Below are 144179 nucleotides of genomic sequence, written 5' to 3' on the forward strand. Positions count from 1 at the left end.
AAAAAGGGTTCCGTATTCTTTCTCGAACACACGCCTGTTACTGTTTAATGCTTCACAATTCAAGCCCATGCAAAGTCATTTGAAGGAGTTACTTATATTCCATTTGAAAACGACAACATTGGGAAGTTTAAATACTTTACATTACATTACATTGCATGTAGCTGACGCTTTATCCAAAGCGACTTACAATAAGTGCGTTCGACCAACAAAATACAAACTTGAAATACTCATCATTCTTCTTTAGGAATTGTGAGAGGTGCTTAGACTATTACAACTTAAATTACATTACATTTTAGTAGCTGGCGCTTTTATCCAACCCTAACCATTATGTAACAATCTTGAAAAAACTGGATCTTATAAAATATATATATTATATAAATTCTCAACTTCAAGAATTCATTTTGTAGTGTGATTGGCTTATTATTACAATCATTTTCTTTTGAATTGGGATATAATGATGAATGGACCACACCAAGGTGATGCCAGACTTTTAATAAAAGGTGAAATCAAATCACTGCTTGCAGTATTTCCTTCCAATATTTGAAAAATGAATGAAATGATTGTGTAGGTTTGAAAACCTCACAGCCTAGAGACTTACTTAATTCAAGCAGCTGAATGGATCAGTGGACCATGACCTGTATTTTACAACTACACAATACCCTACTGCAGCTACGACATACAGGGGTCAAAGAAGCACCTTGCTCATTAAAACCAAAAGCGTATAGCCCAGAAAATGAAAAGGCCTGAGGGCTCACACAAAGAAATTGCTCCAACACACACACCAACACACCCTCGCAGCCCTACCCAACATAGCATAAGAAGAGCTTATCCCTTCTTTGAGTGCTCTGATCTGATCTGGCACCTCTCATCCCTGTTCACCCTATGGGTCAAACGCACCCTCACACACTCACTCATATAAGGCCATGTTTGATTTCTCTGCAAGTGTGCAGTTCAATGGCAGGTGCAGAAGGTGGTGGCGGAGCAGGAGGTGTAAGCCTCTGATCTGGGTGTGACTCTGGCAAACACTCAGTCTCCCTACAGGCCACCAATCTAGGATGCTAAATTAGTAACATGCATTTATAAGCATAACACAGCATAAAAAGAGGCTGGTCTAAGGTCTAAGCCTTAGCTAGCCCTAACTATAAGCTTTATCAAATAGGAAAGTCTTAAACCTGTTGCCCGACCAATAAGTGCTTTTTGGGATAGTAAAATCATTTATAATTATATTCTGGATTTTATCGAGAGACAGTTCTGAGTAAAATTATCTTTTTTCTCTAATGCTTGTTAATACACGTGTTGCATCACCAACTGAAGCCACTTGGATAAACTGTTTTAAGGGATATTTTGGGAAAGCCTCATGGTAAGGAATTACAATAATCCAGGCTTGAAGTAACAAATGCATCACCCCATGAACTCAAAATGCATGTGCCTGCATGTTTGCATTACGTAGAGAAAACAAGGCATAATGCTTAGATTCCTTACGGTTGTGCCGTAGGCCAGCGTAATAACATCCAGAGTTAAGTATCTTTAGATTATGCTTTTGGGAGTTGTTTGAGTTACGGTACAATAACTTCAGTTTTGTAATATTAAGGTTGCAAGTCATCCACATTTTTATACCCTCTTGAAGTTTAAATGGATATGGATTGATCAATACTACAAAATACTGTATCATCCGCATAACAATTCAAGTTTATGGGGTGATTCCTTTCAATATTACCTTACGGAAGCATGTTTTTTATTGGTACTGGAATTGGTAATTGGAATATTGACCATCGCTCACTTATTACCTGTTCATGGCACATCTCCTGTTGATCTCTTTATTAGCTTTTAGTCATTCTCGCTGCCAGTGGGGATAGTAGAAAACATGTTATTTGTAATTTGGATGAACTGACCCTTTAAGAGCTCCAGAAATAACATATTGGAATAGCCTGTGGTGCTGAGAGAAGGTAATACAGGTCTTTATGTTCCAAATGGATGGTGAGCGGTCAGTGAGTGTGCTTCATTAGTTTGCGTCTGTGATTGGCTTCAAGGTATAAGGCTCTCCACTGAGTGACTTATTGCTGTAATTTAGCATTGATTACATACACCATTACTTTACCTCTAATTAGACTGTCACTCAGGGGAGGGATAAACCAAGCATGCAAACTCTCTGTAAGAGATTCATAGGTGCAGGGTTGATGACATATGTGTTCATTTGAAAGGATATCCCAGAGCATTAAAGAGGCCCTATTCAGCTTCCCTGTAGTGTGTTTGTGTTATATAGGTTTTTGTGCATGTAAATTGTCAGCAAAGGTGAGTATCTCCTCCACACCCTGCCTTAAACTCCTCTGCGGGACTCCTTTGTTTACCTCTGTAACATGATGACATCACTATGTAACACAAACTTCTATTGGCTAGCACTGCAACACATTGTACGTAAGGGGTGAAACATTTCCGACACATGTCTAAGCAGTTGACCAATCAGAGCTGGCCAGCTAACCAATCAGAGCCGACTGGGCTCTGGTTTCAGACAGAAGGTGAAAAGAGGTGCTGCAGCACAGGCAGTATGAGAAAAAGAAAGAGCTTTTTGAACATTGAAGCAGTAGTGCCAGTAGAGGCACACAATACAATTATAAACCTGAAAATGGGCATAATATGTCCTTTTTAACCACATTATTTGTAAGACCTACAAATGTTTTGAATATAGGGGTGGGCAAATGGCCTTAAATGATCTTAATGTGATTTTATCTCTTTTCACTCTAATGGCAATGTAAGATAAATTGATGATTCAAGATTTGCTTTTGTTTTTTAAGTGGGTGTTTTTAATAGCTCCAAATGTAAATGAAATCATGTCACAGTAGAGGCACAAAATGTCCTCTTTAAAAGAGAGAAGCCGCCAAAGATGTATGATATCGACCAGGAATTGAAAGTCCCAGACATTCAAAACATTATCAAACGGTAAGAAAATGACTCAGTTATGTTGAGTTTAATATTCTGTTAAAACACATTTCTAAAACCTCCTCATTGCATACATTGTGATGCAGGAGTGTATTCATCAGCTTGCTCCGGCCCTTTGTCAGATAATGAATCACTGCCTGGGCTCTGGCCCTGACCCCGGGTCACGCTTTAATAGACGACCACTTCATCACAGAACAATCTGCGGGGCGACAAAGACCCTCCACCTCACCTGATGTGACCTTGCCTCATGATCCATGGAGAGACGTTGGAGAATAAAACAAACAGGAAATAATAAGAAAGAAAGATTTATTATGTCTGTGTATATATTTGGTCCTAGTCCACTTGATAAATGTTTGTCATGGTGAAATAAAGGGATACTTAAGCGTGACTTTGGAGTTTGATTGAGTAATTGAGGCATGTAACGATTTTTTCAGGGTCAGTTAAGCACTGCATAGTGATTTCACTGCAGTGTTAGTTTGGACATTTCACAAGCCTATTATGTCATATTTATATTTGGCTTTGTTTACTCATTATTACCAATATTAGCAGTATCAACATGAATTTACCTAATGGGTCAAATTTGAATTAAAATATTTCCAAAATATCTGAAACACTGGTATTATGATTTATCACAGCATATAATGAAGTAAAATTAGCTTTTTTAATTTAAAGAAATTATCGGAAAATGGTGTATTATATAGCTGTATTCAGTTTTGATAGCAATTCTATCTTATTTCTATCAATTGTTTGAGAAAGTTCAAGAAAATATAATTTGTTGTCACACTTCTTTGGAGGGTGTATTTAAATATTTAGTAAGTTTACTGAGCTCTGAAACTAAACTCAACACAATTAAAATAAAACAACATAAAATAAATAATTCACTGCCACAGAATGATAGAAGCAATGTGCTGAATTACTGTTTTGCCCCAAGAAGAGATGGTTTCTCTTCATGATGCTTTATCACATGAATTAGCAGAGGCGAGTGTGCTGTTGCTGTCTCCTGTTAGTGAGCTCTGAAATGTGGGTTTTATTATTGCAGAGTGTGGAGCTACGGATAATAACTCATAGGAGACTTATAAGTTCCCCCGTCCAGCTAAACGTGCACTTACACACATTCACAAATAAGCAAATACTTCACGTTCCATTTGGCTTACCCCTGTCATTATCCCACAGCAGATGTGACCCGTGCCATAAAACCCCTGCATTGTCCTGCACTGAGATCTGCCATCCATTTCAACAACAACATACATCTTTGTGTTATTTGTTTGTCCTCTACTTGTATCGAGACAGGAAACAACTTATCATCGGATATGATGGCGGATATATGGCTGCTTCCTACTAGCAACAGACAGTAGTATAAATAATTTGGAACATGTATTAGTTGCTATTGTATAGGCTAAAATAACACAGTTCAATATTTGTCTTGAGAAAGCGATTGTTATTTTCTCGCTTTCACACTTGCACGTTTAGGGTATACATTTTCTATATTATTAAACCCATCTATGTTACACCCATATTACACCGTTATCTCACCATTACACCCATATTTCACTCAAAGAACATACATATTTTTCAAACTTGGTGGATATATGATCTGGACCACTGGAATCATTGATTTGATTGTAAGATTTGGAGACATTTCTGCATGTTGGTTCACACAGACTATCCTCTGGGGTCAGGCTCAGCTATTGGCAGCTGCTCTACACAGTCTTATACGTCTGACCCCTAAGCCAATTATGTGATCAGTCTTAGCGTGCAAATTCTAAGCTCGGTGTGTGATAAACCCAGTTCCAAGTGGCACAAATAACCAATACTTCCTGTTCCTGGATCCACTCATCCAAGAGTGGGTGGGACTATATGAGCAATTACACGATATGGCACAAAAACACAGACTCCAAATCAATCATATTAGAGAAGAGTGATAATGGCACATATGAGATTTGGGGCATGGCCATCTTCTGCGTATGGATCCATCCAATCCCAGTTCACCCCAATAAATAATACTGAAATTATAGCGCCTCAGGCCATGACCCTCAGATCACAGGAACCTACAGAGAGAGAGAGAGAGAGAGAGAGAGAGAGAGAGAGAGAGAGAGAGAGAGAGAGAGAGAGAGAGAGAAGAGAGAGAGAGAGAGAGAGTAGAGAGAGAGAGAGTCTGAGAGAGAGAGAGAGAGAGAGAGAGAGAGAGAGAGAGAGAGAGAGAGAGAGAGAGAGAGAGAGAGAGATCCCATGACGCGAATCCCTGTGAGATGAGCCGTGGTGGAGAGGCGCACAGTAATCCCTTGGAGTTGAAACAGAGAGAAAGCTCCCGCAACAGCCCGGGTTGGACATTAGAGTTTGGATAGGTTGAGTGTTTGGAAAACTAGTTTGGATTTGCTCAGGCTGTTAAGTTTAGGGGGTTCAATGCGCTCCACATGACGCGCACCATGAAGGAGGAGGAGGGCAGCGGAGCGCACTCCAAGAATTAGCTCCGTGCAGCGTTAGAGTATGCAGAGATGTGAGCTGAACCTGTGGTAGAATGGCACCTCATCTCCCATGGATCTCTGAGGGATGGCAGCTTTTCACTACCACCATCACCATCACCATTACCCCTACTCGGACCTGCGGAGGCTCTTCCATCGGCTCTCCATCGCGTCCTCTCTGAGCATTCTCTGCTTCTCCCTGGTTTACCTCCTCACCGGCTGCTGCGAGTCGGAGCTGTCAGAAAACACTGACATCAAGACACCCACGCGCGAGTTCCTCGTGTCAGGATGGCAGTACGAGAGAAACGGAACCACTGTCGAGAGGGAGGTCACCACCGCGCTTGGCGAGGACGCGTTCAGCGGTCACCCCGGGCTGGAGGCGAACAGCTCGGGGAAGGAATGGACAGCTACTCGGAGGTTACCCCAGGCTCTGATCATAGGGGTTAAAAAGGGGGGCACGAGGGCTCTGCTGGAGTTTCTGCGGCTCCACCCGGACATCCGTGCTCTTGGGTCGGAACCGCACTTCTTTGATCGGCATTACGCACGGGGACTGGACTGGTACAGGTACGCATACATTACGCAAGGAATCATTTTCAGCAAAGTCATTACATCTACCATTAAGTGTCCACATTCTATTCCACTTAAGGTTATTTTAAGTCAAGGACATATTTATACAGCATTTCAATCAGTATTATTCTGGCCGAAATGCAGTGGCGGTTCAAGACCGATTCTACTGGGGGGCATTACATTACATTTTCATTTGGCTGACGCTTTTATCCAATGCAACTTGGACCAAACACCATGGTGGGGCCAGTTGTTTTATGAGAGGGGCTCATTTAATGAGGGAAAAAAGAGACAAAGACAGTGTTCAGCATTTTAACATTTTTAGTCAGTCAGCGGCATGCAGGCTTGGATTTTCGTCATTGAGGCCATTGAGGGAAACATTTGGATTTGGAGCTTACGAATAAATAACTTCACTTTCTGATAAGAAAAACACACGAATGACATGGAAAACAAATCACTTTTTTAATATCAATAATGTCAAACATTATAATATCATCATATAGGCCGTTGCGTCCGTATATACAATGAAATCTTCAAACTCTACTTTGAATAATTAGTGTTTGGTATTTTTTCCATTTACTACTTCTCCAATTCACAAATCCAAAATCAAATCTAAAAATCAAAAATTCTATTAATATGTAACAAATACATTCCATTTCAGAGCAGAAGGGTCAAACTCTGCACATACATCATTCAGCAGTGCACAGTGAAGCTCCAACAATCAACTGTATGAACAAGCAATACTTTGGAATGCAAAAGTGTGTGTGTGTGTGTGTGTGTGTGTGTGTGTGTGTGTGTGTGTGTGTGAGAGCGTCTCTTTAATCAACTCCTCACAGCTCCTAATATCTGTTCAAAAACTAGACAAAAGTTAAACATGTACAAACCACAGACTGTCTGTGTCATGGTGAATACAGTCGCTGCTTTAATTCTGTCTTTAGGACGATGTTGTGAGTTTGGACGGACGGAGCAGATACAGGTTAGTTTAGCCTGATCTGATCGAACGGAGATCGCTCCATTCAGAGAACACGTATTTTAAAATATTTTCGCCTGCCGTCTTGTCTGCACACTTGTCAAAGCATAGTTTTTACTAACCGTTATCAGTATTTAGTTACTTTGGCATCATTTTGAAACGTGTATTACAATTAAATCACGGTAAAATAGGTTAATTTTGTCGTAGGCTAGCTGGTTTCCACCACAGTATTTACATGGATATAAGCCCCGCCCCCTCTCCAGCTCGTCCTGTTTGAATGACAGGAGTAAACACAGCTGACAGCCGCGGTGAAACTATTGAGAATATTCGCATCGCGTCCGTTGTGAACGCAGCATAATGCAGTTCAGAAATCACTGTTCTGACGCTTTTAAAGCAACTTCGAGATTTTAACAGTATCAGGGGCACGCAGGCCATGGTGGCCGTAGGACCTACAATTATTTTCGGGGCTTCACGGCCAGACCGAGGGGCAATGACAGCATGGCCGTCATGGCCGCCGGTGAAAATCCTACCCTGGTCAGCGGACAAATAAACAGTTTTCTAACATAAATTGTTTCAGTAGTTACAATTGTATTACAGATAAACAAAATGCATTTCAGCTCACTTTGGCTAGTGACAGCACAACGCTACCTACAATTGTATTATCATTATAAATTCGTCTTTTGGAGGGGGGCAACAGGGGGGGTCAAAGTTCATTGTTACAGGGGCACTGGCCACCATTGGCTCCCCACTAGAACCGGCCATGCCGAAATGCTTGTTTCTTATAAAACAAATACTTAAGTCAGATATTAAGTTGAACAGACTTAAAATGAGTGACTAAATCTCCTTGTCATTTAAATTGATTATCACTGAGTCTGGATTTTTGCACAAGAACAAAGTGTTAAACCTTTGAAATCTAAGTCAGTGAGCCACAAACCTCCAGCTTCCTCTCGAATAAATGAATATTTGTCTTATTTGCATACCATAACACGGCTATTCCACAAAGGGTTTAGATGACAGTCAAATAAACTGCCATCTGGCTGGCAATCTGTGCATGTGTGCATGCGTGTGCTTGCTGTTTGTGTACAGTAGGAAGAGAGCGAGAGAGGCCTTGGAGGATGAGTTCTCACAGAGCAGAGAGTAATCATCTCTGGAGCCGGAGCCAGATGTTACTGTTGCCATGTGGCTTTGTTCTCAGCCTATTCCCTGAAAACGTGTGAGTTCTCAGAGCACATGAGGGAGATTCTGAGGAAGCAGATTGGAGTCACTCAAACTGTATGAGGATAATTTGGTAAAAGAAAGGAGATGAAACTCCAGCATAGCATTGGCTTCGTTTGGCTTTATCTAATTGGGCATAGTGAAACTGTATGAAAGCATACGATAAGTTAATACTTAGTTGTCATATAAGTTCTGACATTGTTCTTGCATCCCAGTAGCTCCATTTGTAACATTAAGTAAGACAAATATTAAGATAAGATTCCAATAAACAGATATTTAACAAAAAACTTCAACCACTGAAGAGAACATGTTCAAGACGCCTCCAAATATGCAAGATAAAAAAATACATCCACATTTGTACAGGTTTCAAGTCTCTCAAACAGCTTGGGGATGATTAAGGGGAAATTAAGGAAAAGGAACGGACCAAGGATCTGAGATACGGACTTCGTTTTGGTTTATCTAATTGGATTTAGTGAAACTGCATGAACCCCAAACAGCTCCAAGTATACTGGATTAAAAATGTGTCCAAATCTGGACCGTGTTCAAGTCACTCAAACTGCTTCGGGATATTTGGTGAAGTAAACAAAAGGAAAAGGACCTAGTACTTCAGATATCTGGGCTTCGTTGTGCTTTTTGGTCATAGTGAAACTGCAGGAACCTATAGACCCACAAACAGCTTCAAATATGGAAGATTAAAAGGCATCCAAATCTGGACTGTGTTTAAGTCACTCAAACTTGCTTGGGGATGATTTGCTAAACTATAGACAGGAAATAGACCACAGATCTCACATATATGGGTTTCGTGTGACTTTATCCTATTTAGCATTGTGAAACTACATTAACCTATAGACCCATAAATGGCTCCAAATATGCCCGATTAAAAATTCATCCAAATCTGGATTGTGTGGCGTGCTGTTAACCAGCTTACACTTTATTTCTGAGGCTAAATGGTGGCATTGGCACAGCTCTGTGAGCCTCTTTGGCATGTCAGCAACAATTTAACCTATAACAGAGATGGAGCCAAAGGATACACTTCCACCCAGGATGGTGTTTTTCATTGATGTGACCACGCACACAGATAATAAAAAACCCACCACCATGTCAAAGCAGAGTCAAAATATGAAGGTCCTAGAAAAGCCTCTGTAGATTATCCTGTCTGCCAGCATGCACAGCTTGTCTGTCTGTGTGTGTGTGTGTGTGTTTGTGTGTCACACCAGGTGAAGTGACTGTGATACGGGATTGTCACGTCTTCTGCTCGGCCAGATGGGACTCGCTGTGGAGCCACTTGCCATCACTGTCAGCTCTGTCAATTGACCTCTGACTCCGGGTCACTTTAGGCTGCAGTTAATGATGTGTTCACACCACTTCATGACAAACAGCACACACCCCGAGTACACACACTGACAAAGGAAATGTGTCTTTGTTTTGGTTGCTCAAACAGAAATAAATACAAAAAGGTGGAAAATGACTTTAAAACTAACACGAGTGCATAAATTATAACCGTATTTTTTTGTATTTTACGGGATAACTTATTAAAACCTTTGTCTATTATAGTAAAACCTCTTTCTATTATACAGTAGTAAGAAAAATGTTGTTTGTATGATACAAATGTTTATACCAAAGTTATTGCTCACACGCACACGCACACACACACACACACACACATACACACACACACGCACACACACACACACACACACACACACACACACACACACACACACACACACACACACACACACACACACACACACACACACACACACACACACACACACACACACACACACACACACACACACACACACACACACACACACACACACATTCAACTATGACTAGTCAGATAGAAAATCCTAATTTAGGATAATTGAAGGGTCTTGCTACCTCAGGCCACCCCCTGGACACACCCCTGTAGCTGAGCCAGCCCTAATGCTATTGTGCTAACCTGCTAGCATTGCGTTTATTGCTCACTGACCACTAATTGCTCTGTAAGTCTGCCTTCACATGATAAGAGTCCAAGCTCAATGTGAGGTAGTGCGTAGAGCCTTGCAATGACATATAGTGAGTTTATTTTCTAACCTCCCCTGCTTGCTTGTTCTTCTTCACACAGCTGATATCTCATTGGTTGTGATTTGAAAGGTCACTTAAGGGCAATCATGGTCAAAGTTGTGATAATTTGAACTTTGAGGGCTGCTGTCTTCTGAGTAAAACAGCCAGCACTGAGACGTGTTAACGTTGGTCAAGTGAAGGCAGATTCAGTGTGGGTGTGTTAATTTTACACAATGTTGTTTTGTGAGTTATAAAAAAAGGTAAATGCTAGGGCCTCATTATTATGTGTATTTTTATTTGTGACAGACCCACTTAAAGACATTGGGGGACCGTTCTGTAATAAGTTTTTATATTTTATATTCACCTTACCATGAAAAATCTATTTTTTAATGAAGGTTAGCTTGCTACAACTTTGTATTTAGTTTATTTCTTATTATCATAAATGTTACAGCTGAAGGTTTTTGCTCTGATCAAGCACTTAATCTCTCAAGGTTAAATATCGGAAAGAATACAAAAAAGTAAAATGCAAACTAACTTTACCATGATTTCCCCTTAACTTAAAAGCGTTGCAAACATTAATCAAACGTTGATGTCTTTTTAGCTGATTAACATAAATAGACAAGTTAGAAAAGTAATAAGTATTTTGAGGTTTTAGAAGCTAATCAGGACTTGCAAAAACTGTAAAACTGTTTGCAGTGGACAGTTGTGGTCATCATTGTACAGTTTGCTTTTGTTTTCTCTTCCAAATAAATGTAGCTAAACTGTTTACCTTTTAGTCCAGATGTTAGCAGTTCACTTTTAAATCCAATCTCCATATTATTTGTATCCCAAACATTTAAAAATAAGGCCAAGACTGTAATAAACCAGTTATCCTTTAAGAAAATAGTGCACTTTGATATCACACAGCAAAAGCAGGGTCAACTGTAGTGTAACCAGCAAACATTACATTTCTGTGTGTGTTCCTCAGAATCACTCTCTCTTAAAAACATTTGGCTTCACCGGCGCCATTTAGATCTGAGCCCCTGACAAAGATCCACTAATGGCGTTTGGAGCGGAGATTGAATCTGGAGGAGCGCTGTGATGAGCCTGAGATGGACTGGAAGTTTCCTCCTCACTGTGTTGTCTGGGATCGATAGCTCTATCTCCTCGCTCTGACCTTGGGTTGACTCCAGCATTAGAGTGGTTAGCGTTGGTCAGCGCGGCTTCTGTTACAATTAGCAGGAAGCTTTATTCTACATTGGCATAATCCCTCTGCATAGGCACACAGGGGTCAGGTTACACACTCTCACTCTGTAGCTCTGGAGAAATCCATTAAAATTGCTCAGCTGGAAATTCGCATTTCACTCGTGATTCTTTCTCTCTGAAAGAGGGTATGACAGGTGCCTGGTGAAAAAAGAGAGGATAAAATAGAATAAGTGGGGTATGGTTGGAGGTTTAAGCGTGAAGTCAGTGTTACCGCAACCTCACACATCTCCGCTGACCTTTGCTTCAACCCCAGGGACTGTCATCAGAGCTGCGTGTGTGTTAGCGTGTGTGTTTGTGTCTTCAGGTTCTGTCACAAGACTATTCTATCCTGCAGACAGTGTGGCAGCTTGTATTTTGTTCTTAAAGTAAAGCCAGATTCATCAATAAATTATTGACTGTGAGTTACTGGCACAGCTTTAACATGATAGGCTGCATTGCCAGTGTTTCCAAGAAGAGACGAAAAATCATATATATCATGTATCATATACTGTAGCACACTTTCAAACACAGCAGTCAAGACCTGTATTTGTGTCTTTCAACAAGTCCTCAACCAAGTTCATAACTCGACATGATTAGATTTGTACAGTAAAGTAATCAAATGCAGCTTTAAGCGGATAACCATGAATGTTTTGGGCTGTAACTACAACTATCGTGTGTTAATGCTAAAGGTAATTATTTGTAAGCTTGTCAAAGAAACATTAGCTTTTGTCTTTGTCAAGTTTAAATTTGAAATTATTCAGATCTTAATGAAGTTGTTGTTTGTTGTCCTGTCTGAAATCTTTAAAGGTCATAAGAGATTCATTTCAGCCTCCTGCTTTCGTTGTGAGAGATCCCGGGTTCAAATCCCGGACTTGTCCCTCGTTTGTCATGACTCCAAAGAATGGGAGATAGACGGGTTATATCACAAAGGTGGGCAATTTATTAGGAAAAACGAAATGACTTTAAACGTTATGTTGTCAGGGGTTAGCCATATCCAGTGGTATAAAAAGGATTCAGATCCTTACTTAAGGTCTGGGGTTGGCTGTGGCTCAGGGGGTTGAGCGGTAGTCGACTAATCGGTTCGATCACTGGCCTCTGCTATCTATATGTCGAAATGATGCGGAACTCTTTTAATTTTTCTAGATTTGTACACAGAAGTAGACAAAAGCAGCTTGTGATTTCTATACGATTACCACCAATTTGACCAACTTAAACAACAATCAGCTGATGATGGTAACGCTAAAGTCGTTGCTGCTATATTGTACTGCCATATGGTAAATAATTGAATATGCCTCTCTTGTTCTTTTGCACTTTTTGTTTTTGCTATGTTTGTAAAATGTTTTATGTGAGGGACTGCGGATGGAAATTAGCTCAAAGCTAAATCTGGCACTGTTACGCTTGACACATTTTTAATGTTTTAAGTGTTCATCACTGTGCATTGTCCCTGCCAAATCAAGATTAAAAAACAAACAAAAAAAACAGCTTTTATATGATGTGTATATTATTAAGCTCACTGAGATGCCTCCCTTGTTTGGCAGCCTGTAAATGGGTGAAAGCTTTTGTTGTAAAGTGCAGTGAGTCATTATGGAATAAGATGTTTTTCGGCCTTGTGATGACGCATTTTCCAGCTGTCTTTTTTTCTAGAGGCTTCTTAAATTTACCAATTAACTTGAGAAGTTTGACCATTTTCTAACCCAAAAAAGTAACACTTCATCATTCAGTTTATCACATTCACAATTCACCAAATTTGAGGACGCATGCTTGGTTTTCACTGGAATGAAAACTGTAATTTGAAAAGTAACTAAAGCTGTCAGATATAGTGGAGTATAGTGGAAAGATCACAATTTCCCTTAAGATGTTTTGAAGTATAAAGTTGCTCTAAATTCAAATTGGTGCCGCCGCTCATTAGGGTTAGGGTTGGGGTGGGGCTTAACATTTTGTATCTTGTCTGTGTTGTTTAAGTTGTTCTAATGGTCCAACTTTTCCTTTTCCTTTTAGAACCAATTATAAAAAGTATTTTAATGAAGGCACAGACGGGATTTTATTAAACTGCCGTACTGCCTTGAGCTTTATCTATAGTTTGGGTGTTTTGTATGCTATCAAATAGTATTTTCTTCTAAAGACATCCCAAATGAGTTCCATGATCCCTCCTTGAGGCCTGAGTTGGATACAATTCATTTGTAAACGTAACACTCAAGGGCCAAAAGAGTCCATATTTTCAGCGTCTGTTCTGATGGGACAAATTAATTTGCAATTCATGTTGAACTCATTAGGGTCGCTTTTAGATTCGTACCCATACATTGGTGGCTTTGTCCAGCCATGACACGGCACATGGTGCTACTTGTGTTTTGGACAATGGATTTAATTTCCATACAAGTCACAGAACAATGGCTGCCATAACATTTGACGTTCAGCAGCTTTCATGAGGTAGGAATTAAGAGCAAACATAAATAGGGAGATTTATGATGAATCAGATTTATTCATCTGCTTGAGGTGCAATTTTTTCAATCATTTACACTATATAACATTATTGTGAATTGTGAACAAATTTGTTTTCTTGGATGAGTTTTGTTTGTTGTGTGTGAGGTTCAGGTGTGGTCCGTCCTCTCCTGTACTGTACTGGAGGTGATCACCATAAGGCCCAGACGTGTGGGGTGATCTGGCCCTCATTAAGGCCCTCCCCTGGGGTTTGTGAAGCAGAGTCAGGGGGGGTCGGGGGCCCAACTATGATGGATGTCTCCTGGAAGTGAACAGGGCACGGCCACAATAGACCGACCCCTTAATGGTCCCCCAAAACGAGGAAATGGATGTGCGGTCCTCCAATATCAAACACAATAACACACTCATGCATAGAGACTCACAAAAACCCACCCAAATCCAATATATGACTCACACAAAGGTAGTCAGGTGTGTATAATGAATGCAGTCCGCTCTGATTGGTTATTGTTTCTTCCTCAGATCAAACATCAAAGATAAGACACCAGATTTTATATATTTGATGTAGCACACCCTAAAATCTCTTCCTGCTGTAACCGAGATGAACACACACACGCACGCACGCACGCACGCCCGCACGCACGCACACACACACACACACACACACACACACACACACACACCACACACACACACACACACACACACACACACACACACACACACACACACACACACACACACACACACACACACACACACACACACACACACACACACACACACACACACACACACAACCCATCACATATCACAGCAGCATACTACTGATGGGACTCCAGAGGGTCCTGGCTCCCCCAGTCCCCACCTGCCACTCTCTGTCCCAGCTGAGGCCCCTCGCGGCATTACCATTCTCACTCCATCCCCATACATTTACACCAACACCTTCACACGCCCCATTATACCGCTCTCATCTCAATGCTTACAATCCCCACTGTACACAGTTACCCTAAACCCCTGCAGGATCAATGGCCAGTTGCCCTGTCTGGCCCAAGGTTATTCACTAGGGAAGAAGCCTGGAAATTGGGAAATGGACGACAAAAAAGGGGGGTCCCAAAGGTAAAGGGCTTATGATAAGCTGCTGGATAATCCCTGTGTTTATCATAGGGGAGGTTTGATCTCACACTCAATAGGAAGTGTTAGGATGTTATGCTAAAACAGGGCTTTCAAACTGCCAATTAATTGAGCTATCCTTTTTTCGGGGGATTTCTTCTAAAACACATGGTGTCACCAGACGGTTCCATTCACCTGCCAGTGATGGGCTCTAGTGATTGGGAGTATGCAACCCCCCACCCTCACCCAGTCCCACCCTCCCCTCACTGTGCAGGCATACAGGCCAACCAATAGTCACTAGTGTGGTACGATGGCTTTGCATCCATGGCCTATGAGTTATGCTTCCCAGAATTGGCCCCCCAGGCAAGCAAATGGACAACCAAAATATTGAGTATATAAAAAGGAAAATTATATTTTATTATATTTTATTATATAATTATATATAAATATATATTATACTGTGGCTCAGTGGATAGTTTGCTGTACTTTGAATCAGTGGATAGCAAGTTCGAGTCCCACTGCAGTCAGCATGTCGTTGTGTCCCTGGGCAAGACACTTGCTCCTGTGGGGATTGTACACAGTACTGAATGTAAGTAAGCTTTGGATAAAAGCGACTAACAAATGACATGTAATGTAATGTAATATTAGCTGTTTGAGAAAAGCAAGCATAATGGTAGATTACATTGGGGTTGACCAATCAAGTCCAATTTCATTTCAGAATCTGTGGTTAGCATAACATCTCCTACAACAATCAGCACTGGTTACTTTGAATTGGTTTGATTTGTAGTGCTCTAGAGCAGTGGTTCCCAAACTTTTTGTGCCCAAGGCACACCAAAGGACAAGTAAAAATCTCAAGGCACACCTATTGTGCAAAATAGCCCTTATAACACGTGTTATCACTCATATCATGTAAAATATCTGTAAATGTGCATAATTATTTACTAATGCCAAATAAAATGTGACAAAGACAACTATATTACTCATGAAATATTTATTAACGAAATATTTCAGAAATTAATTTGAAACTTTATCAAATTAGTTTTCATCAAAGCAGCAACACACTCATTTAAACCAGACAGGTCACAACATTAACATTTCAGCAATCAGCATTGAAACATGTGCTATTGTAAATATTTTTGCCGATTTACAAATGAGTGAGATACATGTGCCTGTCGGGGCGCGCAGAATTTTTGTATCATTGGTGGCACTGAGGAGAGGGCCACTCGCAAGTCCTGTTCAACAGAGAGCCGTGAGTCCCGTGACCTCCTGTTGTTCTTCATGTAAATCAGAGTAGAGAACGCCAACTCCAGAGATGGGGTCGTTACTATTTTGTTTTAATATATTACATATTACTTAAAAAAAAAGTAATATATTACAATACTTCGTTACTATCTACATAAAGTAACTCGTTACTTTACTCGCCGAGCACGTACGAACTTGCGCATGCCTGAGTGGCAATAACTTTCCTTACCAGCAGGCGGCGGTAGTGTGTATTTGTCATTCAAAACAGGCAACAACCGGAAGACAGAGAAGAAGAACAGACGACGTGATATAAACAAACAACAAATAGCTGTGCGGTAGCTTCACCTTAGCATGTGTTCTTTGCAGGTGTGTGTTGAGGTTTGACATGGTGTTTCCAGCAGTGGATAACAGCTTCTGGCCTGGACACAGTTTGCACCTCACCGTCACATTCCTGTCTATTCTTCGGACGAACTCAAAATAATGGGCATCGAAAGTTATCGCTGACTCAGCCATGTTTATGCAGCACTGCACGTGGAGATGTGGACGCGCAAGTCGCGCAGATTACGTACATATAAACCTACAAAGTACTGATATTATAGTAAATAAAAAAATTATTATTTGTGTGTAGTTGTATATTGCAATAATAACGTATGGTTGTCACAAAATCCCACGGCACACCCGGACTTGACTCACGGCACACCGTTTGGGAACCACTGCTCTAGAGACTAAATGGAGCCAACATATGGCTACTCGTGTCATTACAACACAGTGCAGAGTAAAGTGCCAGGATTTTGATTAATGTTCAATTTGAAAGAGTTATTAAACACAATGACAGCAACATATGAGTGGTTGGTTTGCCAGAAGCCACACTGGACAATCAGATGCCAGCTCTCCAGTCTGAATTGAACCACAACATTGATAGAAATAAAAGGTTCTCAGGTACTCAGGTCAATTATTCTATTTTTTAACAAATTTAGATTCACATTTAAATTGCCAATGACCCATCAAACCAAAAACAATCAGCCCTACTGCACGATTAACACATACATATTACACTCTTCAAATCTAACCCTTTTACACTGTTATTTAGGACATATGTGACGTGTTCTATCGAATTCAGTCGCATTGACCCAAAGACACATTTTGAGTTGTATACACTGTTGGAAAGAGCAGATTCCTAGCTTTCTAATGATATCAGGATTGTTTTTGTACTCCAAATATTAAGCAAAATATGTCACATTATATAATGACTGTCACCGAGTCATCATTTTGAGAAAAAGGCCTTCAAAGTTTCCTCTTCTCTGGAATCCATCGATCTGATTGATTATTAGCGGCTGATAAATGATCAAAGTGGTAGGCCTACGGAGGGAAGATATTTTGGTTTGGATTACTGGTCTGGGGGAAGCTCGCGAGTGTGTATGTATACGTGTGTGTGTTTGTGTATTTTTGTGTTTGTGTGTATTGTGTTTGTTTCCCGGGGAAAACCCTCACGAGAAACACGGGCTGTTGTTATGCCTGCTGTGACGTCAAGTTACTCCGTTCTCCGCTTGTAATTATGCCGAAGCTTCAAAGCTGTATTTATCATCTGAATTTGCCGAAACAAGTTTAATATTCTGAAAGCCAAGACTTTGTTTATTTGAAACCAGATGAAAACAAACTGTAACGGACCCTTGGTGTCTGGAGGGAATACAGGGATTTTAGGCCATTATGCACAGAAACCTATTTAACTCTGCAGGGAAGGGAAAGTGAAAGTAGTCCCAGTATCACAACATTTTCTTTGCCTAAGTAGGATGAAGACATATCTTTTAATGACTGATTTTAAATGCCATTTTCTTAATCTCTTTCATTTTTTGTAAAGCACTTTGAATTGCCTTGTGTTGAAAAGTGCTATATAAATAAACTTGCCTTGCCTTGCCTTGCCTTGCCTTGCCTTGCCTTGCCTTTAGATACAAAAACATTGTCTGTCAATTAGTCTGTCTTTGCAGAGCTCATAATAAAGCATATTTATAAAATATGTTTTATTTGGAGGGTGCTCTTAGGGGCAGTAATTAGCTCTCTGTGTTCAGGTAATGGCATGGGGCTCTTGGCTCTGAGGCTGAGACAGATTGCTAATGGAGGCGCGCTTGTATCTCCTCCCATCATTCCTTCATCCCCCCCCTCTTTCATTTAAAACACTCTGTGACACACAGCTTTTAAAGGGTCTGGTACAAATCCACCACACCCACCTTTTATTAATGTCTTCAGAGTGTTTGTTTGTATAATTTATATATTTTTAAGTGTTCTATTTATAAATATGTTTTTGAGAGGTGTGTCCATTGGGATACAAGAAGCATGATAGCAAATGCCTGCCTAATGACATTTGTGTGTGTGTGTGTGTGTGTGTGTGTGTGTGTGTGTGTGTGTGTGTGTGTGTGTGTGTGGCAGACTGTGCGGCTCCTCCCGCTCAGTTTATTGGAGTTTAAAGGGAAGACTTCAGACTAAGTGGCAGTAAGCGCTGCCTCAAACCGATCAGATCTACTCAAATCACTGTATGTGTGTGTGTGTGTGTGTGTGTGTGTGTGTGTGCGCGTGTGTGTGTGTGTAGGTGTGTGTGTGTGCGTGTGTGTGTAGGTGTGTGTGTGTGTGCGTGTGTGTGTAGGTGTGTGTGTGTGTCAGATTCATTAAAGTGGGGCTGCGTGGAGGGGTGGATGTATTGACAGGAGGTCGTGTTGCAGCAGCATTTGAAACCTGAGTGGATACCAGAGGACAGTCAGAGCATCCTGTCCTCCCTGTGTCCCCTCTGCTCTCTTTTTGTCCGTTGTTTTTTCTTTTAATAATGTCTCATTTACAACTCCATGGGAAACATTTTGATTTGCTGTTTTAGTTTGTGATACACCCCAAACATTTGAGAATACCTTAAAAAACAAGGGTACCTCATTGCTTGTGTATTATTAGGAGAGAGATAACCAACATATTTCTTATTCAAGACGGTCGTAGAAACAGTCAACTTATGGAACTGAAGAGCATCAAAAATGATAAACCCACAGATAACCACCTCCTGCCTCAGCCGTTTTGCAGTGTAATATATATTATAGTATTTTAGTGCCTTTCAGCATTTTGTTTTCTGATCCACAACTTAACTATTTTGGTTGAGTCTCATTGCTTTCATTAAAACAGTTCTTTAGCTGCCCGGAAAAAACACAGATGACTTAGGGACTTAATGATCATTTTTAGATGAATCCTTTGCTTACATATCATTCCATTGCAAGCACATACTGTAGGGGAACAAATACATAAAAAAAACAACATCAAATCAATACATGTTTTTTTAAAGTGTTGTTTGACAAATGCAATATTATGGACATTTATTATGCATATTCTGACTTTGGGTTATGTTAGTTTCAACATTTTATATTGGTTTATTTAAAAAAAACATTGATTCAAGAACAAATTCTTGTAAAAAAAAAAGGATTTTTGTCATTGGAGGTTTTTGGAGTTTAAATATTCTATTTATAAATCCATATTAGTTGAAAGTCTAAAGGTCCACAACAGACACTGACACTGCATGCATTAAAAAACCATGCACTATCTGTAATTGAAGAGATAAAACATGCACTGCTGTAAGCCTTTGAGCTCCATTTAAAGAGGTCTAAATGCTGATACAGAGCAGTTTGAAAGCGTACCGCGGAGGCTGAGTGTGTGTTCGGTCAGTCAGTCAGGTGTGTTAGCAGATGTCCAGAGTCCCCAGCCGCTCCTGTGGACCCTCTGGAGTCGTTTATCTCTAAATGAGTCCCATCTGCTGGGCTTCTGGGTGGAGAGAGGTGAGCGGGGCGTAGTTAAGGGAAGACTCCTGTGTGTGTTTGTGTAGCACGGCTGTCACCTGCGTGTGTGTGTGTGTGTGGTGTGTGTGTGTGTGTGTGTGTGTGTGTGTGTGTGTGTGTGTGTGTGGTGTGTGTGTGTGTGTGTGTGTGTGTGTGTGTGTGTGTGTGTGTGTGTGTGTGTGTGGGGATCACTGGAGATCACAGTCACTCTGTCTGAAAGAGTGTGATGTCTGTCAAAGTGACGAATGTGGGGTTGTATTATGGAGTGTGATCTCCGAAAGCACTTTAGAGGCATCATAGAGAATAACCCCACTTAGAGTAACATATGTATGCGCTATGCATCTTAACTTTTTGAACTTCTTTCCATCTAAATCAGTTATAAAGTGTCAGTTTTACAATTTATAAATGATACTTATTCACTTTCTTGGTGAGGCAAGAAAAGAATCACATAACTGTCCATCAGACTAAACATGGATGACAACAAGGTAATGGTTAGCATAATTGGTTTAGCATAATTTCTTGAAAGAAAGGAGAAACAGATGCCTTCATTTTGTTTTCCCATTACTCGATTCATCCATTATTTACGTTAGATGGGCTAACCATCTTCTCAGCTAACTGTTGGTAAGAAATCAGATGTTGGGAGACTTTGTTTTCCAAAACTATTCCACTTTTTAAACAGTATTACTAATTGTAAAAAGTATTTCATTGATGATTATGTTGCACTACATTCAAATGTTTCTATATTTTTGGTACAGCACTAGAGCACTGAACTGTCTTGGGATACATTGTGCTATGTAAATAAACTTGCCTTGCCTTGTCAAACTAAACTTAATTTTCAAATGTATATTTTGCTCTAAATGTGCGTTGGGTTGCACTGAAGTAAAAACTGCAAAAGTTTTTGTTTACTATCATTTTTGGAAATAAAAGTTGCTTTTATTAAACTTTATGATAAATTGGTTTTGCAAAACTTTTTAAAATGTGTATGTTGACGTCACGGTCATGCCCCGCCCACAAATCTAAGGCAACAGAGCACCATGGAATAGACCTCCAGTCCTCTTTCGAACACATTACACATGGATATACATTTTTTCACATTCAGGCAAACCACATTAGCAAGTTTAACCAACTCAAAACATGCACGTTCATCCCGCTCCTCAAAAGGCTTGGAAACTGTTGGTGTTTTAGATAATTAACTGATGTTAGAGTGTACACAGCTGTCAACGTCATGAATGTAGTTAAGCTATGGTGAATTACAGAGATGGCAAAAGTACACACATCCTTTTCTCAAGTAGAAGTACAGATACTCGTGTTTAAAAATACTAAAAGTAGAAGTACTGACTAAACTTCTTTACTCAAGTAAAAGTAAAGAAGTATGGGCTTTGAAATGGTTACGTCCCGTCTAGGGTAAGAGGAATGCAACATACACCAGAATGGAATTGGTAAAGTTACAAGGGTTTATTTGTACAACAAGTTAAACAAAAGGCAGGCAAAACGGCCGGGCACAAACAAAAGAGGCCAAAAGGGCGCAGGTTAAACTAAAGAACAAACACAAGGAGGACTCTAATAAAATAAGCATGTTCAAAATAGAGATAAGGATTTACAACAAAAAGAGACGGTAGGCAAACAAAGCTACCTGTGAGTACAACAACTCAACATAATGCTAACCATAGGTACACCAATAAAAGCACATCTTCCATCTAATTTTACCTCAAATCATTCATTTGTTTCAATCTTAACCAGATCAATACCATCTTCTGTCTTACTAATTCATATTTTGCTAGCAGTTTCTCTTTACAATATTTCCTTTCTGTGTTTTCAGAAGTATGATGCCCAAGGCCCTGGACGGTCAGATTGTGATGGAGAAAACGCCTCGTTACTTCGTCACCGTGGAAACGCCAGCACGAGTCCATGCCATGTCGAAGGATGTGAAGCTGATCGTGGTTGTCCGTGACCCCGTGACCAGAGCCATATCTGACTACACACAGATCATCTCCAAGACCCCCGACATCCCCCCCTTCGAGAGCCTGGCCTTCAAGAACCGCACTAACGGTATTGATCCCACTGTTTGGAGCATGAACTTCGTATGACATCACATCAAACAGACAAACATGGGGTCTTCCTGGCTATTGACCCTTGAGCTTTTTAGATGTATCACTCCGTTTGTTCCCTCTTAGTCTCTACAATGCTCTTCTGCAATTACTTAATGTGGGCAAGAACATCAAATACATAACACTGACCGGCAAACAATCCCAAGTGCAGGTTTAAAGAAAAGAAGCATGAGACAACTCAGCTTCATTAGACAACAGGCGTTTAACAAAACAGACTCAGGGAATGTGACAAGAAGCGAGTGCATACAAGGTTATATTTAGAACACACGAGGTCCAGTGTGGAGGAATCTATTAGCAGAAATAGAATATAATTTTAAAGACAATTTTTTAATCAGCTGAAACAAAAACACCTGTACATTAGCTTAGAGCAGGGATGGGCAACTTTGATGGTGGTGGGGGCCACATCATTGATGTACTGGCCTCCAGGGGGCCGCAGATTCACTTGGAACACACACACACAAAAATTCCATGTGTTGTATGTAATTATTAACAAATATACTAAGTCTGACATCTTCATTGACATTTTACAATCAAAGGGAACATCCCCCAAAAATGGGAACATCCTCTAATAAGCTCACTAAACAAATATCAGTTCACAGAAATGTTATTTCATTTTTACAAGTGGCATGTTTGTATTGAACAGGTTATTAAACAGTGGAATAAAACTATTTTAAACTATTGGAAAGCACAGAAAATGTGTGTGTATTGAGATTAACCATTAGATGACATACACATTAAGTCATGAACACTAACCCAGACATTAGTTGTCTAACTTGAACCTAAAACACTTGTAGCCAGTCTCTGCATTCCCCTTATTCCACAATAAGGGGAATGTCAACACAGACAGATGTCAGCCCGCACTCTGCTGTTCCTCAGCACCACTCCCCCTCCCTCCCGCTGAAATTATGAATGAAAAGCGTAGTAATCATAGATAACACGGCAGGGTCCGTGACCAGGGCCGTATCCAGGATTTCCTAAATACCGAGGTCCAAATATGTTAGGGGGGTTCGGGGGATACCCCCCGTGATTTTGGGGATTTTCATGATCTACTTAGGTGCTTTTTAAGTCCTGTGGAGGGTCACACATTGGATAATATATTGATTTCAAACCATGTCAGTGGGCTGACAATGTCAGCATCAATTATTTTTGAAAGTGTAATGCATAAGAATCAGTTGATTACTATTAATGATCTGGACACGCAGAAGAGGCTAAAATGATCACAAAACATTGTCAACATTCATTTTCCATGTCTCTCTCCTTTCCATAACCTGCCCCCTCTCTTCCATCTTCTTTAGTCTCTCTGTCTTCTTCCTGTTCATTACTCTATCTGTCCTCTACTCTTTCTCTTTGTTCAATCTCTCCCTCGTTGTTCACTTGTTGCTCCTCCTCACTTGTCGCTCCTGCCAGTGAATTAAAAGCAATTCAGACATTTAGTTCATTTCACTTGTTTGTTTGCATTCTTTTTAAAAAAATCTGTTTTGTTTGATTCTCAAAAGAGAACAAAGATGTAAGCAAATTGTGTTTTATACAATTGTATGTTATTATGACATCATAACTGCAATAGATGTATGTTGTTTTACAATTATGCCTATTGTCTATATTGTAAATGAAGACTATTGTTATAGATGTATAGATAGATAGATGTATAGATGGATAGATGGGGTTATTAAGCCTACATTATTTTTGTGTGACTGTACCTGCAGTTCCTCCCTGACTTCCATCACTTTCTCTCTCTCTCTCTTTCTCTCTGCCTGTCCTGTCTCTTCCTTACCAAAGCTGAGCTTCGACTGACGTAGTCTTTTCATTATATCTGAGTCAGTGTAAAAAGAAAACAACACAATGTTATATCTCCAATGTTTTACTCAAATTGAAATGAAAGAAAAGCATTACAACGTGTGTTAAAAAGTCATCCTTCTGACATTGGATGAATGTAATTAACTGTAGCTCTCTAACTAGTTTATTCACGCAATTTAAACCAAAGTATAGCCTAAAGCTGCAATATAAGTTAGTGTGCATGTTGTCGGACGTCCACTGACTAACGTAGAGCATTCACACAGGATCTGCTGGTCATATGATGTCCTGATGAGCAGAAACACAAGCAGCCCGCTAGACTCAGATCACTCCTTCGCTGCTCCGGTACAAGTCCGGTCTGCGGTGGTGTGTTGATACATGTCGTCTTCTTCTGTTTGCTTTAACCGAGGCTACGTACTTATGCAGCGCCCCCATCGTCAGTAAATGGAAGTACTACAAAGAACCCCGTTTAGTGCAATTATTTCACAAGTTTAGTTATACACAGCTCGAAAAAAATTACCGAGGTCCGGACCTCGGTGACCTCAATGGTGGATACGGCCATGTCCGTGACAGTTTGTTTTCATCTGATTTCAAATAAACAAAGTCTTGGTTTTAAGAATATTAAACTTGTTTCGCCAAATTCAGATGATAAAAATAACTTTTAAGCTTGTAAAGGCATAATTACAAGAGGCAACTTAACGTCACAGCAGGCATAACAACAGCCGGTGTTTCTTGTGAGGGTTTCCCCGGGAAACAAACACAATACACACAAATGCGTCACAGATTATTTCGCGGTATTTGAAATCATCTACGCAGCTCGCGACGTAACTAGGAGTCTAGTGGACGGTATCAGTACTACAAGTAAAAACATTTTATTTAATTTTTTATAATTTTTTTTATTAATTATGTTGTTTATAAATTAATCTGAGGGCCGCACAAAGAGGAGGTGGGGGCCGCATGCGGCCCGCGGGCCGCCATTTGCCCATCCCTGGCTTAGAGTGAGACCATCATATCTAGGCCTACATGGGAGCCAGCCCTCTTCCACAGAGTCTGTCGTTTTGCATCACTATGTTTGTACACTTGTCTGAATGGTGTTGCTCTTAAATTAGTGTTATAACGGTAATGATGGCTGCTCAAAGAGGCAAAGGTCCAGAAAGACACAACGGCGATACCATGATTTTGCACTTGCTGTGTGTTGTTATGTTACCGCAGTCTTGGAAAGGGAGAGGTGAGTGACAGGGTGTTCATTTGATTGAAATCCACAACCTTTTGGCAACATTTAGCAATCTATGATCTATCTGCCACTACATACAATTACATTTTCCTTTAAATCAAACAAACAATTACTTCTTGAAATCAGCTAAATCAACCATGCCAGCAGACTTGGATGTGTGGCAATAAAAGTGCAGCAGCAGTGAGAAATAGATGTGAGCTGCAGGAAGTGAGAGCAGATGGAGCAGCTTCAGAGCTGAAGCCCAGGTGAAGAGGATCAAGCTGACCAGCCTCCATGTCAGCCAAGTGCTGTGGAGGTCTGCCAGCACAGAGACCAGAGATGATCTCAGGTCTGAAATTATCAAACCTTATCAAACCTAAACTAAAATGTAGGGTTATAAATATTTGATATTAAATATACAAATATTTAAATACGAAACTATGGACTAGTGCAATATTCAAATCGGTACTGGTAATTGTAAGATATTTTAAAGGCAATATATCTTCACAATATCATTCTGAATTAAGTATTGTAGAGCTGCAAAAAAGTAAATGTAAATATTGTTTCACAAGTGATAATTCCCTCTAAAATCACAATTGCAATATCAGCCAAAATAAACACAATTGTTTTTGCAAATCGTGCAGCCCATTTCAGGTGAACTAACATATTTTGTAAAAACATGCCTGAATTCCTTCTCACCAATATGGCATTTTCTGGTTAGGGCTAGTGTCACATAAACCTACAAATCAGGATTTTCAACGAGCAATTGGAGCTTTGGGTAAGGAGCAATTGTAAGGTTTTATTGAATTTAAGGATTAATAATGCTGTAGTTGAAGGTATTTAAAGGACATTTTAAAACATGGTCCAATAACACCACCTGGTAGCATTTTGAATTGAAATATATAACTCGTGTTTCTTCGTTTGTTTTGGCCCTTATTGGAATAAAATGGGGCGTGATCCTAAATTTTACCTTTTGCGAAGTGTATGGAAAATCCCCAAGAAGTAGGGGAAAAGCTGGATATGTAATCTGGCAAATCCGGCTTTTCGAGGCCAAAACCCTAACCCTGTACTACTGTAGGCAAAAAGCTCATTAGTTAAATACAACATTTAGTAAGGGTTTGAGAGGATGGGGGAAATTATGATTTTGAATAAAGAGCCTTGGTGTCTCTGTCTTGTCTCCAGGTGAGATCGACTCTCTGTGGAGCCCGCTGTGGATCGGTCTGTATGCCCAGCACCTGGAGCGCTGGCTGGCCTGGTTCCCCAGGACCCAGATCCATCTGGTCAGCGGGGAGAGGCTCATCTCTGACCCGGCCGGGGAACTGGGCAAGGTCCAAGACTTTCTGGGTCTCCAGAGGATTGTCACAGACAAGCACTTCTACTTTAACAAAACCAAAGGCTTCCCCTGCCTGAAGAAGCCGGAGGGCAGCAGTAAACCTCACTGCCTGGGGAAGACTAAAGGGAGGATGCACGCCTCCATCGACCGGGAGGTGCTGCAGAGACTTAGGGAGTTCTACAAGCCCCACAACCAGCGCTTCTATCAGATGGCCGGTCAGGACTTTGGATGGCAGTGACCCATGATGGTTTGGAATCAAGAGGTGTGTTGGCTTTGGTTAGAAGCCTGAGCAATTTACGGAAACAGATGGAGTGCAAAAGATTCAGAGAACTAAACCACTTGAACCCTTTGACCAGCAGAGACTTCTCAGGGACTTTACTATGAAAGCCCTTTGTCAATGTACTCACCTCTATCAATCAATCAATCAATCCATCATCTTGTCCAAGTGTTTGAAAGACAGCAGTCATTTGTCTATGATAGATGTTCAGATGTTCTTTTGTGGAATTGAACAAAGTTTTTCCTTCGCAACTTTTTGGTTTGTTGAGCAGCATTGATACATGATAAACCGTCTCTTCGTTGACGTTGCAGTTGTGTTTCTATGAAGAGAGCGGTGTTGCCTGACCAGGCGGAAGAGCTACTTTTGGTGTTGCGCACCAATCTAACTGCGCTCAAAATTCTGATTATTTCGACTTTGACCCCGTTACTGCTGACCTTTCGACGCGCAACCAATCAGATTACAGCTGAATGAAGCGACGCAAGCTAGCAGGGGTTGTCACCATAGAAACAAATCTTAACTTAATTTATTTTCACAGCAATGCTCTGTGCCCAACCTCAGGGTGAGTGGGGAACAAATAGCGTTTCATGTCAATGCAGCTTTAGGCTACTTATTTCTATCCCAGGTGGTTAAAAAGACGTGTCTGTGCAAAGTTGGTCATGAAACATGGCTGCTGGTTACACCTGTAGAAAGTTGAATAGTGGAATACGCAGTGTAGTATTAGCGTATCTGGTTTGCAGTTTAACCCTGCATGAACAAGTTGGTAGTGGCACAATGATGCATTTTCACATTCCTGAATTTCCAACTTTCTTTTTCTCCTTTGTTTCCAGTCTTGTTTGTTAAGAAAAACAGGGCAGTCAATGCATACACTTTAAGTATAATACTCCAAGCATTTTTCCTAAAACGGGGGATGAATCTTTAATGTAGCGAGCAGCAGAGGGGTGAGAGAGAGTCTTCATAGGAGCTGTGACTGAGTGGTTTTGTATTCCTGAATAATGAATGTGATAGATGGATGCAGGGAGCGGGTGTAGATCACTTGCTTCCTCGCCTATTGGCACTTTTATGTGCTAGACTTAGAGTAGCATCCAACTGCAAACCCCCCACACTGTACCTTGAGTGTAATAAAGGGACCACTGGAGAACAACCACAACAAGAGCAGGTCCAACCACGAGGTCCTCCTGTATCTTCTCACTGTGTGACTGTGAGAAGCCTACAGGGTTGTCTGTTTTCAGTTTGCATGTATTTGCACTAGTTTGAAAGCATACTGATTAAATTATTTTCAAGCAAAAAAGGATCTACAATTTATTCATTGTGTTGATTTTTTTACATTTCCCATTTTTCTTATTGTTTGCCATCAAATGCTGTTGTTATAAGGTTTCATTGAGCTTTAATGAGTGGGGTATGGTTAATGCTAAATACAAACAATATTATAGTGTATTTGCTTTGCGAATGTAGAACTGCTTGATTTATAGATAATGACCTACAAACGGGTGGTGGAAGAAGTACTCAGATTGTAAAAATACTGCGTCCTGCATTACAAAATCTTAACGAAAAGAACAAAGTAGTGGCACAGAGAAATACCTAAAGTACCAAACGTATAAGTACTTATTAAGCGTAATGGTCCATTTCAGAATCATATATTTGAATTGACTGAATCATGATTATTGATGCATTAATGAGTTCCATCACAGCTGCTATCTTAAATATATGTAAAAGTGTGTTTATTAGTTGATTTATATTTTGTATTAGCTAATAATCTGAATCTGTAAAGTAACTAAAGCTGTCCAATAACTGTAGTGGAGTACAAATTACAATGTTGGCTTCCAAAATGTAGTGGGGTTCAAATAGTATAAAATGTAGATATTTCAATGACCTAACAATACCCAAAGATTATATTTAAGTACAGTACTTCAGTAGATGTTCTACTACTCTACACAACTGCTACAAAGTGCCTTGTTGAAAAGATGCAACAAAGTGGGTCCTGTTATATTACCAAGGAAATGTATTTAGTTAAGAGTTGTACTGTTGATTTGTTTGGCTGATTCTAACATAAAAGAGGTAAATTACAATGAAATAGTTAAATCTGTAACAAAACACATTCTGGTATTTGCAGTCCTGTGTGTATACATATATTAAGATAAAAACAAGAAAGATGTATTTTCATAGGAAAAATGTAAGTCTGCCTTCTTAAAGACAAAAATAGTTATTGTAATGTCTCGAGTTAGAGAACACCGCCATCTGGTGGACAGCAGAGGGAATGCAAGGACATGTTTAGAAGAAAACATTCAAAACAAGCTGCTTCTTTATTATGATATTCTCTCCTCCTTCACCTTTAAATAATATATTTTCATATAAATGTATTCATATTAATATTAGGTTGCAAAAAAACAAAAATGGACTAAAGAAACACTACACAAAAAGTGTCACCGTAAACAAATCTGACATACACAAAAAGACAACAATCCATGCGACAGCATATATTGCAACAAAGGATCAAATATAAACTGAATCAGAATACATCTTTAAGCTGTCTACAATACATTTCACTTTGAGTTGAACATATAAATAAACATAATATACATTTTCAAATGCACTTAAAATACAGTAAATTGCAAAATTCCAGGTCTGGTTGTTCATGAATACTATTTGTGTAAATATACATAAGAAAAGTTCCCCTTCATGTAAAGAGGTTTAAAAGAGTGGGCTCTCGCTGATGAGTTTTGGCAGTTTGCACAGACAGCTACATGTTTCCTCTCAAGCAGTTATTAGTCGGAGGAACAGCATCGCCTTTTCAAACGGTGACATGCTGTTGGATCAGAAGCACGCTGCTGTAGGTAAAGGCACTCAGCATGGCCTGTAGGCACCCCCCACCCATGTAACACTTTACACTCAGCTATATATTCATGTGGGTGGAGCTACAGTCCTCAGGTCCACCTTCTGTTCATTCCTTCCATGGCAAGACAAGTACCAGTGTGATCTAGGGATGAACACCTGATGAGGTGTTTTAAGCTACTGAATGCTATTTGGTTCATATTTCGTGTTGGAGGCAGTGCATCATTATTCCTTATTAGAATCAATGTGAGGAGCTCCTTATTAAACAATGTGTATCTTTAGCTGAGTGAGCCACAGAGAGGAATGGACACACTTCTTCCTCAATGAATAAAATCCAAAGGACAGCTAACCGAGAGGCTTGAGAGTCTTAAGAGTGTGCTTGTTTAGAATGGAAGAGCTGAAGGACCGTTGTTGCGGCTAGTCATCACCATAGAGCGTTATCTCAGTTTATATCTCCTGAGCTTCACCCTCCTTCTAACTCACAGGGTTTAAGCAGTGACCCTTCATATTGCTTGGGAAGAGGTATACAGTTAGTTTACACACACTAACGCAATCATAAAGCCGATTATACGGTGTCCGGTTCAACACTGCTCCTTACAGGTGCTACACGTAACATCCATACGTCATCACCAACTCCATTCTGAGACATTAGCATAGTTTCTGTAAACAACCGAGACCGCTGCTGTACCTTTATCCTGCAATTTAGATTGGATTTAGTGGGGAATCTGTTGGAGTGCTTTGCAACTGCAGGAACAGAAGAGCTTCTGGTAACTGTGAGGGATGGAGAAGGTTACAGGCTGCTGGGAAAATCCTCTCCATTATGTCTGTATTCTTTGGAAAGTTAAGCTCCCAACAGGTCTTTACCCACACTGAGAAAATGTTTGCCTGGTTTGGTTTCAAAATATCAGTGGGCAGATAATTTGATCATAACAAAAAGGTCTGATTTGATGTTAATGTTACAAAAAAGACATGCTAGGAAAGAAAGTAGAAACCCTAATCATTCAACCCTTAACTCTCTGCAGATGGGTGGAACCGTGCCACAAAATATTTGCTGGTAAAAACAAGGGTTTGGCTTAATAACAATTATATGATAATACTTTCTTGGGTATTTTTGCTGATCCGGTATGCCAATTACCTCCTCCTCACTCCCGTCAGGATTTAGATTTGAAACTACGGTAAGTTATTAGTACATTGTCAACAAAATAAAACTGCTATCTGTGCATGTTGCATTCCTATTACTGTTTTAAGCTAGCTACCTAAAATTATATCCAATTGTATCTTTTAACATAAAACCTGTGGTCCATAAAAAAGGTTGAGGACACCGTGTTGATGGTTAACCATGTCTTTTTATACCCTATTATTTTGGTGTCCACTAATGACCATATAATATTGGAGGCCATTTTATTTACTACATTTGAGCTTGGAGAATATTTTCCATGTCTTATTTCCAACAAAATGTAAAGTTCAAATTGTAACACAAATGTACTAAAATGCTTAGTGAACATAGGTAGACATATAGGAAGCTTAAGACACTGTAATCATTATTAATTAGATTAGATGTTTGAGTTTTTTTTTACATTTGGCCAGAAACAGAACTCCAAATGAAAGGTGCTAGATTTTGAAACCGTTTGCTAACAAGCCCTCGATAACTTTACAGCGTCTCTTATCCGTTTGACGATTGGATCTTTGTGGGTAACCAAGCACATCGGTCTCATGCTGTTTACGGTAATTATATTATTGTTCCACACTGAGCAGCCAATGACCTGCTGATGTATCAGCTGCCACTCGCTCTCCTCAGCAGTACTCCTCGTGCTGCGAGTCGGGCAGGTCGTTGAGGTCCAGGAAGAGGGAGGTGTTGGAGAGTTTGCGGACGTTGGGCGACAGATCCAGCAGCTCGTCGGCGTTGCTCGGCACAGAGCTGATGTACATGTCCCACACCTGCTCCGGGGAGTCCAGCTCCAGCAGCTTCTGCTTGATCTTCAGGTTCTTCTCGATGTTCCTGCGCTTGTGCTTGAACTCCAGGATGGTTTTGGTGTAGCGGTTGATGGTGGTGACGGAGGACGCCATGCAGGCTGTGAAGGAGCTCCATGCCAAACTGAGAGAAAGAGACACACAGTTTGAGATCCTTTCTACTTTTTATCCATATATTTATCCATTATTTTATATTTTATTAACTACTCAAGAAGTGATAAACCATCATACAACGGACTGAATATATGGACTTCGTATCATAAGAAGGTGTTAGTAGAACAGGAAGACGGAGAGAGAAGATAATAGACAAATACTAATCAACAATACAAAATAATATGAAAGGATAATTCAGAACCTGACAGGAAAATCTTGTTTTTGTGAAATAAAAATAAATAAGTATGTGCTATTATCTTGAAATATGAAATACTTATTCACCCTTTTTTTCATAATCAACACATACATATTGTGTGACAGGGGAACACAGCTTGTTATTATAATTAAACATACAGTACTTTCAAATTATATATCACACCTTTTTTTATGGCCTTTCTCATTCTCAAGACTGAATAATGAATGGCTGTGATGTGAATGACTGGGGACTCACATGTAGGACCAGCTGTAGTCCCAGGTCTGAGGCTTCCAGTCCTCTGGGCCCAGGCTGACAGTCAGCTGGAAGGCTGTGGTGAACATCATGTGGGCCACCATGCCCAACAGACCTGTAGACAGAGAGTGACCAGAGATGAGAGAGGAAATCACACTGGCCCAGTTCCAATCCGACCCCCTAGCACTCTGTGACAGAATGAACTCCGTCTGTAGTCTCAATCTGAGCTGAATGAGGCCCTGCTTTTTAAGGTGGAGGGTGTAAATACAGTGGTAAGCTTCGGAATGAACTTCTCTATCTACGACAGAAAAAGGAACTGGCGAAGGTTTTCCTGATTTGACACCTCTCTGACAAAACGTATTAAAAGATAATCATAGTAAAACTCTTTTTTGTAAACCTCTTCTCATTTTAAATGAACCACTTTAGAGTTTTTTTTAAATATCTGCGTTGCACCAGGTCAGGTAGAACAACAGGTGAGGTAAAGGCAGATGCAGACTGCTGTGGGTAGGGAGAGAGTGTGTAGGGTCACCCTGTCCTGACATCCTACTGACCAATCACTGCACTTCTCTGCAGTCACCACTTGGTGGCAGTGTTTTATCATGTTAGACTGAGTACCTATTGGAGCAGCAAAATAAACCTTGCTTTGAGTGGATGTTACACATGAATGCATTTGACTGTAGTAATAAAGTACATGCTCAAGTTGTGTATTTAACCTTCCTGTTGTCCTTGGGTCAAATCTGACCTGTTCTCATTTGATTTTATGTCGGTATAAACGTTTATTTTATGTTAGTGCCAGAAAAACAACATGTTTACTTGCATATTATTCCCAAGAAAATAATTATGATCACTTTCATTAGGTTTTGGATGTTATGCATCTGTGGTCTTGTGTGGTCAATTTAGGTCAATAATTCAATATCTTTTCCTTTTTTAACCGAGAAATAAGGGTTGATTTTGTGTAAAAGAGGTCTATTGACCATACATAAGAAAAAAGGGTTAGGTAGAATTCTAAAATACTAGTACTTTACCTGAGTATTATCATTTGATGCTACATAAACAACACTGATACAAAATGTAACACTGCAAAAACACTGCTCATGACTATAAAAGGTGGAGGGCAGAGGGGCTCCAGGTGAACACGATCAGGTAATCAGACAGGAAGTGACACAGGGGGTCAGCACTCTTCAAAATAAAACAAGAAAACAGAAAGATCATGACAATATGATTTTATTTTTATTAGAGTGTGCTTGCCTCCTTGATATTTGAATCTACTCTTTTTGTATTATTAGCGGCACTGTAGCTTTGCTGTTGTAATGCTGTATATTCAATATATGTATATTTCTTATTTCTTCCACTCTACCACATTTAAAAAAGCCAATGTTGTACTTTTTAATGCACTACATTTATCTGACAGCTTTAGTTACTTTACGGATTCAGATTTTCAGCTAATACAAAAATATAGATGGACTAATAAATAAGCATTGACATACATATTAAGATATCCAGCAGCTACACTGAACAAAAATATAAACGCAACACTTTTGTTTTTGCTCCCATTTTTCATGAGATGAACTCAAAGATCTAAAACATTTTCTATAAACACAAAATAACCATTTCTCTCAAATATTGTTCACAAATCTGAAAAAATCTGTGATAGTGAGCACTTCTCCTTTGCCGAGATAATCCATCCCACCTCACAGGTGTGGCATATCAAGATGCTGATTAGACAGCATGATTATTGCACAGGTGTGCCTTAGGCTGGCCACAATAAAAGGCCACTCTGAAACGTGCAATTTTGCTTTATTGGGGGGGGTCTGGGGGGGTCCGAAAACCAGTCAGTATCTGGGGTGAGGGGTAGGGTTAGGGTTAGGGTAATGTTGTGAATCGAGTGGCCCATGGTGGTGGTGGGGTTATGGTATGGGCAGGCGTATGTTATGGACGACGAACACAGGCCACTCGATTCACAACATTACCCTAACCCTACCCCTACCCCTCAAAGTCAAAACCCTCAAAGTACACCCTTTAGCGAGTAAAACTCTAACACAGAAAATACCTGTCTATACTGCCCCAGAACGCCTCGTTGGACATTTTTCTTTTTCCATTTTTTCTTCCTGAGTATGGTGACGTGACCATGCCCAGGTCCAAATGGACCAATCCGTGGAGCTCCTCAGGCTGAGTTCCGCAGTGTCTCGCTGTCTCGCAGACCCCACGCAGCAACCAGGAAACGACACCAGTAATCCAGCTCACACTGTCCGCTCCTCGAGCCTCAAAGGGCGGGGCAGCGAGCCCCGCAACGTCACGCCAACACGGCACCCAGACCCCACGCAGCATTCTCATCTGTTTGTCATTACTGGTGTCATTTTCTGGTTGCTTACAAACGCCATTGTCACACACAAACACACCTCAGAGCACAGTGGGCTCATAGGGGGGGGGAAGGAGCTCCAACAAGGCGTGTAGGACAGAGAGTGAATACACATACTATACAGAGATGCTGTATGAGAAACCAATGTGAGTTTGGAACATTGAACAATGTAAATCTATTCTAGTATACCTCAACAATGGAATTATGATTAGTAGAAATGGCCATGACATGGGACCTTTAAGTAAGATTTCAAATGCAGGTCTTTCAATTGCTACTTTTACTGCACTAACAACCTGATTGCTTACCACCTCTGGAAACTAATGAACAAAACACCACAAATACCTTTTTTCTGACTGGAGAACAAATATGTTTGTCTTTTTTGTGTGACCTTTACTGCTATTTAACAAAAAATAATGAGCTCACTTATTTCCAGTGAGGAAGAGCAACTAATTTAATTTATTCAAGTTATTTATTACTTGAAATATTCAGGACTTAGTTGTAATAGAGTATATTAACATTGTGTTGATATGCTTACCAAAGTACAGTGTGCTTCTCCATTCACTGCTTATTGAGCGCTATGTGCATTATAATCAGGGGTGCACATAACTTTTTTGCCCTGGTTCTTAAACGAGCACCTGGAGATGTTGCTTGGTGCTCATCCTTAAAATGAAATAAACCGTAACTTTTGAGGGGGTCTTGACTTTATTTGCCAGACACACGGCGCTGAACACACATGTAGAGGTGAACACACACATGCAGAGGTGAACACAGAACACACATGCAGAAGTGAACACTGAACACATATGCAGAGGTGAACACAGAACACACATGCAGAGGTGAACACAGAACACACATGCAGAGGTGAACACAGAACACACATGCAGAGGTGAACACAAGACAACATTAGCACGAGCAGTAATCCTACAAGCTGTCATCACTACCCTCCTGACTGTTCTCCTCACTGTCTTCCTCTCTGTCAGACATGGTAGCTGATGATGTAGGCCTACTTCTTTCTCTCTGGTTGAGTCTGCGATTAGCTGCTTGCATCCACAAGTCAACAGCTGGTTTTGGGTCGAAAGTCTCTGTTGTCATCTTAGACAAGTGGATGTAATCAAATAAGTATGTGAACATAACCAATAACCTACCATAGCCAATAACAAATGAATGTAACTTATTTTATTTGTGTTGTTCATTCATATCTTATTTTACCTTAACATTTATTTATTTATGCATTTTTGTTTTGTTTTAAAGGATATTTTTGGTTACTGTCCTATAGTATACATTGGAATGATTTAAAACCTGTTTATCCCAATAATTATAAAGGAGTGCCTTGGAAATGTGTGTTTACATAAATTGTGACCCACAAACACACACAGTTTGAACTTAGACTAAAGTGATTGTGAACTATCTAAACACTCAAGAGTCCTTTACCTCACTGAGCTGTAGTATCAGCCTCTCAGTCTGACAGGAGAGGACTCTCCCTCCACATTATTGTAGAAACATCTTCTTCTTACATCCGTTAGAGCAGCTAGCACCAGATTCTAATAACAACAGCGCCGGTACCGGGCGGTGCGCCCTTCTCTCTCTCTCTCGCTCACTCGCATTTAGGCTGTGAGCTGCGGGCGCCAGATAAGCCAACATCCCCCATTTTCATCACTGACAGCGCCCATCGTACAGGGCAAATGAAACGTGTAACCGGGGTGAAAAGGGTGTTACATTTACTTAATTATGAATATTGTTACATCAAGGCCGAAAATTAGGATGAGCGCCAACGGTCAAAAAAATTGTTTCCCCTCCCAGAGCTGTCAGCGCAGCGCCTGCCCAGATCTGGCGCCCTAGGCGAACATCTATAACGCCAGGGCTACGGGTAGGGTTGCCAACTTCCAGAAATGGAGAAACGGGACACCCGCTCGCGTGCACGCGAAGATTTTCGGGTTTCTGGCGGATTTAGTTACTTTTTTTTGTTACTTTATATCGGTTTTAGGGTTAGGGTTATGTTATTTAATTCTCTTGGGGGAGCCAGCCCCCTAGGGTTCGAGGGGTCAAACCCCCCAAAACCCTCAAAATGCATAGAATGCATACCTATAACACAATACAAACACAATGGTCTTACATCTGCATTAGGCTACTAGATCACATTGTACATCAGCATGTTCAAATCGGATAGGTGGGCACTAGGGACATCTGGGCACCTCGATGTACAATTGGCTATTTTGTCCAAAAAAATGGTATTAAGTAATGCAAAGTATACATGATGTGAACATGCACGGTACATCATTATTAGACTTAATGTTATCCTTCAACCAACCATTTCCCCAGCATTTTCCCATCAATCAGCTGACTGACCAGACCCCTCGTCAGAACAAATCTAAAGGGAGGGCATATGATTTTCTTGGGAGGGCACAACACCGTCACGTGCTTTGTGACTCACAAACAAGAACAAAGAGATTGGATTACCATACACTTTCTATCTCACAAATTGTGAGATAGAAAGTGTCAAAAATACAGACTGGGGCTCACGTCGAGCTGGCGGTCCATAAACGGGACCCTTTACAGCATGATCTCACACCTCTGCAAACTGACCAGGTACACCATAAATCCCTTTTTATCCACAAATACATTTCTCTTTGAACTCGGTCCCGAGAAATATAATTTAAAAAAAATACAGGAACCTGACTACGTTCACATTAATCGGCCTACAGGTCTAGTGACAGACTGCAACATGGCGGCAAAGGACCACCCAGCCTGCTCGTTATAAAGTGTAAAAATAATTTCAGTTCAGTATGAAACTGAGGCAGGACACGTTAGACTACGCTGGACAGACCCATGCACACAATCCTTTCGTAAAGAAATCCAAAAGTCGACAGGTCTGCCATCATTGACGACACAGCTAAGCTAATTTAAGAATGCTGCAACTCTGCTCTGTCTGTGCATCTCCTCTCTTCCAATTAGAGCTACTCACCAGAGGTGTAAAAAGTATTCAGATGCTTTCCTTGAGTAAAAGTACCAATACATTATTGTCAAAATACTTCATTACAATTAAAAGTCCTGCATTCAAAATCTTACTTCTGTAAAAGTGCAAGTGTTATCGGCATGAAGGAACTTAAAGTATAAGAAGTAAGAGTAATCATTGTGCAGAAAAATTGCCTTTATGTGTGTATATAATTATATTTATACATGTGACATTTCTAGATAATATTGTTGCATCAAGTGAACTCAGTTCTGATTAACTTTTTGTAAAATATTTAAATGATTTGACTCTTTTGTGACTTAAACAGTTAGTCTTCTAGTTACATTTTTAGAGATGTATTTTGTTAGGAGTAGCTTAAGCTGTTTAATGAATGTAGTGGAGTAAAATCCTTTTCAAGTACCCTTCTCCATGTTGTTCCATCTTTTAACCGTTCCCCCTTCTCTTGTTCACTTGTCTTTACCCCCTTTATTTGCCTCCGCTTGGTGCCAGTTTCTGACAGCTGAAGCATTACATTACATTACATTGCATTTAGCTGACGCTTTTGTCCAAAGCGACTTACAATAAGTGCGTTCGACCAGGAAGACACAACCTTGAAGAAAACAGAATCATATAAGTACATCAGGTTTCATAGAGCCAAACATTTCAAGTGCTACTCAACTGGCTTTAGATAAGCCAGTCCTTTATTAGTATAAAAGTGCTTCGTTAATAGTTCTAACGCTCGAAGTGGAGTCGAAAGAGATGAGTTTTCAGTTTGCGCCGGAAGATGTGCAAGCTATCTGCCGTCCTGATGTCAATGGGGAGCTCATTCCACCATCTTGGAGCCAGGACAGCAAACCCACGTGTTTTTGCCGATGGGAACTTGGGTCCCCCTCGCAGCGAGGGCGCAGCGAGTCGTTTGGCTGATGCAGAGCGTAGTGCACGCGCTGGGGTGTACGGTTTAACCATGTCCTGGATGTACGAAGGGCCAGATCCATTCGCAGCATGGTAAGCAAGTACCAGTGTCTTGAAGTGGATTCTAGCAGTTACCGGAAGCCAGTGAAGGCAGCGGAGGAGCGGAGTGGTGTGGGAACATTTAGGAAGGTTGAAGACTAGACGAGCCGCTGCATTCTGGGTGAGCTGCAGAGGTCGGATGGCACATGCATGTAGACCAGCCAGGAGGGAGTTGCAGTAGTCTAGACGTGAGATGACGAGAGCCTGGACCAGAACCTGAGTCGCTTTCTGTGTCAACTGGGGACGTATCTTCCTGATGTTGTAAAGCGTGTATCTGCAGCAACGGGTTGTAGCAGCGATGTTTGCAGTGAAGGACAGGTTGTTATCTAGGGTCACACCCAGATTCCTTGCAGTCTGAGTCGGGGAAACAACTGAGGTGCCGATGTTGATTGTTAGGTCAAGAGTGGGACAATCTTTTCCCGGGAGGTAGAGCAGCTCAGTCTTGTCAAGGTTGAGCTTGAGGTGGTGAGCAGACATCCACTGAGAGATGTCAGCTAGACAAGCAGAGATGCGTGCGACGACCTGGGTCTCTGAGCGGGGAAAGGACAGAATTAATTGGGTGTCATCAGCGTAGCAGTGGTAAGAAAAACCATGCGGGCTAATGACTGATCCGAGCGAGTTTGTGTACAGGGAGAAGAGGAGGGGACCAAGAACAGAGCCCTGAGGGACCCCTGTAGTTAATTGACAAGGGTCGGACTCAGACCCTCTCCAAGTCACCCTGTAGGTACGGTCTTTCAGGTATGAGGTGAGGAGGGAAAGAGCAGAGCCTGAAACTCCAAGTTTTTGGAGAGTGTGAAGGAGGATCTGATGATTCACCGTGTCGAATGCAGCAGACAGGTCCAACAGGATGATGACAGAGGAGAGGGATGCAGTTTTGGCAGTGTGCAGTTCCTCCGTGACAGCAATGAGAGCAGTTTCTGTGGAGTGACCTGCCTTGAAACCAGACTGGTGCGGATCCAGAAGGTTGTTCGGATTGAGATAACAGGAGAGTTGTTTAAAGACAGCGCGTTCAAGTGATTTAGACAGGAACGGGAGGAGAGAGACAGGCCTGTAGTTTATAACATCAGACGGGTTGAGAGTGGGTTTCTTTAGGAGAGGGTTTACTCTTGCCTCCTTGAGACTGTTTGGAAAGTGACCAGAAGTTAGAGAAGTGTTGATGAAGTGGGTGAGAAACGGTAGAATATCAGGAGCGATAGTCTGAAGGAGGTTTGAAGGGATAGGGTCCAGAGGACAGGTGGTAGGGCGGGCAGAGGTAATGAGGGTAAGAACCTCACTTGGAGAGAGAGGGGAAAAGGAGGTAAGTGTGTTGGTGGAAGGAGGGTCTGGTGACCCAGCGGTGAGTAAAGGTGAGTCAGAAAAAGAAGAGTGAATATCATCAACCTTTTTTTCAAAGTGGGTAACAAAGTCGCTTGACAGAAGTGAGGAGGGGGGAGGAGCTTTTGGAGGGTCCAAGAGGGTGGAGAAGATGGAAAATAGTTTTTTAGGATTGGAATAGGAAGATTGGATCTTATCTTGAAAGAAAGTGCTTTTTGCCTGAGAGATCGAAGCAGAGAAAGCACCAGCTCTGGCTCTCTTCACACTGTAATCATCAATGCTTACAAAGTAGAGCAGGAATAAAAACCAGCATGTGTAGCCCACCAATCCGATTACCACTTAAGCCCCCCCAAATCCCTGGACTGAACAAGAGCGCATAGATTCAAACACCTAAAATCCCATCTCATCCCTCTCAATGCTCATGTTTATTCCTCAAGATATCCCAGGGCAATATTATCATAATGACATGCAGATCACAGGCAGCTCTGTGTCAGGATGAGTGGAACACATCTGAGTCCTGGCACGTTCTGTGATGATGAAATTATTCATGCTCTGCTCGCAAGGTCAGGTGGTTCTATATGGAATCAATAAGTGTCAAAACAGGTTGTTTATGTCTAGTGCCAAAGCACTTAAGAAAGACTTACATATTAGACATGACATGCTGTGTTTAGCTCTGTTAGAGAAAGAAAAGTGATCAAGTATTGTCAGTAAAGGTTGATATTGTTCAGCAATTGTAGGGTAGCAGGCTTAACCAGTGGTTATTTTGTATTTTTTGTATTGTTTGAAATGTAAGATTTACTAGACTAGTTGAGAGAATATTCACCATTCTGTGATCAGGACCAACACTTGTGGCCTCAAAATAAAGATGATTGATAATTAACAGGATAAGTAGGCAGAAAACAAAACCACATTTCTGCTTTGTAAATGACTTTTAATCTTGACAACTACTAGAAATCCCTGAACTTGTCACAACCACATGTTACTAGTATCAAGGCATCAGAAATAGACATTATTTTACAGTGTGTACCCATCCTTTTTTAAAACTGTTTTGATTCAATTATCTTCACAATTTATGGGCGGTAAGAAGATGAAACTGAGCAAAGCTTTTGGTCTTGGGTTTCCCCGTTTCTTAGATACTATTGAGCTCTTACTGTTGGTTTGACCAAACTAGAAGCTAACTCATGCATCTCCTCCTCACACCAAGATTGTGTGATTGTTGCCTTGTTAAATGTAACACTACAATGGAAATGGAAAACTAAAAAAAGAATTGTTGCCAAGTCCATGTTTAATGTGTAGATATTTTAAATTCCAATACATACATAAATAGAATAATAGAATAGAATAGAATTGTTTAATGTCATCATACATGTACAATGAGATAATGATAAATGCTTCTCCCTTTCAAGGGTGCCATCAAAACAAAAACAAAAATATCACAACATAAGACAACAAAATACACACAGCATACATACTTAGGAATAAGGAATAAAGTGCAGTAATTATTTCCAGGAGTATAAAAATAAAATCTGTAATGTAATAAATAATAATAATAATAATAGTGTGTAATAATAATAATAATAATAATAATAATAATAATAGTAATGATATATATGTATATATGTACAGAGTCACATTGATTCACATGATTTCAGGTGTTAAGAGCAATGATGGCTCTTGGGAAAAAACTGTCTTTGAGTCAGTTTGTTTTGGATGTAATACACCTGTAGCGCCTGCCGGAGGGCAGCAGGTTGAACAGGTGAAAGCCGGGGTGTGAGCTGTCCTCCTGCGCATTCACACTGCGGTACTTTTCCCACAAAGGTTCATGTGAACTCTTTAGTTCGCATGAACTGAGTACAGATCGCGTTCACACTGGAAAAAGTCCCTGGGGGAGGATTAGGCAAATGAAGCCGCTGACGTCACTTGTTCTTCTTCTGCTTTGGGTTTACTGGCAGGCCGCAAACCACTTCACGGCGTATACTGCCACCCGAAGTCCCCGGCCGGAAGTCCCCGGAGTTGGGGAAGGCTTCAGTAGAAGCTGCTGGGACTCCCAGCAGCTTCTACTGAAGCCTTCCGAGTAAATCGCCAGAACGCCGACACCTCCTCATCTCCACCGCTCCCATGTTTTATTTTGTGTTGCCATAAATTAGTCTCTCCGCGTTTCTGCGCTGGGCTAATGCTAATGCTAATAATGCTAATGCGAGGATAATAAAATGGCGGCTTCACAAAACTTTTTGGGAGTTTTACGGGGCGTGGTTTGCAATCCGCCCAGCCAATCAGAAATGTAGCTCTTTTCTCACAAAAGAGCCGCTCGAAAGTCCCTGCTCTCTAGCAGTGACTTTCGAGGGGGTAAAAAGGTTCACATGAACTAATTTTAGTACCGGCTCTTTTTGGTGTGAACGCGATAAAAGAGTTCACATGAACTAAGTTCACATGAACCTTTGTGGGAAAAGTACCGCAGTGTGAATGCGCCTCTTGATAATGTTTTTGGCTCTACTGAGGCAGCGGGAGGTGTAAATGTCCATCAGGGAGGGAAGAGGGCAGCCGATGATCCTCTGTGCTGCTTTTACGACTCTCTGGAGCCTCATCCTGTCGGCTTCAGTGCGGCTGGCGTACCACACTGTGATGCAGTATGTCAGTAGGCTCTCGATGGTAGAGCGGTAGAAGGTCACCAAGTTGTTCTTCCTGAGCACCCTCAGGAAGTGCAGACGCTGCTGGGCCTTCTTGATGACAGCTGTGGTGTTGTCCTTCCAGGAAAGGTTGTTGGTGATGAGGACGCCGAGGAACTTGAAGGTGTGGACCCTCTCCACACACTCGCCGTTAATGTCGAGGGGAGCGAGGTCGGTAGTATTGCTCCTAAAGTCTACGATGATCTCTTTGGTTTTTGTGGTGTTCAGTGCCAGGTTGTTCACTGAACACCACGCTGAGAGCTTCAGTACCTCACTCCTGTAGGCCGACTCGTCTCCTCCTGAGATGAGCCCCACCACAGTGGTGTCGTCAGCAAACTTGACGATGATGTTCTCTGGGTGGGCTGGACTGCAGTCGTGGGTGTAGAGCGAGTACAGGAGAGGGTTCAGCACACAGCCCTGAGGAGAGCCGGTGCTGAGAGTGCGGGTGGAGGAGTGATGGGGGCCAAGTCTCACACGCTGGGGGTGGTTAGTGAGGAAATCTTTGATCCAGGAACAGGTGGGTGGGGGAAGGCCTAGGTTTGACAGTTTGCAAACTAGAATGTCCGGGATGATTCTGTTGAATGCTGAGCTGTAGTCAATAAAGAGCAATCTGACGTAGCTCCAACGATGCTCCAGGTGGCTCAGTGCAGAGTAGAGAGCTATGGCGTCTTCAGTGGATCTATTTGCTCTGTAGGCAAACTGGTGTGGGTCGAGTGTGGGGGGAAGGCAGGCCTTTATGTGATGTAACACCAGCCTCTCAAAACACTTCATGATCACAGGTGTGAGTGCAATGGGGCGGTAGTCATTAAGGCTGTCAGTGGTTGCTTTCTTAGGAACAGGGATGATAGAGGCAGTTTTAAGGCAAGGTGGGATAACAGCGAGTGTCAGGGAGAGATTAAAAATGCTGGTGAAGACCTGTGAGAGCTGGTTGGCACACACTCTGAGCACCTTCCCAGGTACTCCATCTGGACCAGCAGCCTTCCTGGGGTTCACTGCTTTGAGCACCCGTCTCACATCATGCTCCTCCACAGTAAGTGGCGGGGTGCTGGAGGCGGTTGGGGGCTGGGGTGGAGTCGCTGATTGCTGCTGTGGTGTCTCGAAGCGAGCAAAGAAGCAGTTCAGTTCCTCTGCTAGCGACACGCTTGAGTCCCCAGTTGCCGTGTCACACCCCCTGTAGTTGGTTATGTTCTTAATGCCCTGCCACACCTGCCTAGGGTTGTTGCTTGTGAGGTGGTCCTCAATCCTTATTTTGTAGTCTGTCTTGGCTTTTGTAATTCCTCTCCTCAGTACGGCTCGAGCAGCACTGTAGAGAGCTTTGTCCCCTGACCCGAAGGCTGAGTCACGGGCCTTGAGCAGCATGCGGACCCGGCCAGTCATCCAGGGTTTCTGGTTTGGGAAAACCCTGATGCTTTTTACCACAGTGACGTTGTCGATACAGTATTTAATGTAGGACAGCACCGTCTCTGTGTAGGTTGCCAGGTCCTGGTGTTCAAATACATCCCACTGGGTGTGTTCAAAGCAGTCCTGAAGCTGAGCAAGTGCATCCTCAGGCCAGGTTGCAGGTCAGGCCAGGTTGTAAATCCAATCAAATGGGATTTGAGTTGATTAGCTAACCCCTCCCATCATAGAAACTGCACTTCCCCCTATTGCTACTCATGATGTAATAACATATGTGGAGGCTAACAGTCCTGCTTATCTTTTTACAGTGCAGAAAGAAGTCCTATAATCAGGAAATTAGTCAGGACCTTTGGATTTACAGAAGGTTTGTAGGTAAGGCTCTTAGCAGCAGTATCTCACAGGGATATTTTTGGGTTGCAACCAAAATATTTTACCATTCTCTCTGAACTGCCAACTTTTGTCGCTCAGTGTATAAATGTTTAAATGGCCCTGACACACCAAACAGACATCAAAGAAGTAGCGCCCCAGAGCGGACTGTTGCGTTGCCTCACTCTGTCTGCGTCTTGGCCAATTCATTCATTTAAGTCATATCGGAATAAACATGGAAGACTCCAGCCAACAGCCAAAATAGCACGTTCCCTCTGTGCTGTGTAGAGGCAGTCTGTATTCTATCTTCAAAAAAGGGAAACCGTAGAAACATAGAACTGTAGATGTACAAGCAATTGTTGAGATACACACATAAAACAAAATGTTTGCGTGAAATTATCACAAAACTCTTACTCGTCCAAAAAATATATGAATGGCCAGATGAGAAGAAAAATGAAAATAGACTGTGTGTGTGCGCTGTTGGTCGTAGTCATTACTTTTCCTCACGTCTATTCTTTTTTATGCACCAATTGATTTCTTTTACAGACAGTGTTCGCCTCCAATTCAAAGGCTGAACTATAAAGTGTTGACTTTTTAGGAAACACTGCAAAAACTTGAGCCGACAGAAACTCAACAATGGCCAAACATTGATCTAATCTGCTTGGAGTATCAGGAGGTTAAGCGAACAGGAGCCAAAATGACTGTAACCCACAGTCAAAATAGATTTCAAATTAATACAAAATAGTTTATTGTCATTATTACTTTGAAAGCCTTGTCTTACGCATCCGACCTGGAAAACTTTGCAGCCAATCTTATTTGTTACAGTGTACCGTGCACCAGGTCCTTATTCAGAATACTTATCAGAATTCTCTGAGTTTTTATCAACTTTGGTTCTTAAAACAGATAAAGTAATTATCGTAGGTGACTTTAATATTCATGTTGACGATGATAAAAATAGCCTTACTGTTGCATTTAACTCTATATTAGATTCTGTTGGTTTCTGTCAGAGTGTAAATAAACCAACCCACTGCTATAATCACACTCTCGACCATGTTCTGACTTATGGTATTGAAATTGAGCAACTATTAGTCGAACCGCATAATCCTGCTTTATCCGACCATTTCTTAGTAACTTTTGAAGTACTGTTACAAGACTACAAAGCATTAGTCAAAAGCTCCTGCAGCAGAAACCTATCTGTTAGTGCTATAGCCAAATTTAAGGAAGAGATTCCACCAATACTTAACTCGATAGAATGTCTGCATGTAAGGGAGGAAACTTATACAAAATGTACACCACCCCAAATTGATCATGTTGTTGATAGTGCTACAGATGCGCTGCGAATAAAATTAGACTCTGTTGCTCCTTTGAACAAGAAGAAAATAAAACAACATAGATTAGCTCCATGGCATAATGCCGAAACCCGCAAAATAAAGCAAAACTCGAGACAACTTGAAAGGATATGGCGTTCCACTAAACTTGAAGAATCTCGTTTAATTTGGCATATTACTCTCAATGAATATAAGAAAGCACTGCGTAAAGCAAGAGCAGCCTACTACTCTTCATTAATAGATGAGAATAAGAATAATGCAAGATTTCTTTTCAGCCCTGTAGCCAGGCTGACAGAAAGCCACAGCTCGATTGAGCCTTCTATTCCCATAGCACTCAGTAGTAATGATTTGATGTGCTTTTTTAACGATAAAATTGTTACTCTTAGAAACAAAATCAATGACTTCTTGCCTTTGACCAGTATAGTGTTATCAACAGCTCCCGGAAACGTAAGTTCTAATATTACACTAGATAGTAAACTAGAATGCTTTTCAGCCATTAACCTTGAACAATTAAATTCAATGATTCTTCTTCTAAACCATCAACGTGTATCTTATCTGCATTCACACCGGACGCGATGTGAATATTCGCTTCGCTCTAATCGCTCCTATCGCATCGCTCTAGTCTAATGGTGCGTTCACACCGGACGTGATGCAAATATTCGCTTCGCTCTAAACGCTCGAGTTTCACCGCGGCTGCCAGCTGTGTTTACTCGCATCATTCAAACAAGACAAGCTGGCTCGGGAGCTACAACTACAACAAAATTAACATATTTTACCGTGATTAAATTGTAATACACGTTTCTAAATTATGCCGAAGTAACAACATACTGATACCGGTTAGTAAAAACCATGAATTAATGCTTTGACAAGTCTGCAGACAGACGGCAGGCGAAAAACCTTTTAAAATTCTTGTTTTCTGAATGGAGATTGGGTCGACCAGGCTAAGCTAACGTTATATATGCTCATTCCATACTCATAACAATGGCCTACAGACATAAATAAACCAGTGACTGTATTCGCCATGACACAGACAGTCTGTGGTTTAACTTTTGTCCAGTTTCTGAACAGATATGAGCTGTGATCTCTGAGTGCTAACTGCTAACAGCTAACGGCTGATGTTTTCTGGTTGAACGTCAGTGACGGCAGGCTGAGATCCTCACCGCTGATTGGCTTCCGCGAGAACGCGTCACGTGAATTTGACGCTCGAGTTGAAAAAATTGAACTCTCGCGTTTTACGCGGCACCGTTCAATCGCCTCAATCGCGTGATTCGCGCCGCGTCCACCGCTTCATGCTCGCCGTCGGAGTGAGTTTGCGTCTGTCCGCGTCCGCAGCATTAGACCCAATTCCAACTAAGCTGTTAAAGGACGTTTTTCCATTAATTAGCACCTCTTTATTAAATATTATGAATATGTCTTTATTATCAGGCTATGTTCCACAATAATTTAAAGTAGCAGTAATAAAACCTCTTCTTAAAAAGCACAACCTTGATCCAGAGGTTTTAGCCAATTATAGACCTATTTCTAATCTCCCGTTCCTCTCAAAAATTCTTGAGAAAGCGGTTGCAAAACAGTTGTGTGATTACTTAAAGGTGACATGTCATGCTTTTCCGGTTATTACCCGTCCCCTTGTGTGTTATGAAGGTTTTTATGCATGTAAATGGTGTGCAGAGTCAAAACCCTCAAAGTACACCCTGTAGCGAGTAAAACTCTAAAACAGAAAATACCTCCCCAAAATGCCTCGTTGGAGATACGTCACTGTCCATTTGATTCTTCCTGGTACATCATGACGTCATGTCGTCCCCGGAACTAAATTAACCAATCCGTGGAGCCGTTACGTTATGTCTGCGGAGCCGTTACGTTAAGCCCTCGCTGATTGGTCCAAATTGACCAATCCACGGACTTCCTCACACACTCAGTGCAGGCAGCTCTGCTGATTTCTCCTCCCTGCCTGCAGGCTGATAACAGACAGTTGGGATCGCGGCGAAATTCTCTCTGCAGACCTATTCTCACAGCGTTTATCAACCTTTTTCTTACTCAATATCAAGCCACACTTATTGTTTTTACTTCGGCTGTGACTTTGTGTGTGCTCAGGGTGAGTTTGGCTGTGTTTCGCTGTGTATCGATAAACAAGGAAATCACACCTCCACGGAGCTCAGACTGGTCCCGACCAATCGGAGCACACTGGGCTCACAGGGAGGGGGGGGGGGCAAGAGCTGCAACGAGCCGTTTAGTGGAGAGAGTGAATACTGCTGAATACACATACTTTACAGAGATGCTGTATGCGAAACCAATGTGAGTTTGGAAAATTGCACAGTATAAATCTATTCTAGTAGACCTCAACAATGGAATTATGATCAGTGGAAATGACCATGACATGGGACCTTTAACAAAAAATGATTTATTTGAAGATTTTCAGTCTGGCTTCACACATCATAGCACAGAGACAGCTCTGGTTAAAGTCACAAATGACCTCCTAATAGCCTCAGACAAGGGACTTGTCTCTATTCTTGTCTTGCTCGATCTCAGTGCTGCATTTGATACTATCGACCATGATATCCTATTGCAAAGACTAGAGCACTTAGTTGGCATAAAGGGAACTGCTTTAGGCTGGTTTAGGTCCTATCTGAACGCTCTCAGTTTGTACGTGTTGTAGGAGCAAACACAATAGTGGTGGCTTAAAGCCCACCTCTGCTCTGCGCCGTCCTTTAGATGAGCCTGGTCAGATTTAATAAAAGGAGTTCAAAACACCGGCATAAAAGTTATAACAATAATCAGATTTTAATACAGTAAAAAACACAATACGAAATACAGAGTGCCCTGAAACAGAACACTCCGGGCTCCCCACTCTACTGCCGTGCGATACAGATATCGGGACCAGCCAGTCAGAAACAGGGAGCATTTTGCATGAAGAAACAACAGTATATATGGACATATTTGGGGCGGAGATGTGTGTCGGCTCTTCCGTCCCATTTTACTCCTAAGCGAATCAGAGAGTCCGTGGGGAGGAGTTTGGGTCGGTTGCTCACTCCCCTAGGTGTTCTTACTGGTTGGATTCACTTTGGGTCGGGCCCAATACAGCGAATCAGAGTTCTGGGAAAAAGTATTTTTCTTCTGAACAGAGCGTGACAGCCTCGGAACTATACAAGGTCAGAATAACTTTTTATCTTATACCGGACCCAACTCCTTTAATTTCCCAGGGAAGGTTTCACACAAACTATTCTTTTCTAAACAATCAAACATTGTACACAGATATATTGGTGCTTGGGATTATTCGCCCCAGAAAGAACCTTGGAAAAAGAACATGTGTGTGTGTTAGTGAGGGAAAGTGTATGTGTGTGTGTGTGCTGATAAGCGGAGGCGTATGTGTGTGTGTGTTGATATCTGGGTCAAGGAGTTTATGTGTGTGTGCTGCATGGAGACAGGAGGTGTATGTGTGTGTGTCTGCTGATGGGAGGAAGTGTATGTGTGTGTCAGGGTCTCTGGGTCATGGAGTGTAAGTAAGAAGGTTTATATATATAGGATTACTTTAAACAGTCCCAAATAATACATGTTCACTTCAATACAGTTCAAGATAATACCTGTTTACTTTAATACAGTTTAGAACAATATCTGGGTGCTTTAGTGTCAACGATGAATCTTCCATGCAAACCAAAGTTAGCCATGGAGTGCCACAGGGCTCAGTGCTTGGACCTATTTTGTTCACACTATATATGCTTCCAATATTATAAGGAATCATTCTGTAAATGTCCACTGTTACGCGGATGATACTCAACTATATTTATCCATTAAGCCTGATGAAACCAATCACCTAAATAAAATGCAAGACTGCCTCAAGGACTTAAAAACGTGGATGACCTTAAACTTTTTGATGTTAAACACGACCAAAATTGAAGTTATTGTACTTGGCCCGAAGAATCTACGAAACAAATGATCTAAAGATATACTAACTATGGATGGCATTAATTTGGCCTCCAGTGAGACTGTAAGGAACCTTGGTGTTATATTTGATCAGGATTTATCTTTTAACGCCCACATAAAATCAATCTCAAGGACCACCTTCTTTCATCTACGCAACATTGACAAAATCAGGCATATCTTGCCTCAAAACGATGCAGAGAAACTAGTCCATGCATTTGTTACTTCAAGGCTGGATTATTGTAACTCCTTATTATCAGGGTGTACCAAGAAGTCAGTCAAGTCGCTTCAGCTGATTCAAAATGCTGCAGCTCGTGTACTAACCAGAGTTAGGAAAAGGGACCACATTACTCCTGTTCTGGCTGCCTTACACTGGCTCCCTATAGAACACAGGATAGAATTTAAAATTCTTCTTCTCGCCTACAAAGCCCTTAATGGGCAGGCGCCATCTTACCTTAAAGAACTCATTATACCCTACTGTCCTACTAGGGCATTGCGTTCCAAGAATGCAGGGTTGTTGGTTGTTCCTAGAGTTTCTAAAAGTACAATGGGAGCCAGAGCCTTTTCTTATCAAGCTCCACATTTGAGGAATCAGCTTCCAGTTTGTAATGTGTTCGGGCGGCAGACAGCCTATCCGTTTTTAAGAGTACGCTTAAGACCTTCCTTTTTGATAAAGCTTATAGTGATAAAATAAAATAATCTAATAAGAGTGCATTGACGTAGATACGTTGTGCCTCTTCACCTATACATTTTAGTTCTTACTCTTTCACTTAAATCCTAAAAACTTAGATCTTATATTTAAAACTTTATCCAAAACCTTTCCCCTCTCTGACCTCTCGATGTTCTAATAGAGCAGGGGTGGCCAACCAGTCAGAGGTTAAGAGCCACATTTTTTCTATGTTACTGCAAAGAGCCACATCAAACACACAGGCACTGATACCGCTTGTTTCCGTTTTTTTGTTTTCTGGAGACAAGATTTCAACCACGTCACTGATGCATTTTTGTGGCATTGGGATATATATTTTTTTAATCCTCTGGAGCAGAGAGAGGAGCTGTGGATTATTGTTATTGATTAATGCATCAGTGTTTCTTAGGGTCAAAAACACTAAATTCACAACTTAAAATGAAAGCGTTTAGTTTATTTAATAAAAGAGCACATGTTCAATGTGAAAAGTGACAGTAGTTATAGATTATTTGCAATTTGGTGCTATATATATATTAAAAAAAAAAATTATATATATTTTTTAAACACCTTGAATTTCAGGGGGGGGCGGGGCTCTGTTGGCGGGAAGCAGCGCCCCTCCAAAACAATGGTAGGGGAAACACTGGATAGTGTTTAATCAACGATAGGTTTCCCCCCCTCAAAGGTGATTGGTTCACTGCATCGCAGGTATTATTGTGATTGGCTCTTGGGCCACATCAAAATTAGACTTGCTGTCATCCTCTCATACTGACACCTGACACCACACATACACACGTAGGGAGAGCCGGGACGAAAGTAACACGGGACGAAAGTAACGGAGCGATTTTATCCGAGCCCAAACAACTTTGACCGGACAAATTACGTTAATACTTAACAGACCTACTAAATATCAGGTTTAACTGTCAGGAGTAGCTAGTGTTGTCACGATACCAACATTTTGGTTTCGATACCAAGTCAAGAATTGCGATTCCGATTATTTTTCGATACTTTTCTTAAAAAACAGTCTTAAATGTAATTATTGTGCTTTATTTCACACCAGAACCATAACCATAACACAAACTTTTAAACAATGAGAACAATAAATTAAATAAATGACAAGATTTCCTATTAAATACAATTAATACATTTCTTACAGACAGGCCTCGTGGTGTCCGTAGGCTTGCCCTCACTGTCAGAGATATCGCTCAAATACTTCCAAATTTCGCTTCTGGCGTCTTTTTTGTCAACAAGCCGAGGCGCAGCGGCAGTTGCACTCCCACTTGCAGCCATGCTTCTCGTTTTCTCACATGCTCTGGCAGCTAGCGCGTGCACGAGAGAGGGGAGGGACTTAGAGCGTGCTTGAGAGGGGCGGGACTGCAGGCACGGCTGCAGTGCAGGGAGTGGAAGCAGAGCGCTGAACACACACGGCTCTTATTAAAACGGCGCTTTCTCACCGGAGTACTTTCCCCCGTCATTCTTAAAGTACCGATACTAATGAAACGGAGGAATAGTAACGTTTTTAACGACAGGGTATCGCGGTATACCTTTCAAGTATCGGTACACCGTGCAACACTAGTAAGGAGTCAGTGTCTCTCCCCCAAACTCACACATATACAATTCGATATGAACTGAAGAGCCGCATGAAACTAGGCAAAGAGCCGCATGCGGCTCGAGAGCCGCGGGTTGGCCACCCCTGTAATAGAGGGTAACAGATTGCAGAGAGGCCTATCCCGGCCGGGGAGTGTGGAACGTAGTCACAGACCTACTCCTCACCTCTCACCAATTCCAATTAAGGTTCCAGTGGGGACCTCTTTCCCTGTGTGTGCTTCTCCACCTCTGTTTCTTACTTCTTACTTGCTAGCCTTTTCCCTCAACCTATCCTAAGGGAGTGCATGTATATAGACACGTTAGTTTAGCTGCTATAGGCTTGGACTGTCGGGGGGGGGGGGGGACCTTACTTCGCCTTTCTGTCTGTTTGTACCTGTGTACTCTCATGTTGCGATTAACCCAGCTTCCCCCAAATCTCTTTTTTGTGTCCATATATACGCCGGGATCCTGAGTCGAGGCTAATCCTGTTGCTGTGGTCGTGTGTCCTGGATCCTCTATCCTGAGCACTGGATCTGAGTCCTGGACTTCGAGTCGTGGCTGAACCTGTCTCTGCGGTCCTGCCAGACTCTCACCATACTACTTCCCTGATGGCTCCCACAAGATTGCTGACATCCTTGTGGATTCATCTTCTTATTACAGTCACATGCATTTCCAAACATTTGGTCTACCTACGCTGTAAAATGTATTATTTCTTCGATTTACACACGGCATCTATTGCACGTCTGTCCGTCCTGGGAGAGGGATCCCTCCTCTGTTGCTCTCCCTGAGGTTTCTCCCATTTTTCCCTTTAAACTGTGGGTTTTCTCTGGAAGTTTTTCCTTGTACGATGTGAGGGTCTGAGGACAGAGGCTGTCGTATTGTCATACTGATATTCTGTACAAACAAACAACAAACAAAAGTCCACTGAGACAAATGTAACATTTGTGATATTGGGCTATATAAATAAACATTGATTGATTGATGATTACTGAAGTACAAAACATTCCAATACAGTACAACTAAAAGAAAGCTTTGAAATGGTCTAGCTTTTGAGCACTTGAAGCCCAGTCTGTTAAAATTAGGGTTAGGGTTGGGTAGTATCTAAATTGTTTATCAAAAACAACTTTTAAATGCCTCAATATTCCACATTTTAACACACTACACCATGTTTTGCTCGGCTCGAGAAGCTGTAAATAAACCAACAGGCTGCTACAGATTCTACAGAATGTTTTTAAATGAGCTCATTGTCATTATAACTGACGTACAAAACGTTAAAATACTGTGCATCCTAGGTGGCTATTAAAAACACTTACTAATTGGCTTACTTTCGTGCACTTGAAGCCCAGTCCGTCAAAAATGAGGGTTAGGGTAAGTATGTTTAACAGAAACAACTTTTAAATGCCTTACTATGGAACATTTTAAAGCACCATACCATTTCTGCTAGGCTTGGGAAGCTGTAAATAAACCAACAGGCTGCTACAGATTCTGTACAGAAAATGTCAAAATGAACATATTTTTTGAAAGTATAAAAAGTATGAACTTGACATGGTTCACCTCGCACCTTACACACACAGCTCACTTCTTCAGAGAGTGAGTCATGCATAGGTTGAGAGGTTCAGTTAGATTTCCACTGAAAGTGAGAACGGGCAAAACGCAAGGGCGAGGCCATGAAAACACAACTCACTCAAACTTGAGTTTTTAAGGATTCAGAAGCAGGAGAGCATGCTGGGTTTGACTCCTGTCAGCTAAAAATGAAAAGATGAGGACACCATGACTAGATGACTGAAATATGGGCAGAAGTGCATTTCTGTTGTGATGCAAACGTTTGTGTCAACTCCATGAACCGATGAAACTGGCAGATGTAAAACGCACCTAAATCCGAATAAGTTCTGGCAAATGTTCTTGGGATTTTTACAAGGTTGCTATGCTACGAAACTATTTTAAGAAATATTTCTTCTACAGAGATGCCTGGCAACTATTTTCAGCTGCGGATGAATAAACATGTAGTGTACTTTTGAGTATTTACGTCAGCAGGATGGTGTGTGTGAGTTTGACTGAGAATTCCTGATTTGATTCTTACTTGTTTCCAAGTAGGCTAACAACTCTACGCTATTGTTCCCTAAAGCTATAAAGTAGAAATGTGATTTCTGAATAAAGTGTACAACCAGAACAGATGTCACATGAAACTAATGATGCAACAAGAAAGTAACCCAACGTTTGAAGGATATTTAACCAGTAAGGAACAGTCTCTTCATTGCTTCACATGTCAAAAAGATCAAAGGGGACTAAGCTGACTGTGCTCAGCCCAAAATCAAAGCATAAGTCAGACCAGGAGAATCCCATCTCCAACTCGAAGCTGATCAATATGCAGCCTCAGGCTCAGAAAGGTTTAAATATCCAATGTTCTAAAAAAAAGGTTTCTCTACAACTTTGTGAATAGTCAGGAGTTTGTCAAGTGTTGAACACAAGATTATCTTAACTGTGTTTGTAGGGGCATTCCTTTATAGACTTAGTGCTGGATGCTTCAAGATTAAACAATTCAACAAAAAACCTCTCTGCTCCTGCTAAAAGGCTCCCTGTGGTGTTCAAGAACTCTAATGGTGCTATGGTGCAATTTTTCTATTAGTGGGTCACATTTTAGTTTGTCCCATGCTTGCGCATGAAGACACAACACACCATTTTATTAAAGTAGGAACACCTGTCCTCCTTGTCCTTATCAAACTTGCCAGACTCTGTGTCTCCTAAATCTGAACAACTAGGTGGAAGCTAAATTGTGTCATGACCAAGCAACAAACTACAGGGCTGAGCAGCGCCAAAAAAGGCCAAAAGCGTTATTTCAAATGAAAACTTGGTGTTGGCTCTAAAAGGGAGTCAATCTCTGCAGACCACAATGTTAAAATGCCCAACTCAACAGCAAAAATATACAAGTATAGAGCCTGGTTTTTGTAACTAATATGTTTATATATTGTTATTAGGGGTGCACCGAATGGGAAATTCTTGGCCGAAACCGATACCGAAAATAGGAAACAGTTGGCCGAAAACCGAATGCCGAAAGGCCGAAAATGATTAATAGAAATATATATATATATACATTGGTAAAAAATGTATACATTATATATATATATATATATATATATATATATATAATGTATACCTTTTTTACCAATGTTGTTCAGCTACCTGATTATGGAAATAGACATGATTATGGCAAAACTTAACTTAAATAATAATCACTATTATGGGTCCATAACACATTTATTCAGCACTTTTGAATGCATACAGTACATTTATATATGTCATGTATTATTGCTAAAAAACATTATATCGCAGTCTTAGTGTCGCCAACTCGTTTCTAATATGCAAAGACAACAAATGCGTCTATGATGTATTTTCGATCAGACGAGATCTCTCTCCCCCGTCTGTGTGCGAGGGGGCGGGGCAGTTTACACACACGCAGCTGCTACATGCAGCGGAGCACACTGCGGAGATGGCGGAGAGAACGCGCTCCGAGGTGTGGTTAAACTTTACCCGTCTCGATGTGGAGAATACTTGTTACCATAAGTGCAATAAGAGTTTAGCATGTAAGCACGAGCAATGTGTCTAAACATTTAGCAAAAGTGCACCGCATGCAGACGGAGGAATGTACCGGGTTCGACCGTCTTTCTAGCAGCTCTGTAGCTCCATCCACGAGTAACGTTTCCACGTCAGGTGTTATGTATGCTAGCAGCAACACACGGAGTTAACTACATGATACAAACATGGGTTAATGATTAGAGGTAACTGAGTTATTTAGTTTGTTAACATTTCAGCTATTCTGTTTACAGTCTGTCATCAGATTATTTAATACGATTTGTTAAAGGCTCAGGGCAATCTCAATGACAAAGGTCAATGTCCCCCCCCCCCCCTGTGAGCCAGCCGCGAGCATGGTCGCCGCGTCTTTATTACGTCATCACAACAACACGTTAGGTTACCAACGTAAGCCTGTTCTGACATTCGGTGATATTTTTTCGGTGCTAAAACCCTTTCGGCCGAAAGGGCCTTTTTAACCATTTTCGGCCGATAATTTTCGGTGGCCGAATATTCGGTGCATCCCTAATTGTTATGCCTTAAAGCTATGCATTTTTAGGGACGCATTGGGTCATAGGTGTCATATCAGGTTGCTAACTGCTAGCTGTCTGTCAACACATTTTAGATTAGCCTGGATGCCAAGATGCCGACAACGTCAATCCTAGAGGAAGTCTGACGTAATAAAAAATGTCAAGACAGATTTATCGCTACGCATCTTGAGCCCTTTACTTACCACATAGACAGGAGTGGTATAGATTTACTTATCTTATTAATTGAACAAAGCTAATAAGCGCATTTCCCAAAATGTGGAGTTTAATTGAATAGAGAGATGAGTTATGGAGATCACATCTTAACATTTCAACTTGAATGCTGTCTTCATCTTCAGGAAAATCTTTATAGCTGCATCAGTTCAAATGTGATTGGCTCTACCCATGACCAGTCTGATTGTTGCATCTTTTGAAACTTCAGTTTTAAGGTTCAAGATTAACACAGTGAGATTCTCTCATTTCACCCTAGAATTCAGGCTATTCTAGGGCTAAAGGCTATTTTACTTGTACCACCTGGTTGTTTCGAAACAATAGATATGTTACAAACTTTTCACATCAAAGAACATGTTTGAAGTTTGGAGCCAGGTGTACTATTCCTCACCCAATGGCACTTTTATACATTTCCTGAGCCTGATATGTTAAAGTCAGCGAAATGCTGAGTTTTTGCCGTTGAGCAGAGTATATTTCGCTGCTTATTCACTGTCTAGATTGTGGTTGTCAGGATCGTTTTCACAGAGTGGATTAGTATAGAGAGAAGGTCATTGTTAAATCCTCCACCAAGAGAGAAGGCCGACTGGAAACAGGCTGGATATCTTCGCAGGGGCTGAAAGGGGCTCATACGTTTTGGTCATATGCCATCATTGAAACAGAACAAAGGTCTAAATTGTTTGAAAGTCTAACTGAAATTACAAGTTTACAGTATACCTATCCTGTTTGTTGAAAGATTTGTGTATAAGGGGCTTTGCTAAACACATTTGGGGCTTAAAGAGCCTGTGACAGCATCCCAACAACTGTTGTGCAATGAAATATTGGGCTACTAGTAATCTCGAACCGTCAGTTTAAAAAAGAAAAAGCGATACCGTTCCGTTAAATATCAATAATTTCGAACATCGCGGGAAATTCCTTCGACTCATTTTGAAGTTTTGGGGGAAGCCGGAAGTGACGTCAATGCGGGAACGCTTCACTATGCGGCGAGAGAGCCAAACACGGACAAAGTGTGTTGTCATGCGTAGAAATGGTGAATTACTGAGTTTAGGCACGTTAATAACGTTTTAATGAAGTTGACTACAGTATATTCATATTTGTCAGTGCTTTCATGTCAATTCGGCGAACATAAACATAAATGATCGTGGTGAAGATGATGATTACATTAGGATTAAAAATCGGAAGTGAGAGCTGAATTTCCTCCCGTAGGATGTGATATAAAAACAAATCGATTATTTTTGTAGTTGTAAACTCAAGTGGATGAAACTACATGAATTAGTGCTTTCATGTCAATTCGGCGAACATATGATACATTAAATGATCGTGAGGATGATGATTAAAAATCGTTTGTTTGAGCCGGTCTGCATTTCCTGATGAGAAAACAAACCGATGCTTTTTGTAGTTGTAGTACACCAACACAAACGTGTGTTTTTTTCACCACAATGTTGGGGAAATTAATGGATAAAATGCACGTATTATTATTATTATTATTCCCACTCCGATCGGGACACTAGGTCCACCGTTTCCCCGCAGCGAGGCTCCCCCCGTTGACAGTTTACTGGGCTGGGTGCAGTCGCGGACTGGCCATCGGGACGAATCCCGATGGGCCGGTACCGAAGTGGGCCGGTCGGATAAATCACTAGCACATCCCCCATAGGCGGCGCGTGAGGCTCAGGTTTGGGAAGGCTAAATAACTTTTTTTACCTGACGCTGCCCGCCTCCGGCGTCTATAGAAAAGAGATCAACTCAGTGTGCGGAGTTTAAATCTCTCAAGTCATATTACAGGATAAAGGAAATACAGTTTAAACTGCCGTATGCAGAGAAGACGCCGACGTGTCGCACTTATCATTCATATTACATCATCAATCAGATCATCGATCATATAATATCATAATATATCATATATTTCCTTATCTGCCGTGTCTGGCCGTGCAACACTTACAGTGTCACATACTGTATGCAGAAGTATTATTTTTAGCAACACATTATGTTGACGAAACACAGTCAAATGTAATTAAAGTCAGATCCACTCGTGTCTTAGACGTGAACGCGCTCTCAGCTGGTGAGAGAAACCCTGGCTTGATTTACCGAGTTCATAACCAGCGTCGTAGGACCGCTTAGCGAGATCTCGTTTGTTAGTTTGTTGTTGTTAGTTTGTTTGTTACTCAAACATATCCAGGGTCTGTTGAACTGGCTTCGTAGTACAGGGCACAGGTGGCTGGCAGCGCTAATGTCAAAGACACAGACATTGCATTATATTTGTATTTTACCAGGATGCAGTGACACAAATATTTACATATTTACATTTACTATCTACAGCACCCGCCGCCCCTGACATCCCCCACTCCCCCCGTTGACAATTTACTAGCGGTACCGAAGTGGGCCGGTCGAGAGTCCCGGGATGATTTTTAGTCCCATTCCACCACTGGCTACATGACCGTATGATCGCCCATATTGACGCACCTAATTCCTAAACTTCTAACAGATACAACATAAACCGATCCTTCAGCCTCATATGAGCTCTCAGACACGTTCAAAATTAAACTGTCATCGCTGTCTGAGCTTGCTGCTGTGTGCACCATCGTGCGTTTACATGCAGCTGCTGGGATCCTGAACGGTGCAGCTGGAGCGCTGTGCCCGCAATGACGTCACACGTAATTTGGCGGGACTTGAAGAATCCCAGAGAAGATCCAGAAAATGGTCAACATTGAAGGGCAGATTAATGGTTATCAAAGTACAAATATCCAAAATCAGTTCAGTAACGGTTTTCAAGGGGACAATATTTACTCAAATTGATGGGTTTGGATGATGGGGGAAACTCGTGTCACAGGCCTGCGCTGCTTATGATGAAATATGTCGAGGCAAGAAATACATTTGTAACACCTAAATCCAGACAGTTAAGCAGCTGGAAACCAATTATTGTCATGCGTTACGTTCTGTATAGCACTCCCTACATTACTACGTGACTTTTTACATTACTCTGTGTTGTGGCTCGAATTACCGGGTAAGGTACGTGTGCAGCGGTTACAGGAGTATGTGCTGCTTGTTTGTTTTGAAAATCTTTTACATCTGGACCCATAAAATATAGCTAGTGATATGTATAGATAGTGATAGCTAACGCTAGCTAGAACAACTCGTTTCTAAAGGTGCGTTCAAACTGGACACGTGCAGTGCAATGACCCAGATTTAGCGGCACGTATGAAGCGAGTGAGACAGGTGGAATATCGATGTTCATGAATGCATGTGTTCAAATCACAGACCATCTATATGGCATGATAGATTAATTCAATGCTTTATTTATGTTACAGGATCTTATTTTTGACTGTTTACGGAGCAAGGTGGCTTAGCCTAGCCTAGCTCCATTCACAAAACAATCATTTTATAAGGGGTTTGCTTGCCATCATGTGAAAAGACCTGACAAATAATTACTCCAGGCTTAATCAGTATCATTACGTAGTTTGGAATTTTATGTTTTGATTTATTTTGGAATCTCTCTGATATGTTTATTGTAATAAAATGATGGCAAAATATGTACATTTTGGATTCATACCCCTGTATTATACACGATTGATTCAGCAGACTTGTTACTTGCCAGAGGCAGTGAATACACTTCTGTGGAATTCAATGAGTGTCTTTGGATGATGTTATGAACCCAGAAACAAAGCTTTTTGCTTTCCCGACATATCTGGGACTTTCACAACATGCACATAGCAGCAAGATAAGGATTTCAGCAATGGCTTGGTTGGTATCTACTGTAAGTATGTAAATAGAGATGAGCCCCGACTCCTCTCTGGTGCATCTATAGTTTCAGCGACTCCAGTAAACGGATGATGCCTTGGTCACACATTCAAGTACTGTAACACGAGGTGAAACGTAGCCCCAATTCCAGTGCGAATGCACTATAGTGAAGACAAAAACATGGCAATGAGTGTGCAGAAGCTTCAGATGAAATAGCGTGGACGAAAGGAAACTAGCCACCAATTCCTGGGTGGAAGCTAGTACGCATACAGCTGGGTGGCTAGCTTAATCTTTCCGAGTGGAATACAAACTCAACAGCATGCTTAATGTATAGACAACATATCACTAAAAGTTGTTAAACAATGTGTGCACTTTGAAAAAGGTTGCGTCATATTTTGGCTATGAAGGGATCTCAATTAGTAGAACACTACAGAAGACAACGAGTACGTTTTCTTTCAGAAACATAAGAAAACATATTTCTACTTCTAAAGAAATTAAGTTTTCACTCTAACTTCAGTAAAAACACCCAAAAAGTGAAGAGATTCTCTTTTGTATGTTAACTGCAACCATCTACTGTATATTCAACATTTAGATTTGAATCCTATAACTGTGCTTCATTTTATGGCAAATATGACAAATAAAATGAAGCTACTCACCTGAGAGCACAGTGAATATGGCAGCGAAGGCGTTGAGCTTGAGGCCGTCGATGACATTGCCCAAGTGACACACCTCTATGGACATGAGGAGGCCTCCGGTGGCCAACAGGAGGATGTATAGGCACTCAGCAACAATGCACAGCCACAGCACTCCTGTGGATACAATTGATTATGGCAAAGGAATAGCAAAGAGGAGAAACCTATTCAAATTGTGGGTGCAGGGGTGAACACGGTTGAGGGAATGACGGAGGGGGTGTAGTGACAGGAATGGAGAAAGGAGGGATGGGGGATGGGGACTTGGAAAAGAATATGGGTAAGTAGGGGTGAAGAGAGGAGAGGAAAGAGACTGGAGGAGAAGGAGGATGGGGACAAGAAGGAGACGAGGGAGGTGGACAAGTGACCCATATCATTAACCTTCACAGTCACGGAGAGGATATATCATCCTCCAAGGGAGGAACAGCATCCGGAGCTCAGGTCTGTGAGCGAGGAGACTAAATATCAGCGGATTTAGAAACCGATAAATGTACACAGCGGTGTAATTGCATGAATCACCCAAGGGCAGGTACTGATGTGTCTCAATTAATCACAATGTGGACTACCGTACTGTGCCTGTTACTCAGAATAATTTAGAGTGAATTTTAAATGTTCATCCCTGAGCTAAAGATTTATTTTTAACTGCTCTCAATTGAATTCCACACACAGATGTCTTTATTAAATGCATATAATTAGGGCAGAGGGGATTAAGGAACATTTGATTAGACTAGTCTTGAAAGCATTTGGTTAAAGTATATCTTTTCATTTTGCTTTGATACAAGTACAACTTTAATCATACCAGCAGAAAAGACAAATGCTCTCAAGTGAATGTGAAGCATAAGGGGACCAGTGATAACATAACTTAATACACTCTGAATGCACTGGCATCTAAGCTGTCTGAAGATCTCTTTATTTTCAGGGTCAGTGTCTGGTTTTCTTGAGGAGAGGCAATCACTTACGTAGTTGCCCTGTTCCAGACCTTTATATTGCGCCCACATGTAGGGTTGTTCAGCTATTTTACTATTGTATACAGTATATTGGGTTATAACTTAATAACCTTAAAATGAATCCTCGTCAACCTCTTCTCTTCCGTTGCAAAACTAATAAAGAAAACAATGAGTTCAATTAATTTCTATTGTTAGTACTGGAAATATATAAGTAATATGGATAAGTGTACAAACTTAATTTGATGTAGACAAAAAAGGTTTTTGTTGCAGGGATGACGTTTTGTCGGCCAACAAGGAAGTTAGCATCGCAAGGGCTCCTTTGACAACGGCAATGGGACTTACCATTGAATTTGGAAAGCTAACTCGATGGCAAACAAATGTGTATGATACTAGAAGAATCTCAACATTTGAACACCACACTCTAAAAACAAATGCCTTGGCTCAACAAAGAAAATCAACGCAACAGTTTGCATCGATGTTTATTGAGTTAAGACAACGAGAATGAAATTGTCTTAAAGCAACAAAGTTATTTGAGTTAGGGGAGAAGGCTTTTCCTCTACAATCAGAGGTGTTTTTAATTACCACTTACTTCATTATTGGTAGCATAAACACAAGTTTTAAGTTGATTACTCAAAAGATTAAGTTGTTCCGACTTGTTTTACCGTATGACTTAAAAGGAATTTTAAGTTGTATGTACTTAATTACCATCATTGTGAACACACGTTTTTAAGTTGACAAACATTTATAAATGAAGTTGCTCCAAATATATTGTTTTCAATTGTTTTTTTTCTTAGCTTTTTCATGTTTTTACCTTTAAAGAAATTAATTAATTGATTCCACAACAAAAATATTAGGAAATTCACTTTTTATTTTGAACTGCAGTTGTTTATTTCAACACATGATGTTTCAATGAGGAGAGAATTCATTTAGTTTGAACATGTATTGACACATGCCTATGATAAGGTGCATGAACACCTGAAATCACAGCTGACTGCAGGAGAGAGGACAACCATTTTATAGTTTGGCTGCAGCACGGTGATTGGCTGCTGGAGAATGAGGTGAAATGTAATAGGTTAAAGAGAACACCTGTGATGAGCTGATTATATGCAGCTACGGAGTGAATGTATATACACCCAGTCTTCCTGAAAGAACTTGCGCTGAGCTTAATTTCAATCTTGAAAAAAAAGATAAATAGCACAAATTTAAATTGCCCCACAAATAATAAATAAACACATTAGCCATATTACCATGGGACATGGGGACACAGCAAATACATGCTGCCATCACATCGAAGTTAGAGGCCGTTGCATATTTAAAACCAGTGCCAAATGTGTAACATCTGTAAAGTCTTTGTAAAACTACAGAAACTAACTCTCAATGGCCACCAGTCTGCAGATCACACACATCCATTTTACAAAAGATGTAACAAAGATGTTTACACTGCCGACAGTCATTATTTCAAACAGTGTGAACACATTTAACGCAGAATGCTTGCTCATTCATTTGTTTCCCTCGACCACGATGGTTGCCATCGTATGGTCAGATCCTGGGGTGGACCGGTCACTGATGAAGGCGATATTCATGTCCTTTTGAAGCACATTAAATAATAGGTTAGCGCAGAAGAGATAATGAATTAGGTAATGCATACTTTTCAAACTGTCACTCTTAGCGAATTCAGAGCCATTATTACCAGCTGCTAAAGCAACGCTGGTCTTGTTTTCACCTATTGAGTCTGCATGTGTGTGTCGTCATGGCAATGTGGTCCTGAAGACACACAGAGGTGCTTTTGAGTACTTTGCCTAGTGTTTAAATGCATGTGGACAGATTTTGTCAATCACAACCGTGCAAGTTTTAGTGTATCTTCTCATCTGATTAGCAGGTTCCATACAATATGTGAACTGGTTAAGTGAAGAGCAGAAGCCACTTTTCAAATGTTACACAATCCTTTTCCCATGCCATTGCTGTCAACACCTATCCATGCTGAACGTTGCTAAGATATTATTGATTGGGGTGTGGCCAAAAGTGCAATATGCTTCAAAATGTAGCTGACAGAGAGCAGTGCTTTTGTCCTGTGTTTTTACACTGTGCCCGTGGATTTTATTTTATTTCAAGATTTTTAATGACGTCGCTAAACTCCTTGAAAAGGTCCTCTTCCTTTTCTCCAAGGTACACGACAAGGCAGCGGATGGCTATAGTTCTCTGCGTACTTTAATTGTATTGTGCTATTTTGAAAAAGGAAAAAAAGAGAAATGACCTAAATGAATATATTCTGAATGGGTGACTGCCAACAACTTGCATTTCAATGACAACTCTAAATAAGGATCCTACCTCAAGAAGCATCCTTGATCTGCTTCACCGAGATTCATTTTTAATAAAAAGCGATATCACAATAGTACCCAAAGTATTTGTACTCTCACAGTAGCCTCTACTTTGTATCCTCTCACAGAACTATTCACAGTTCAAAGGCTAATCATTTTGGTCAAACAGCAGTTTGCCTATACAGTGCAACTACAAGGCTATCTACTGTATTTGAATGACAAAAGATGACACTCACCTTAAAATGTCCTTTGTATATTTCTATTTGTCTTAACTGTGGGAACTTGTCCAGGCATGTTAAGTGGGAGTGGACTTGAAATCCTTAACTCAAGGTGTAGAACAATTAAGTTATCAAGCCAATTGCATACTTACTACAACTTGAATTTAGTTTTAAGTCAATTAACGCAGAAATCAGAGTTCAAATTACACACAATATTAAGTTGATGTAATTACCAACATTATTACGTCAACACAACTTATAAATTAATGTTTGCAACTTAAAATGTTTATCTAAATCAATTAACTCACATTTTTATCTTGCAACCATGCATTTAATTAAGTGGAGGTGAAAGGTCGCCAGAGTTCGTTTTTCGATTTTTCAAACGTAAAAGCAATCGGCAGTAAAAAGCGGACGTTATGCTGTAAACAAACTACATGATGGTTGCATGGCTGCGCATCACCACCGCTAAGCTAAAGGTGGCTATTGGCTAATGTTCGACGTGATGAAGTTTAGTCTCATTTGGTCGCTTGTTAGTAACCGCCGTTTTCAAGACACCTAAAAGCTCAGACGTATTTTAAATCATAGAACAAAATGTAAATATCTTTTAAGATTTTGTTAACAGGAGGAGTTGAATGACAAAAATGCTAACGAATTTAAAGGTTTAGCCCCTCATCACGCACTTCTTAATAGAGATCAACAAAACAACAACACTAGAGACACTGTTTTAGCCTTGGTATTACATTTGAACATCGATAAAAAGGAAGATGTATTTGTTTGAGACCAGGGTTAACTACTACAGAGCTAACTCCGTGCTATGGCATAATAGTCATTCATTCTATTAATAATCAACAGTTAGCCTACTTATAAAGCTTCAGATTTAATGTAGGCTCACAGATGAAAGAAGTATGGCAGCCAACAGATGTTCTAACAACTGTCTCAGTGGTGCAAGCATTGCCAGTATTTCATCACAGTGACAAAATATGTTAAATGCCATTTAAATGTCAGTCTTCTGACACAGAACGATTTGAAAAGCAATGTATTTCTATTGGTAGTATGTTTCGTGCCTGCACCAAATAACAAATTAGAAGGAAAAAAAGAATTAAAAAATACAGATTTCAGTATTCTGACAATAATTGTGGCTTGATTGAGTAAGAAAATGTTTTTATGAACCACACAGCTTCCGGTCTTCCAAGACCCGACCGGACAAAAAGACGTGGTGCAGGAACATACTACCAATATAAATACATTGCCTTTAAAATCGTTGTGTGACACGAAAAAAAAATGGTGTTGGTGAACACGAATCAATAGATTAAATGTATTTTGTGACTATAACACAAAATGCCGTGAGACTGGGTTGTTTAACCAGTGGACCAACTGGCACCTCTCAAGGTACCGGTCCACACTGCGTATGGTACATTTACTTGAATCGGGGACCTAAGGATGTATGAATTGTGTGAGTGATAACATTTTATGAATATACTTACCTCTTTCATTTGAAGGTGCGACATTAAGGAAACTTCTGCAGTTTTCACCTAGAAAACAATAATTAGACATTTAATTGACAGTTGGTGTATAAGCACTATGCAACATGCTGATAAGCGAAACAGGAAATCCATCGTGTATTACTGTATTATCAGATAGAGATAGAAAGTCTAGCTCTATCCACAGATAGAGCTGATATGTAAAAAACAAAATCAATATTTAATCCAATCTGTGAACGGATTTCCTTTGTGTTGTGCGAAAACAAGCTCAACAATTTCCCCTAGCAGATCCACATGTCCAGTTTTTCCTCTTCCTGAATTTTAATATTGCACTAAAAACCTTTTAGTTTTTGGATTATTATTCAATTATTAAGCAACTCCAATATGTTAACTTGAATATTGTACATTTTTAAATGTACCTTTCTGACACATTTATAGACCTACAATCCTTATTCTCAGTTCAGCAAAAACTTGGTTTGAAATTCCGATATATATTGTTTGGACAAACACCTGCTTCTTCAACACTGATGACCAGGTGTTGCATTTTCTTATTTCTCATCAATATCTTTTATTTGTAACAGTTATAATATGACACAATACAATAACCTACACTTTAGACAAGACGTTTCAAATACTCAGAGCAAAAACAGACAAAAATGAGCAGCAGTAGTCAAAACATGTGTACTTGATGTTATATTTGGCACCACATGGTTGTAACCATTTCATGGATAGTGCTGTGCGTTTCTGATTTAACTTTTAAATATATTTCTGGGATCGATAACTAAATATAGTCTGTGTTAAACCAGGTGTCTTTATGGAAGATTTTTACTCAAAGCATGACTTTGGTGACGATGCGCCTCCGTGACGCACAGCCTGCGCGCCCCGCTGCGCACCCACTCATCCTCGCTGCTCGTTTCTTTTCAAAAACTCACCGGTCATGTTAATGTTCTGCTCGCAGGAGAACCAGATCCCGGTGTGAAACTTCCTCATCACGTACTTATCCTCCCCGGTCTCCCAGATGTACTGCACCAGCCTGGTGTCGTTGAGGTTGGAGCTGTTGAACCTGATGCAGAACGACTGCCTGGTGGCGGTGAACGGGCCAGTGCAGAACGGCTTCACCACTTTGCGCGTCCCTTCGCACCAGTAGCTGGTGGTGAGAGCCGACACCGCCAGGAACAAAGCCAGGAAGTTCAAGGTGAGAGCCATAGATGCTCTCCGGCGTCGGTCTATCCCCATAACGGCGACCGGAGGAGTGAAAACGCGTAACTTAATCCCTTAGCCTTGTATGACACCGAATTCTCTCGATCCCTCCTCAAATTTTAATAATCCGGTTATTCCCGGCAGTATATCCGCGGCTAATTATGGTCTGGCCCCTGCGATGTGTGTCTCACATCTGCTCCTCCACCGCTGCTGATTCCCCTTTTGTAGGCTGCCACCCCACATACTCACATCATACACCCCCTCACACACGCCTCTCTTTAAGGGGCCACATACATTATTTAGTATCGCCTTTCTATAAAGCTGGGGGACTTTAAAGAGATAGATAAAATAGAATGGTCCAGATTTTAATCAGTTTAAATCATTACTTTTAATCTAGAGAATTACAATGGAAAGTAATAAAGAGGGGCTTATTTATTACCATTGCCCCAATAATACAGAACCGAGTAGGAATAAATAAAACTATAAACCTTACGCAGTGTTTTCCTAACATGCTCTATTAACAAATACGAACAAATTAGAAAATTCCAAAGTCTTTGCATTTTTGGCAAATATGTGCAGAATGAATATTTGACAACAAGGCAAACACTTTCATATATTACCTCATTATGCTGACGAATACTGCACATCTGAGAGCATTATGTTCTCTTGTGTTAAGGGAGGCACCTTTTCAGGGACTGGAGGCAGACTGTTGTTCTGGGGGGTAAATTGACCCACTCGACCTCTCTCTGACCATTTGAATGTATTAGTTAGAATTTTATATTCCTTCTAGGATAATAAAGATATGATGATGATCCCCATGGTGTGCCTAGTTACGTTTTAAAATGTGGGACCTCACTTAGAGAGGATTAAAAAACGTAGGGGGTTATAGCACAATAAAAAATACCTCAAATAAAACAAATGTCTTGCATACAGTCAAGAAACATCATTTAATCGTTTATTTGAACCGGGACAATGCACATTAATGAACATTTTAAACAAAATAATGCTTTGAAATGTAAATGAGCCGGATTTTAGCTTTGAGCTAATTTCCATCCGTAGTCCCGTCACATATAACATTTATGAACAAAACATTTATATACATGGCAAACAGAAATACATGATATGCAGAAAGAGCATGAGCAGCAGCATTTACCACAAGGTAGTACAATGTAGCAGCTACGACATGTAAAGTGCAGGAGGAGATAAAAGAGCTACATAAAGTGCAAGAGGAGATACCCCTGTGTTAAAGTGCATTTAGCGGTGATTGCACATCTGTTTGATTCTCAACCATTCTTTGAGTTGACCTTTGAAGCTATTGAGAGGGACAATCCCGTATCTCAGTTGGGAGGCTATTCCACAATGAGCTGCCTTTAATGGAGTGGACATTTTGTCCAAAAGTGGTCTGTCTGCAGTGGACCACAGTCACCTCCACAGGGCGACTGTGGCTGTGAGGGAGTGCGGTCGTCTTTCAACCAGAAGGTCGTGGGTTTGATCCCAGCCCGTGCAGTCAACATGTCGATGTATCCTTGGGCAAGATACTTAACCCTGAGTTGCTCCTGATGGCCAACGGTGTGTGAATGTTAGGTCCTAGAGTAACATACACTGCTCTGTATGAATGGGTGAACGACATGTAGTATGTAAAAGCGCTTTGAGGGGTCTTTAAGACTGGATAAAGCGCTATATAAGTACAGTACAGTCCATTTACCATTCCTCTGCAGCGTCCAGTTTTTTTTGTGTGGATGAATTCCCCTAAGGGTAAATGTAAACATTTATAAAAAAAACAAATACTTTTAAAAGACTTAAAATGGTCAAAACTCAAGAAATGGTGTTTCTCAAGGATGGTATGAATCTGGCTTTCTGTCAAACACCTTGATAGCTCTCTTGTACAGCTGTTCTATCAGTTTAAGGTTTGTGGCACAAACCACATTCTTTAACTAACAATTATGTCAATAGCACAAAGGGATATTTGTGTGTCTGCGAAACAAGTAAATGAGTATATAAAGCAGAGGGAAGTATACACAGGGGATACGGAGAGAGGATTTAAAATCAAAATGAGATTAAGTTTGATGAAGGAAAAGCTGTTAGAATCAGAAAGACACCACAGTAACTGCTTGACCCAAAACATGCACGGCAAATACACTACTCCTAAGCAACATAACGGGAAGTAGATCGATAACAAATTATAGAGATTTCCTGACTTAATTATTCTCTCTGTTGTTTTCCCATAATATTAGAGTCCCTATTGCATCCCTCCAATGAAAGAGGAGACAACAACTGCTGACTGCTAAGGTTTATCAATCCAAAAACAGACAGTTACCACCTCTGTGCAATTGCTACCAGGGGACTATCTGCTGGTGTCGGGTCAGGATGGGCCGGACAACTTTCAATCAGGCACAGAGAGACAGAGAAATCCATGAGGGTGGTGACAGCGTGAGGTTTGTTAACACCCACACTGTCCTGAGAGTGATGGCTGTTATCTCCAGTTTGTATTTGCCTGTCTGAGGATGTTCGGCACATTGTGATGTCCATCAGTAATTTCCTCTGCTACATGCTGTAGTATAGAGTGTGTGTGTGTGTGTGTGTGTGGTGTGTGTGTGTGTGTGTGTGTGTGTGTGTGTGTGTGTGTGGGTGTGTGTGTGACATGGGGGGATGTGTGACTTAGTAGGCTGTCGGAGAACTGCAAACGTTTGTCCCTGTGAGATTTAAAGTCATCATTCTTAGCGCCTTGCCTTACCCCTTTTTCTGACCAGCACCAACCCATTTCACACACACACACACACACACACACACACACACACACACACACACACACACACACACACACACACACACACACACACACACACACACACACACACACCCCCATCAGTGCAGCATTTTAAAGCTGATGTACCCCATTGAAGCTCTACAATACGGTCGGTCGATCTCATCCCCCTCTACATTCTTCCAAGCGTCCAACCATAATTAATATCAGTGATGTATGCTCTGTCTCTGTGTCACATGACTCCCACAGGGCGAGGGGTAATCAATAGTGAATGGCAGTGTCCACAGGATAGATACGGACGGTTTGATCCTGCATCATGCTAGCCCTTGATCTATACTGTTACTGTAGAGGATCACTCTCTGGAATATCTTGCCGAGGGCCAGGGCCAATGCTTCCCTCCCCCTGTACCCCAGAGCGAAATAAGAAAAACTCCAAGGACAGGCGGTGCCATTGATTCTCATCACATGTGGTGACCTTGCAGGGCCCTGACATGGAGGTGTGAGGCAATTCAGACGGAGAGATTAATATTGGAGATGTTTCATCTTCTCACCGCAGCAGGGCTGGTTAGCGTAGCCGGCTCAGGCAGGGTAAATATTGTCAGAGGAGAAGGCGCTGAGGTCAAAGTATGTTCCATAGGAGAGTGATCACTTTCTCAATCGGCTATTATCATATGTGTGATTGGATTTTTCATACGTTTAAATTCTTATCTTCTTCATAGGAAGATCAGAAGCACTCTGCTTTACAGAAGCCCTTATTAAAGGAGCCTTTTTATGCTATTTTGGGTTTCCCTTTACCTGTAATATGTTTTTGTGCATGTAAATGATCCGCAAAGGGCCCTCCAGAGGGAGCTTCTCTGCCACACACTCCCCCCCTGCCTGAAACGCCTCCATTGGACTCCTTTGTTGAGTTCCCTGACATAATGACATCACTAACACTCACACTTTTATTGGCTAGTACTTCAACACATTGCACGTGATTTGCTAAGGGGGGGGACATCTGTAAGTGGTTGATCCATCACAACAGTGCCGGCCCGCTAACCAATCAGAGTAGACCGGGCTCTGGTTTCAGACACAGGGTGAAAAGAGGTGCTGCAGCACAGGCAGTATGAGAAAAGAAAGAGCTTTTTGAACATGGAGACATGTCACAGCAGAGACACTAAATACAAATATGAACCTGAAAATGAGCATAATATAGCCCGTCTAACACATGGTAGATAGACAAAATCCGTTGTATTACTAACGGCCCGTCCACACACAGGCATGAAAAAAAAATGTCAAAGCTTCGCCCATTCACTTGAATGGGGTGACGTAGAACATTTTGAATCTTCGCCGAACTGCATTGTGGGGAGCGGAGCATGGCTTTGCAAGCATCGTGAGCATCAAAAGTTGAGCAATGTTCAACTTTTGATGCTCCCGATGCTTTCGAAGCTGGCATCAGCCAATCAAATCCCGTTTATGCAAATCCCGCCAGTACAAGCGCTAGCCAATCAAACCGCGTGCAAGCTGGGAGAGCCAGACCGCAGTTCATTTCCTCATATTCCAAACGAGAAATTAAGGTAGCAAATCACCCGGTTCTTTACGACCAGAACTATTTACCGGGATACAAACCGGAGGAACCAGGCATGGAGGGAGGTGGCAGAGACAGTGGGTGAAACTGTAGGTTTTCGCCTGTTTGGGGATTTTATATCCAGTTTACTTCGTTTTAAACATTGCTATTGCTTTGTATGTCGGGGGCGGGAGATTCATGTGATTGGTTGTTGGTCGCGTTGCTCGCAAAAAATCGCCAAGCTTCAGACACGCCCAGCATCAAGATTTTTCAAGATTGTTTTCATGCCTGTGTGTGGACGGGCCGTTAGTGCCCTAACAATGTTCATTTCAGGGTGATAGCGCCATGTTTTGAATAAGGGCTTGTGGTCGATTAGGATGATTCGTCGCATAGTTAAGTGAGCTGAAAGTACCTAAGAGGCAGCCATGATAAGAGCTGTTATAATTCTGTAAATGCATGCTTCTTTTCTTATCCCCTTTAAAAAGGATACACTGGATCCTTTACACAATCCTTAACAAAAGGAAAAGAGATAATGCCTTCTACAACCGCTACATTAAAGTGACGCACCATTAAGCAGTTCACAGAAACAGCCCCATTTAATGTAAGTTACGGTGCTTATTGTTCAGGTGGTCATCCATTATTGGTGCTCTATTTTACATAAACTGCAAGAAGTTATATACATGTATTTATCATTAATATGCCTATATATTAAGTTAACTGAGGTTTGGGAGCAGGGACACGCCTCAATCACCTCCGACTTTAACCATGCCCACACATCCGGCATCGTTTGTCTCTGATTTAACAATCCATCCTCCTTATCCCATATCCCTTCATTCCTCTTTACTCCCCTTCCTACATCCCTTCATCCCTCCCTACATGCCTTTCATTCCTCCCTGCCTCCCTCCCTACATCCCTTAATTTCCCCCTCCTTCCCTGTGTCACCTTATCTATTTATTTTTTAATGCAGATGCGTACTTTTTATCTCATTTTACCGTCTTGGTGCTTGTGTTCAGATCGGGTAGAAACACATAAGACAGAACCTAGACCTCTGCCTCGACTTCGGTCCGTCCTCCAGACCAGCCTGACAGATGCATCACTCATCCTTCTACACCCCCTTCTCCTCAAAACCATCAGTGCGTAACAACCAAGAGCCCCTGAAATAAATCTTAAACTGACATACTGTTGTGGGGTTGTCAATGCTAATGAAAATGCTCTTAATACTAGCCTAGCTTCCATCAAAATTGGGTTTATATTCAACAATTTAGCTTTTCGTGATTTTCACCCAATGGTTAGGGGTAGGGAGGTGTTTCAGTGTCAATGCAGGAAGTAGTGAGCATTTATCACATGTGGAAACTACAGTGTAAGGGTGTTGAGGTCTGACTTTTTTGCCGGAGAGTGAAGTCCGTTCATGCAAGTCCTGCAATTAACGCTTAACCTTTTTTTACTCTAACCCCAATCTTTCCCAAAGCATAACCAAGTGTTTTCAGATACCTAACCCTTTTTCTGCAGTATAGTATTGTACTTCCCAACTTAAAGGTCCCTATTATTCTGTTTTTCATCAATATATTATAGTTTTCAGATATATACAAAACATGTCTCTGAAGTGTTTGGCAAACAGATCATGCATTGTAGCATCCCATAATCCCCTCTGTTTCTCTGTCTGTTACTTTAGATGAAAATAAGGAGCCACTACCCACGCCCCTCTGAGAGATATTTGGTTAAAAAGAACACAATAGGCGCTTTCACACCAAGTACTTTGCCGTACTTAGTTCATGAGAACTTAGTTCATCAGAACTCTTTAGTTCTGATGAACTAAGTACAGATCGCGTTCACACCGGAATAAGTCCCTGAGGGAGGACTAGGAAAATGAAGCCGCTGACGTCACTTGTTCTTCTTCTGCTTTGGGTTTACTGGCAGGCCGCAAACAACTTCACGGCGTATACTGCCACCCGAAGTCCCCGGCCGGAAGTCCCCAGAGTTGGGGACTGGCTTCAGTAGAAGCTGCTGGGACTCCCGGCAGCTTCTACTGAAGCCTTCCGAGTAAATCGCCAGAAACGCCGACACCTCCTCATCACTCCACCGCTCCCATGTTTTATTTTGTGTTGCCATAAGTTAGTCTCTCTGCGTTTGTGTGCTGGGCTAATGCTAATGCTAATAATGCTAATGCGAGGAAAATAAAATGGCGGCTTCACAAAACTTTTTGGGAGTTTCACTGGCCGCAATCCGCCCAGCCAATCAGAAATGGGAACCTTTTTCTCCCATGAAAGCAGGGGCGGTGCCAGGGGGGAGCTAGGGGGTGCTGAAGCACCCCCCAGGATTGCCAAAGCACCCCCTAAGTACCCCCAAGAAATATGTTGTTTTTTTCGAAAATTATTATTATTTTTATTAAATTAAATCAGAAAAATTATTGATTACATCAATGCAAATGTGAAACAAATAAATGTTTGACCAAAAACATAAAGCCAACACAGGTGATATGATTAGGCCAATGGCCAGCACCCATTCGATTTTTGACCTACTCATAGGCTAAATTACTTTGTGACACTTGAGTGACTTCCTGTTAGCTGGAGCCCCAAATGATTTGCTAACAGCAAAGTGACAAATGGATCGTTTTTTAGTCCTTAAACGTCCACGTGTGGACACTCAATCAAAACCACCTGAAAGCGAGAGGGATTCTGCACATAATAGGCCTCGTGAGTACAAGTAGCTTACTTCTGGGTCTGTTTCATTCAAGCTCTGCTCTGTGTGTGGCACGAGCCATTTTGTGTGCGTGCGCAAGCGAGAGAGAGAGCTCGCGCACCGGTGGGTATCTACCGGAGATCGTTGTGGTTAGCATCTGGTGCTAGCTAGCCAAGCTAATGGATATAAAGAGCTTTTTCAACAACAAGGTGGAGGGAGAACTCTCTCCTGTCAGACTGAGAGTCTCAGATAACCTCAGCTCAGGTGAAGTAAAGGACTCTCAGTGTTTAGATAGTTAACTTTAGTCTAGTTATCTCAGTGGGTCTCAAACGGTTTGTTTTAAAAGGGGAGTGATTTGTAAAATATCTATAAAGAAATAGAAAATCTGTTTACAGTTCTGTTTCATATGTATGTTGAGAGATACTGTATATCCATAGATCTCTTCATTTTGGCTCTCAAAGTGCACCAGATTGATGCTTTTAACTTCGATATTTAAAAAAAAATCTTCCCGGGGGAGCAAGCCCCACTAGAGGAGGTGAGGACCCTCCTAGAGGATGTGAGGTCCACTCCCCACTTGTAAAAAATAGCACTTTACCCCTGCTTACACCTACAGTATATGCCGTGGGCTGATTACCGAGCCTTCATTGTAACAGTCGTCGGTACACTGTGTGTGTGTGTGTGTGTGTGTGTGTGTGTGTGTGTGTGTGTGTGTGTGTGTGTGTGTGTGTGTGTGTGTGTGTGTGGGGAGTGTTGCAGTAGAAAATTCAACTGTAGCGCTGGTGCATTAATGGGAAACCCTTAATGTTTGAGCACCCTCTATGAAACGTCAAGCTACCCCACACAGCACCCCCTAGAGAAAATCTCCGGCGCCGCCACTGCATGATGAAAGTACCTAATGTTTACACAAGCGAAAAAAATCATTATGACATCATAAAGTGGCCAAAATCTGATCAGCTCATTTTCAGACAGGATTTTATATAAATGGATCAGGACAAAAAGGGAGATAATCTCTTTACACAGAAGGGACACATGAGTATGAGTAAAATACATGAAAAAGTGGATTTTGCATAGGTGACCTTTAAGGGGGGCTTGTGACAAACAGATTGATAAAAGGATGGTCAAAATTGTAGCAGCAGATGCTAAAACCAATTAATTTGGGACATTTCTTCTGGAAGGAACAGTGTTACATAATTGTTTACATTATTACATTACATGTTACTTAGCTTTTATTCAAATTGACTCACACACAGTATATTCACTTCAATACTGTAGACACCATTATGGGAGACATTTTGGGGAACATTATAGGAAGTATCTTGCCCAAGAACACTTAAACATGTTTACTACTGGGATTGAACCAGTGACCATCCAATTTGTAGATTACAGCATAAACACCCTTAGCCACAGCCGCCAAATAGCAAATAATTTAACGCTGTTGACAGGGGCGTCGCCTGGACCTGGAAACATTCGGGGCTTAGCCCACAGTGGCGGCGTTACAGTCGAATTTTCTACATTTCTACCATTTCACATACACAATTGCGCCATCTGGTGTCACAAACGTGTGCCTGCATTAGCTTTGTTACGGCAATGCATTGTGGGAGATTCTCATAGCACCTGAGGATCACTTGAGGGTAAGGTGCCTGTATTATCTCGGTGGACAAAATGTATGTTTTTATTTTATAAGGACAATAACGTACTGTTGTGTTTGTTTAGTTTAATGTTAATTGTGTAATGCTCACAGTCACAGCAACATGTTTTTTGTGTGATTGGCTATTTGTTTTATATGATTTATCAACATGATCATCAATAGCTAATCTGAGCTAATAAGCTCATGTGAGCAGCATGGTGCTATTTCTCCAACAGAACCCAGCTCACGTGTCCTTTTATGCTGTCCATTGAAATGCAGGTATGTGAGTTTTGTACACCAGTTTATTTATGTTTAATGTTTCACATTGCTCCACATGATGCCTCGACTACAAAGTCTTCCATGTTTCTACGCTTCTTCCTCTGTGTCACAGTTTCGGGAATATCAAGATCATTGCACAGGGCCTTGGTCTTGTCATAGACCTCATGTGCTTTCTTGTTACTTCGGTAACTTTTCAGTGTGTTCTCAACTGCTGTTTTGTAATCTACAGCCTGCACCAAGTCAATTGTTTCTTTCTGCAGGTATTTGTGCAGGCCCTGAGTGGTTGAGAGCAGTGTCTGGAACATGACAGCATGTAGATGGTACTGAATTTTCAAAGTTGGCTTTCCAGTCCCTTTACTAGAGGGGCTGAAAGGCTCCCTAAAGTCTTGATCAAAGCAGGGAGGTTTTTGACATGCCCAGCGAACAAGTTTAATGTTTCACATTGCTTGTGAAAAATATACTACCACTATACGATCACTGATGTTTTGTTGTTGACTGGACACTTATTTTGTAAAAAATAGCATGAGAGGATCTCTTAAGCAATGCAGCTCACGTGTCCTTTTTATATGCTGTCCATTGAAATGCAGGAAAGTAATCAGCTCTGAGTGATCTGTTGCCGAGCGGACACTACACCGGAGTTACATAAGCAGAGATAAAGTGCTATTTTGGGGGGAACTCACCTCCTCTGGGGTCCCCCAGGAAGATTTTTTTTAAATATTGAAGTTAAAAGCATCAATCTTGTGCACTTTGAGAGCAACATTAAGAGATATGGATACATCTCTCAACACCCATATGTCAAAAAGAAATCAAAGAATCAGAATCAGAAACGGGTTTATTATTTAAAAACACTTCATTTTCCAATTAAATCATAAACTATGTCAAATGATTAGAAGTTGTTAGTAATCAGATTAAACAGAACAAAGGGATGGAAGGAGGAAATAATAATCCCTCATCTCTTGCTGTTTGCGGTTGAAATGATCTCTTTTGCTGGCCAAATGGAAAGCAGTGATGTCTCACTTGCCTTGACTTGTATCTGCAGTCCCTAAATCAGTTCCCCAGTTACCCATTGCCTCTTGTCTGTTCTGGTGTTCCTGTTCATTGTTGTCTGCATTGTTGTTCTTGTCTGTTGTATCTCCTTCTTGTGTGTCCCTTTCTCCTGTTCTCCTTTCTTCATCCTCTACTCTGTTTGGCTCATCTGTGATGACTGTGTAGGTAAACACAAACAAGTATGTAAGTCAATCAGTTTCCAGCTCTGTCAAATAAACGAATTTCAAGATACACAAATGTGTCTTCATTAAAATGAGTGTCACCACACTGTCACAAAATGTAATACTAACCAATTGAAAATAGTTACATTTACATTGGAAACCTCTTGTTAGATATCAGTGTTAAGAGTAGTTATCTGCCAATAGGACAGAATCATTCCTATACAAATGCAGTTTGAGTAATTCACTTAATACATTTACTTAAAACTTTAATATAGTCATTTTCACTTAATACTCTAATATAGTCATCTTTCTGCATTCAACACTAAGGAAAGCTGTACAATTTGACATGATAATGAGGAAAAAAGGCCTCCGACAATGCAGATATTTTTGGATCATATCAATTTTAAGATGGGGGTCAAGGCTTAATATTTGGGAGCATAGTGTCCCTTCCCCCATTTCAGGAGCCCCCACTGGATTAGCTTTGATCTGAAATATTTGTATAAAAAGCTTGTTAGCTGGCTGTCCATCTCATAATGTTCACATAGAAACTAGCTGTCAATAGGAAATATCAATCAGAAGAATTATAATTTCTTGCAAAAATCTGTCACAAAGAGGTTGCACATTTAAATGCAGGTGTTGTTATGGCAACGTCAGTGGCCCAAACAGCCACATTTACTGCTGCATTTATACGTTCAAACATGCTGTCGACGTAAAGCAGTGGCATGCCACCATTTCAGCTGACTTTTTCTCAGAAATACTGTCACATAATATCCATATATTTCAGTGCTAGGTTGATGCTTAGCTAAGCTAACTATGAAACACTTTAACTGACAGGACTCAGGAATCAGGATCAACTGTGTACTGTAAGGTAGCTTCTAGCTTCATGTCGAACACAGACAGTAAGTCAACATTTCCCAGAGAGCTTTCTTTGAAATCACCAAGTAACGCTAAAAAACACAACATTTAGATTGTATGACAAAGTGTTTATTTAATATATCTGGCTAGCTATAGCTACTTGCTAACGGTTTAGCTTACCCGCGCGATTCAAAGTAACGTCAACGTGGCTATAATTTATGCTTTGCTTACATGTTGACATAACTTGTAAGTTTACTGACATGTACATACCTTGTTCACCTGGCTCAGGTGGTGGCTCTGGGGTTGTTGTGTGAGCCACCATTTGAGAATTGCCGTCTTTTTTATTAAAAAATGTCTAATGTCCATCTTCAAAACTCGGCGTCCGCGGCTGAAAGTTTAAACACTGTCACAGAGGAGAGGTACGTACCTGTCACTGTCAGCCAATAAAACAAGTTTATTTCCATGCAACTCTCTGATTGGTCTGGTGGTGTCTTGCCTCTGTTGCATTCACTGAATACGGGAAATTACAATCCTGCCGTCCTCTAGGTAAAGTACGGTTAATGTATTATATTATTGAGGGAGAATTTGTCCGGGGCTAAAGAAAAAACATCCGGGGCTTTAGCCCCGGATGCCTACCCCAGGCGACGCCCATGGCTGTTGATCATGGCTCATAAAGAAGTAATGGGATTAATGGGAATTCATATAAAAACACTTTTACAGACTACTTTTAATGCAGTGCCTGACTGGTTAATTATAACACACGATGTAATTGACGTTATTTATTTACATAATAAAAGTAATTACAGAGAAAGCAGACATATTTTATAGTCTAATGCAGTGGTTCCCAAACTTTTTGTGCCCAAGGCACACCAAAGGACAAGTAAAAATCTCAAGGCACACCTATTGTGCAATATAGCCCTTATAACACGTGTTATCACTCATATCATGTAAAATATCTGTAAATGTGCATAATTATTTACTAATGCCAAATAAAATGTGACAAAGACAACTATATAACTCATGAAATATTTATTAACGAAATATTTCAGAAATTAATTTGAAACTTTATCAAATTAGGCTTCATCAAAGCAGCAACACACTCATTTAAACCAGACAGGTCACAAGATTAAAAATGAGGCAAAGGAAACTCAGCAGAAATTCAGCACAGAGAACTGTCAATGCAAGGAAGCTGCACTGCATGGTCCTGAACTACAAATTATAAATGTAACATTTCAGCAATCAGCATTGAAACATGTGCTATTGTAAATATTTTTGCCGACTTACAAATTAGTGAGATACATGTGCCTGTCGGGGCGCGCAGATTTGTTTAATCCTTGGTGGCACTGAGGAGAGGGCCACTCGCAAGTCCTGTTCAACAGAGAGCCGTGACCTCCTGTTGTTCTTCATGTAAATCAGAGTAGAGAACGCCAACTCCAGAGATGGGGTCGTTACTAAAAAAAGTAATATATTACACTACTTCGTTACTATCTACATAAAGTAACTCGTTACTTTACTCGCCGAGCACGTACGAACTGCGCATGCGTGAGTGGCAATAACTTTCCTTACCAGCAGGCGGCGGTAGTGTGTATTTGTCATTCAAAACAGGCAACAACCGGAAGACAGAGAAGAAGAACAGACTACGTGATATAAACAAACAACAAATAGCGTGTGCGGTAGCTTCACCTTAGCATGTGTTCTTTGCAGGTGTTTGTTGAGGTTTGACGTGGTGTTTCCAGCAGTGGATAACAGCTTCTGGCCTGGACACAGTTTGCACCTCACCGTCACATTCCTGTCTATTCTTCGGACGAACTCAAAATAATGGGCATACCTCCACCCCTCGAAAGTTATCGCTGACTCAGCCATGTTTATGCAGCACTGCACGTGGAGATGTGGATGCGCAAGTCGCGCAGATTACGTACATATAAAGCTACAAAGTACTGATATTATAGTAAATAAAAAAATTATTATTTGTTGTGTAGTTGTATATTGCAATAATAACGTATGGTTGTCACAAAATCCCACGGCACACCCGGACTTGCCTCGCGGCACACTGGTGTGCCGTGAGGCAAGTCCGGGTGTGCCGTGGGAACCACTGGTCTAATGTATGGCAGTATTCTAGATATATTTTCTTTCATATCTTAAAGGCTCATTTGAATAAAATGCATAGTTTATGTGGCTGTATAATACCTCAAGTTTCATTTAGGTGATTGAATTATCATACGCTACCTGCCTTCTGGGGTGCGATTTGCAGAACAGATTTCCACCATAAATATAAAGAAATCTGTTTGTTTGATTAAAGGCGCCTGACAGGCCTCACAGGCTGTGAAAATGTGCTTCTGAATGTGTACGCAAGAAGATAAATTCACAGGTGTCACTTCCTGTCCTCCCCTCCTCTCCATCTTTTCTCCCATTCCTTCTCTCTCTGCATTCCCTCGGCCCGTCTCTGTCTTTGTTTATTAATGTCTGTGAATAAGTCAGAGCTCCAGCTAACAGGCAGACTGTGACAGATGCTGGCAGCCGACTCATTCCTCTCACTCCTCAAATGCAGCAATTTATATAATTGCTCCTTCTCCACTGACAGTATACATGCTGTACACACACACACACACACACACACACACACACACACACACACACACACACACACACACACACACACACACACACACACACACACACACACACACACACACACACACACACACACACACACACACACACACACACACAACACACACACACACACACACACACACCACACACACACACACACACACAACACACACACACATAACACACAACACACACACACATGTAAAGCAATAAATAGACCCGCCTCACATGAACATTCACATACAGAACAGTAATGCCCCAAGTATGCATTAAGAATGGCAAGGCTGTCATGGGGTTTGTACTAAAGCTGCACATTCCCATGTCCTTATTGTAGCTGTGGAGTTTTGGTATTTTCTGAGTCAATGTGTGATTGTTTTCTAAGTTAATTATGCTAAAGTTAATGATGCTTTTTTTTATAGGATGTATCTGCTAAAATGCACAAGAGCCCATTCCCACCTAGTGCCTTTGTCTTTTTGCAATGTATTCGAATGAGGAGAGTAATTTCGTCACATACGGCCACATCGAAAAGAAACGTCACACCCAGCATTTTGTTCTGAGAGCTCTATCTTTTTTTCAGGCATCTCTGAGCACTTTTAGATTAAAACATTTTAACTGATCAAAAAATTGACAATGACGAAACAGACATTGGATGAAAGGCTTGTTCATGAACGAAAACCCCCTTTGTTGGAGCAGATCGGCCAGGGGGACTCTGTTGGCGGTGAGTTGTCATTTTTCCTGTACGCAGATCATCCTGCTCGCTCTACAGCTGTCAGATTGAGCGGTGAAGCTCATTCATTAAAAGTGTGAGAGCAAGAATCTTCCAGTAGGTGTTCATGTTGAAAACATAATGTCAAACCAATATAATAATGGACCTAGAGTCTCTTTATATAAAGCTGATGATAGTAGCACTATACATACGCGATATATATAGCATGATAACATTCAAGTGTGCGAACATAATCGGCCATACCGCGGTTTATAAGGCTTTAACACAGGCTTTAAATGGATTCCATTTAGAACCCTTCCAAGTCAAGTGGATAAGTGACATTTGGTTGCCTTACTAAGCTCAGACGTAGGGACTTGGAAACTGGTTGGTCTGTGCTTCGAATCCCAGTATGGACACAAAAAAAAACGTTGTGGACTGGTAACTGGAGTATTGCCAGTTCAACTCCTTGTCACAATCTTATGAAGGACCCAAATGCAGCACTCGAGAAACCACGGAGTATTGGTAATGTACTTTATTGGTAATAATACCAGAGCAGAGGAATACCGGATGATGTACAGGCAAACGAACCGGAGGACAGCGGGCAGAAGGTGAGTCAGGGCCGGGCAGAGGGTCAGGGAGCAGGCGAGGCGGTCAGCGTAGGTACAGGCAGGGTCAGACAGCAGGCAAGGCAGGATAGTCCAAGGACAGGCAGGATCAGGGATCAGGCAGAGCAGGCAGGTCGGGACAGGCAGGGTCGGAACCGGGTAGGCAATCTGATGACAAACGCGTGAAAGACTAGCATGAAGGCAAAGTACGATCTGGCAACGGGTGTGTGTCTGGTGAGGGTTTAAATACTGGCAGTGAAGCTAATGGGTGCAGAAGAGAAAGAGAGTGAGCAAAAACTTGGGTGTGGTTAACAGGTGAGACAGGTGAATGGAAAACTACTGGTGGAAGATGGAGCAGACTGTGACACTCCTGGGTACTGCAGAGGTGTCCTTGAGCAAGGCACCGAAACCCCTACTGCCCCCTGACACCGAAACATGCCAGCCCATTTGCTCTAACACTCTCCTCAAAATGCATGTGTTTGTGCATGTGTGTATTTAGATATATTATAAGAATGTTTTCTTACAATGTTTATTTTGATCACATTTGTCATTTATTGCACCAAAATGTACTATATAAACTTAAACATAGTAAATGTCACCTTATAGGATTAATAAACAATGTCCTCTTCTTTCATGTATATTTGATTCAAATTTTGCATTTATTGTAGTGTGAATTTCCCCTTGTAGGACAAATAATGATTGTCTTCTTATTATAACTTAGTTTGAATGTTGCATTTAATGTACCCAAATTTCCCAAAACATCGTCATCTTTTAGTGAGGTCATTAACTTTCTGTGTTTCCCACTATGTCTTAATTATCTGTAGACATACAATGGACATACTACCCTCCTCACACACAGACACCCTTCGTCTCCACTGTTCAGCTCCCTGAAGTGGACACGGCTCATCACATCCAGTCCACCTTCAGCCATCTGCTTTGTGTCGAGATGGTTGGCCACTCCTGATGAGCTTGTCCTCTTATAATCGCTCCCCCCCCGGACCCCAGTTATCTCATCTCCTCCACGTTTCCCACCACTGATGATGTCCCCTCTCTCCAGCTGATTATGAGCTCCTGTAATGACTCACAGCTCTAATGCCTCTCATTTGGGGAAATGGACAATCTATTTCAAGGTTGATGAAGTGCATTTCCAGTGAGAGCTTGTTTGTCCGTGTCCGGGGTATGTGTGTGTGTGTGTGTGTGTGTGTGTGTGTGTGTGTGTGTGTGTGTGTGTGTGTGTGTGTGTGTGTGTGTGTGTGTGTGTGTGTGTGTGTGTGTGTGTGTGTGTGTGTGTGTGTGTGTGTGTGTGTGTTGCATATTAATGCTGCATAAATGTGAACACGTGAGAGGGAGCATGTCAGTCTGCATGTCAGTCTCTCACTCTGTCATTGCTGAATGTCAGAGCTTCTCTTCCTAATAAACTAATCCCCCCTCAGGTAGTAATTCATCCTCCCCTAAATGCGATTTACGGCTGACAATAATGTCCAAGGTGCATTACTGACTTGTTACCTCCCTGGAAGAGACGCGTGCCACTGTCTTCCTCCCAGCTCAGGCAAAACCGATACGCAGTAGCCAAGATGTACATTTACAAAAATAGTTCACATAAGAACATTCAACATTTCTAGAAAATACATACTTACTGTAGAAAACATCTTGAGGCACGTTTTTGTGAAAGCTTCTGGCTGCAGTTGAATAGTGAGAAAAATAGTCCTGTGTCTTTTCCTTAACCTCAGGGAAAAACATAATTGGGTTAAGGAAAGATGTGAAGGGGAATTCATTAGGATTTAGGAGAAAGAAAACTGTGATAGTAAGAGAATCTGACTGCACTAAAACTGGCCGTGATTATGATGCAACCGTGGGTCTTATTGATGTGCGTCTTGGAAAACGACTATTTTCCCGGGATGGATTCCTAAAAATGTATTACTTCATTACCAAGGTACGAATTAAAATCAAAAGTTGAAAGAGAAAGATAATGGTTGCTTGCACTCACTCACCCTCCTGTCCACTCATATGAATCTCATTGAGTATGACTGTATTCAACCATTTCAAACATAATTCTTTATGCAATATATTACCTTATACGACTGTGTACATCACCTTTTAAATATGTTGAATAACAAAAAAAACCTTAAAGACGCATCACAACTCAGTAGAAATTGTGATTTGATTAATCCAATATTTTATTACAATAATAAGTGAAACGGTTTATAGTTTGTCTTAACATCGTGTTGAACGTTTAAAACATAAAAGCCCTTTGGAAAGATATTGCATTAGTTATAAAATGCTCAATAACACCCAAACTGAAATGATCCATGTTTGTCATTCACATGTAAATCAAGTCATCATTGTAAATGTTGCATCCGCAAGGAATTGTGGGACGGCATTATCTCCTTTTTTCTCATAAAGGATGGTCAGTGTATCCCAAGCTAAAGGATATAACAAGGGAAGCAGTACAGCTCCTTTCTTATCATACAGTATTCAAGCAGCTCTTATAACGGCTGCCACTTACTGTAGGTGCTTCCTGCCTATTTCACTCCATTAGGAAGCCCCCTTAGCAAAAAAGACAATTCCACCATAACCCTGCCTCTTTCTCGGTCCTTGAAATCAACTCTCTAGTTTCCCCAGCCAATCTCCTAACCGGGGACTTATTCCCTCATTAGTCCTTCAGCATACAGTATATAATATACCAGTCCACTTTCACTTGGTCCCTGCACTGTATCCTGTGTGTTACTGCCAGACTCTCTAAGGCAGGGGTGTCAAACTCAAATACACAGTGGGCCAAAATAAAAAAATGGGTACTAGTCGAGGGCCGGACTGGTTCAATCTTTATTGCAAAACTTATTGAAATGAACTTATTGCACACATTAAACTTGGAACTAACAAAGCTTAAATGATTGCCTATAAAAACAACATTAAACATTACATAATCAGTTGCATTAATTTCTTATGGCTCTATCTGCAGCTTTTCCGGAGTCATTTCTTATGATTACATTTTTCCACAGGCCAACAACAGCTTCAAGAAAACTATTTCCCTCAAAGAGAAAACCAAACATGCCCTGCTGTCGTGAGAGAAAAAGTGCAGAAGGAAACATCTATGTAAACTCAGTGTGCTGCTCTGTGATGCAGATACTTGGCATCTCATCTTGGGTGCAATGTCATCAATGTTTGGGCTCAGGCTCTGAGCTGAGGAAACCCTCAGGATTGAGTGAAGGTGTGCGTGCAATATACCGGCGGGCCAGATCTAATAGTAATTAGAAATTATCCTGCGGGCCGAAATTAAATCCACCACGGGCCGGATTTGGCCCCCGGGCCTTGAGTTTGACACATGTGCTCTATGGGGTTCTGGCACTGTTCTTGAACTCCAGTTTGTTTGCCTGTCGCTTTTGTGAATTTGTCAGCCTCTGTGACTGGTCTTCCAGTTTGGACCTTGCCTGACCTTTGATGAGTAAACTGAATTTTTCTTGCTATTGACTCTTTTCATTTTCAAGCTTTTCGGTTTTAGGTTACTTCCTGTTCATGTGAACTTTACACAGGAAGATGGCACGATTCTGGTGGATGAAATCCAAAACGGTAACCTAACAAATTACAATATATATCATTATATGACTTAAAGGCGACCCATTATGCAAAATCCACTATTGCATGTCTGAAATATGTGTCCCCTCTGTGTTAAGAGAGTCAGAAAGTTTCAGGAAAAACTATTCCCTCTCCTTTTTCCTTTATCTACTGCAGCGGTTTTAAAGTGTGAGGCGCGCCTCCCCTGGGGGGCGCCAGAGAGCTTCAGGGGAGGCGCAGCTAACTTTAAGCGAGCGGCAACATGGATCGATTTTTAGTGAAGTTACCTAAAGTGAGAGAGGAGACAGCGTCTGGCACAAAACGTCAGCTTTGTTATGAAATAAAAGTTGTGGCTCATCGGACATTTATGAGAGAAAATCCCTAATGTCCGAGTGCAAATGAATGCAGCATAAGACGCGAGCCGCCTTCTAACCCCTCCCCCGGCCCTGGCGCGAGCGCGGAAATGTTATAGAGTGGCGAAGTCCCTCCCCTTCCGGGGGAGCTCCATGGGACCTTATTTCGGAAAAATTCTGTATTGAAGTCAATGGAGAGAAAAAGATTATCTTTCGATCCCGTTTGAATTGTGCCACGAATTACACATGATGTTTGTCAATTTAAAAGTTAATTTTGCAAGTGTCGTAAAACTGTGAAGTAACACATTTTTTTGTGTGAAACGCTCAATGAACTACATCTCTGGTCTCGCAGACTCTCACAACAACACACGTCACCAAGATGGCCGTCACTGTTGGGGAAATATTTTCCAAGGCCCATAACTTTGACCCAGTTTATCAGTTCAAACTGTCCTGACTGAGCACACGCACCTCGTAACCTTGGCTGCTGTGCTCTCAGTGTTCTGTCTCCCTGTTCCTGCCTGTTGGCGTCAGCTGATAGAGGTGTTATGGTTCTATGTCCCTGCCTGTTGGCGTCAGCTGATAGAGGTGTTATGATTCTATCTTGTTATGCAGCATGTTGATGATTCTCTCTGAACTAATACATGGGTCTGGGGTAGAGTTCTTCAGAATTGATGTGGCAACTCTACCGTGCAGTCAGATCGTGGCTGCTGTGACTTGTGATGTGAATTCTCCGGCCGAAGCTCCAAATAAACCATCAGTGTTTGACATCAAAGCTCCTGCTCTTCCCGTGTCTCTTTCCTGAGTCGGTGACTCCCACTGCATTGCTACACAGAAGTTTCCCTTACAAATTGGCGTTGTCAGCAGGATACCAACAAATCTTCAGAACTGGTAAGTGTATTTTCAAATCTACATTTGGACATTGCCTTACCAGAATCTGTGATTGACGGTATCCTAAAATTACCTGTGAAACTGAGCGGCTGTGTTTCGTTTTTGGTTAATGAACATTTGGGATAATAAACCCAGGGGATCAGTGTCTGGGGACTCAGTCCCACCTAGTGTCAGCAGAAAGTATTAAAAATAATGATTACAACAAAATGCAAAAAAAAAAAAAAAAAAAAAATATTAAATATATTTTAAGATCATGTTTAATCATCTGATTCGTCTGTACATTGCTGTTTTAGTCTGTGTTCTTCTAATTAGTGTCTACAGTGTGTGCCTATTGAGCTGTTTAGAGCCATGTGGGACAAAACCCGATCCTGCCCCTCCCTCTCTCTGTCTAAGTGAACGGTGACTGTAAAAACTACACTGCGCATGCTCAGAATATTTTCCTATTTAATGTGTGTGGCAAAAAAATAATGACCATAGGGGCATAGTGCTGCCATCCCCACCATACGTCATCTCACATCATTCAGAGCTGATTGGCTGTAAGTACGTGTGCCGCGAAAAGTGTGGTGTGTGAAGAGGAGACGAGAGAGCTGCAGTGAGGCGTCCTAAAACCCGGAAGTAAGCTGCGCATGGCTTCCCTCGACAAAAAAGCAATGAGATTTCTCCATAGGATTTTAGAAAATAGCTCCAAATAAGGTCTGTGGGAAACGTAGCTGTTAGATAAATACACGTTTTGTTCTGCCGGATAATATCCACATGTCTACCCTACTTTTATAATTTTCGAATCATAAATCTATTGATTAGATTAGATTTATGATAGACTTTTGAAACTACAAGAACATAAGGAGGACTTCTACAAAAAAGTAATAGAGATTTTTGTCCAGAAGGATAGGCAAATGGACTTAATCTTCAAGTCAAGGTAAGACTGCAATTTTATTGAAAATGGGATCTTACTAAGAGAGAACAATTCAATATTTAAATGATAAAATTACATTTTTTGGGTATCCTTTTGTTGAACTGTCTGTTTAAAATTAATTGAAGCATCAGACAAAAAAAGCTTTTGAAAATAATATTATATTTTGATTTAGGTCAAAATATAATATTTGTAAACCTGAAGAGTCAGTGCCAGTGCTTCACCAGCCATGAACCTTACTGCAGAAGCTATAGACATTTACGTTTTTTGTGCCCCACCACTTTTGTACATATAAAAACGCCACTGCATACAAGCATGCACAGCTCATGTTTAGAGAAACCTTAAAGAAAGGCATCAGTAAAGTGGAGCTTCTGTATGAAAGCAATGTAAAGATTTGTATTGGACAAATCGCCGAATTCTGGGGGTTTCAGCGGCCAAACACAGCAGTTGAAAATAAGCAGCCGGAGATATTACTGCTATCGCCTCTCTGTAAAACACGGCTCCAGCTGCAGCCGCGGGTGTGTGTGTAAAACCTCCCCGTGTTTGTGGGGCTGGAGAAGTACAGCTGAGAGGGAGAAAGTCACAGCTTTTTGTCTATAGCTTTAACTCACACCACCGCCGTCTCTATTAAAAACGAGATGGTCTAAAAGCACTCGTTGTTTGTGACCGTTTTCTACGTGCATGGTAAGACGGGGCAGCGCGAGGTGCGTGCATCACCCGATGCGCCACAGTTCCCTATACATTGCTAGAGGAGCTGGTGGCGGTCAGGGGTGCATACATACAATTATAGGCTAATTGATCACGGGTGGGTAGTGGCAAGCAAGTGTAGAACAAAACTGTGTTTCATCGTTGTGATGAACTCGATAGCAAGTGTATAGGCTGGTCGTGTCGGACTACAGTCAACTGTGCTGTTGTTGGAGAGAAAGGGTAGAGGAAAAAGTCTGTGCGCTCCTGATCGGGGGGGGCACAGCGCCACTAGAATAGAGTAGTGGTGTCGCAAGAGGATAAGCTAGTTATCGCTCTTGGACGGCTTTCAGGCACCGATCTAGGACTTGTATACAAGGGTGGACGCGTGAGTCAAGGCATCTATAATTCTCTACCCCCTCTGAAACCTCTTAATTCGGACTAAATTGAGCTGGATGAACTTTGCTGTCACGCTGGTGTTTATTACGAGTTCATGTTTGTTTGTTTGTCTGATTGTTTGTATGGGGGGTCTATATTGGTTTGTCTACCCGCCGTCTTGTGTATGTTTTGTAACAACTAATAATGAATCAGTCCATAGCCAGGGTAAAATGAACTAAACTTTAGTTATCTCACCAAAAGTAAATAACTTGAGAAAAATAATATAAAGATGTAAAGCAAAATTCTGGTCGTATAAATGTGCTGCAAAATGAAAATAAATAGCAAAAGAGTGTTTTTATGTACTGCATCTGAGTGTGCAGAGGAAAATGTAAACAAGAAGCACACTGTTCAGGGTGTGCGCTGTAGGTGTAAGAAGAAAAGAAGATTATATTGCTTTAAGAATCCATTCTTAAATGGTATTGCTGGTATGTTAAGATATGTTTGTGACCTTGTATAAACCCTATGCCCGTCCTGCGCCCCGAGACCCTCAGAGGCATCACTGCTGGTCGTAAAGACCTGCCTGAGGAGATCAGGGTTGCACAATCTGTTTTTTTAGGTCAATGTTGTATTATTTGTTTAATTGATTCTTAAATCTATATATTGTATGGTAATAATGAATAAAAACGTAATGTATTGAACACATTCCGAAACAAAGCAGATAAGACAGAACTAGACTCAGACATAATACTAATTGTTGTTGAAAACTTTTGCGCTGTTGCTGCAAAATGGAAACTTTGTTGATTATCTATTCCAACTGCCCACTGGAATCAGGTAATTAATATAAGTTGAAGTTCAATTGCAGTTTTAAAAATAGTTTAACATTCTTTATTAAACTGCTTCAAATTATTTCTCGTATCAACCAATTGGTCTCCATAGACATTACTAAAATTAAAATAGTTGTTAAACTACTGACAAGATATCTGAAACCGAGTTTATGAACAACAGAGTAAAGGTCGCTGGTTAAGCCAGGATCAATATATTTGTTGAAGTTTTTATTGTGTGCATAATAAATGTATTAAATTAATTGAGCAATTCTTTAAAAAGTATAATGTGAAACACGTCCAGAAGAATGTCATGCAAAGCTGCCTGCCTTCCTTTGTTTCTCTCTGAACTGCCTGATATTTTTAATGTTTAATGTCAACCATTTGTGCAGATAGCATGAAGTAGAACAGATCGCCGATGCTAATGTAGCGTTAGCATTAGCATTTCTCCCCCGGGCTTAAATGGTGTATTATAGAATGATCACACCGTTGTGACAGTACTCTTCAGAGGTTTCACGAAATATGACTACTAATCTTACTGTTTAACATTTTGGGTTACTTAATGTTACTTCATGTTAAGGCTAATAAAAATGATGAGGCTAAGACTGTAATGCTAACTAACGTGCTTGCTACTAGCTAGGTAGCTAACTTGATCCAGCCAGCCATTCCTGGTCCTTTCATCAGACGGGAAGCGAAAGAACGAGCAAGACCCATTGCTGGTATGATAACAACCTGGTACTAAGCACACAGCCAGGCATCTTGTTAAAGTTATCTTATCTTAGCTATCTCTTATATTTAGCAGAGGAAAACAATTGTGACATTACATTACATTACATTGCATTTAGTTGACGCTTTTATCCAAAGCGACTTACAATAAGTGCGTTCGACCAACAAAATACAACTTGAAGAAAACAGAATCATATAAGTACATCAGGCTTCATAGAGCAAAAACATTTCAAGTGCTACTCAACTGGCTTTAGATAAGCCAGTTCTTTATTAGTATAAAAGTGCTTCGTTAATAGTTCTATCGCTCGAAGTGGAGTCGAAAGAGATGAGTTTTCAGTTTGCGCCGGAAGATGTGCAAGCTATCTGCCGTCCTGATGTCAATGGGGAGCTCATTCCACCATCCTGGAGCCAGTACAGCAAACCCACGTGTTTTCGCTGATGGGAACTTGGGTCCCCCTCGCAGCGAGGGCGCAGCGAGTCGTTTGGCTGATGCAGAGCGTAGTGCACGCGCTGGGGTGTACGGTTTAACCATGTCCTGGATGTACGAAGGGCCAGATCCATTGGCAGCATGGTAAGCAAGTACCAGTGTCTTGAAGTGGATTCTAGCAGTTACCGGAAGCCAGTGAAGGGAGCGGAGGAGCGGAGTAGTGTGGGAAAATTTAGGAAGGTTGAAGACCAGACGAGCCGCTGCATTCTGGATGAGCTGCAGAGGTCGGATGGCACATGCAGGTAGACCAGCCAGGAGGGAGTTGCAGTAGTCTAGGCGTGAGATGACGAGAGCCTGGACCATAACCTGAGTCGCTTTCTGTGTCAGCTGGGGACGTATCTTCCTGATGTTGTAAAGCGTGTATCTGCAGCAACGGGTTGTAGCAGCGATGTTTGCAGTGAAGGACAGGTTGTTATCTAGGGTCACTGAGGTGCCGATGTTGATTGTTAGGTCAAGAGTGGGACAATCTTTTCCCGGAAGGAAGAGCAGCTCAGTCTTGTCAAGGTTGAGCTTGAGGTGATGAGCAGACATCCACTGAGAGATGTCAGCTAGACAAGCAGAAATGCGTGCGACGACCTGGGTCTCTGAGCGGGGAAAGGACAGAATTAATTGGGTGTCGTCAGCGTAGCAGTGGTAAGAAAAACCATGCGGCTAATGACTGATCCGAGCGAGTTTGTGTACAGGGAGAAGAGGAGGGGACCAAGAACAGAGCCCTGAGGGACCCCTGTAGTTAATTGACAAGGGTCGGACTCAGACCTTCTCCAAGTCACCCTGTAGGTACGGTCTTTCAGGTATGAGGTGAGGAGGGAAAGTGCAGAGCCTGAAACTCCAAGTTTTTGGAGAGTGCGAAGGAGGATCTGTTGATTCACCGTGTCGAATGCAGCAGACAGGTCCAACAGGATGATGACAGAGGAGAGGGATGCAGTTTTGGCAGTGTGCAGTTCTTCCGTGACAGCAATGAGAGCAGTTTCTGTGGAGTGACCTGCCTTGAAACCAGACTGGTGCGGATCCAGAAGGTTGTTCGGATTGAGATAACAGGAGAGTTGTTTAAAGACAGCGCGTTCAAGTGATTTAGACAGGAACGGGAGGAGAGAGACAGGCCTGTAGTTTATAACATCAGACGGGTTGAGAGTGGGTTTCTTTAGGAGAGGGTTTACTCTTGCCTCCTTGATACTGTTTGGAAAGTGACCAGAAGTTAGAGAAGTGTTGATGAAGTGGGTGAGAAACGGTAGAATATCAGGAGCGATAGTCTGAAGGAGGTTTGAAGGGATAGGGTCCAGAGGACAGGTGGTAGGGCGGGCAGAGGTAATGAGGGTAAGAACCTCACTTGGAGAGAGAGGGGAAAAGGAGGTTAGTGTGTTGGTGGAAGGAGGGTCTGGTGACCCAGCGGTGAGTAAAGGTGAGTCAGAAAAAGAAAAGCGAATATCATCAACCTGACATCAGTTATGACATCACTTACGCGACTCTGGGATTTGTAGTCTTTCTAGTTGCGTATATTTCAACAGTTCAACTGTGACTTTTTTGACATGGAAATGATTTTTTTAAGATTGACAAACATCATATGTGTAATTCGTGGCACAATTGAAACGGGATCGAAAGATACGTTTTCTCTCTCCATTGACTTCAATACATAATTTTTCCGAAATAAGGTCCCATGGACCGGAAGTAGATGGGCGTGACTGTACGGGACGGCGCATTCGGACCCCAAGTAGATGGAAGGAATGAGGTATTTGCGGTCTACAATGACAGAGAAGAGACTGTCAAGTTTGGCTGTACTCAGCATTGAATCAAAACGCACTAAAGCTTTAAGCTTTTGTGAGGCGTTTTGCTGAACAAAATGGTAATCGCCGCATTCAGCTGTTATAGGCATGCCAACTTGATGCTCTGCTCACGGATGACTCGATGAACATAAACAACTGTTAAGATGATGACCTTACGTGTGTAAATATATTTTTTTCTTTGTGGGGGTCTGCCCCCAAAAAACAGTTTCAAGACCTGAGAAAGTCAAATAAGACGGTGTGTAAAACTACACTGCCCAGCCAAAAAAAAGTAACCACTTTGATTTAACTAGGTGTTACGTTCCCTCTTGACTAGGGGTACAAAAGGGAAACGACACGACCAGATTGGAATTGGTAAATGTTACCGGTGGTTTATTTGTAACCAAAAATGATGAACACAAGAATGTACACAAACAGTTTGACACCAACAAAGGGCCAAACTGTTACTGGTTAACAAGAGGAGAACTCCAAAAGAGAGTAGCACCGGGGTATACAAAAGGAAAGAAAAGTACCTCACTTCTTAAAGTGGAACAAACTAATAAACAAAAAGAGACTGTATGAAAACACAGCTGTTGCTGATCAACAGGTGCTAGCCACCTGGGTCTAAGCAATACTCCTACAAATGCTGATCTACAGGCGCTAAGCTAACCTGGGTCCAAGCAGTTTCACAATATCAATAATCCTACACGCTGTTCAACAGGAGCTAAGCAACCTGGATCTAAGCAATACACACCCACTAAACTATACTAAACACAGAACACTTAACACACTGCTAGGCAGTCTAACGAGGCACAGAATACACACTGCTAGGCAGTCTAAAGAATCACAGAATATGGCGAAGGTATAGCGAGAGGCTTGAGGCGTCTGTCCCATAATACAGAGCCTCCCGAATGATGTCCGTGCCCGGCCTTTATACCCCTCCCCCGGATGACGTGGCAGAAGCGGGCGGGGATTAGATGACGTCAGTCCAATCGCCGCGGATGTTGCGAGGTCGGGACGGCCAATGACAGCAGAGGAATTGCACAGCTCATTTACATATGTAACACTAGGCCAGTAGGTAAGGGCTTTCCACTGGATAATAATACCCCTGCATTATAGCAACAACAACAACAATAATAATAATAATAATAATAGCAATAATAATCGGGAGGGGGGGCACGGCTGTTCTTATGTTCTCTGAGGGGAGGCTCACCTTCCCACACTTTGAAAACCCCTGATCTACTGTATATAAAAACCTGCCTGAAAATGTTAGGCCACTTTGTGATGTCACAATGTTTTTTGGGGTTGTGCAACCATTAGCCAATAACCAACCAAGGTAACACTCGCCCACCTTCTCACTTAAATCTCCTCCAAAAGCACCATTGTGTTTTTTCAACCAATCATCTCGCAGAGGGGCGTGGCCAGCAGCAGCTCATTAGCATATACAGCTACAGACACAGTATTAGCACTTTTGGAACAGCAGGGCTGAAACAGAGGGGTTTATGGCATGCTACCATGTTCTATTTGGTATTTCAGCCAAATACTTCAGAAACATGTTTTGTATTATCTGAGACATGTAATATATTGTTGAAGAAGAGTATAATAGGGGACCTTTAAGAATGTTTGTGTGTCGAAAAATGTAAGACCTATACTTTTGCCAATATACAACTTATAGAAATCACACAGGTGATATGACTGTTATATAGCTACATCACTGCACACAACCTAGAGAAACCCATGATGAGGTGGAAAGTAGATTTGTATTATTATAGTTATTATTGCCAGTGTTGGGACTAACGCGTTACAAAGTAACGCGTTACTGTAACGCCGTTATTTTTGACAGTAACTAGTACTCTAACGCATTACTTCTTAAATTCAGTAACTCAGTTACAGTTACTACATGGTGCATTACTCCGTTACTGCGTTAGTTTTTTTATATAGTCAACAGCCAGGCGAACAGAGATGAGAACTGTACTTAAGTACAGTACTTGAGTAAATGTACTTAGATACTTCCTGTGTCACATGCGGAGACGGGCTGTGGGTGTGTTTGTGTTGTTTACTAACAAGACTATCATGGCGGCGGCGGAGCTCAAGTCTAGTTTCTCCACCTGGAGATATTCTCACTATTTCACTTTTGTCGAGCACAAAGAAAAGAAAGTTTCTGTTAAATGTAAATTGTGTCTTGGCGGGTCAAAGATCCTATCTACTGCACAAACCAGTAATTCAAATCTCTTAAAACATCTGCAAAAACAACATGCTGGGACGAAGCTAGTAGCTAAGACCACAGAGACTCAGCCGACGCCACTCCACCTCCACCTAAGCAACAGCGGCTGGATTTTAACCAAGGGACTGCTGGCCAGGGAAAAGTCGATAAAGCCATTGCACGGTATGTTGTAGAACACATGCAGGCTATTGCTACAGTGGAGTCACCTGCTTTCAGGGAGCTAGTTAGCATGATAGCATGTCCGGGCGGCACACGGCATATGGGACGGAAAACTTTTTCCAACTACCTGGAGAAAGAATATACAAAAATGGAAAGTCAGCTAATATCGATGCAATCCAGATTGCATATAATGCATGTCAAGTTGATCAACAGATTGTATTATTCTCCAATGCAATAACAGTACTGAAAGGAAGGCTATAAGGGCATTAATGGGAGCCCTTTGTGTAAGTAACAAAAACGTTACTTTTCACAGTAACGCATTACTTTTTGGTCTAAGTAACTAAAAAAGTAACTGCGTTACTTTTGAAATGAAGTAACTAGTAATGGTAACTAGTTACTGGTTTTCAGTAACTAGCACAACACTGCTTATTGCAGCTGACAAGCGGTAAAGGTTACACAGGGGACGGGTGGCGCAGTGGTCTGTGCATCTGATCATCAGATCAAGGGGGGTGCTGGGGAACTCCAGTTCGAAACCCGCTCCTGCCGCCACTGTGTCAGGCCGTTGTGTCCTTGGGCAAGACACTTCACCCGGATTTGCTCCTGTGGGTATTGTCCACAGTACATGTATGATACTAATGTGTACTTGTAAAAGTGCCTCGATGACTTCGAGGCGTGAAGATGGACAGTGTGACACTTCACCTGAACTTGCTCCTGTGGGTATTGTCCACAGTGGTGACCATTGCATGTAATGTGTATTTGTAAAGCGCTTTGAGCATCTGGAAAAGCGCTATAATAAATGTAAGGAATTATTACACTTAATAGGCTCAAAATGTTATTTGGGTGGTGATTTGTTTCTTTAAAAAAGCTTTGTTTTTTTTAAAAGATGATTTAAAGATAGGTATACAATCTATAGGAGACAAAGTTGGGTTCAGGTATCAATGGGTTCAATATATTTTAAAAACGGTCATATTTAAAAGCAACATACAATCTTAATATATAGTTAAGTTATAATATCTATGCATCCTAAGAACATTCATGACAAGAAAACATTAGATCAGACATATACAGTAATATGTTTTCTTAATTGAATTGAAATTGCAATATACACTAAGTAATACCTGGTAACTGTATTTGGGTCCCATAATCACAAAAGTGTCAGCTGGCTCAGTGGCCTACTTTTCAACAAGCTGATTTTTGGAGGGAAAATATAATCCCCCTTCCTTTCACTCTTTTTGTTGTTTTTTTCGGGGGAGGTTAAAGGGAGTCTCAGGTGGCGGGGCACTCTTGCCAATTACAAAGCAGATAGGAGTGTAACAGGAAAGGACAGTCACAGGACTGGAGGGAAAATGAAAGCCAGGCTGTTATAGGAGTGAAGCCAAAGGCAGATGGAACAGAAAGGATTCTGCCTCTGAGAGAAGCTTTTTAACAGCAATATACATCTGCAAAATATCAGCCAGCAGAGAGCTCCAACTGGCGATAATTTTGATGCAGATCAAGATAGTTGGGTGCTTAAAGAAATGGCATTAAAGTTATAATGGCAAATGTCCGAGAATGTGATACATTGTATCACAGCTAGACAATTAAAGAGGCCCAGTTATGTTTGATAGGCTTTTCCCTTTCCCTGTAGTGTGATAAATAGATGTGTGTGCGTCTAAATGGTCTGCAAAGGCTAAAATCCCTGTGTTCCTTCCAGAGGGAGTTTCTTTCTCATACACTCAACCATTGGACTCCTTTGTTTACTCCCGGAACATAGTGACATCACTATATAACACTTGTCCTCTTATTGGCTAGCTCTCCAACACATAGTACATGATATGCTAAGGGTGCGGGACATTTTCGTTAAATCTCTAAGCAGTTGACTAATAAGAACAGAGCTGGCCAGCTAACCAATCAGAGCAGGTGACAGCTTAGTTCAATACTTGATTCTGATGAGTCAATTTGGACATTCCAGAGATCTGTAGATAGGCCGTTGCTAAGGGATTGTGTGCGATCATATCAATCCTCAGAAGGAACTCAGGTACATTTAATGTCAGCTGTGGACAACACACATTCGTTTTGACGGCCTCGCTGCACATTATCCCTGTTACGGCCGCTGACCGGTCCTATTAACTCTGTTCTGTGTGATATGTAAATTAACTGTGCAGTGGCCCTGATGTCATTGGCTGCCCATCCTCTGGTCCGCCCCGAAGACGGTGATTGGAGCTGACGGGGCCGACGCGTGCCAATCCCAGCGCACAACCAGCGCACACCTTCCGGGGGAGGACTATAAAGCCGGTCGACTGTCATCATTCGGGAGGCTCTGTCGCGGCGTGTGAACAGACGCCTCTCGCAACTGTCTTAACGTTGTTAACTGTGTACCTTGTGTGGTCGTTGTTATCATTATTGTGATTAGTGGTGTTGTGTTAGGTTAGCTTTACGCTGAACTCTTGTCCTACACGATAGCTGTGTTACAGTCTCCTTTTGTTGGTAGGTTTTGTTTGTAAACCTTTATTTTTATTTGATCAGGCTCCCTTTGTTAGAGTCCTCCTTTTGTTTGCTCTTTAGCTAAACCTGCGCCCTTTTGGCCACTTTTGTTTGTGCCCGGCTGTTTGCCTACCTTTTTGTTCACTTGTTGTATAAATAAACACTTATAACTTGACCAATTCCATACTGGTGTATGTTGATCTCCTCTACCCTAGGGACACAGGGCCGCCCCTGGCCAAATTGGGGCCCCAAGCGACATTGTGAGATGAGCCCCCCCCCCCAGCCGACAGGAGTGAAAACTATTTTTTTGGAAACAAAGTACTTTGCAAATATAATTCCTGTTTATTATTATTATCAACACAGTTACTTTTTTATACAGTGAGGTAAATGGTAAATGTGTATGTATGTCGTTCAGTATGCGTTTACAGGTGAATACGTCTGCATTTCCTGCCAAATACTAGCCTCAAAAAGATTAATTAATTAATTAATTAATTAATGCAAATAAACTACTACTAATAATAATCATAATCAATTCAAGGATATAAATACTATATTAGTTTATTATAATATAGTTGTAATATAGTCAAGAAAAAACATGCTTATGACATGCTCAAAAACTGATATTTCTTAAATCTGTATTCAAATGTAGTTCCCTCTGTCAGCAATGTATCAACAACTACACACACATTTCTCTCAGTATTTCTCTGTGTTGTGGTTGACATGATGATGACTGTTAGGAGTTAAGGGGAGGGGCTGAGCATCACCATGAAATGTGCAAATTGACATAAAAATGAATAAAAGGGGGAAAAAATGCTCCGTGTTTTTTAGGCTGTAAACTTTAACTGTTATGTAAGCCAACTAGACAGACAGTTTATCACTCTTCCTCCTGTACATTAGCAGATAACTTGAATGAATGGTAAATAAAGAATGCTGGAAATAACTGCATCTCCATTAGCCTGTATGCTCTGCAGAGACTGCCTTCTTCATGTCGTTAATGGCAGCTGATGTTTTAATATGGCAATTGGCAATTTGACTTATACAACATTCACAAGTTGTACATTTGACTCATACAATAACCCACCTTCGAGTGATGCTCTAGTTTCTTCATGTTTTGTTTTTTTCCCTCTTGCTTGCGCCGGACTGAAACTGTCTTTTCACCGACATCTCTTCACCTGCACTAGTGGCCGTATCTAAGCCGTGATTGGTCAGATGTCGATTCATTGCAACGGTGTCGGGTTACACCGTAAACCCGACACCCGACCTCGTGGGGGTGCGCGGAGAACTGCGCACAGCAGCTAAGGCCCTCTGGGCGGGGCCCCCTGCGCAATGCAGCCTGCGTGATTGGCCTGTAGGGAGGGGCGGCCCTGGGGGGACGTAACAATCCCTTACTTGTAATCAGTGTTGCAGTCGTGTCTCAAATTCTCGAGTCCGAGTCACTCTTGAGACCTCACTCTTCGAGTCCAAGTCTGAGTCACCCAAGAAGAGTCTGAGTCGAGTCTGAGTCGAGTCATCGTTGCCCGTGTTCCAGTCCGAGTCCAAATCACAAGTCTGAGTCATCATGTATTCATCTGAGTGTATATATTTGTTTAAATGTAACATTTGTTTTGGTTCTTATGAATCAATATGTGTTATTGTCTACATTGCTTTTATCATTCTATCTTCTACATTGCTTTTATTCTGTTTATTTTATACTTGTATGAAAGGTATTATATTTTTATAGTATACATTGTATACTATAAAAATATAAGGCTTATTATTATTAATATTAATATTATCTTTAAGGTTGGGTCGAGTTCAAAGATTGCATTGAAAGAGCTGCTTTACAAATAAAAACGATCTACACGATGACCCACTGTTACCATTTCAGGAATATTTCAGTTTATTTGTGGTTCCAAAATCCACAGAAACTGAAAAGACATTGACATTCCACTGACCTAACTAAACCATCACTGTACTGGATTACTTTTATTTAATCAGGAATGGATCACAAACATAAATAAATATTAGTAATCATTCTTGGGGATCAAAGTAAACTTGTATAATGTAATATTAGGGCTGTCAAGTTAACGCGTTAATAACGTGTTAAGGCAAAACAAAATTAACGCCACTAATTATTTTAACGCGATTAACGCATGTGTATTTTTTTCCTGGGCCGCCCCGTAGTTTCAGAGCGCATCAAGTTTAAAATACCATCTACAAGCTGATGCTGACAGCCCCGCTCCTGCTGCCTGCTTGCGGCAGACCACACTTCCACGCTCACCGGCAGGCACCGACTGGCCATCGGGAGGACCGGGAGGGTGTGTGTATGTGTGGCCCGAGCGAGAGAGAGACCTTACGTGTATTGTTGTTGTTAGCATCTGGTGCTAGCTAGCTGCGCTAACGGATATAAGGAGCTGTTTAAATGAAAACAGAGGAGCGACATTTCGCCACAACTGCGCCGAGCACTTGACTTTATGCAGGAAGCCAGACAGTGGGACATTGTACGAGAAGTCAGCACACTGTTTTCTGTTTTGTTTTGTTTCTTTTTGGCTTTGTCTTTGTTTTGTTTGTCTACCCTCCCTCCCAAATGTAAAGCGTCTTTGGGTTCAAGAAAAGCGCTATAGAAATAAAATATATTATTATTATTATTATTATTACTCAGCACGGATAGTGCGCGTAACATGATTGCAGCGTCCAGGCAGCTCCTGTTCAAGCATGCACATAGCTCCAACGAACGCACACACACACACACACACACACACACACACACACACACACACACACACACACACACACACACACACACACACACACACACACACACACACACACACACACACACACACACCACACACACACACACACACACACACACACACACACACACACACTTTTATTGTATTGTATTATTGAATGAGAGAGGTTCCAGGGGCCTATACTACGAAGCTGGTTCAACCTAACCTGGATATGTTTGAGTTAGCCGGTTGGCCTAATCCAAAACATACGCGCTCTCGCTAAACGGTACTACGACGCTGGTTATCAAGTGGAACGCTCAAGCCAGCCGTGCCCTATCTAGTTAGGTGCGCGTTCACATGAAAGGGGTGGTATTTGGAGCATTCAACCTATCACAAACATGGAGAAGCATACTGACAGCGCAGCGTCATACTTCCTGAATGAAAAGTGAACTTTAATACTAGTCAAAAATGAAGAAGTTAAACTTTAAACATCCATGACTTAAACACTTTATCCAGGATCAAAGCCACATAGCTGCACCTGCAAGGTGAATACAGCTGGCAAAAGAAAAAGTGTTTGAATGCGTACATTAACAGGTTTATGATATCACTGCCCCGTCTAAGACACGATCTGACTTTAATTACATTTGTCTCGAGTGTTTTGTCAACTTAATGTGTTGCTTAAAATAATACTTCTGCATACAGTAGCCTATGTGACACTGTGAGTGTTGCATGGCCAGATACGGCTCAACTGACTCAGATAAGAAAATATATGATACATTATGAAGTGATATGCCGCGAACTGTAAGGCAAGGAAAGTTTATTTATATAGCACTTTTCAACACAAGGCAATTCAAAGTGCTTTACAAAAAATGAAAGAGATTAAGAAAATGGCATTTAAAATCAGTCATTAAAAATAAAAGCTAATAAAATAAACATTAAAAGAAAAAATACATGGATAAAAGTTACAGTGCTGTCAATTAAACATTAAAAGAAAAAAGTACATGGATAAAAGTTACAGTGCAGTCTAAGATATGAATAGTTCAATTAAAAGCAGCGACAAAAAGAAAAGTCTTCAGCCTGGATTTAAAAGTAGTCAGAGTTGCAGCGGACCTGCAGGTTTCTGGGAGTTTGTTCCAGATATTTGGAGCATAATAACTGAACGCTGCTTTACCATGTTTAGTTCTGACTCTGGGGACAGAAAGCTGACCAGTCCCTGAAGACCTGAGAGATCTGGATGGTTCATAATTTAGCAGGAGGTCAGAAATGTATTTTGGGCCTAAACCATTCAGTGCTTTATAAACCAGCAGCAGTATTTTGAAATCTATTCTTTGACACACAGGAAGCCAGTGTAAAGACTTCAGAACTGGAGTGATGTGATCCACTTTCTTAGTGTTAGTGAGGACTCAAGCAGCAGCGTTCTGAATTAGCTGCAGCTTCCTAATAGATTTTTTAGTGAGACCTGTGAAGACACCATTGCAGTAGTCGAGTCTACTGAAGATAAAAGCATGGACAAGTTTTTCCAAATCCTGCTGTGACATTAGTCTTTTAATCCTAGATATATTCTTTAGGTGATAGTAGGCTGATTTAGTAACAGTTTTAATGTGACTGTTGAAACTCAGGTCAGAGTCCATGACTACACCTAGATTTCTGGCTTTATCTGTTGTTTTGAACATTGCAGACTGAAGCTCAGCGCTAACTTTTATACATTCTGCCTTGGCTCCAAAAACCATTACCTCAGTTTTATCTTTGTTTAATTGGAGAAAGTTCTGACACATCCAGTCATTGATTTGTTCAATGCACTTACTCAGTGTTTGAATTGGAGCATAGTCTCCTGGTGAAATTGTTACGTACATTTGTGTGTCATCTGCATAGCTATGGTAACTTATTTTGTTGTTCTTCATTATCTGAGCCAGTGGTAGCATGTAGATGTTAAAGAGAAGAGGCCCCAAGATGGAGCCTTGAGGAACCCCACATGTCATATTTGTCAACTCAGATGTGTATTTACCTATAGAAACAAAGTTGTTTCTGTCCTTTAAGTAGGATTCAAACCAATTCAGAACTGTTTCCGAAAGTCCCACCCAGTTCTCCAGTCGGTCTAGTAATATGCTGTGGTCAACAGTGTCAAACGCAGCACTGAGATCTAATAATACTAACACTGAAGTTCTGCCACTGTCTGTGTTTAAGTGGATGTCATTAAAGACCTTTACAAGAGCAGTCTCAGTGCTGTGGTTTGGACGAAAGCCTGACTGGAACACATCAAAACAGTTATTTAAATGCAAGAAATTACTCAACTGTTGAAAAACAACTTTTTCAATGATTTTACCTAGAAATGGCAGGTTTGATATGGGCCTGTAATTGTTCATTACTGAAGCATCTAGATTATTCTTTTTTAAGAGCGGTTTAATGACTGCAGTTTTCAGGGCCTGTGGAAAAATACCTGAGTGAAGAGATTTGTTTACTATATGAAGTAGATCTGAGGCCATGCAAGGCAAAACATCTTTGAAAAATCCTGTTGGAATAATATCAAGGCAGCAAGAGGAGGATTTCAGAAGTTGAATAATGTCCTCTAGGTTTTTATCATTAATCTGATGGAATTGTGTCATGATGTCTGAATTGATGTTAAGTGGAGATAGGGACTACACATTTGCTGTTCCTGATGCAGAGGCACTGACTGCTTGTCTGATTTTCTGAATTTTGTCAGTGAAAAAGGAGGCAAAATCATTGCACGCCCTGGTGGATAGAAATTCAGAGGCTACTGACACTGGGGGGTTAGTTAGTCTGTCGACGGTAGCAAACAAGGCACGTGCGTTGTTTTTGGTAATGATGTCAGAGAAGAACGATTGTCGTGCGTTTTTCAATTCCAAATTATAAAGGCCAAGTCTCTCTTTATAGATTTCAAAGTGAACCTGGAGATTTGTTTTTCGCCACCTGCGTTCAGCTTTTCGACATTCTCTTTTTTCTGTTTTCACGGTCATGGCCTTTCTCCATGGAGATATTTTCTTGCCAGACACTTCCTTTACCTTAGTTGGAGCAATGGCATCTATAACATTTTAATTTTTGAATTAAAATGATCTACTAGCTCATTTACTGAGATGTTGGCAGGGGCAAGTGTGGAAGAGAAATTCTGAGTAAACATTTCCCTAGTATTTTCAGTTAAATATCGCTTTGTGGTTACCTCTTTTTGAACATTTTTGTGAACAGAAATAGAGCTCTCAAAGAAAACACAGGAATGGTCAGAGAGTGCAACATCAGTCACCACAACCTTAGAGATATTCAGACCCTTTGAGATAATTAAGTCCAGAGTGTGCCCCTTATTGTGCGTGGGCTCCGTCACATGCTGAGTCAGTCCATAGCTATCAAGAACACAAAACAGTTCTTTAGCCCCTCTGTCCTGGGGGTTGTCAACATGGATGTTAAAATCACCAACAATGACTAGACGGTCAAAGTCAATACACACTATAGACAGCAGTTCAGTAAAGTCATCAAAGAAGCTTGCACAGTATTTGGGTGGTCTATAGATATTTAGGAACAGAGCTCGAGAGGAGCATTTCAGCCGAAGGGCCACATATTCAAAAGAATCAAAGTTTCCATACGATGTCTTCCTGCATTGAAGAGAATCATTGAACAGAATAGCAACTCCACCCCCTTTCTTATGCATTCTTTCCTGACTCATAAAACTAAAGTTGGGAGGGGTTGATTCGATAAGAACAGCTGCACTGTTATTTTGTTCAATCCAAGTTTCTGTTAAAAACATAAAATCGAGATTGTGCTCAGTGATAAAATCATTGATTAAAAATGTTTTTCCTGCCAAAGACCTGACATTTAATAAAGCTAGTTTAAGTTTGTTAAACACACTATCAGTCATGTTTTTTGTAACAAGCTGTGGCTGACATGGAATCACTGCTAAATTAGATACACTCACACAAACGTTTGAGCGCTTCCTGTTTCTATGATTCACCGCTCTTAATCTATTACCTATCAACACAGATATCGGCAAAGCTACTGGCAGGCAGGGCCCCGACATGTCCTGGAAAGAGTTGAGAGTGCCATACGCCCTTGAGCCTGGACCCATCACATATCAGTAAGAGTTTGTTGTGTTTTGTACACACACATCCTTATCAGGCTTCGGAGACTACAGATGCCCCCTCGAAGGGAGGGGAGGTGGTCGATGTAGGCACGGTGATGGAGACGGGCTAGATGGTGCGGGGGTAGAGGACATGCTGCCAGGGGGGGGAGGTGGTTGACGTAGGCGCGGTGATGAGGACGGGGGAGATGGTGCGCGTCTCCGCGGTGATTTTGGTGGGCGTCGTTGAGGAGCGGGGGGTAAAGGACATGGTGCCAGCCCTGCGTATCGCCTTCGTTTGGTCTTTGAACTCCAGGAAGGAATCGGTGCCAACCCTCTGTATCTCCTTTGTGTGTTCATCGATCTCCAGGAGGGTGGGCGAGGGTGAAAGGGTGAACGGAGTATCCTCAAAGGCGTTGACAGGGGGGGGGGGGGCAGTGGAGACTCCTCCATGTGTCTCATATGTCTCCCATAATCAGAACATTCCTCAGGCGGGTGCAGTGATAATTCTTCAGGGTTTTCTGCGTGATGTGTTGTGTCTTTTTCGTGTTTTGATTCCTCTTGCCGCTTGTCCTTGGCAGAGGGAACAGATTGATGACGCAGGCAGTTGAATATGTTAGAGATAAACAATTTCACTCCTGACTTGTTCAGGCAAACTCCATTTGCCTTGAAAAGATGTCTGCGATCCCAGAAAAAGTTAAAATTGTCAATAAAATGAACAGAATGGTCAGTACAGGCCGTTGAAAGCCAGGTGTTCAGTGCAAACAATCTGCTGAATCTCTCCACTCCTCTTCTGACTGGCGGTAGAGGGCCACTGATGAACACCTCTGCATTTAGAGAGCTGGCAGTTTCCAACAAACATTTAAAGTCTTCTTTCAGCACTTCTGACTGTTGTTTCACAACATAATTTGTTCCAATGTGCAGTACCACATTCTTCACAATCGGATGTTCAGCCCCAATATAAAGGATCTTCTCAGCCAAGTCAGAGACCACATCCTTGGGAAAACAGAGTACTTTGGTGTTGTTCTTATTACACAGACCTTTTACATCTCTTACAGCAGAGTCACCCACAATCAGAGTTTCAGGCCCAGTCGTTAGCTTTCCCTCTAGCCTTTTACTTTTAGAGTAGCTATTGGTCCTTACCCTGCTGCGTGAAGAGGACAGGTTATCCAGGTCATCAGATCTCCGGTTCTCGGTCAGCGGAGCGTATCTGTTCTGGATTGGCACACTTGGTGGTTTAGGAGGATTGTTTGTAATTCTCCCTTTAGCAGCTGTCCACTGCTGTTTCCTAGTATGAATAGGGGTTGAAGAGGCGCTCTTCCTGGGTGATAACAATGCAGGCCAGCCGGTCGCATCACAGATTTCGGAGCTCTGGGCTCTGCCTGTTATCCGTCCTCCCAAATCCCATGGAAGTGATTTACTCTTAGGCTTTGCACCCAGAGAGTTCCAGGGAGGACTACCACTTGTAGATTTATTACCCGGTACACAGCCCTCCTGTTCCTTGGAATCCTTGTAGCTGCTAACTAGCTGTGAGTTAGCATACCCTTCTCCATTACTTTGCAACACTGGTAAAGTCGTGTCATTCCCACGACATAGTCCATTCACTTCCATGTTAACTTCCAACCGTTGCATTTTCATTTCCAACACAGCCATCTTCTGTATAAGTTTCTGGAAGTCATCTGTAGAGAACGGAGGCATTTTGCTACCAACTAGCTTAAGCTAAATAGCAGTAGCCTACCAGGCTTTAGCTGTTGCTAGGCCACGCTATTGTAAGACTGACGTCGTCGTAAAAATGTTGAAATATGGCTGAAACCCTCCGTCTATTTACGAAGATGAACTGTCCCAGTGATAAGTTAATGTCCAGGAGCCGCTGCTCGAAGTTTTCAGAGAATAAGAATAGGAAAATCAGCATAAAAAGTAAGCAGAGGCAAGAGCAAGCAGAAAAGCGTCTGCACTGTAAGAAAGATAAGAAAGCGGATACTGTAGCCTACTTAATGTTACTCTGATCCGGTTACTTATGTTGTGGCATATATTTAAGTAAGCTTTCTTAACGCTAATGTTATAATAGTCAGATTGCTCTGAAGATGGGAGGTGATATTCTATTAATGTTCACGTTCACACAGTCGGTGATTTTTGCCGGCCGTCTTTCCTGCGACGGCAGCTTTTCTGTATTTCCTTTCTCCTGTAATATGACTTGATCGCTTTAAACTCCGCACACTGAGCTCTGATTGGTCAGCAGGCAGTGCTTTCACTGAGTTGAGCTCTTAGCCTGCAACCTAACCTGGGGGGTATACTATGAAGCAGGATTTTCGCTTAGCCGGCTAAATTCAGGGAAAACTCCGGCTTTCCGGTCCTACGAAGCTGGTTCTCTTTTTAGCAGGCTAGATCTCCATGGTAACTTATGCTTAGCGGCTAACCTGGTCGGTTGAATACATCAACCAGCTTCTTTTGATTTTTTCTCCGTTGATTAAGACTCTGTTAAAATAGTCTTGCTGACACCTTCTCCCGTCTTTTTGTTTGGGAAAGATAAAACTAGGTTTCATTTGATATGGTCCACTCTGAACAAACTCTGTCCTGTCATTATCAGTAAGAACAGATGGCCAGTCGGCAGGGTCTATTGGTGAAGCCTTTATCCCTGATGCTGTATAACTTGGCTCTGCTGAGGTGGAGGGGACAGGAGCGCTTGATGCTGTATCATTTGGCTCTGCTGAGGTGGAGGAGACAGGAGCGCTTGATGCTGTATCACTGGGCTCTGCTGAGGTGGAGGGGACAGGAGCGCTTGATGCTGTATCACTGGGCTCTGCTGAGGTGGAGGGGACAGGAGCGCTTGATGCTGTATCACTGGGCTCTGCTGAGGTGGAGGGGACAGGAGCGCTTGATGCTGTATCACTGGGCTCTGCTGAGGTGGAGGGGACAGGAGCGCTTGATGCTGTATCACTGGGTTCTGCTGAGGTGGAGGGGACAGGAGCGCTTGATGCTGTATCACTGGGCTCTGCTGAGGTGGAGGGGACAGGAGCGCTTGATGCTGTATCACTGGGCTCTGCTGAGTTGGAGGGGACAGGAGCGCTTGATGCTGTATCACTGGGCTCTGCTGAGGTGGAAGGGACAGGAGCGCTTGATGCTGCAGGGCTGGGCTCTGCTGAGGTGGTATGAGGCCCAAACAATTTCAATAGTGCATCTGGAGAGAGAAGAGAAGTATATGTGACCATCAAGAGATGCATTATATTTGCTAGACCAAATTATATTATAGAAATCAGAAAACAGGAGCAGCTCACAAAATAATTAGAATATCATGGAATATATTGCCTCCATGTAGAATTGATGCATTTATCTCTGCAAAAGGAGCCCCGACCAAGTACTGAGTACACATTTGAATAAACTTTTCAGAAGATCGAAATATCTGTATTATAAATCCTTATCTAATATTATACTAGATACAGGATTATTGATTTTCATGATCTGTAAGCTGTAATAATCACAATTAAAACAAAAAAGGTTTGAAATATTTCACTTCATGCATAATGAATCTAGAATATATGATTAATTTGTTTTATTAAATTAAAGAAAAACAGTTCTGTGATATAGTTATTCTTTTAGATGCACCTGCATATTCTGCGACTTACCAGATGGCAAAGAAGCAGCTACATACATTGTAATATAGCATATTAAAGATAAAGGCTAAGGTATTTACAGTAGTGACAAGCATTTTAACACTGATGTAAACGTTACACTATTGATTATTGAACATACTTTAGACAGCATACACTGTAAGGCAATACAATTAAAGGCCTACAACTATAAATTATTGAGGGGATGTAAAAGGAATAGCATTTTAATGACTATCATTATTAGCCTATTACTACAAGCAGGGCAAACATTGGCTCACCTCAACAGATATAGTAGATGATATATACAGTAGCAGGTGATGTAACTCTTTCCAAATGTCCCTGAATTTAAGGTGGGAGTAACGGTAATAATTGACGTTAACTCTAAATGTAACTATTGATTAGCAAACAAACGACCTTGCTATCGTCTAAAAGTAAGCTAGCAAGTTAAAACTGTTCCATCAACGGTAACTACAATCAATTTTTTGACTTTGTTTAATCATCATCACATTAACGTTACTGTACCTTTGTCTTTCTCCCGTCTGTCCTCCTCCTCTTTTCTTTTCTTTCTTCCCTGGGCACCAGATAACTTTGTTCTTTTCGACATGCTAATTACCGTCTTTGTTTTCTTCTCCCGAGTCACAGCAGGTCAAAGGCGGCGGGTCAAGTGTCAGTCAGTGACACTTGACCCGCCCCCCTCGCTCCTTGAGGACATAAACAGCCTGCGGGGCTGGGGCAGTTCAATTTACCTGAATTAGGGGGGTGGGGGGTGGGGCGCCATAGTGTATGGGCTCTGTACGCAATATAGACGTAGTTCTGTTAAGATAAGATAATAAGATGTACTTTGTTGATCCAAAATCAGGAAATTGTTTTATTTAAAAAATAAAAAATCACAATTACATTTTTTTTTTTTTTAATAAAATATATATTTCCCCCAATTTTCGGCGCCCCCCTGGCTTGATGCGCCCTTAGCATTCGCCTATACTGCCTATGCCAAGGGCCGGCCCTGCGTGTGAGTACTCCAAGTCTGCTTGTAATATGGGAACTGACCATTTTATTTATCGTGGGCCATGTACAGCCTGAATATGGAAATGTCTTGTTCTATCAGTCAATACAACTGTATTCTCTAATTGTATATATTACAAATGCACTTTAGGACTGTAGAGAGGAAATGGAACAGCAGCTGAGATAAAACATTATAGTACTGTATGTTTACTGTTGTATTTTATAGCTCCTTTCATACATACATCACATGATCCCTTTATATGCACTATAATTCATAGCTGCCTTATCTATGAGCTCTATTTAGTTTCATTCATGCAGAGCATGAGATATTTGCCCATATGGTAGCTATGGAGAGTTAATAGCTTTTGGTTACAGTTCGCTTAGATCCAAGCACCAGCCTGAGATGTATGACCAACCAACCAACATGGAGGCTTCTGAATCAATCTCACTGCTGGGTGGTGCTCGGCTTATTCGATTAAACCGAGCCTGCTGCGGCCTGCCTTTGAGGAGAAGCCTCAGACGTTCTTGGGAATAATGAATGCTTTTATCTCCATTTGAATTGCAAATTGGGGTATTTTTGTTTGAACACGGACCACTTGTCTCAATTGTGTGATTGTTTTGGTTTGAAAATGCAGCGAGATACAATCAGCCCTAAAGTGCATTAGATCAGGGCTGATGAATGTCTGTCTCCATGCAGTTAGGTAATCAACTAATGAGGTTTAGCGCAAGTTCAGACAGGAAGACCTATCACTCCGTATTGCACGTCATGGCAATACTTGCTCCCTGCACTAATGACAGGGAGCGCCACTCCTCAGCTAACCTATCACTCCCCTCCATTTACAAGCCTAATCATCGCACCTGTTAATCCCTCTATATATGCTCTCCCCTTTCCTATCAGCTGTCTTTCAGGTGTCAACGCGCAAGCAGCAGCAGGGCTTCGTCCCAGCTCCAGGCATTATTCATCAGCCCCGCAGTCTTGCGGATTAAGCTACAGGCGGCGTCCCCCAGTCGGCTAGCGGTTCCAGCCGGCCGCCCCGCAAACCCGGACGCGGGAGGAAAAGACAAGGAAATCGGGCTCCACGGAAGTTCCTCCGGCTAATGGAAATGGGCTACTTCACGCAAACAATTGACGCACGCCTTCAGTCTCTCAAGAGGGCATAACCGGCATCAGGGCCGCTCAAATGCGGCGCTTCCGGCTTCACGCGAAACGGGTACTCATCGCATGCAAAGCTTTACCCATTGGCTTCAACCACAACCCCTCCTGCAGGCAGGCTGGGCGTAAGCTACATCCCATTGAAGCTACTTCCTCCTGCGCCTCACCTCTAAAACAGGCGTCAGGGTACCACTGGCAAGAGGCAGTTGCAACAAATTCACGAGATGTTTCGTATATCGTTATGACATTTGGGTCATCCAGAGTGAGATCGCTACCCCTTTAAGAGAGGGGTGTGGCGCGTGCATGTGTGCGCGGGCATGGTATGGTAGAGCGAGCGGGATACATGTTTTCTAGAAATAACGAAGCAGCAGAAAAAGGAAGGTCTGTGATCTTGCGAAACAGAAGAGCTAAATAAATGCAACGACCTCCCAAGAAGAGCTCGCCTCTCTCCAGTATTTCCGATAAAATGGGTTATTGAACCCGAAGCGCGTTGCTTCTGCCCTGGGAGACGACAGAGAGTCATCCCCCCCGTTTCCTCGACTACGGTCTGGGAGCCGACAGGAAGTTCAACACTATGCATTGCTACCTTTAGTTCAGGGTTAGGTAAGTCCCAGCAGGCAGTGTTGGGTGTAACGTGTTACAGTATGGAGTTCAGTAACGTATTACTTGCATTACTAATGCAGTTCGGGTAATTACTACCCATTACAATGCTCAGTAACTAACGCAGTTTCAAGCTTCAACACAGTGTTACCTGAAATAAATGGCGTTTCGTATTTCCTCAATGACCAAATCGCGGCACATTATCCTGTCTATGACACGACCATGCTAAAAAACATTATATCGCAGTCTTAGTGTCGCCAACTCGTTTCTAATATGCATAGACAACAAATGCGTCTATGATGTATTTTCGATCAGACGAGATCTCTCCCCCGTCTGTGTGCGAGGGGGCGGGGCAGTTTACGAGCAATTTGTCTTAACATTTAGCAAAGTGCACCGCATACAGACGGAGGAATGTACCGGGTTCGACCGTCTTTCTAGCAGCTCCGTAGCCCCATCCACGAGTAACGTTTCCACGTCAGGTGTTATGTATGCTAGCAGCAACACACGGAGTTAACTACATTATACAAACATGGGTTAATGATTAGAGGTAACTGAGTTATTTAGTTTGTTAAAATTTCAGCTATTCTGTTTACAGTCTGTCATCAGATTATTTAATACGATTTGTTAAAGGCTCAGGGCAATCTCGATGACAAAGGTCAATGTTCCCCCCTTTCTACGCACGGAGATAATGTAATCTTAATAGTGTGCAGGCCAAGGCTGGCTCTTCAAAGCAGATATTAACGACGCGCTTTAAAGTTCCCATCATCGTTCAGCGGAACTCTTTCAGCCTTAAGCGGCAGTCAAGTAAGGAGAAACTACGTGTGCACCGGCTATTCGGGTAAATAATATTAATAGCTGTCTCTCCCCAGTTCAAATCACCCACTGCTCAGGGAGATCTCCTCATGCGTTGCCTTTACGCATCTAGTGTTCAATTACAACATTACTAACCTATAACTCCGCTCAACTGGGAAAAGAGAAGAAGAAAGAAGAAGAGAATCCTCCAGGAGCACAGCGTTCCTAATCATGAGGAACTATAGGCCCAGTCACACACCTGGAGTTCCTAGGCATCACATCAAGCTCATGGTATTAACGCTCCTCTAACCAAACTGCGTGCATCCACATAAACGTCTTCAACGACAGTTGCTCTTCCTCATCGGGCAACCGTACTTTACATGCGGATATTCTTCGGCACGCATCATCTCCCGTTTCCTGGACGTGGCATCCGCCGGCCTCACGACTACCGCGTTTTCCCCGACTTAAAGATCAAATGCAAAGGTTTTTTTTATAATTGCCAGTAAAATCGAAATCATATAGCTACAACACTATCTAAGATATTGCAGTATTAAAATCAGAGATAATATGCGTCTGGCAATGCGCAATATTTATTTTGTTCAACCCCCAACACCAAGTCCGACGATTTATTTTCTCAGCCGCTCCTCCGCAAGATGGCGTCGCGTGACGTCACAGTGGCCAAACAAACAAACCTTGGCTTATCGCTCACAGCTGCTTCCGCCGATAGTACAACTTAGTTTCGTTATCATGTCTAATTCTGAGTAGACTATAGACTAAAAGCTTTAGGAATCCAAACTATAACATATAATAAGTACCCTGTATCAAGATTGATGCAAAACAAGTGAAATTTGACCTTTTTAGAGAGGTTTAGAAAAATAAAGTCCAGGTGCTCTGAGTGAGCCTCTGAATTAGCCCCGAGCGAAAAATGCTCGCAGCGGCTTCCGCCGATAGTACAACTTAGTTTCGTCTATCATGTCTGATTCTGAGTCGGAGGCCACCCAATATCTGGAGTATGTTGTCGACATCCAACCTTATCTATACGAGCCTCTGATGTCGAAGAGGAAATACAAGGAAACGTCACCTGATATCACCGATGAAAGTGCTGATGGCGATGATTCAAGTTCGCCATCTGAGGAAGAGGCCGAGGGTGCTGAGAATTGGTGTAGATGTGGAAACTGCCAGACCATGCCTACAAGCCGAGAAAACAAGTGCTGCCACAACTATGGGAAAGTGAAGGAAGAGATGGGAGAAGAAGTCTGCATCACCGACTGTAGGACGTTCGACATTTTCCGTTATGAGTGGAGGAGCGATGAATGAGCTGCAGATAAACTACAATGCTAACAGTGAATTAGCCCCGAGCGAAAAATGCTAACCTATCACTCCTAGCGCCCTTATTACTTATCCTAGCTCCACATCCAACACATTGTTTATGATCGTAAAGACACAGAATCTAACGGTGCCCAGCTCTATAAGAAATAAAACTGCAATTCCGTTATCTGCGTTATCTGCTGTGCTCCGTGCGCTTTGAAATCTAATCAAAAGTTGTTTACCTCAATTCTTTGGCGTTTCTGCATCGCCCGGCTCTTTCGTTCTTTCAGTGGTTTCTTGTGCTGAAATGTGGAGGGGACGGCTCCGGGTTTCAGCCTCCGACGTGCTATTAATGCTTCTCCACCAACAGACTTCATGATAGCAGGATCAACGTCGTATGCATCACACGCAAAGTGGTCAGAACACAACTTGCTCCATTTTGTCGGTTGCCATCCAACACGATTCACTAAAAAAATCCATTTTTTGCGGATGATTTGATCTTTGGGAAATGCATGTAAAACTCTCCCAGATTTCGCACCGTTCGTACAACAAAAAGCTCAACAATAACCCATGTTAATTCAGTTTTCTTTTCGAAAAAAATGTGACCGAAACTGCCGAGTCGGGATATTTGGTCCAGAGACTGATTGGCCACTATTACGTCACGCGCGCGGAGGCTGCTGGGAATTACATGTCAGAAATTCAGACGGCTTTGGGTCGAGTTTTGGATCAATAAAAAGCTTTTTTTTGGGTGTATTATCTCGATTTAAATAAAATAAAAAAATACAGGCAGTCTTAAAAACAACATTTCTATAAAAATGTAGCATATTTGGAAGCTTTGCATTTGATCTTTAAGGACGTGCACCGCACATCCTCCGTTTTGGGGGGGACATCTGCATGAGATCATCCGCATAGCGGCACACTCAGATTTCCACTATTGCTACATATTTATTATCACACTCGCTGGATCTAACACCTCGAAAAGAAGAAGTCAATCTAAAAAGCATCCGGGGCCTCTTAGCAGGAGTGCAGTTTAACGTTCGCTGTTCCGATCCCGGCTTTCCCAGCCTGTTCGCAAACCAGTCAGTCAAACTCATCCTCAAAGGTCTCATTAAAACTTTTCCCCCTGTATTAGACCGGAGACGCCCTATTACACTCTCCACTTTACGCCTCATGCTCTCCAAACTTAGAAGTGGGTTATTCTCCCCTTATATCGATTCACTACTCGACGCTCTATTTCTCCTAGCTTTTTATGCCTTTCTTAGACCAGGTGAACTTACCACAGCTTCCCTTACATTCGATTCCAATCGAGACGTCAGCTTTTCTGACATATCCGTTCACGCTAGCCACTTTAGCTTATATCTTAAACACTCCAAATGCGGCGGCGCCTGCTCTGTCATCGCCGCCCGCATCGACTCCCAGTTCTGCCCTTATAAATCCATGATCAAATTCCTACAGCTTAGACCTACCTCTAATCCTCTCTCACCATTATTCCTTATCTCAGGGAATTTTCCTTTAACTCAACGACAGTTCAATATCTATTTAAAACAAGTCCTCATTAAATCCGGGTTATCACCCCTTCTATACACGGGGCATTCCTTTTAGAATAGGCGCAGCTACTTCCGCTGCTAATCAAGGTGTCTCATCCTCATCCCTGCAACAACTCGGAAGGTGGTCCTCCTCCGCCTTCTCATCCTACATTCGCCCTGACCTCAATGCCGTGCTGGCTATCCAAAAGTCTCTCCAACCTTAAATTTGGTACGTATGCATATAACTGGTGGTGGTGCATGTCAGCACGTATGTCGCCCCGCGGCATGTTTATTCTGCATATCTAACCCTGTATGTCAGGTTGTAAAACCTTCGGGTCTGTATAATGTGTCCCTGCTAAGGCAGGTTGCCCCGCACGTTCGGGAAGCCCTGCACGTTCCGGGCGCCCCGCACGTCGGGTCGCCTGGTGCGTCCCGCACGTCGGGTCGCCCGGTGCGTCCCGCACGTCGGGTCGCCCGGTGCGTCCGGGATGCCCTGTACGTCCGGGATGCCCCGTACGTCCGGGATGCCCCGTATGTCCGGGATGCCCCGTATGTCCGGGACGCCCCGTACGTCCGGGACGCCCCGTACGTCCGGGATGCCCCGTACGTCCGGGAAGCCCCGTATGTCCGGGTCGTTAACCTCCGGTCCGTATAATGTGTCCCTGCTAAAGTCAGGTTGCCCCGCACGTTCCGGGCGCCCCGCACGTCGGGTCGCTCAGTGCGTCCGGGATGCCCCGTACGTCCGGGACGCCCTGTATTTCCAGGATGTCCGGGATGCCCTGTATGTCCGGGATGCCCCGTACGTCCGGGACGCCCCGTACGTCCGGGACGCCCTGTACGTCTAGGATGCCCATCCGGGATGCCCCGTACGTCCGGGTTGCCCCGTACGTCCGGGAAGCCCTGTATGTCCAGGAAGGATGCCCGGGAGGCATCAGATGTTTAAATTCTCACATGTATTAACCTCTCATTTCCATCCGTAGATTTCCACTGCATCCCACAAGGTAAGATCCTTCACGTTCAGTACTTCATACTTCATTCTTTTGGGGGTTCATCGGAAACGGTTCTTCCCTTCCCGATTGATATCCTACAAAACCTGGGCCTAATCGCCAAAACACATTTCATTCACTTGTTATAAACTGTCATCATTGTTTCATCTATATAATGTGACCGATAATAAATATGTATTCCATACATCACGTCTCTCCTGATTGAAATGAAGCTTAGGTCAAGTTCAGACAGGAAGACCTATCACTCCGTATTGCACGTCATGGCAATACTCGCTCCCCGCACTAATGACAGGGAGCGCCACTCCTCAGCTAACCTATCCCCCCCCCCATTTACAAGCCTAATCATCGCACCTGTTAATCCCTCTATATATGCTCTCCCCTTTCCTATCAGCTGTCTTCCAGGTGTCAACGCGTAACCCTCCTCCACCCCTTCGCCTCCTGCTTTCAACTCAGGGCCAAGCTTAACCTTCTCCCTTCCAACCGGATCTAACCACTTATCACCACCACCAGTGTCTAGACCCAGGGGGGTTCATCGGAAACGGTTCTTCCCTTCCCGATTGATATCCTACAAAACCTGGGCCTAATCGCCAAAACACATTTCATTCACTTGTTATAAACTGTCATCATTGTTTCATTTATAAAATGTGACCGATAATAAATATGTATTCCATACATCACGTCTCTCCTGATTGAAATAGTGTTATTTGTGAGTGATCTTGTGATGATAAAAAGATTATTTCTAGGACAATCAAAGAAAAAGAGACAAATTGCATACAAGCACACTCGACAGATCATCCGTGCAGCGTTTGTGATATGGCCGAGTAAAGAGAGAACGATATTGTTTGGTACTCGTGTTATATAATATACTCCTATTTGCTGCCACTGAAGAGTGGAAACAGCAGTTATTAACATGTCGCTCCTGGTAATGAGACATCGGCACTTCATGGATGCAGACAAAATAAATTACCGCAAATACATTATAATAAAATCACAAAATAAATGGTCAGGAAAAAAAGCTTCAGTTATCTCAGTGTAAATGTCTAATTAATGTTTTTGTATTAACAATGGGTTACATTAATACTTACGGAGTGAAAGCAGTCACTTATAATGAAGAACAAGACAATCAAAGTTTATTTATATATCCCAATATCACAAATGTTACATTTGTCTCAGGGGACTTTACAGTTTATACAGAGAATGAATGTGACACCCTCTGGCCTTAGACCCTCACATCGTACAAGTTTTAGAGTCTTTCAGCTCAATGTTTTGTTTTTATGACACGCAAGTTTACTGCTATGGTTCAGTCTTGGTGTTGAATACAGAGTTGAAGTCAGGTCATAGTTAACCTAGTTTAGCATTAATAACAAATGCAATGGGAAACAGCTAGCTCTGTTTACATTTCATAAATATGCAGACCAACCCCTCTGAAGCTAACTGAGAAACAGTTTTAGGCTTGATCTAAGCATGCCCATGTAAATGTTCTGCAGAGGCTAAAATCCCAAATCCAGAGGGAGTTTCTCTCCCACACACTGAACATTAAAGCATGGAAACATGTCACAGCAGAGGCACTAAATATAAATATTAAAGGAAAGATCTGCATATTATGTTCTCTCCTAACCACTGATATATATTCCTGTCTATATACAGTACAAAAAACTCTAAAACATTCCAAATGGAAACAATGTCTGCATGAGCAACATATTACATGCACATTCAAAAACTAAAATGATGGCACTAAAGTAAAGGCTCATACTGAAAGGTCACAGCGCAATAAAACAAATCCTCCTCTGGGAACATAAATGTGCAGAGAAAAGTAACTTCTCTAGACGGATAGAGAGAAAGGTCATCACTTTTCTACTTTTGCATCTTTTAGTGCTTTACTTTCCCCCTACAGGATTGAATGGGAAGATACTCTACACTGCTTTCATGTTTTTGTGTTACTCATGTGACAGCCCCTTCAAGGCCTCCCCGTCCCAGCAGCTGCTGTGTGACAGTCAACACCTCTTTGTGTAGCAAAAAGCAGACATCAGCACATTAGCCTACAGTACGGCAGCCCATACAGTTTGAGCAGCTCCTGCTTTCATACTGCATCTCCTATGGCAGCAATGCTGATGAATTGATTGTTTCAGTATGTTTATCCTTTCTCCCCTTTTGCAATAATTATGAGGATACAACATTACATATAAAATAATGTGCTGGAATATGTTGTTGACATTGCATAAAACATCTACATATTTACCAAGATTATTACATATGCATAACAAATGTACATACATTTACTTCGTGGAGCTCTGCAGGGGGGGTCCAGGAATAAACATTTTTTTTAAAAATGCTTTTTGATCCTTCTCTCATTAACATAAGGAACACGTCTTTTTGATTGAAAACATTTATTGTGAAAAGCTTTAAAAATAAATTGCGTAAATTGTGAGGTAAAAATATGTAAACTTTTGCAATCCTCCGTTACAAATGCAGTTAGAAATACACCTGTCTATTCTGACAGGCTGTTGAGTAACCACTATCTCACATTCACAAATGTGCTGGTTTACATCTGCTTACGTTTAAAATTATCTTTGGGCCTACACCCAAAACGTTCAGGATTATGCGGCAGCCCCAACAAAAGGACCATCAATGCCCGTACCCATAGCAACTCACAGATAATATGCTGGATTGAATGTCACCCTGAATTACAAAGGTGGGTGAGAAATTGTTCTGTACAGGACAACAGAGGAGTGAGGTAATAGGAGAGTCTGATATTGTAAGGTTGAGACAAAGGAAGTGACTTGGCTAAGAGAGGACAGAAGCTGTGAAAATAAAAGTAAATTGAAAAGAGAAAAACAACTGTCTGGACAAAAGTAAGAGAAGTGATGGAAACTGAAGGACACACTAAAGCAGTGGTTCTCAAACTTTTTCTGTCAGGCCCCCCCTTTGGAGAAAAAAAAAAGTCGGGCCCCCCCCAACACAAATAGTCTGGCTCAGTGGCGGCACCAGAGATTTATTTTGGGGGTGCTGTGGGGTAGCTTGACGTTTCATAGAGGGTGCTCAAACATTTAGGGTTTCCCATTAAGGTACCGGGCGCTACAGTGGAATGTTCTACTGCAACACTCCCCACGCATATACACAATGTACCCGCGACTGTTACAATGAAGGCTCGATATGCTCCCCCGGGAAGATTTTTTTTTAAATATTGAAGTTAAAAGCATTAATCTGGTGCACTTTGAGAGCAAAATGAAGAGATCTATGGATACATCTCTCAACACCCATTTGAAACAGAACTGTAAACAGATTTACTTTTTCTTTATGGATATTTTACAAATCACTCCCCTTTTAAACTTTATTCTTGTTTTACTGTCATATAGTATTTCATAGCTGTTTTTCATTTATTCTCTTATTTTTGTATAACTATAATGATCATATAAACGTGTGCCTCGGAAATAATTGTTTACATTAATGGTGACCAAAACATTTGAGACCCACTGAGATAACACTGAGAGAGTCCTTTAGTTCACTGAGTCCCTCAGTCTGACAGGAGAGGACTCTCCTCCACCTTGTTGTTGAAAAAACTCCTTATATCTGTTAGCGTAGCTCGCTAGCACCAGAAGCTAACAACAACGATCTCCGGCGCGCTCTCTCTCTCTCGCGCATGCACACAAAATGGCTCGTTCCACACGCACACAGAGCCAAGCTTTAATGAAACACAGAGACCCAGACATAATAGTACTGTATCGTATTATTTTCGAATCAATAATTTTTCAAAATATGATTTAAATTTTTTTTTTTTTTAATAATAATAAAAAACATTTTTCCTCCTGGTCTCTCGCGCCCCCCCTGTCATGCCTCTACGCCCCCCTGGGGGGGGCGCGCCCCCCACTTTGAGAACCACTGCACTAAAGTGATGAACTGACAGATATGGAGACTGCTTGAAGAGATAAGTGGAAATAGTAACAGCAGGTTGTGGCAGGAGGGGGAACTTTGAATTGTGAAAGGGCAATCAGTTAAGCTCTTAGACTTAAGCTCTACACAGGGGCGGCGGGTACTGTAGGCTAGGGTAGGCCCAAATACTTTTGTCGCATCCTGGTAAAATACAAATATAATGTATAATGTTTGTGTCTTTGACATTAGTGCTGCTATGCAGCCACCTGTGGCCTCTTCTACGAAGCCAGTTCAACATACCCTGGATATGTTTGAGTTATCTTAACTAACCCTAACAAACGAGATCTCGCTAAGCGGTCCTACGATGCTGGTTATCAACTCGGTAAATCAAGCCAGGGTTTCTCTCTCCAGCTGAGAGCGCGTTCACGTGAAAGGGGTGGGGTTAGCAACATTTGACCAATCACAAACAGGGACAAGTGTACTGACAGCGCAGCGTCATACTTCATTAATGAAAAGTAAACTAATATTAGACAAATATGAACTTTAAACATCCATGACTTAAACATATAATCTCAGGGCCGCCTTAATGCACGGGCTGACCTGGGCTGAAGCCCAGGGCTCTGCCAGGGGCCTATGGAGATCGGGGGCCTATCATGAGCCAATAAAAAAAAATATATATATACACACACACACACACTCGTGAGCTTCCCCCAGACCAGTAATCCAAACGAAAATATCTTCCCTCCATACTATTTTGATCATTTGCTCCGCTAATCAATCAGATCGATGGATTCCAGAGATTTTTCTCAAAAATGATGACTCCGAAACAGTCAGTGGGCACCACTTAACAGCCAATCAGAATGAGAATATGTTTCACGTGACTTATTCAAATTGCGAGTGATTGAGTGACAGATGAAGGTTGTTTAGGAGAAAATGTCGGAGAAGAAAAAGTTTGAGAGTGGCGCTCAGAAAAGGAAATTGTTGAGGGAAAAGGAGTTTCGAGACATGCAGCTATTACAAAACATGCCGAAGCTTACAGGTTATTTGGTTATTTTAAACCTGTAGGTCAGGATGAGGAGGAAGGACAGATGAGTTCTGTACCGAGCGGCAGCGGTGCCGGCCTCGGAGCCGGCCTCGGAGCCAAGTAGGCCGTCTGGTTCTGATAGCGATGGAGTAGCGGGAGAGGAAAAACAGACAGGAGGGACATTATCTGTTGGAGGAGATGGGAGGACGACGAGGATTTGATACGTGGAGGGGAGCCAACGGCAACCGGACAGATACATGAGGGAGGCCCGATACGTCACTCATCTGGAGGAGAGGACCAGGCGCGCGTGGAGCAGAGTGGAGAAGTGCGATCACAGAGCCTGCCGAGGCTATAAATGACTTTGATATGTTGTTTAAATAGGGGGCCTACAAAAACTATCAGCCCCAGGGCCTGATGGCAGGTAAAGGCGGGCTTGGCTGCGCTGTCAGTACACTTGTCCCTGTTTGTGATTGGTCAAATATTGCTAACCCCGCCCCTTTCACGCGAACGCGCTCTCAGCTGGAGAGAGAAACCCTGGCTTGATTTACCAAGTTGATAACCAGCGTCGTAGGACCGCTTAGCGAGATCTCGTTTGTTAGGGTTAGTTAAGATGACTCAAACATATCCAGGGTAGGCCTATGTTGAACTGGCTTCGTAGTACAGGGCACAGGTGGCTGCATAGCAGCGCTAATGTCAAAGGCACAAACATTATACATTATATTTGTATTTTACCAGGATGCGACAAAAGTATTTGGGAAGGCTTAGCCTTCCCTAGCCTACAGTACCCGCCGCCCCTGCTTCCAGGGAATAGCCTACTAGTACAACAGGCTGCCGTTCGGTTATTCCCTAACCCCACGCACATTCAGCAAATGTGTGGCCACAGCGCTTCAACCGCTGCGCACACACGGCATGAGTTTTCTTTTACATAGACAACCTCATATAGTCATGGCTGGGTCTCGGGAACAGGCAATGTTTTGCACAGCACAATTGATCACACACCTAACCAAATTAGGTTTTGCGATCAATTGGAAAAAAAGCACCCCCATACCTCGCCAACAGGCGTTGTATTTGGGTGTGGTGCTCGATGCAGAGGCGCTGCGTGCCACCCTGTCAGAGAGCAGACGTGCGTACCTTCTCCGGGCGGTGCACAGGCTGCGACAGGAGGCAACAGTGACAGCTTTAACTGTCATGCAGACTCTGGGTCTCATGGCGGCTGCTCACATGGTGGTCCCGCTGGGGTTACTACATATGCGCCGCCTGCAGAGGTGGTTCTCCAGCCTGCGTTTGGACTCCAAGAGGCACATACGACAGCTGGCAGGCCCGGACTGGCCATCGGGAGGACCGGGAGGTTTCCCGATGGCCTGGCCTGCTAAGTGGCCTGCTGGTCTGAGGATTTCTTTTTTATGTATGTATTGTGAACGCAACGCTGCGCAAATGTGGGTCTGACTCTGCCTCACAGAGGGTGACTGGCTGTCTACATGATGTGGCCTGCCGACATGGCCACTTTCATACAGATCATACTAATGCCCTCGATTGGTCTCTGTGTGTCATTCAAGCTCGGGAGGGTGTGTGTTAGTGTGGCGCGAGTGAGTGAGATAAAGCGCGCACCGGTTACGTGTATTGTTGTTGTTAGCATCTGGTGCTAGCTAGCTGCGCTAACGGATATAAGGAGCTTTTTCAACAACAAGGTGGGGGGAGAGTCCTCTCCAGTCAGACTGAGAGACTGATAACTACAGCTCAGGTGAGGTAAAGGACTCTGAGTGTTTAGATAGTTAACTTAGTCTAAGTTATCTCTGTGGGTCTCAAACGGTTTGGTCACCATTTATGTAAACTGAGGTTACCTACTGTAACCCCAGCTTCTATGAGTAAATGGCGCAGCCCTCTAACCCCCAGTTTCCACTGGGTCCGTCTGTGCCGCGCTGCGCCGCGTCACGGCTGCGCCGCGGTTTTGGTCCGACCTCCTCTAGCGCCATAACCCACCGGACGCGTCCCAGAAGCGTTCCAGAAGCGTTCCAGAAGCGTAGCGTCATGCGTGCAGGCTCGCAGTTTTGTTATTGATTCGGGCATCCTGGACATTTGTACTTCTACAAGAAAGTAAGTGTTTTATTTTTGTGTCTGTTTAAATTGAATGGCTCTGTACTGTACCTACAAATATTAATTAACTTTAAAACATTAATATGTAGTTGTTACCTTCCACTCCACAAACTGCAGCGACTAAAAACCAGGCCTTGTTCTTTCTGATGTTGTCCTTGTAGTAAGCATTGGTTACATCATATAAAATAGTGTGTTTTTCCACTTCCATGATGAAAACCTTGTCGTCCATTGTGCGTATCGTAGTGGAGGTGTTGTGATGAAGGAGGGGGGTCTGCTAAATTAGTATATGTGGGGGATGGGCCTGGCCCGGATGCTCACCTTTCCACTTCCTGCGAGGGGGGGCTCCCTGCCCGACCTTATGTTACGGCTGCGCCGCGGCAAAAATAGGATTCATCCTAATTTTAGAGAAGCGCTGCGCCGAGCCGCTTCTGGGACGCTTCTGGGACGCTTCTGGGACGCTTCTGGGACGCGTCTGAGCCGGGACGCGTCTGAGCCGTAACACGGCGCGTGTGGTGGAATAGCACCCATTGACTAAAGTGGCCGCGATCATTACGACCGCCGCGGCGCAGCCGTAACACGGCGCAGCGCGGCGCAGATGGACCCGGTGGAAACTGGGGGTAAGGCTATCGCTATTGGGTAATCCCTCTGCGCCCCCGCGCAGCACTGAAAACTTGTAGTCCACGCCCACCCGCAAGGTGGGCCCCACCCTCGGGCCTCCTTCCGGTATAAATAGGAAGGAGGCCCGGCAATCTGCTCCCATACAAAATAACTTTTCTTCAGCTATTCGTAGAGCCAGTGGGGCCCAGCACTTAGAGGGCTGCACCATTTACTCATAGAAGCTGGGGTTACAGTAGGTAACCTCAGTTCTATTTCGTATATGGCTTCGCCCTCTAAGGCTATCGCTATTGGGTTAAGGGCGAAGCATGATGTAGTCTGCGCCCCACTGGGTCCGCCCGGCACAAGAAGCACAGACACACCTGCTCAATAACACCCCCTGCCTGTTGTGCCATGCGTTATAATGGCGCATCACCGTCCCTGGAACATAGCAAAACATGCCTATCTTCCCTGACGGGGTGAAGGCTGGGAACAATACATACCGGCCGCTGTGAGAAAGTAGAGACGAAGGTCCCACCTTGCCCAGCGATCATAGAGGGGGAACAGCAGCTCTCTGCGTGTCAGACAGGTAGGAGAGCGCCCAGCTGGATCCCTGACGTCACTCACTCTGACCAGGCACTCCGCACAAAGTGTGTCAGAGGAAAAAGGAACCTCCCTCCTATAAGAGGGAAAAAGGGCCGCTCTCCGCGTGCCGAGAGGCAGGAGAGAGGCGCACAGCTGGCTCCCTGACGTCACTCACTCCGACAGGACACCCAGTACAGGGTGTGTCAGAGAGGAATGGGAGACATCCCTCAAATAAAAATGAATAAATGAACAGGATGCAGCAGTGCAAATATCTTCCACTGACATTCCTCCGTGCAAAGCCGTGGAGGAGGACATTCCTCTGGTGGAGTGCGCATTGATGTTCTCCGGTCTCCGGGGGATCCACCCCAGAGGAGACATATGCCTGTGCAGGTCCACCCCTGGCCAACTTGAGGCCCCAAGCGAGATTGTGTGATGGGGGCCCCCCCCCCAAAAAAATGTTGTTTGGGACACCAAGTAGTTTGGATTCAAAAAAAATGTGGGAGACTAAGTAGTTTTCACATTTTTTTTATCATTAACAACAAAGTACATATTTATACAGTCAGGTCAATGTGCATGTATGTCTTTCAGTATGCATTTACAAGTGAACACGTCTGCATTTCCTGGATGCAAAGTCATCAACAAGGTCATCGTATGACAGCTGCTGTGCCAACTGTGCGTTGATGCTTATGATAGCCAGGCCACCTAAGCGTTCTTGTGCCATTGACGACCGGAGGTATGTCTTCATAAGCTTGAGTTTTGAAAAGCTTCTCTCAGCAGACGCAACTGTAACAGGAAGAGTTACTGCAATGCGGAGGGCAATCCAAAGATTTGGGTACAGTTCCTGTAACTCTTTTTCATGGAGAAATGACAACATCTCCAGAGCAGATTTTGGTAGTGGCAGCTTTGGGAGGTTGATGATCTCCTGGACCATCTCTGCACCATCAATATCAGACTCTCCTGCTGCAGTCAGTGTCTTCTCTACCTTGCTGCAGTGTTTCTGCAAGTCACCCCTGGGCATTCCTTGAAGCTGGCTGAAATTAAGCAGCACTCCAAATTTCTCCTTGACCTGACTAAGTGTCTAATCTCTCTTGCAGTGATTTGAGAGCAGAGTCAACAACAGTGTTAAAAAATGTCACCTCAAGCTTCTTCAGAGCATCACTGAAGGGCTCATCTGCAGCTTCATACCCAAACTGCCTTTTTGTACTCCTCAGCCTCTTCACCTTAAGTTCTGGCTCTATGTTGAGGATCTCACAGATTTCCTTGGCAGTTGACTGAGCATCAGTAAACCCGGACTGTCTGTACGCTGCAAGAGAGGATTTTGCAGTTTCAATGAGTCTGACAGCAATGTCAAGTTGCATTGAACTGGACTGCAGCAGCTTATTCACCTGGTTTATGGTGGTGAGAATGTCAAACCATACCACTGTGCATATCAAAAACCTGTATGGAGCCACTTCTTCAGCCTGAGCTTCTACTTTGGCAATTGGGTCATTCACAGTTTGCCTTGCCTCAAGGAGAGCTTCTCTGATTTATTTTGTCTGATGTCTGACAGCGGCAATACTCTGAAGTCTCCTCTCCCATCTCACATCACTCCAGGACTTCAGTGTCACATTGACATGTTTGGTCAAGATGCTCCATCGCTGTGTTGCTCCTGAAAAGAAATTGAACAGCTTCTGCACATATCCAAAATAGCCTACAGCATCTTTAGATGACTTGGCTGAATCTGCTATTACAAGATTCATGGTATGGGCTCCACAAGGTACAAACAGGGCTCTTGGGTTTTTGTTGAGCAGTCTTGCTTGTACACCTTGGTTCTTCCCTTTCATGTTTGCCCCATTGTCGTAGGCCTGTCCCCTGCAATTGTCAAATGGAATCTGCAGCTCTACAAGTTTGTCCAGTATCACATTTGACAGGTTCAGACCAGTAGTTTCCTCCACAACCACAAATCCAAGGAAGTACTCCTTAACCTCCGGCTTGGGTTCGAGTTCCACAATGCGCAGTACAATGGACATCTGTTCCTTGTGACTCACATCTGGGGTGCAGTCGAGGATGATGGAATAATATTTGGCCTCTTGCGCACAGGAGACAATAGTTTCCTGGACTCTGTCACCAATTATCTGAATCAGTTGGTTTTGTATTCTCTGTCCAAGATAGTGAGTGCGGGTGTTCTCATCTTTTATTTTTGCAAGGTGATTTTCCATAACAGGATCAAACATAGCCAGCAGCTCAACTTCCTTCAAAAAGTTGTCGTTATCTAGCTCGTAAAGCTGTTGTGAAGAGCCCCTGAAAGCCAGATTTCTGGAGGCAAGTGACAGTGTGATGCCAATGAGACGTGTGAGGACGTTTCGCCATCTTCTCCTCTCTCTCTCTAGCAGAGTCAGCTCCTGCTGGTCAATTGTCTTGCTCTTTCTGAGACGTGTCTCAAGTTCCCTCCATTTTAGCATTGACTTTGTGTGATGTGGGTTGTTGTCATGACTCTTGAGAGCAGAGCTAATATTTGACCAATCACCAAAGCCCACTGTAGTCAGCTTTACGTCTTTGCCACTAAAAAGCTTGCAAGCAAAACAAAACACAGAGTTGTTCTGCTTTGAATAAACAAGCCAACTTCTTGTCACCTTCTCTCCATTGGCAAGTGAACGATAGGACAGACCATGGTGAAAGCCTCTTCCATCGTTTTTAGGGTAAATTAAATTTGACCCAACTTTAAAAGGCCCACGGCGCACAAATTCTATCCGTTCAGTATCTGAGAAGTGTGCTGGCCAAAGAGCAGGATCAACTGGTTGTGCACTAGTGATGGTGCTTGATACCTCACTGATTGATGGATCTTGTAATGTGCTGGGTGCTGCTGCGTCTGCAACTGTTGAGCCGCTGGTTGACGGGCCTGGCAGAGTATTGGTGGGTGCTACTGGGTCTGTACCTGAGCCGCTGGTTGACGGCCCTGGCGGAGTGTTGGTTGCTGCTGGGTCTGAGGTGATGCTGGTTGATGGTGGGGTACTGGGTGCCTCCCTTTTTCATAAATTTCAGCAATGACCCTGGAAATGCATACAATAAATCCATCATTCAAGCAGACTTAAGATATGTTTTGATCTTAATAGTGCACTACAGAATGAATATAGTGAAAATACTAGCCTCAAAAAGATTAAAATATAATTAATGCAAATAAACTACTTCTAATAATAATAATAATAATAATCCTAATCAATTCAATAATGTAAATACTATATTATTATAATATCGTTTTAATATAGTCAAGACAAAACATGCTTATTACATGCTCAAAAACTGATATTTCTTAAATCTGTATTCAAATGTATCAACAACTACATAGCTACAAACACATTTCTATCAGTATGTATCTGTGTTGTGGTTGACATGATGATGACAGTTAGGAGTTAAGGGGAGAGGCTGAGCGTCACCATGAAATTTGCAAATTGACATAAAAATAAAATAAAAGGGGAAAAATGCTCCATGTTTTTTAGGCTGTAAACTTTAACTGTTATGGAAGCCAAGTAAACAGTGTATCACTCTTCCTCCTGTACATTAGCAGGTAAAAGGCATCACATACTTGAATGAATGGTAAATAAAAAATGCTGGAAATAACTGCATCTCCATTAGCCTGCTATGCAGAGACTGCCTTCTTCATGTCGTGAATTGCAGCTGATGTGTTTAATATGGCAAAAGTTTGAAATTTGACTCATAATACAACATTAGCAAGTTTGGAAATAACCCACTTTCGAGTGATGCTCTAGTTTCTTCATGTTTAGTTTTTTTTTTTTTCTTCTTGTTTGCGCCGGAATCATACTGTCTTTTTGCCGACATCTCTTCACCTGCTGCAATGATGATGATGGCGATTAATTGCAACGGTGTCGGGTTACAGACAGGCTCCCCTGTCACCCGCGCATTCGCGCGTAAACTGGGGTGGTGCGCGCAGTTGCCGACTTCCTCCCATTTTCACCTTGTGTGTCGGGGGGGGGGGGGGGGGGGGGGGGGGGGGGGTCCTAGTATGGAACGCCCTTTGCGCCACAATTTGCGCGTTTATTCGCGCGTAGTTTCGCGCGGATTAACGGGGAGGTCCGTTTAAATTCAAAGTCTCAGTAACCAATCAGTGAAGAGCAAAACCAGACCAAAGCAATCTGTAGATGAAAAGTTCCTGACATTGTGAGGCTGTAAATTGTACGTTATTCCAGATTCAGGGGACTATGTATTAATTTGGCTTTCAATATAATAAATATATCAATCAATATAACCTGCCTTCATTGTCTTTTAAAATAAAATCGCCTTACCTTATTTCATTATACGATACAGTATTTATTATCATTATAGTATTACTATTTCGGCGATTAGATAACATATAAATTATATTTGATGCAACTTTAGTTATATTTCCATGACTTTTCCAAAACTTTGGGAAAAATATTGCATTCCATGACTTTTCCAGGTTTTTAATGACTGTACGAACCCTGACAATATCAGAACTTTCTCAACCAACTATTCATTATAAATGTAAAGACAGGGGGAGCAGTGCCATGGTCTTTGTCTTTCTTCCAAGACAGTGGGTCTGGCTGCTGTGTAGGTGGGGGTGATGGTGCATGGGCTGCTGGTGGCTGTGTCGGCGGGAGGGAGGTGTGCTAGGCGAGACTTCTTTGCTGGCTGGGTTGATCGTGATGGCTGTGGTGGAGGCCTTTGTACCGAGGTGTATCTTAATCTTGTGGCAGGCACAAATGGAGGTGGAGGCTGCTGTAGTGATGCTGGTCCTCTGGTCCTTGGTGGTGATGGCTCTGGTGAAGGCCCTTGAGCCACGGTAGATCTTGACCTGGGTGCAGGCACAGATGGAGGTTCTTGCTGCTAGGCCCAAGCAGCTGTGAAATCGGTAAGAAATACAGGACAGTAATTACTACTAAGTTCATTAAAATATAAAGTTCAAGTGGAATGTTTCTCCCCTCTCTCTCTCTATTTAACTATGTTACACCCACACAATGAAAGTACACTATTACTGTAATATTTACCTATCTTCAAATGGATCCTTTTTGTTGTTGCTGTATTCTCCAGGTTCTGATGCTCCATCTCCACTGCTGCTAGTGTTACAAGATAATAAGCCTGTTGAACAGGAGAAAATAATGAAGCAGAGGGAAAGTTGCTGACGTTTGTGTGGTTGTCCTAGCCAGAATTTATTAAACACATTAATAAATTCACTTACAAATTATATCCGTTTTCTCTATTTATGTATCTCTGCGTTGTGTTGTGTGGTCGAATGAATATGACTTCCTTCTTGCCAAACAGCTTTATTATATGTGCAAACAGAATATAAGGAAATGGCTTCACCAGCTTTCTACCTCAATACTTCTCCTCAGTGAGGCCTGAAGCTAACTGAGAATGTAAAAATACATTTAGCCAATCAAAATAACTGTATGTCTGACATATTTCGTTTTCTAATCAAAAATGGACATAAATACAGATGCCATATTATGACTTTCATGAAGGATTAAAGCCTTTTTCATTTACAGTATATAATACAGTGATAACAGATAACACACACAACCCGACTGTACTCACTTTAACATTGCTGTTGTACAGGCACAATATTAGCATAGCATTAGCGCTTTAGCATTTAAATAATATGAACAATTATGACCTCAGACCAGCATTTCACATATTTATACAAACAGAATAAACTTGAAATGTAAGCCAGACTAGTGCACGGGACTCATACACATAGTAGAGCAACATTATTCAGGGAGCAACAGCCTGTGTTAAAGAAGCTAGCGGACGCCATTAGCCATTAGCCACACGCTAGTTAGCTCACAGAATGACATTAAACTACACATAAAACAGTTTCAAAGACACTTCTTAGATCGAAATATGACATAATCTGTGTACACACTACTAACCTGTTGAACAGGGGAAATGAATGAAGCGGAGGGAAAGTTGCTGCCATGTGTCTGTCGTCTGTCTGTCATGCCTGTCAAGGGCGCCGGAAGCGGGGGGGCCAGGGGGCCATTGGCCCCCCCACTTTACGGCCCTGCCCCACATTTTCGCAGCAGCGGATGCCGCGGAACCCTGTACACATCCCGTTTCAATAATTCCCCTCTACTCTAAAGTCGCATCTAAAAAGAACGCCATCTGATCTAGCTGTGTATATTTTGTTATTGTTGATTGTTATATTCAATCTCATTAGTTACAGGCATTTTTTAAGCTTGTAAAGGGAAGAACACAGCTCGCCTCTCACTCGCCACTCTGCTCTTCTACAACGCCGCTTCCCCTCCCTCCGCTGACATTATGAATGTAAGGCATAGTAATCATAGATAACACCGCAGGGTCCGTTACAGTTTGTTTTCATCTGATTTCAAATAAACAAAGTCTTGGCTTTCAGAATATTAAACTTGTTTCGGCAAATTCAGATGATAAATACAGCTTTGAAGCTTTTAACGGCATAATTACAAGCGGAGAACGGAGTAATTTGACGTCACAGCAAGCATAACAACAGCCGGTGTTTCTCCTGAAAGTTTTCCCCGGGAAACAAACGCAAAAATACATAAACACACACACGTGGTATACACGCACACACTCGCGAGCTCCCCCCAGACCAGTAATCCAAACGAAAATATCTTCCCTCCGTACTACTTTGATCATTTGCTCCGCTAATAATCAATCAGATCGATCCAGAGAAGAGGAAACTTTAAGGCCTTTTTCTCAAAATGATGACTCGGTGACAGTCATTATATAATGTGACATATTTTGCTTAAAGGGATAGTGGAAATGGAACCTCAAATAGTTTCGTTTTAACTTATATACAAGCATAATTACGTACCAAAACAATCACACCTGATTAAAATAATATAATAAATGCCTTACGCATGTTAGAAGCACTTTATTGCAGCTTCCCCGAAGTTTTTTAGAAACGAAATGTTCGACCGGAAGTGACGAAAAGTTAGGAAGACGATACGATAACAAACCATGGCGTCTATGCAGAATGAACGTGGAAGGGCAAATATACCAGAGAAAGAAGAAGGATTGTACGAGGTATCCAGTGATGATAGCGAGTCAGAAACATCCTCTCGGCTTTCCTACGAAAATGTCGTTTTAGGAACTGAATCTGAATCCGGTTCAGTAAGCGACGATGGTGACAATATTGAGCCAGACGATGGACCATTACGTCCTTATTTGTTCGAGCCCGAGCCCGAGGTGATGGTTCACGGCATGGGCAATGGCGAGGATGACCAGGACCAGGCGCCAGATGATGCACCCCTACGCACAAATAATCTTGACTGGTAGGTCCCTAAGCATAGCTCACGCATCTTAAGATCACCTGTAGCCTTTACAAATATTAATCATTGTTAACCAGTTAATCCCGAAGGTCCCCCCAGTGGACCCCTCCCACAGTTTTTTCTCTCTCACATGTCTCAGGGCTTCTTAACATTTATGAAACTATTAATGTTTCATACCCTTTTAAAGGTAAGAAACTCCGCTAACTGACAATAAGAACAATTGTTAGCTAGAAAAAACACAAGCGTAATACCAAGCCTTTGAATTAGCATTGAGCGAAACAATGCTAACTAATGCTAACGCTTTTTTACACACAACACACGGTAGAAATGCCCTTATTACTATCTTAACTGCACAAACAAGATATACGATTTAAAGCTGAGACTCCACAGATTCCACACATGTAATGTCATCACTGTAAGACCTCGAATTCCTATAGCTATCAGCCAGCAAAGAGAAAGTAAACAACATCCGGTTCCAAAAATATTACAATAATTACGTCTTACCTTTTTTGATTTGTGATCAAAAGTTGTGTTCAACGGAATAAAAACGCATCTCAAGGTTAATCCAATGTCGTTGTGTCACGTAGAATTTTTTACTGATAATCAATCATCATATTTAAATGGCAATATACTCGGCTATTCACATGCAAATGCTATTGAATGTCCGCCATTGTTTGTGCCCGTCTTCCTATGCTCTCGTCATCACCCGAAGATTCCCGACGATTCCCGAAGTATTTCGTTTCATTGAGAGGGCGCAGTAAAATTGAAAATAAAATCCCACTATCCCTTTAATATAGTACAAAAACAATCCTGATATCATTAGAAAGCTAGGAATCTCCTCTTTCCAACAGTGTATACAACCCAAAATGTGTCTTCGGATCAATGCGACTGATTTCGATGGAGCAGGTCACTTTGCATTAGGTAAAATACAGCAGGCAGACATAACAGGAAGAATATGTACATTTTAATCCAATCAAATAGGACATTGTCACACCATTCAAATGTATCCATGTAGGCCTACATTACAACCAATAACAAAGCTTAGATGTGTTTATTTTAGGGCCGGGACTTTAACGCGTTAATTAAGATTAATTAATTACACAAAAATTAACGCGTTAAAAAAATTAACGCATTTTAATCGCACTTATTTTTGCACCGCGGAACGTTTCTCACTGGATGAGTTTCAGGCGTACCGATTAAACTGGAGCACCAACTAACGTTCATGACTTCAGACAACAACAAACCACAGTGAACAACAGTGGGAAATGTTGTTTTAAAAAACGGACGGATGGAAGCGTCGATAAGAGCACGGTTGTGTGCAAATTATGCAAAAAGGAATTCGCATATCACCGCAGCACATCAAGCCTCAAGTATCACCTCAATGCAAAACATATAGCAGCTAGCGTGGAAGCTAGCGTGGACGTTAGCCTCTTTTATCGCGTTCACACCAAAAAGAGCCGGTACTAAAATTAGTTCATGAGAACCTTTTTACCCCCACGAAAGTCCCTGCTAGAGAGCAGAGAGCTGCTAGAGAGCAGGGACTTTCGTACGGCTCTCTTGTGAGAAAAGAGCTATATGTCTGATTGGCTGGGCGGATTGCAAACCACGCCCCGTAAAACTCCCAAAAAGTTTTGTGAAGCCGCCATTTTATTATCCTCACATTAGCATTATTAGCATTAGCCCAGCGCAGAAACGCAGAGAGACTAACTTATGGCAACACAAAATAAAACATGGGAGCGGTGGAGATGAGGAGGTGTCGGCGTTCTAGCGATTTACTCGGAAGCCAGTCCCCAACTCCGGGGACTTCCGGCCGGGGACTTTGGGCGGCAGTATACGCCGTGAAGTGGTTTGCGGCCTGCCAGTAAACCCAAAGCAGAAGAAGAAGAAGTGACGTCAGCGGCTTCATTTGCCTAATCCACCCCCAGGTTCAAAGAGTTCTCATGAACCTTTGTGGGAAAAGTACTGCGGTGTGACTGCGCCTAATGGTATACTAAAATCCATGTGAAAAAAATAGCTTCTCACTGTTCACAGGTCAAATATTTATATGTGATTAAAAATGCGATTAATTTCGATTAATTAATTACAAAGCCTCTAATTAATTAGATTAATTTTTTTAATCGAGTCCCGGCCCTGGTTTATTTGTTACGTTGTTTACGTTATGTGTTACGTTGTTCAGTGTGTGTCAGGCGTTAACCTAGATAGATAAACTTGCAAACATGTCAGAAGAACCGGCGCATAAGAAAACAAAATACAGTCAAACTAAGCTGAAATTCAACAACTTGAATGTCACATCCCTGACATCCACAACTCCGGAGCCTGGTCCTTCAACCATAGAACCAGCGCAGCCAGATGAACCCCAACAGCAGCTCTGCGGCCGCAGAGGCTGTCAAAACCGCCGCCGCCGGCATCGTTGAACCGAAACAGGCTGGTTCCGACTGCATGGAGGTTTGTTGTCGGGACATTGTGACGGGCGAATAAAAGCTTATTTGGGCAAAGAGAAGGTACTTCAATGCAGAATGGTACAAAAACAGAAAGTGGTTAATTATTTGCAAAACCACTAAACGAGCCTTCTGTGAAATATGCAGATGTGATGCTGTCAAACGGCTTGTAACTTTCTCCAAATGTGGAGATGACAGCTTTGTAAATACCGAGTTAATAACTGGAACTTTTCACAGAGCTTACTTCAGTCAAACACCAGTCAACATTCAGCTTGTCAAACAAGAGCGTAGCAGGAAAAAATAAGAGATGGAATGAGCAACTGCGCTGTCATATGTGGGCTGGTCTGTATAGTTTAATTTACAGGAAAGGAGTGAGCAGAGGGTTGAGTTGTCCATTCTTGTTCTGTTTTCTCTGACTATCTTCCTCCTGAAGACCCTCTCAGACTTTCATTTGCTCACGCTACTAAAGATACACATTACCATGGAAACCAAACAATGGTGTAGCTGTATTGAAGTCCGAGTGGAAACAGTAACATTTGGTGCGTTATGTTAGAATGAAACAAATCAGATTTAGTCAGAAATCGGGAGAAATGCGGGATAAATATGACCCCGGGAGGAAAATGGGAGTCTCCCGTGAAAATCGTGAGGGTTGGCAAGTAGGCTATGTCACATATACACGCACTTTTTTGCCCCCCCCCCACTTCTGAAATGAATCCGGCTCCGCTGATGCCTGTCACTACCCGATCTGCAGCTCTGCCCGATCTGCGGTGCGCATGTGCGAGGTCCGCCATATAAAAGAGTTGTTAAATAATAGTGAAGTCACGTTGTTGTTCTCTATCTCTCTATCTATCTATCTATCTCTCTCTCTCTCTCTCTCTCTCTCTCTCTCTCTCTCGCTCTCTCTCTCTCTCTCTCTCTCTCTCTCTCTCTCTCTCTCTCTCTCTCTCTCTCTCTCTCTCTCTCTCTCTCTCTCTCTCATTTCCTTTTGAGCTTTGCCAAAAGCCACTGTGTTAATGTTGTCCTACTTGGGCTGCCGTCCGGAGTTCTCCAATATGGCGGACCATCTCGCACATGCGCACTGCAGATCGGGTAGTGACTGTCACTACCTGATCTGCAGCTCTGCCCGATCTAGAGTGCGCATGTGCGAGATGGTCCGCCATATTGGACAACTCTGGACGGCAACCCAAGTAGGACAACATTGACACAGTGGCTTTTGGCAAAGCTCAAAAATAAAACGAGAGAGAGACGAGTTATTGTTATTACAACGTGACTTCACTATTATTTAACAACTCTTTTTATTGGGTTCTTTTATTTGGGGTTAAGTACATTGTCAGAAAAAGTGAGAAATGGATTTAACTTCTGTTAGACAGCTATCATACTGAATACATATTTACTGTTGTACTTCCAAATATGGTCAGAAGAGAGCACGCCCAACACGTGAGACGCTGACGCAAGGATATTTAAGGAGACATGGGCTGCTTCTCAGGTCGACTATTTTCATTTCCTCGCTCCTCGGTCCTCGGTCTCACCGGAAGTTGATTTGCCTGCGCCATCTTGAGTACCGTCCCATGGCTCTTATTTCTGTCGGAGGACCGAGGATCGAGGAGCGAGGAGCGATCATGGAGGAGCGATAACCGAGGAACCACCAGACCATCCTCCGATGAAATCCTCAGATACTCACCCCGCCCCCTTACTGTGTATCGCTCACTGATTGGACGAGGCATTGCATGCACTGATCTGATGCTTCTTGACATGAGAGCAGCGGAGTGAAGAAAATACATGAACCTCACAGGACTCACTCCTCAGTTTATACCGTGTTTTGTTTCAATTAATGTATCATTTAGTTACAAATATGTGATCTGAACAAAAGTGATCAAAAATCATTATTGGAAACATTTTCATGATCGCTTTTTTCGTTTTACAGTTTCATTTATTGTCATTTCCATTCAATCACAGCTGAGGCATGAATCCTTGATTTCACTCGGTTTAAAAGCCCTGCCTCCAGCATGCAGCTGGCACATTTGAAAGACATGGCGGCAGAAAAACTACACAAGTGTAAGTACCTATTACTTCATGTTATTTGTATGCCTACAACGATACCGTTACGATAATGCAACATCTGTTCACATGTATTTAACCCACAACTCATATATTTCTGTTATTGAACGCTTTATATTTTCTCAACAATGTTCATGTGAAATGCCCAACTAAAGGCAAGATTTGCAATAGGCTACATAACGTGCGTATACACACGCAGCATTCATTATTTATCGGACATATTTCGGTTGGAAACCACTTGTTTCTTCATTTAACTACCTGCCACATACAGACGTAACTAAGGTACCATCATTCATTTGGCTGGCAGTCACAATGAATTTGTAATAAATAATTCAATACATTCAAATCGGCTCAATTCAATAATTAAGCTGTCATTTATATGCCGCATTATGTGAGTGAAATGTTAATGGCTTAAGGTTTCCTTTTGCTGATGTATGTATAACATAATTCTCCTTAAACAGGGACGGAGGCCCAAACCAGAGCCCTCATTCTACAGAGGACTGACAATGAGCACCTGTTTACAGGAAAGAGCTTCACAGCCAAGAAGGCCTGGGGGTGAGCTACAGTTCTACATGAGTTGTTTAACAATGTTGTTTTGGTGCATGGTATGATAATCAATGTAACCACTACTGTGAATGAACCACAGTGAACCTGAGTGTGTCATGGAATTATTATGCATGAAGCATATTGTCAGAAGTAATCAGACTTTGCATGCCTGGATGCTATAATTTAAGAAATGGTTTACTCCACAGAGAGGTTCTGCAGAAGATGGAGTTGGATGAGTTGCTCACTCCCACCCAACTGGCAAAAAAGTGGGACAACCTGAAAAGAAAATATAAGGTGAGATATTGTATTTCTAGATGCATACAATGCAGCTATTTCTATTGTGTCTTCATCTGACTCTTACATTCCTTGTTCTCCCTCAGGAGCTGAAAACCCCCCCTACAGGGACGGGGACAGATGCGGGGGAGGCCACGGCAGCCACATGGCCGTGGTTTTCCCTGATGCATGAAGCCATTGGGAGTCGGCCCTCCATGGAGCCTCCAGTCCTGATGGACTCGGCTGACGTGGCCCCCAGTGGGATTGGCTCTTCATCCAGTGGAGCTGGGGCCGCTCCTTGTGGCCAGGCAATGGAGGAAGAGGAGGATCCTGGGCAGCCTGGCACAAGTAGCAGCACCACTACACTGGATGAAGAGCCATCCACCTCTCTCAGTCCCCCGCCTGCCAAGAAGAAGAGGGCAAGTAGGGGGGCCCTATTAGAGTTTCTGAAAGAGGAGGCCCAACGAGAGCAGGAACGCTTTGAGGCCAATCAGGCGAACACAAAAAGATTTTTGGATTTATTTGAGAAATTGGTAAATAAATGATTTTATTTCTAAGTTTTTGCAACGTTGTTATTGTTCCATTGAGATACACTTTGTTTGTCAAAACATTGTTCCTTTATTTGTTAAATTATAAACATCACAACGCAATAAACCGCAAATGAAGGCACACAGCTTTTCACACAGTGTGGTGTCCAAGGCCTTCGTGTCCCCAAGTCCTACAAATAATCATGTTCTTGTAGTTCAACTGGTTGCACACATGGAGCAGAGAGCAGCCCTGCCAGTCGGTCTCGCTGGCCATGTCCGCCTCGATCCCTCCTCACCCGACGTGGTGGAACCACACCAATGTCCCCAACATCCTCTTCAGGCTCCAGGATGTCCCCCGCTGTGAGGCAGATGTTATGGAGCACTGCACAGGCGGTGATGACTGAGGGGACAAAGGTGTGGTGGACCTCCAGAGCCTTGAAGAACAGCGATCTCCACCTGCTTTTCATCCTGCCAAAGGCCCGCTCTATGATGGAGCGAGCCCTGGCATGATGCTGGTTGAAGCGGCTCTGCACCCTCCCTTGCAGTGGTTCTCTATATGGGGTGATGAGGGCCACAGGTTCTTCTATGCAGGGGTAGCCACAATCACCCAAAAGGAAGAATCCTAAAAAGAGAGAGAACATATTTAGTATACTAAAAGTCATTGATGGATTTTGATGTATTAACAAGAATATTTGGTGTCACCTGAGGGAGGATACAGAGCCTGTTTGTAAATTGCGCTGTTCTTCAGGACTCTGGTGTCATGGACTGAGCCAGGATACCCAACAAAGGTGTTGAGAAAGAAGCCCTTCCCATCACACACTGCCTGCAATTGTATGGATGGGAAGAGCTTTCTGTTGAGGTAATCCTGGCCCAGAGGTCCTGGGGGGGTCTTTATGCGGACATGGCAGCCATCAATGGCCCCCACACACCTGGAGAATACTGGGCTGTTGGCCAGCCTTGCAAACTCTTGGCCAACCTCCTCCAGTTCTCCAGGGGGGGGGCAGTTTGATGACCTCCTGGCGAAGGGCTGCAATTTGTTGTACTCCAGTGTGCACCAGTCTGCAGACGGTCGACTTGGGGACATCAAAGGCCCGGGACACCACACTGTATGACAAGCCGTGTGCCAACCAATAAAGGGTAATTAAAATATTCACCTCATGTGACCAGCCTTGTGTGTTCTTTGATGGCAGGATCCTCAGCAGGGCCTCCAGAGACTGGCGCCCCAGTCTGTAGTCCTGCATGAGGTCCTTCTGGCCATCAAAGAACGCCGCAAGGACTGGCACATGAGGGTTTAAAATGGCTATGGGATCGACATCCGTCTGCAAAATAAAGATACATGTTACCTTCAGCACCTAGCTTTTATTAAACTGACAATTAATTGATCTTACATGAAATTGCTGTTGTTGGTGAAACCATTCATACTGCAACAGACTAGTAATGCTTACCTCCATGAAACCAATAGCCTGTTGTAGTCGTGCCCGACGGCGCCTGGATTGCTCCTGCAAGAACGCATTATATACATCAAGGCCTACTGCAATGCACGCCATGGCATCAGACATGTTGTGTTTGGAAAGGTTAAACCTCTTTCTATCCAACATGTATATTGGAACCTTCTTCCTAAATTACCTTAATGAGTTTCAGCTTGTAGTTTTTCACTGACCTGCTTAGCTTTTAATTCAGCTGCCAAACCGCAGTCATTAAGTCCTATTTAAAATGTTAATTTGCTCCATACAAACAAACAAAGTGTGGAGTCCAATGAATGTTAATCTAACTGGGTTTTGATAGATAACATATCTGTTTTTGTTCTCTGAATAATTGTATTCCTATTGTGCACTCTAATCAATATTAATCAAACTATTGTTCGTTTAAATACATTTTAAGAATGGCGTTTATCTTTTTTAAGAATGACTTCTTATTTTATTTCATGTATTTGGATCTACAACAGATGATACTCATGTTTATGTCAGTAAATGTGTACTAACAGAGGCGGGGCGTGTGTGGAAATAACGGGTACAGAGCTGGCTGCTGTCAGACGAACAGCTGTGCAGCGTCATCACAAACGGACGTCGCTTCACGTGACGCTCCGGAGGAAAGGACGTCCCATCGCTCTTAAAACTCATTTCCCTGCTTCTCGTGGTTTCCTTGCGTCCCTCCATGCTTCCCTGGTGGGAGGGACTAAACGCAGGGAAACGACGCAAGTGAGGGAAGCAAGGATTTCATTTAATCGACCTGAGAAGCAACCATGGAGGTTTACAGACAACAGACAACAAACAATATGGCGCACCGAGTACAGGTAATTATTAAACGTATTGTGGTTTTAGATATAATTACATACTATTTAGGTTCTCGTTTGTATGTCGATGTGGCAGTTTAGCGCAGTGTAATTGTGTTTATTTTGCTATTATATATATATATATATATATATATATATATATATATATATATATATATAGGCGCTATATATATCTTATTATTAATACATCATTGGAACGGCACCTCCAGTATGCCTACATGACAAGCATTTTTATAATATACAGTAAACATATCTTTGACTTATTGCAAAATTATAAAATGAAATTCACCCCTGCTGTCATTCTGGCTTTCACTGTTCAAATGAGATGTCAACCATCAAAATGGGATAAGGGGTTCCAAGGGGTTCTCAAACGGATAGGTTATTAATTTATTTGCCTAATAGTTGCTTAAAATGCTACAATAACATGCCATGTACGGTCTCTCAGCCACCGTGGGCGGCGTAGTAGGGGGCGTGTCGTGTAGTGTGGTCAATTCGCTTTTCATCTGCCATGCCTCTGCCATGCCTCTCAGCCACCGTAGTGTCGTGTCAGGTGGGCGTGTCGTGTACCGTCGTGTACTGTCCGCGGCCGCAGCTAGACCATATTGGAGAGGGTAGTGACAGTGACAATGCCGTTTCTCTAACGCTAAACCGGAAGTGAGGCTAAGAACGGCGAACTTAAAGATAACAATACCATTAGCACTCCTAGTGGTGACTTTTTGAACCGCAAACAAATTATAACAATATAAAATGCCTTTAAGGCAGCACACGTTTTGAAGCGCTGCACATTATATAAACTAACGTTACACACGGCAACGACATTAACTGCAAACAGTCGTGACTTGTGTGATGTGTAACATTAAACAATATATTAACATATTAAATACAACATTTATGACACCACTCGTTCCACTCAGTAACCCTCTTTGTTCTAAGACATGTGATAGTCTATACACTATCATCTTCTCCATCCATTTACACAAGTGTGATGTTACTGGGTAATGATCACTTCCTATGGTACAGTCACTTTTTACATACCATTCACACGATTTAACTAAACTATCCGTCACAAGTATGAGGTCCAAACATGATTGTGTCCCCCTATTCACGTCTATTCTTGTGTTTTGTCCATCATTAAGGCAAAAACAATGCCCTGTGAAAAAGTATCTCTTTAGCCCTTTCCAAAGTCCTTTAAAAACTCATGCAGCAGTTGCATCTCAAAAGGCCTTAAGGGAAGGTTTTGTTACATTTTAAGGCGTAACCTTTGACATTTAGTTGAACCAGACGCATCAATCTGCATCTGCTCTCCGACACGGTTCCAACAAGACCAAGCTCAAAGCTGTCGGACCTTCCTTTGTGCCGTAAAGGGCACCGTGCGGCATGAAAATGTGACCTCTGACCTCAGTTTTGACCTTGTAGAAGGTCACAGGGTACCCAAATTTTGCAAGCGGGTTCCACACAAGTTAAGCAACACACTCTCAAAGTCTCTGAGCGCCACGCACCTTTTGTCAATTTTTTTCATTTTCTACCCCTCCCCCACCACAAGCCTGTCAGACCCTTAGCTTATGAGAGGATTTTGTGATAAAGTTTGACATTTAATTGAATAAACATTTCTGGGTGGGTTAGGGTTCCCATATTTCAGATTCCTGATCTGGGCCCTATTTAGAAGACCCTGAAGAAAAAATTAGGACCCCATATTGGGTTGACGGACACCCCCCCATGCAGTATAAGTACACACTAATGAGAAGAGGCCATCTATGGTCCAATGCATGCATACACACTCATATGCTGTTTGTGTACTCATTTAGACTGCCAAGTGACGGTAAAAAGCCAAGGCGATCCCATGGCCAAGTATGGTGTGCCCTCGAGGGTCAGAACCGACCATGGGGGCGAAAACAACTCTGTCTGCCTAATGATGAGCATCTTCAGAGGCTCTCACAGAGGCAGTGCTCTCCGTGGAAGAAGCACCCACAACCAGAGAATAGAACGGCTCTGGGGTGACCTGTGGCGAGGTGTGAGCAATGTCTATTACGACCTCTTCAACTTCCTGGAGAGTGAAGGCATAATAGACATAGACAATGAAATGCACATGTGGGCCCTGCATTATGTCTATCTCCCACGCATAAACCATGACCTACGGGTTTTTTGGACCAGTGGAACAATCATGGGTTGAGGATCGAAAGACACCAGAGTCCCATACAACTTTTTGTCCAAGGTTGCCTGGAACGGCAGGGCCAGACCACTTCTGCCATGCAGAGCCTCTTTGGTGGAGGACAGGGAGATGCTCAGGAGGAGCCAGAAAGAGAGGGTAGAGCTGATGCAGGAGATGTTGCTCAGGAGGAGCCAGAGAGAAAGGGTAGAGCTGATGCAGGAGATGTTGCTCAGGAGGAGCCAGAGAGAGAGGGTAGAGCTGATGCAGGAGATGTTGCTCAGGAGGAGCCAGAGAGAAAGGGTAGAGCTGATGCAGGAGATGTTGCTCAGGAGGAGCCAGAGAGAGAGGGTAGAGCTGATGCAGGAGATGTTGCTCAGGAGGAGCCAGAGAGAAAGGGTAGAGCTGATGCAGGAGATGTTGCTCAGGAGGAGCCAGAGAGAGAGGGTACAGCTGATGCAGGAGATGTTGCATTGGACTGGCCAGAGAGGGTCACCGTACCTTCGAAACCAGCACCTGCTAAGCGATGAGGACATGGAGCAAGTCACCGCACAGTTTGATCCTCTTGCTGGTCGTAGAGGAGATCTTGGACTGGACGTCATCCAAAATATACTGTCATTCATGGCAACATTGAATGTTGTCTGATTTTGTCACCGACACATATTTCACAGCGGCTCCCCCGCAGGCTGTTCTTTGCCCTTTGAACTCACACTAATTGCCTTTTTTTAAAACTACTACTTTGCACATGTTTCTAGTGTGCAGTGTATGTGTGTACCTATGTTTTTATGTTGTAGTATTCGAGTGAATTTTCCTTAAATAAATTACTTTGTTTAAACAATGGTCTCTGTCATTGATGTTGTGCAGTTACTAGCCCCGCTTGTGGCCTGCACTTTGCCACGGTGACTGGGCTTTATATAGTCATCCATTGGGATGTGTTTTCGACAAATAACAGTCCAGACCTCATGGGGAAATTCAATAATAGCCACTAAATGTTTTTTTAAAGAAAACATAATGTGTTGACATTGATATATTACAAAACATATCCCTGAGTTTAACATTGTTCATTAGTGCCACGGTACATAAGCACATACTGTAGGAAAGCAACAAAAAAAAGCTACAGATAAATGCACATATGCATTGCTGCCTGAGAACATGCACAGCTTGAAATGCTATTAATATCTGCATGAAGTTTAAAAAATGCTCTTGTTTCTTTTACTAATTACTATGCTTTTCAACATGTATCTATCCATTTTCATTCAGTCTTCATACGCGATGCTGTTTCTTGGTGAGCTTGACAGTAATTCTTGACTCCAATGAGGTGAAGAGGCTAAAATTAAGTTTATAATGTAATCTCTGGATGTTCTCAGACATCTAGGATATGTTCTTGTGAGTACCTGGGCATAATTGGGAATTGGGAATTGATCACGTTTTCAGGTTTGTTTATTTATTTTTTAAAACTGATAAAGTTATAAGTTTGGTGTTCTAAGACCTGGGATGTATGTCATACACGTGTGCCATGGCATACACTGGGAACTACACTGTGTTGTGTGTCCACTTGCACTTCATCCCCTCGTCACCCTGTTTGTATATAAGTCCTGGTTTTCTGTCCTGTTCTTGTCGGTTCCTTGTTTGTCTATGTCATGAAGTTCTGTTTTTTCCGTGTTGATTGTTGTTACTTGAGTTCCTGTTCTGCCTGTTAAATATACATTTTTGTTAAGTTTTCTGCTGTCTCCGGTCTCTGCATTTGGGTCCAACCACTCCTTGCTTCACATGACAATTATTGATTTGTACTATATATCGAATTGCTATTTTTGCCATTATTGTATTGTTATTAGTGCTTTTGCAGGGAATTATTATTATTATTACTTTAAATCTCATAGATATTAACACTATTATACATATGGCTGAAATAATCATCATCATTAATTGTTTTGTGATATTATGTCCCTCTTGTTTTCATATATATATGTATCCCCTCTTCCTTCACAAGCACTATATCAATATATAATACTATTCTGAAGCATGCAATGAAATAGAAGCAGAAAATGCTGCAGTGTATGTGATGAACCTTTGTATACATTTCTGAATAAGTCTCAGAACCATTTTGTGGTACAATTAATTTGATATGGTTGGATAGTTTTCAGCTGGAGCAACACTAATACTGAGGCTGATACCCTCCCATTTATTTGCCGTGAAACGCAGAAGACAGGCTACTACCTTAATTTGAGGGTGAAGTGTCTTGCCCAGGGACACAACTACATGTTGACTGCAGTGGGATTCAAACTTGCTATCAACTGATTCGAAGTCCAGTACACTATCCACTGAGCCACAGCCCCGCATTAAATACAAAGATTAAAAGTCATTCAAAACAGATAATAAAAAAAGCTGGAGAGAAAAAAATGCCACTCCAAGACTCGAACCCGGCCATCTCGAATGTCTGACCCACACTTAGAACATTACTCTACAAGCAGATTGTAGTAATTTTACACCCACGCAGTGCATGGTCGAAGTGCGCATATTTTACGTACTTAATCATGGGCAGTAACTACAGCATATTGCTAAGGACTAAATACGATGGAGAGTTCTCATCTCAGCCTTATTACCCATAGGGGATGAAGAGGAGTAAGTAAATAAAGAGGCCGGCGCTCCAGGGTCTGGTTCTGCTGTGCGTTTTTGTGATGTAATGGTAAAACATTTCAGAATTCCTCCACGGGATGCCATTGTACATCACTCAACCCAAGAAATACACACACTCAGTACATAGCTAGACCCGCGAATTTGCGGGCCAGGAATTTGCGGGCACAGCCAGCTGGGCGGCTGGCTGACAGCCAGCGGCACAGCCAGCTGGGCGGCTGGCTGATAGCCAGCGGCACAACTGTAGCTACATGTGTGTATTTCGCGGGTTTCTAAATGTTTTGTGCGTGTGTGTTTATCATGGTGTTTATGTTGACAAGGAGGTTTAATAACTGTGTGCTACACAAAACGTGCAGTCGGTTTCATTTTCATCGCCGTTTGTAGTAGAGTTAGCAGGGTATTTTTATTTTAACTCTCGTCCCAAAATTATTTTTTATCCTCCTTGACACTATTTTTTTCGACGACGGGACATCCTTAAGCTCGAGCCCTGCCATGCACCATCACCCCCACCTACACAGCAGCCAGACCCACTGTCTTGGAAGACAGACAAAGACCATGGCACTGCTCCCCCTGTCTTTACATTTATAATGAATAGTTGGTTGAGAAAGTTCTGATATTGTCAGGGTTCATACGGTCATTAAAAACCTGGAAAAGTCATGGAATGCAATATGCAGCTCTGCACAGCGGTCTTGTAACACTAGCAGCAGTGGAGATGGAGCATCAGAACCTGGAGAATACAGCAACAACAACAAGGATCCATTTGAAGATAGGTAAATATTACAGTAATAGTGTACTTTCATTGTGTGGGTGTAACATAGTTAAATAGAGAGAGAGAGGGGAGAAACATTCTACTTGAACTTTATATTTTAATGAATTTAGTAGTAATTATTGTCCTGTATTTCTTTCCGATTTCACAGCTGCCTGGGCCTAGCAGCAAGAACCTCCATCTGTGCCCGCACCCAGGTCAAGATCTACCGTGGCTCAAGGGCCTTCACCAGAGCCATCACCACCAAGGACCAGAGGACCAGCATCACTACAGCAGCCTCCACCTCCATCTGTGCCTGCCACAAGATTAAGATACACCTCGGTACAAAGGCCTCCACCACAGCCATCACGATCAACCCAGCCAGCAAAGAAGTCTCGCCTAGCACACCT

General features: G+C 42.2%; 3 protein-coding genes across 3 annotated transcripts; 2 read left to right on the plus strand and 1 right to left on the minus strand.

The window, feature by feature from the left end:
- Positions 1-5242: 5242 nt before the first annotated feature.
- On the plus strand, positions 5243-27900 carry hs3st3l (heparan sulfate (glucosamine) 3-O-sulfotransferase 3-like). Its single transcript, XM_034227591.1, has 3 exons — positions 5243-5963; positions 21835-22064; positions 26310-27900. The coding sequence occupies exons 1-3, from the start codon at positions 5488-5490 to the stop codon at positions 26696-26698; spliced, it is 1095 nt and encodes a 364-aa protein (XP_034083482.1). The 5' UTR covers positions 5243-5487; the 3' UTR covers positions 26699-27900.
- Positions 27901-29038: 1138 nt separating this feature from the next.
- On the minus strand, positions 29039-66817 carry LOC117553586 (germ cell-specific gene 1-like protein). Its single transcript, XM_034227592.1, has 5 exons — positions 66357-66817; positions 65428-65475; positions 60428-60580; positions 32142-32253; positions 29039-31661 (listed from the first exon to the last, which is right to left on the minus strand). The coding sequence occupies exons 1-5, from the start codon at positions 66658-66660 to the stop codon at positions 31361-31363; spliced, it is 918 nt and encodes a 305-aa protein (XP_034083483.1). The 5' UTR covers positions 66661-66817; the 3' UTR covers positions 29039-31360.
- A 67495-nt stretch (positions 66818-134312) lies between these two features.
- On the plus strand, positions 134313-135969 carry LOC117553524. The gene is made up of 4 exons (XM_034227504.1): positions 134313-134602; positions 135067-135160; positions 135358-135445; positions 135532-135969. The coding sequence occupies exons 1-4, from the start codon at positions 134554-134556 to the stop codon at positions 135967-135969; spliced, it is 669 nt and encodes a 222-aa protein (XP_034083395.1). The 5' UTR covers positions 134313-134553.
- Positions 135970-144179: the final 8210 nt, after the last annotated feature.

Source organism: Gymnodraco acuticeps, unplaced genomic scaffold (genome assembly GCF_902827175.1).
Source record: "Gymnodraco acuticeps unplaced genomic scaffold, fGymAcu1.1, whole genome shotgun sequence".
In the NCBI taxonomy this organism is placed as follows: domain Eukaryota; kingdom Metazoa; phylum Chordata; class Actinopteri; order Perciformes; family Bathydraconidae; genus Gymnodraco; species Gymnodraco acuticeps.

Bases quoted from the DNA above. Each gene is read 5' to 3' on its own strand.
- LOC117553586 (XM_034227592.1), bottom strand. From the start codon at position 66,660: ATGGGGATAGACCGACGCCGGAGAGCATCTATGGCTCTCACCTTGAAC. The intron at 65,476-66,356 runs GTGAGTTTTTGA...ATTGTTTTCTAG, and splicing joins GCAGAACATTAACATGACCG to GTGAAAACTGCAGAAGTTTC. The intron at 31,662-32,141 runs GTGAGTCCCCAG...TCTTTCTCTCAG, and splicing joins GACTACAGCTGGTCCTACAT to TTTGGCATGGAGCTCCTTCA.
- LOC117553524 (XM_034227504.1), top strand. From the start codon at position 134,554: ATGCAGCTGGCACATTTGAAAGACATGGCGGCAGAAAAACTACACAAG. The intron at 134,603-135,066 runs GTAAGTACCTAT...CTCCTTAAACAG, and splicing joins GGCAGAAAAACTACACAAGT to GGACGGAGGCCCAAACCAGA. The intron at 135,446-135,531 runs GTGAGATATTGT...GTTCTCCCTCAG, and splicing joins ACCTGAAAAGAAAATATAAG to GAGCTGAAAACCCCCCCTAC.
- hs3st3l (XM_034227591.1), top strand. From the start codon at position 5,488: ATGGCAGCTTTTCACTACCACCATCACCATCACCATTACCCCTACTCG. The intron at 5,964-21,834 runs GTACGCATACAT...CTGTGTTTTCAG, and splicing joins CGGGGACTGGACTGGTACAG to AAGTATGATGCCCAAGGCCC. The intron at 22,065-26,309 runs GTATTGATCCCA...TCTTGTCTCCAG, and splicing joins CTTCAAGAACCGCACTAACG to GTGAGATCGACTCTCTGTGG.